The sequence below is a fragment of the Diospyros lotus genome, chromosome 15 (assembly GCF_014633365.1).
Source record: "Diospyros lotus cultivar Yz01 chromosome 15, ASM1463336v1, whole genome shotgun sequence".
NCBI lineage: Eukaryota > Viridiplantae > Streptophyta > Magnoliopsida > Ericales > Ebenaceae > Diospyros > Diospyros lotus.
Window position 1 is genome coordinate 31,824,743 of NC_068352.1, and position 137,676 is coordinate 31,962,418.

General features: G+C 36.2%; 14 protein-coding genes and 1 long non-coding RNA gene across 24 annotated transcripts; 5 read left to right on the forward strand and 10 right to left on the reverse strand.

The window, feature by feature from the left end:
- Positions 1–5,498: 5,498 nt before the first annotated feature.
- Positions 5,499–25,180, reverse strand: LOC127791869 (C2 domain-containing protein At1g53590). 3 transcript variants are annotated; one of them, XR_008021009.1, is made up of 13 exons: positions 24,689–25,180; positions 24,515–24,589; positions 23,930–24,073; positions 11,010–11,105; positions 10,769–10,900; positions 9,627–9,779; positions 9,473–9,514; positions 9,197–9,245; positions 8,397–8,489; positions 8,131–8,314; positions 7,066–7,189; positions 5,661–6,845; positions 5,499–5,578 (listed from the first exon to the last, which is right to left on the reverse strand). XR_008021009.1 is itself a non-coding variant. In XM_052322023.1 (12 exons), exons 1-12 carry the CDS (start codon positions 24,812–24,814, stop codon positions 5,793–5,795), a joined length of 2,271 nt encoding a protein of 756 aa, XP_052177983.1. In that variant the 5' UTR covers positions 24,815–25,180; the 3' UTR covers positions 5,499–5,792. The 3 variants fall into 3 exon arrangements, 2 of the variants coding, with proteins under 2 accessions (XP_052177983.1, XP_052177984.1); XM_052322023.1 differs by having other exon boundaries at positions 5,499–6,845; XM_052322024.1 differs by lacking the exon at positions 24,689–25,180 and having other exon boundaries at positions 5,499–6,845; positions 23,930–24,101; positions 24,515–24,580.
- Positions 25,181–31,124: 5,944 nt separating this feature from the next.
- On the forward strand, positions 31,125–42,211 carry LOC127792237 (60S ribosomal protein L18a-like protein). Of its 2 annotated transcripts, none has more exons than XM_052322682.1 (4): positions 31,125–31,468; positions 32,558–32,633; positions 41,079–41,196; positions 41,858–42,211. In XM_052322682.1, exons 1-4 carry the CDS (start codon positions 31,255–31,257, stop codon positions 41,927–41,929), a joined length of 480 nt encoding a protein of 159 aa, XP_052178642.1. In that variant the 5' UTR covers positions 31,125–31,254; the 3' UTR covers positions 41,930–42,211. The 2 variants fall into 2 exon arrangements, with proteins under 2 accessions (XP_052178642.1, XP_052178643.1); XM_052322683.1 differs by having other exon boundaries at positions 31,145–31,468; positions 41,876–42,211.
- Positions 42,212–43,194: 983 nt separating this feature from the next.
- LOC127791465 (cytochrome P450 72A397-like) lies at positions 43,195–46,642 on the forward strand. The gene is made up of 5 exons (XM_052321363.1): positions 43,195–43,481; positions 44,107–44,324; positions 44,652–44,899; positions 45,735–46,125; positions 46,213–46,642. The coding sequence occupies exons 1-5, from the start codon at positions 43,217–43,219 to the stop codon at positions 46,636–46,638; spliced, it is 1,548 nt and encodes a 515-aa protein (XP_052177323.1). The 5' UTR covers positions 43,195–43,216; the 3' UTR covers positions 46,639–46,642.
- Positions 46,643–47,256: 614 nt separating this feature from the next.
- Positions 47,257–51,217, reverse strand: LOC127791466 (uncharacterized). Its single transcript, XM_052321364.1, has 4 exons — positions 51,030–51,217; positions 50,697–50,921; positions 48,423–48,533; positions 47,257–47,599 (listed from the first exon to the last, which is right to left on the reverse strand). The coding sequence occupies exons 1-4, from the start codon at positions 51,144–51,146 to the stop codon at positions 47,567–47,569; spliced, it is 486 nt and encodes a 161-aa protein (XP_052177324.1). The 5' UTR covers positions 51,147–51,217; the 3' UTR covers positions 47,257–47,566.
- An 827-nt stretch (positions 51,218–52,044) lies between these two features.
- LOC127792437 (solanesyl diphosphate synthase 1, chloroplastic-like) lies at positions 52,045–57,794 on the reverse strand. The gene is made up of 6 exons (XM_052322924.1): positions 57,172–57,794; positions 56,948–57,057; positions 55,447–55,574; positions 55,255–55,358; positions 53,052–53,179; positions 52,045–52,894 (listed from the first exon to the last, which is right to left on the reverse strand). Exons 1-6 carry the CDS (start codon positions 57,401–57,403, stop codon positions 52,346–52,348), a joined length of 1,251 nt encoding a protein of 416 aa, XP_052178884.1. The 5' UTR covers positions 57,404–57,794; the 3' UTR covers positions 52,045–52,345.
- A 4,829-nt stretch (positions 57,795–62,623) lies between these two features.
- Positions 62,624–63,750, reverse strand: LOC127792281 (glucan endo-1,3-beta-glucosidase). 2 transcript variants are annotated; one of them, XM_052322733.1, is made up of 4 exons: positions 63,530–63,750; positions 63,350–63,366; positions 63,010–63,244; positions 62,624–62,863 (listed from the first exon to the last, which is right to left on the reverse strand). In XM_052322733.1, exons 1-4 carry the CDS (start codon positions 63,594–63,596, stop codon positions 62,838–62,840), a joined length of 345 nt encoding a protein of 114 aa, XP_052178693.1. In that variant the 5' UTR covers positions 63,597–63,750; the 3' UTR covers positions 62,624–62,837. The 2 variants fall into 2 exon arrangements, with proteins under 2 accessions (XP_052178693.1, XP_052178692.1); XM_052322732.1 differs by having other exon boundaries at positions 63,338–63,366; positions 63,530–63,722.
- Positions 63,751–64,689: 939 nt separating this feature from the next.
- LOC127792201 (fatty-acid-binding protein 3, chloroplastic) lies at positions 64,690–67,629 on the forward strand. Its single transcript, XM_052322624.1, has 5 exons — positions 64,690–65,070; positions 66,438–66,539; positions 66,651–66,806; positions 66,904–67,118; positions 67,333–67,629. Exons 1-5 carry the CDS (start codon positions 64,857–64,859, stop codon positions 67,492–67,494), a joined length of 849 nt encoding a protein of 282 aa, XP_052178584.1. The 5' UTR covers positions 64,690–64,856; the 3' UTR covers positions 67,495–67,629.
- Positions 67,630–68,310: 681 nt separating this feature from the next.
- On the forward strand, positions 68,311–74,179 carry LOC127791763 (ribokinase). Its single transcript, XM_052321779.1, has 5 exons — positions 68,311–68,923; positions 69,231–69,554; positions 72,708–72,893; positions 73,760–73,955; positions 74,031–74,179. Exons 1-5 carry the CDS (start codon positions 68,603–68,605, stop codon positions 74,120–74,122), a joined length of 1,119 nt encoding a protein of 372 aa, XP_052177739.1. The 5' UTR covers positions 68,311–68,602; the 3' UTR covers positions 74,123–74,179.
- A 32-nt stretch (positions 74,180–74,211) lies between these two features.
- On the reverse strand, positions 74,212–78,911 carry LOC127791764 (probable mannitol dehydrogenase). Its single transcript, XM_052321780.1, has 5 exons — positions 78,663–78,911; positions 77,920–78,033; positions 75,553–76,066; positions 75,296–75,449; positions 74,212–75,084 (listed from the first exon to the last, which is right to left on the reverse strand). Exons 1-5 carry the CDS (start codon positions 78,758–78,760, stop codon positions 74,882–74,884), a joined length of 1,083 nt encoding a protein of 360 aa, XP_052177740.1. The 5' UTR covers positions 78,761–78,911; the 3' UTR covers positions 74,212–74,881.
- Positions 78,912–83,446: 4,535 nt separating this feature from the next.
- LOC127791762 (mitogen-activated protein kinase 19) lies at positions 83,447–89,540 on the forward strand. 2 transcript variants are annotated; one of them, XM_052321777.1, is made up of 10 exons: positions 83,447–83,939; positions 85,061–85,469; positions 85,764–85,891; positions 86,026–86,085; positions 87,177–87,326; positions 87,434–87,589; positions 87,701–87,912; positions 88,011–88,112; positions 88,420–88,583; positions 88,961–89,540. In XM_052321777.1, exons 1-10 carry the CDS (start codon positions 83,916–83,918, stop codon positions 89,326–89,328), a joined length of 1,773 nt encoding a protein of 590 aa, XP_052177737.1. In that variant the 5' UTR covers positions 83,447–83,915; the 3' UTR covers positions 89,329–89,540. The 2 variants fall into 2 exon arrangements, with proteins under 2 accessions (XP_052177737.1, XP_052177738.1); XM_052321778.1 differs by lacking the exon at positions 88,420–88,583 and having other exon boundaries at positions 88,961–89,149.
- Positions 89,541–90,364: 824 nt separating this feature from the next.
- On the reverse strand, positions 90,365–92,003 carry LOC127792277 (uncharacterized). The gene is made up of 2 exons (XM_052322728.1): positions 90,987–92,003; positions 90,365–90,573 (listed from the first exon to the last, which is right to left on the reverse strand). Exons 1-2 carry the CDS (start codon positions 91,866–91,868, stop codon positions 90,520–90,522), a joined length of 936 nt encoding a protein of 311 aa, XP_052178688.1. The 5' UTR covers positions 91,869–92,003; the 3' UTR covers positions 90,365–90,519.
- A 6,078-nt stretch (positions 92,004–98,081) lies between these two features.
- Positions 98,082–109,588, reverse strand: LOC127792075 (protein FLX-like 1). Of its 4 annotated transcripts, none has more exons than XR_008021065.1 (6): positions 109,471–109,588; positions 107,999–108,670; positions 107,757–107,923; positions 99,394–99,473; positions 99,103–99,267; positions 98,082–98,461 (listed from the first exon to the last, which is right to left on the reverse strand). XR_008021065.1 is itself a non-coding variant. In XM_052322408.1 (6 exons), exons 2-5 carry the CDS (start codon positions 108,595–108,597, stop codon positions 99,175–99,177), a joined length of 939 nt encoding a protein of 312 aa, XP_052178368.1. In that variant the 5' UTR covers positions 108,598–108,670; positions 109,150–109,447; the 3' UTR covers positions 98,082–98,461; positions 99,173–99,174. The 4 variants fall into 4 exon arrangements, 2 of the variants coding, with proteins under 2 accessions (XP_052178368.1, XP_052178367.1); XR_008021064.1 differs by lacking the exon at positions 109,471–109,588 and adding an exon at positions 109,150–109,445; XM_052322408.1 differs by lacking the exon at positions 109,471–109,588 and adding an exon at positions 109,150–109,447 and having other exon boundaries at positions 99,173–99,267.
- A 3,206-nt stretch (positions 109,589–112,794) lies between these two features.
- On the reverse strand, positions 112,795–117,235 carry LOC127792402 (DNA-directed RNA polymerase I subunit rpa49). The gene is made up of 5 exons (XM_052322878.1): positions 116,826–117,235; positions 115,708–116,109; positions 114,459–114,599; positions 113,782–114,096; positions 112,795–113,377 (listed from the first exon to the last, which is right to left on the reverse strand). The coding sequence occupies exons 2-5, from the start codon at positions 116,068–116,070 to the stop codon at positions 112,964–112,966; spliced, it is 1,233 nt and encodes a 410-aa protein (XP_052178838.1). The 5' UTR covers positions 116,071–116,109; positions 116,826–117,235; the 3' UTR covers positions 112,795–112,963.
- Positions 117,236–119,218: 1,983 nt separating this feature from the next.
- LOC127792403 (uncharacterized) lies at positions 119,219–124,065 on the reverse strand. Its single transcript, XR_008021123.1, has 3 exons — positions 123,702–124,065; positions 122,318–122,379; positions 119,219–119,563 (listed from the first exon to the last, which is right to left on the reverse strand). It is a non-coding gene; the product is annotated as an uncharacterized LOC127792403 (long non-coding RNA).
- Positions 124,066–132,129: 8,064 nt separating this feature from the next.
- Positions 132,130–134,823, reverse strand: LOC127792654 (bidirectional sugar transporter SWEET2). 2 transcript variants are annotated; one of them, XM_052323255.1, is made up of 6 exons: positions 134,489–134,823; positions 133,490–133,526; positions 133,171–133,387; positions 132,911–133,069; positions 132,698–132,817; positions 132,130–132,569 (listed from the first exon to the last, which is right to left on the reverse strand). In XM_052323255.1, exons 1-6 carry the CDS (start codon positions 134,547–134,549, stop codon positions 132,456–132,458), a joined length of 708 nt encoding a protein of 235 aa, XP_052179215.1. In that variant the 5' UTR covers positions 134,550–134,823; the 3' UTR covers positions 132,130–132,455. The 2 variants fall into 2 exon arrangements, with proteins under 2 accessions (XP_052179215.1, XP_052179216.1); XM_052323256.1 differs by lacking the exon at positions 134,489–134,823 and adding an exon at positions 133,681–134,451.
- Positions 134,824–137,676: the final 2,853 nt, after the last annotated feature.

The window sequence follows — 137,676 nt, forward strand, 5'->3', positions numbered from 1 at the left end:
TTGAGGCCAACATGGGCCAAAGAAGAAAATTTTCAACCTTAACTAATGCCAACATGGAACCTCTACAAGGGGCCAGTTCAATGGTTTGCAAAGCCCATTTACAGTTGTACTACTAAAACAAAAAAATCGAACCCAACCCAATCATGCTCGAGCTGAGCCCGTAGGGCCTTAACCTGGGCCAGAACCATACCCTAGAGGGCGGGGTACATGACTGATTATATTGCTATATGAGTGAATGTGAGCGAATCATATGATAAGGGCAATCTTCATTTCTTCAATAAAGGAGTTGATAAAAGTGCAATGCTTAAAATAGTAGAAAAGGTCCCATACGGACCACAAGAGAGGGTAACTGACCAACAAAGAAAAGGAGAGAATTGGTGCATCCATTGAGGGGGGGCCTGGCCGGCAGCTCCACATGGCTATATATGCGTAGGTTCATTCCCCACTCATCTCGGGAACAAGTGTGCATGAAGCTTCCAAAGCCCCACTCCACCCAACAAGCAACGGCACCACCATGTGAACTAATCTTCAGTCCGATGCTCCATAATATGGCTAACAATGCCCACCCAATCAGGGCCGTCTTTGTCTTCTTCAAAAGTGTAGACAAGAATGAACAGGGCAGTTAGAAAAAACCAGTGATTGTTTAATCTAAAAATCAAGCAAACAGTGTATATAATATTTGCTAATAACACCCACCTGCTCATGGGTTCTAGACTGGCATCTGTTAAATCACATGCCCAATTTTTTTTTTTTTTTAACTTGTCTAAAGCCTTTTGTCCCAAACCATGATGTATATAACCATGCCCTCTACATGTTTGACAAAATGGGGCCCACAAATACCCTCAGTTAATTAGAAGCCAGAATGTACTTCCCAAGTGATCTAACAAAAGACAGTAGTTTAAATGACATGAGAATCAATCTCATAAGCAATTTATCTCTATTCTTAGGGTGTCTCGATTGGTCACTTACTATGATATTATCACAAATTTAAAGATAAAAGACTAATGGTGTTACATTAAAAAACTTTACAAAGAATCCCGTGTACACTGTAGTGAACTTAACGTAATGGGTGAGGCAAAAGGCAAAACCCATCCCTTATGCACACAAACTCCTTTTTTTAATCTAGACTTACCCCTACAATTTAGGTTAAAAAAAAATCAAACTTGTAAACTTCGAACACCTACTAAAAAAATTATTTTAAAATGGAGACAGTCAGGCAAAAGTCACTAAGTGAATTAAAAAAATAATAATTCTAACTAGATATTGTCCCAAACCATGATATATACGCGTGTGTGTGTGTGTACACATTATACACCGTGCCCTCTACACGTTTGACAAAAATGGGTCCTCCAAATGTACAGTGGAGTCCCCCAACTCTACTTGACAAATGCTACTTGATCTAACGCAATCTTAAAAGATATACATTGTCTGTCCTTGTGCTCTTTTGTCCTACCTTCCGTGACTCATGTCTCCACTCACCCCCGCCCTTTTGCTTACCTGGAAAGCCAAATCTTGCTTCGCAATCACTGGATATTTATCTGCATTAATGGCAGCCTCTCTTTCAATCCTAGGCGCACATGATTGATCAATCGATATGTGCGTTACCCATTACAGTTACGCCTATATAAAGCCCTGCTTCTCCATTTTCCTCACAGGCCTATCCAGTATCCATTCTCTTCCAGCTTCCTCTCCTCAGAAATTTCGAACTTTTTTCTAGTTCAATATGGCCGCCGCCGCCGCCATGCCTGAAAACTGGAATTACGTCAACGGATACGACGAGTTTGATAAGCTTGAGCTCCAAGAGATCAACAATGCTCTTCTTGATTCGCTTTTGAGGAATCGACGGAGGATTGCGACGACGAGAGGTTAATCAGCGTGATCAGGTCTTTGGAAGCGGAGATTGATGGTGATGTGGTGGGCGGCCCTGATTTGCCCACGTACGATGAGTGGGCCAGCCACTCGGAGCGTGGAGAGCCGCTTAATGGCCGGGGCTGCTCCACGCCGTCGGACCTCGACGTCGAGTGCGTGGACGTGGAGATGGCGGAGATGAACGGCTGGTACGTGGACCCGTGCGGGGATGCAATGGACGGTTTGATGGGATTTGACGGCGTTAGGGATTATTCGCACGAGTACTACGGGTTTGGCTTGGAAGAGAGCAACGGCTATGGATCTCTCTGGCCAGAATCCACGCTTCTGTGATGGACGGCTGAGATTCAGCCACGTCTGTTGACCTTTTCTATATTTTTTTTTTCACTGTATTAAATGTAAATGCTAATTCAGAATAAAGTTTATCTTTATATTGTTTATAATATGTCGGTATTGGTGTTACCAAAATGGACTGAATCATCATGATATTAAATCAAAATATTTCTAAGAAATTCAACCACAATGATATGATTTAATTATAATAAACTGTCCCATTATTATATAAGATATGGTCTCCAACTATTTATTAATTTTCATTTTATAATAAGATATGGTGCCCTCCCTTTAAAACATTAGGGCCCACTTGATGGGGGTCAATTTTTTAGTTTTTATTGTATATTGTTAAACAAAATAAGAACAATTTTTCATAATTATTGTTTTATTCTCCATTTATTTTCTTTCTCTTAAGACGATGGGGATCGAACTTTGGCTGAACGAAAAGTTTTTAATTTTTATTATATTTATTTCAAATTATTCTTGCGCTTTTTGCGTTTTGACTTTTTATATCGTTACTCATGTTTTGTGCTCTTTTGATTCTAAATTTGTGTTCGTTTCTATTTCATTTTTTATTAAAAAAAAAAGATATTATGTTTGCTCCCTAATTCTACATGAATAATAGACCCTAGATTATTCTTGCACTCTTGCATTTTTTGTTTTAATCTAGTTTCGTATATTTTGTACTTTTTGACTCTAGATTTATTCTAAATTATTCTTATGCATTTATAGCTTTCGATTCTAAATTATTCTAGATTATTTTTGAGTTTTTATATTTTTTATTTTTTAATTTAATGTTACACATTTTGATACTAAATTTTTCTTTTATTATTTTTGTGATTTTTGTATTTTTTTATTTTGAACCTTTTTCTTGCAAATAGTCGGCTCTATTTAAATTTTTTCATTTACAGTTAGTCTCAAATCTTCATAAAAATAAAATCTTAAGTTAATTAGTCGATATATAATTTATATATGATTTGTCAGATTAAATAATATAAAATGATATATATATAATTATAAAAAGAAGGGTGTGTCATTATAAGGTCAAAGCATCATTTGGATGAAAGGCCATTGAGTGGGTTGGCATATTACATTAATAGAGATAAGAATCAGGTTTCCATTAAGTATTAGTGGGGTTGTTTCATTATTATTCACCACTTTGAGACCATGAAGATTTGGCAATTCTTCATGATCTGTACCCAACCGCCCATCTATGTATGTGTGTGTTGGCACCAATGTCTTCCTTCAAGATTGGTTTGGGGGGATGCTAAAGAATATGGAAACATCACTTTCCTTATGATTCTGTCACAGGTCAAGCTGCCCACTCAACCATCTTTTAAAAAGTAATATTATTGTACAAGACCATTATGATACTTGATTTGGTCCAACAACAATCATGTTTATATGTAAATAATGGCATCTTCTGTCACTTTCAAGAGAAATTTATAAGGTGGGCTAGTTAGGAGATAGGTGTCTTGAAATTGATCAAGTAATTGAACATCTTTTTTGATGGTTTAGCTTAGCATTTTGTATTTGTTATTTGGTCACTTTCTATTTTTTTCAATAGTGTCATATTGTCTTAACTTAATTTTTTAATTTCTCATAAGAGTATGGCTCATGCAAAGACTCTATTTTGATAATTGGTGATCATGGTAGGTGGGTAAGGAATTTAGTTCCCTCCCGCGCCTCAACTTGGAAATTTTTTAAAATCCGATAATAAGAAATAATTAACATAGTATTTTAGAACTTATTCTATTTGACTCATTTTCATATCTTTTTGAGTTTGATTTGGTAGATGCAACTTTATTTTCCCGTGAATCTTTTCTCGATCAATTTTATTGATTAAATTGGTTATTAAAACTTTCTCTAAATAAATTTTTTTTATAAAATCATATACTTTACATAAAAAGTAAATTTTGTAAAATTGACAAATGTAGATCTTTGATTTAACAATTGAGAATTCTCAATTGTCAAAGAGAAATTAAGAAAAGGAAAATTAGAAAATTAAGGGGAAAAGACGAGAATGAGAGAGAATTAAAAAATGAGAAAGAAACTTATTTCTAATTTCTTTCACCACGTGGAACTTAGTGTAGATCAATGGTATTTATATTGATCTATAACCTAATTTGGACACCAAAAGCAGTTTGTCCACTTAGCCTTACAACTTGCCATAGGCATGCTGGAACATTTCTCCAGCTATGCCAAAAACATGGCTTATTTAACAAGGCTCAACAGTAGGCGACTGAGTGTAGGGTGTTGACAATGTCAAGGGATGGAAGTGATTGGAAATCAAGGTTTTATATATAAAGATATGATGATGATTCTAACAAGAGCTTAATGCCCAAAACCCTTTTATTATATCACCAATCCAACAGATCTTAGAGGCTGTGTCTCCTAATTTGTTGGTGGGTCAATAGTTTAAGAGTCACGAATGTGATGAAATCTGGGGTTTTTGCTTGCTTGGAAAGCCATTAATTGCACAAAGTTTTGAACTTTCAATGGGTGATTAGACAGGATGAAGTTTGTACATGGCAACAGTTGGGATCTGTTTAGCGGAAATGGTCCTCTAGTGTCGGCATATCCTTTGGTTATGATCTTCTACTATTTAAAAATATATGATGTCATTTAGTTTGATAATGTAATTATCTCTTTTTTTTTTTACAAGATTTAATGTTTTTGCCTTTATTACACAATTATAAATAATCTTTGTTATATGTGATAAAATATTAAATAATTTAATATTAACATAGCATGAACAAGATGAAGATATTAAGATAAATGTGATGATATAAGAAAAAGATAAAATAAGAAATAATATTATATATAATAAGAGGGACAATGTCTAAAAATAAGAGATTGTGCGAGAGACAATTTTAAAAAGAGATAAAATATGTGAAATAAAAGATTGATAGATGTATAAGCTATTGAGAAGAAATAGAGAAGGTTTGTAATAAAAGACGAAATATAAAAAACAAATAGAACTTGAATTCTAAAACATAAATAGAAGAAATTAACGATTTTAGAGATGATACGATCATATAAAGATTATTAAAAGTCTAAAATTCGATTAGGTTTCAAAATAATACCTGCACCATGGTTTGGTAAGGTTGTCATCTGCCACTGTCTGATCTTTACATCTAAGAAATGGAGCTGACATTCATTAAGGAAACAATACAAAAGCATTAGGGACCCAAAAGGACAGAGACATAAAGCAGAAACCATGGCCAAGAAAATGAAAAGCTCTGTCCCACTATAGTTATCATTCATCAATGCATGCATAAGGCTAGAAATATCACATATAATTGGCAGCTCCATCACGGCTGGAAAGTCGGTGTGCTTTGATTCAGCTTGCAGAAAGGAATATCTGATGCAGAAGTACCTGCATGCTTCAGAATTTCATTCCCAACTTACACTATCAAGCTTGAATGCAACTATTATTCACACATCATCGATGTACGTACAGGCTTTGAGTCGCAACAAAGATAATGAATCCACCACCAGAGTTCCAACCTAATAGGATCTACAAACAAACGAATTGAACACGAGCACAGTGAAGAATACACCCGGTTTTCACTAGATCACTCAAGCGATGACTATCTAAAATTTTTCGACTCAGCATTAGAGACATCCATACGTAAATCCTCCGAGGAATTTTTGTGGGTGGGTGATACCTTGACCAGTACGTCATTTTGATCAGAGTTGCTTGATGAGATGTCACTTTCCTTCTCGGCACCTTTAACATTAACTTCATCTAATGGGACCTCAACATCCATTGCAGGGGCACTTGGTGTTGCCTGATCATTAAGTTTTTCAGATTTGAAAGAACCACCGGAGCTGGATATGCATCTGGAAACAACGGGAGTCCCATCTATTTTAGAGGCGTAAATCTGTGGCTGAAGACATTCCTCATCAGAAGATTTTGACCCTGGAGAATTGCTTCCTGTCGCCTCTGATCCTGAACCACGCCGTGATTTTTTGGACCCTTTACCAGAAAATGCATGCTTGACATTAGAAGCAGATCTTCCCGCGTGCTTTAGAATGCTCTTTGCCTTATCCTTCACTCCTTTCTTGTGTGGGCTCTCCTGGTCACTTCCTTCGGGACTTTCTATACCTTCTGCTTTTGGAACGCCGACAGGAGATGATAAAGAAGGGCTGTCCTCCACGATGAGATTCACGCCAGTCTCTTTGGAATTGACTGCCTTAAGATTGGCACGTGGAGATGGAAGTGGCTCATCAATCCCTTTGGATGTATCACCCTGTTTGTATTTCCTGTGAAATAAGGAACCAATCTTCTGCAGACCCCTAGCCACTTTGTTTGGTGGTTGTCCTTTATTGCCTTCCGGGCTATCCTCAGTGCTGCTACTATCATTATTGGAGGGAGCAGACTCTCTGGCAATATGCGAATCAAGAAGCCTGCTCCTTCCTTTTCTAGGCTCCCATATTTGCGAAACTTCACTGCCGGGTTGGTGGACCCATATCCCAGTCTCTTGTTGCCCTTGAATATCGATGGGCTCAAATTTATCTGCAACTTTTTGAGGCTTCTCTGACAGTCCAGTTGCAAGAGAACCTTTCTGAGAAGACTCATTTGATGATTTTCCTTCATTATCATCATTTAACTTTTTACTGTCCCAGGATATATCTGGCCCCTGCACATAATTGTGTCAAGTTAAGGACAAAATTCTTGCATAAAAGTATGAAATTATTCTTCACGTTTTTATTAAGTGCATTTATATTTCTTCATGTTCAAAATGAGAAATAAGCATGCCATTGAAATCCATGAAAATGAACGGAAGCAGAAAGAATATCATTATGCACCATGAAATTTGCTTCCCAATTCTGAAGAACTTCAACTGCAGAAAAGAGTACCTTCTTATTGCCTTCAGTTACAGTTATGGCAAGATGTAATCGCCCCATTTTGATGTTCTGGAGAGGCAACCACATGTCATATCTTTGGCCATCCCTAAGGTCGTTGATAAGTACAGAACATTCCCTGTAAAAAAGCAGAAAGTTGATACATCAAAGAATGGTTTGCACTTTGCAGAATAGTGACGCCTTAAATTGCAAGACAATCAAATTCAGAGTTAGCAACTGGGGTTCATAATTTACCTAGCAATGCACCATAGAAATGAAATGAATTTCATAAATGTCATGATAATGATTGAATATAATACCTAGCAATGCACCATAAAAACACAAAAGGAGGTAATTTATTGAAGTAGTAACTCCAGTAAAAAGCCATGACACTTCCTATACTGCTGAACTAAGTAATCAAAATCCCAAATTTTAAGATAGCACTGAAATTATTCAGCAGGCAACAAGATTACTGGGTACACCTGGCCTTGCAAATCCTGATTTAAAGAATATACCACCAAACATAATCACATAATTCTATACATTCATGAAACACGTTTAAATGGAGACAGCATGCAAGATGTTGGACATCCACCAACATGCCATCTCCACCTGACAATCAGAAGGCAGTGTACTCAAATCTTCCAAGCGTCCAATTTTATTCGTACTAGACACTCATACATGAAGTCAAACTTTAGCATAGTAACTAGTTATTTTCAAATAGCCATTAACCTCATGTTATTCTTAAAGGTGTCAGGACACCTTAGCTCAAAGTCTCAATAAAAGAAAAAGTATTAAGCCTTTTAAACAACTTGCCAGAAGCCTTCCTTTCATCCAGAAACACCCCATTTAGTATACTTGCACGCAGCTAGAGATGGGGAGATGAAAGGAGGCTTGGGGTTGCGGGGGTTGTTATCCTGGAACCTGGATGGTGAAAAATAACTAGCACATACGCCTTCACCAGTAATTTCCAAGTATTAGCAAATATTAACAAATAATAAAAGAAAAGTGAACCCTAAATTAGGGGAGGGAAACATCTTTAATGTTATTAATGGTAAATAGCAGTTAGTACGACATTACCCAAGGCCATCATCAAAAATATGATCTTTGTCAAGAACTTCAATAGCAAGCATATTTGGTGACTCCCATGTAAAAATGGGGATCTTAAATTCTTCATGCCACTTTGGAGAGAGTGTTTTCTTTTGTATTGCAGTCCTGTATCTTTGAGTACCTAGTTGCATTTTTACATATGGATCAGCCAATCCTGAAAAAAAAAAAAAAAAGGCCCCAGTTATGCATGTGCCTGATCTATGGTGTGAGTAGGCAAAAGCATAGCTTTAACCAACCATTTAGATCCGAAGGTTTCATGTCAACAGCTTCAATAACTTCCACTATAGCATAAGCAACTGGCTCCTTCTCATTCACAGAGAACCAACATTCTGAGACATGCAATTCAAATAATTTAAAGATGAGAAAACCTCTAACCATCTATAATAGGTGGGAAATGGCATTGTATCATTATCAAATCGATACAAGCATTGCTTGACAAAGAAACTGAGAACTACGCTCACCCAACAAAATAACCAAGGAGAACACTTAATCAAGATCTACCCTTGTCTGGGAAAATCCCTTAAGATGAAAGCTTACTACTGCAGTAAAAATCCAACCACAAAAAGCTGACATAGAAGTCAAATTTTATGACAGATTCCTCTCTCCCTGGAGAGATCCAATTTTAAATCTCAACATTATACACCACGGCACATGAAAAAAAAATGACACTAACCAATGCAGATGCCACATATAGCCATCCCAAGGACAATGGCTTGGTAATGCTATTTCTACACAAAGTTTGTACACTCAAGAAATTAAGAATGCTTCTTCACAGAATTATCAACTAATTTTCAAAAATTATAAACACTTATTCCTACTAAAGTGTTCATAACTTTTGAAAATTAGTTGATAATTTAATATGTCACTAATTCCTTGTAAATGAACTTCTAATTTCTTTAGTATACAAACTGTGTACAAATAGTATTAACGTAAAAAAGAAAAGTTATTTTTTAGTGTAAGTTTTTGGTACTCAAGCAACGAACTCACTTCCCAGTTACCAGATTTTGAATCCTTATTTCTTTCTTCATATAATTACCTGGCTGTGGTGAAACAAATTTCTCCATGTCAACAACCAGCATGTTGGGCTGCAAAGATTGAGAAAATTCAGATTATGAGAGAGAGAGAGGGGGGTGCGAAATGCGGTAGCATTATTAAGACTAACAACCAAAGCAGTGATTGCCACAGTCCGAGAGGGGGAATAGCTAATGAACATAATGAAAGCACCAAACAAGATCTGATTAAGAAAATAAAGTTTAAAATAGACAATATGACAGTTATGTGGATAAAATGGAGTATAAAGATTCTACTTCACCTCAACTAGTGTTTGCTCAAATACAAGCGCCAGAAGCTTATCCTGATCAAAGAGAAAACAGTAACAGAAACAAAAATGAGACAGAAGGAAAAAAGGGGAGGAGAGAGAGAGAGATTCAAATAATTAATACATATGAAATTTGAAATCTACACACCAGCCATCCCGCAAGCCCTGGAAGTTCTGTCACATCAAGGCCATGACTGAAAATAGGTTTTACAGTCATCTGAAAATAAGGTGGCTCAACAAAGCATACCCGCAAACGGCCAAGGAAAGGCCATTGACGAAGGAACTTTACCCCAACCAAGACCTGGAAGAGAAAAATAACTTATTTCTCTCAGGCATAACAGGTGAGCTTCTAATGTAGTACCCAGAGGATCTGAAGCAGTGGAGTTCTTTTTAGCTATCAATAACATAAAACAATTATTTAACCCAAAAAAAAAATGACTGAAAAACAGAAATTAGACTATTACAAAAATTGGAGTGATTTGCATGAAGAATAATATTTGCTTGGATGATCTTTTACTTTGTAAGTTAATGAATTTCATATTTGGTGAAGCAGACATTGAAAGGATTTCAAGGACTTGTTTACAGATACCCAAAGCAAAATAGAAACATCAATACTATTTCATGATCAGCCCTTCCAAAAATTGAAGATGCTCTGAACCTTACATGATTTATTGAGTTTGCTTCCAATATTTGATGGTTCAATTTGAAGTCAAATAAATGCAACAGATCTTATTGATGGTCTGCTGATGTGGACCCTAATAGCACCAGGCCAAATTGCACCTCTAGTATAAGTATCATTGTTATTCTATTATGAGACTGTAGACCGAAATCTAATTATGAAGGAAAATGATCTATAATTCTTAATCTTGCTGGGGATCATTTTTCCTCTTAATTAGCTGAATGATATAGCATAAAATGCAGTTGCATAAATTTTTACTTATTGTTAATTTTTCACATATTGCATCATTTCAACCAACTTTAATTTTTATGGTTTCCTAGAAAAAAAGGGAAGGACCAGAAACCACAGTCTTCACAATTCTCATCACTAGAGGTTTAAGTTATATGCAAGACTTCACAGCAAATATAAATTCCCTCTCAGAAGATAAGAAGATCGTGCACAAATAGTTCATCAATTTAATTCAGTGGAAAGAAGTCTACCAGATATCTTATTATTATTTCCCACCTGCATATTCATTGTATAGTGTTTGGTTAAAAACAAGGAATATATATCACGGGGGAAAAGAAGACATTGTACTCCAAGCCTTGACTAACAAATTTTCTAGTTATTACCTTCCCTTCAACATGCATGCCCGTCAAATGTAGCTTTGTCCACATTCCAAAACCCAGTCCCTCCTTTAGTTTCACTGCAAGTATTGCATTCATATCATCTGCAGTACGAAAATTCAATCCCAACTCCAAAACCTGCAGTTAATCAATTCCAGTATTATTTTCAACAAATTAAAGATATATTATAAACCTAGATAAAACATCACTCACATGGATCAGCCATATCTAAAACAAGATTACATACCAAGTGGTCATCACTGGTGGATTGACGAAGAACCCTCATCTCTGTGATCATAGGTGGTGATCTTCCCATATACAGATGCTGAACCACAGCTTCCTTCTGCATAACAAAACAGTTCTCTTGACAGGTAGATAAGCACAACAAAACTTAACACTGTAGTCACCAGTTCATTCTGTTTTTCTCCTCTCTAAATCAAGGTCACATAGGGCAAGTGTCAGTAGCAACTGTAAGATTGCTCCCTCGTGACAAGAAAGTACGGGTTTGAGTTGTAAAAACCTCCTCTTTGCCAAAAAACAGAGAGAAAGCCGGACTTTTAAGTATGACCCTAGCAAAGTAGAAGTCTTGTGTTTAGGGGTTGCCCCTTCCTCTAAATCAAGGTCAAGTTCATTTTTCTAGATACATATTATAAAGGATATTTTGGAATGTAATTTTATTAAAAATTTAAGCGTGGATAATGGCATGGTGAAACTTAAAAGATTAAGTCATCCTAAGAAAAGATCAATCCGAATATCTTAGATCAATCCGAATATCTTGGATCAATCTGTCATGACCCTAGGAGCAATAAAGGGGCATTATTGTAATAAGGTATAATAGTTTGTTAAAGATATTTGGCAATTTGTTATGAACACATGGTGCTATTAAAAATTAGTTAAACAGCTAGCTATGCCTGCCAATTTAAGAGGAGTGAATTATGCTTGAATTGATTAAATGAAACTCTCATTCTCTCTCTAAGATTTCTCTCAAATCCCCCTCTTGTTTCTCTCTATTGCTCTCCCTCATTTCTCTCTAATTTCTCCCCCCATTTCCCTCTTGAATCATTATGTTTCAATCCTATTCAATCGGATCCTTCTGATTGCCAATTCCAACCCTGTTATGAACCCTAGGTTCATGACAAAAGTGTACTTGAAACTGAGCCATCAACACCTCAAAGCTATCTCTCGTCAACTAGTATCCAAGTTAAGCCCCAAATTCTATGGTCCATTTCCAGTGCTGGCTAAGGTAGGGCCAGTGGCCTACCGACTACAACTACTGGAGGGAGCCCGAAATCCGGTCTTCCATGTCTCTCCTCTCAAGAAAAGCATGGGGTCACAAGTTGCCAATCCTTTCCTTCCATCCAATCTCCATGAAAAAGCGAAGCCAACAATTCTTATGGCTATACTGGACAGGCGTGTCATCTACCAGCAAGGAGCTTCTATCATCCAAGTGTTCCCTACACTCGAACAACAACACATGGGAGTACCTCCCAGATTTACAACAACACATTTCTTGTCTTAAGGACAATAAATGTTTGTAGGGGGGGAGAAGATGTCACGTACCTAGCTGCTACATGAGAAATATTGTAATAATTAGTAGCCTTTCCGTTTTCCGTTGATTAGAAAAGAGTTGAGCTTACTGGCAGCATGTGCGGCAAAGCTAACTAACGCCTACAAGTGGGTAGGCAAGTTGCTAATTCTAGAAGGGATTTTAGGCAACCGTTTTGGCGCCTATACCCAGTTGAGCAGTATAACTACCCTGCCTCAGCCCAATTGTACTCACTTTTGGAAAATTGAATCGGTATTATTTTCCTCTCAATTCTCTTTCATTCTGTTTCTTTTCTCTCTAACTTTCCCTCCCAAATTCTCGACTCACTTTTCCTCTCAGTTCTCGCGAGTTTCTCTCTTAATCAGTCAGATCCTCAATTGTATACACATTGGATAGTAAAGCACCAACATGTGCAAACATAAGGACAACAGAAATAAGGATGTGTGGTCATATAAGAAAAGATAAAATTAGAGATAAAGTTATTCATAATTGTAAGGAAATAAGGAGCATGTTTACAGATTTATACAATTTATGATTTGTTGTTTTTTTGTATAGTTATTTGGTTTATTTTTCTGTTGTATTATATGTCAGTGGGCTGAAGTTATGGCCCTCAAGTTATGTTTTGTGTTCAGATTAGTAGTTGGACAGTGGATCCTTAATTTAAGGAAGTGGGGAGTGCTTCTCCTAAACTGTATATACATTGAGTTATAAGCTGGAAATAAAGTTAAGCTTTTTCTTACCAATTCATAACATGGTATCAGAGCCATAAAGGCATCTGATTCCCTAAGAAACCAACATCTCAATCCGAGACCTTAAGCCTAACTATCTTGTGACTTGAGAAGTTCAAGTGCAGTTCATCTGGGAGCTATGTTTACCTCAACCGAAGCAAGTGGTACCTCTAAATCACCAGTTACAGCCACTATTTGTGGGTAGAATAAAAGCAATCCATCAAGTGGAGAATTACAAAATATCCAAGCAACCTATAGGTTGAATGGTAAGAACTATTTGAAATGGTCTCAATTGGTTAGGATTTTTTTGAAAGGAAGAGGCAAATTGAGCCATCTACTCAGTACTAGGCCTAAGCAAGGAGATCCTACTTTCGAAGTTTGGGATGAAGAGGATTCTATTGTAATGTCTTGGCTACGAAATTCTATGCTTCCTGAGATAAGTGATACTGTTATGTTTTTAGGTACAGCTAAAGAAATTTGGGATGCAATCAAGCAAACTTATTCCAAAGTTCGAGATGCAACCCAAATTTATGAGATCAAGACAAAGATCTCAGCAACCAAGTAAGGAAACCGTTCGATCACTGAGTATTCCAATCTCCTGCAAACTCTATGGCAGGAAATGGATTACTACCAGTGTATCAAAATAAAATGTCATGAGGATGCTGTCCTACTTAAAAGGTATGTTGAAAAAGAAAGGATTTATGAGTTCCTTGTTGGCCTAAATATTGATTTTGATGCAGTGAAAGTCCAAATACTAGGAAAAGAGGATTTACCATCTTTAAATGAGACTATAGCCATTGTCCGAGCTGAGGAAGGAAGGAGAGGTGTCATGCTTGAGACTCATACAGGGGAGAACTTAGCACTAATGAAAAGAAAGATCCAGCATTCCAGTGCAGAACATCAAGGAGGTGAGACTAAAAAACCTATAGATACGTCACGATCAAACAAAGATCTCCTATGGCACACCTATTATAAGAAGCCTAGACACACTATAGATAAGTCTTCCATGGGAAACCATAGGCTGAAGGTAAAGCACCAGGCAAGCAGAAGAGGCAAGAGCGTCCCTATGTGGTTAACACACAACAAGTGGGGGAAATGGAGCATTCAGAACTTGTGATTGTTGAGTTCAACAAGGAAGAAATCTCTAAACTGAAGTAACTGATTGGATCCCTAGAGAAATCTACTAGTTCAGGTACCTATACCCTAATCTCTTCAAGTATTTCCTTCTTTTCTTATACACTAAATGCTACAAATATTGCTCTCTCAAATGCCTAGATTATTGACTCAGGTGCCACCAATCATATGACCTGCTCTTCTAACAAATTTGTGTCCTATGTCCTATAGTCCCTATCCTAGTAACCGAAAAATTACCATTGCTGATGGTACAACTACCACAGTAGCAGGTCAAGGAGATGTTTATATCAATGAACATTTTACCTTAAAAAATGCACATATACCTACACTTTTCACTAACCTTGTTTCAATCCAAAAACTTACTTCATATTTTAATTGTAGAGTGATTTTCCATCCCTCATATTGTGAAATTCAGGAGCAGAACACGAGGAAAATGATTGGGCATGCAAAAGAGAATGAAGGTCACTATTTTCTTGAGGAACAAAGCAGTGGACAGGAACCTAGGCTAGCCAAAATATCTCTTATGACATGTATGACCGAATCCTCTCAATCTTGCAAAGAGAAGATTTGGTTATAGCATTTTCGTTTGAGTCATCCTTCTTTTAATGTTTTGAAAATTATGTATCCTTTATTGTTCAAAGGATTAGATGAATTAGACTGCCAATGTGACACGTGAATTTACAAAACATAGAAGGGCCTCATTTCCAATGAATGTTAAGTGAAGTCCTTCTCCAGTTACACTTATTCACAGTGACATCTAGGGTCCATCTTCTATTCCTAATATCACTAGTGCTCGGTGCTTTGTGTCATTTATGATGATTGTACTAGAACCACTTGGATCTATCTTTTAAAGAACAAATCAGATGTCAGTTCTGTAGTCTCTATTTTCTATAATCTGATCAAAACTCAGTTCAATGTTGCTATCAAAAGAGTTAGATCAGACAATACTAAGGACTACTTTAATCAGTTTCTTACTTCCAACTTCCAAGAAAAAGGCATAATCCATGAGTCCTCTTGTGTCAACACCCCACAACAAAATGGGGTGGTCGAAAGAAAAAATGGGAATCTTCTAAATATCACTAGAGCCCTTTTATTTCAAGGGAATGTTCCAAAACAATACTAGGGGGAGACTATCTTGACTGCTACTCATCTTATAAATCGACTGCCATTAAGAAACCTAAGTTCTAAAAGTCTTGTTCAACTGTTGTCCCAATTCTTTCCACAAGCTTCAATCTCTAGTGGTCTCATACCTAGAGTATTTGGGTATGTAGCATTTGTTCATCAGCACTCTCAACAAAGGGGAAAACTGGATCCTAGGGCTCTTAGATGTATTTTTGTGGGGTATTCATCTACTCAAAAAGGGAATAAGTGTTTTCATCCTCCAACCAAATTTTTTTCCGTATCAATGGATGTTCCATTTGCTGAACAAACTAAATATTTTGTTCCAGGGGAGATTTCAGTAAGTGAGGAAGAGGATAGAAATTTGTTTTCCCCTGAGTTCCTTCTTTATTTCCTACTTCTATACAACCTACTGTTTCATCCCTACAATCAGCATCTAATTCTCAGTCCAAGCCTTAAGAACAAACAGAAATGTTAATTCAAGAGGCTGAACCTTGTCCACTTCAAGTTTACTCAAGAAGGAAGAAACCTACTTATTCAACACCTGTTCAAGTATCTGAATCAGCGCCTAAACTGCTTATTCAACACCTATTCAAGTATCTGAATCAGCGCCTAAACCTAACATTGAGCAAGTTGAGGTAACTACTTCTACTACCTTCTACCCTAATGAAGTTGAACATGTTTCTGATTTGCCAAATTCAGCTGAGATTGACCTACCTATTGACACTCACAAAGGGACCTGTCACGAGTGTGATTGTTGTCACGAGAATGGCTGAATAATGGGGGCGCAAGTGTAACTAACAATTGTAGAATGTAGAGGGAAGATTGGTTAGTTAGTTAAGCAAGTTGATTTCAAATTTTTGTAAATAAGGCAAGTGGCCTTTGGTGCCTAAGGATGGGCAGAATTAGTATATATAGCTCTAATGCCATCCTCCCAAACTACTTAGAGAATTATCAATACATTCATTCTCTCCCGCCATTTCTCTCTTGATCTCTCTCTCTCTCTTTCTCGTCTTCTTGAAACTTTTGGTTACTTCTACATTCCTCTCGGCTAAAGAGGAATTCAAGTTGTCAGAATCAGAGTTCTGACAATTCTAGTATCAGAGCAGATCTAGGGCCGCGATCTCATCAGAATTCACAATGGTTGACGACACAAGGATGAAGCAAATGGAAGCTCAACTGAAGCCAGTCACGGCGGCGGTGTCCGACATGCAGATGCGGATGGGTGGTTTGGAATCGTCCATGGAGGTAGTAGTGGAAAGGAGAATTGAAGGCGCCATAGAGCGATGGAGGGATGAAAATCGAGAGCGACACAATCAATTGCGTGACCAGATGCAAATGTTTATACTCATGGTCACGAGTTAAAACCAGGTGAGGCTCTCATCGGATTTCCCTCCACGGGAGCAATCCAATCCCATCTTACCTGGCCATAACCCGCCGTCCCGCGTAGAAGGTGCATCTGAATTTGAGGGTGATCCGACGATGGTAGAGGAGAATCACATGGAGAGGCCGCAAGGCAGGCACATAGCTTCCCATCCGCATGGATTTCCAACTCCTAAATTGGAAATACCAATGTTTAATGGGACAAACCCGAGGTGGTGGGTGCACAAGTGCGAGAGGATGTTCAGCTTCTATGGGGTACCAAAGCAACAACGTGTGACTCTCGCAGTAGCATACCTGAACGATGCAGGGGATGCATGGTTTCAGGGGTGGATCTGAACTAAGGAAGGTTGCCGATGGGCGGAATTTGTAGAGGACCTTTGCGAGAGGTTTGGAGATCGGAATATGCTAGATGTGGTCGAGGAGTTCAATAAACTCTGGCAAGAAGGAACGGTGCAAGGATATCAATCGAAATTTGAGGAGCTTAAGTCCCTCATGATCATTTTGTACCCCCACCTGACTGAGGGGTATTTTGTTTCTAGTTTTGTGAGTGGATTAAGTGAAGAATTAAGGCCCACTGTCAAAATGCAACAGCCAAGAACGGTTAAGCAAGCCGCAGAATGTGCAAGGCTTCAAGAGCTAACGATAGAAGCATTAATGAAGAAACAGATGGGGCAGATGAGGGCCTTGAATGTGGGAATAACTTCAATGGAAACAAAGGAGTAGAAAGAGAAGGAAGTAAGATGATCCAAGGAAATGCAGGTGGAGGACAATCCTCTGCCTTAACTCCAATCCCTCTGAATAGCGGACGGTTTTCCGAATAGAGGAGAAGAGCAGGACTCTATTTTGTTGCGGGGATCGATATACTCCCAGACATCAATGCAAGAGGCAACTCCTACTCATAGAAGAAGATGAAGATATGGAGGAGCAAAAGGAAGAAATGCTGCCTCAAGGCAATGAAGAAGGGGAAGAAAACATAGAGATATCTCTCCATGCCCTCCGAGGTCTAGCCAACAGCAAGATTATACAAGTGGAAGGGAAATCCAAGGACCACCAGTTAATGGTCTTAATAGATAGTGAAAGTACTCATAACTTCCTTGATGAGGGGACGGCCAAGAAGTTAAAATGTGAGTTGACAGGGACACAATCCTTGTCAGTAACGGTGGCCAACAGCAATAAGGTGATGTGTCAATCGGCGTGTGAAGGGTTTTGCTAGGAGATGCACGAGGAGCCTTTTGAAGCTAATTTAAGATTGTTAAAGTTAAGGGGGTGCGATATAATCCTAGGTGTGGACTGCATGAAGGGTGTGAGCCCTATCAGATTTGACTTCAATGCAATGGAAGTTACATTTGAGAAGGATGGCAGGAGATTGACACTCACAAGAAGTCCGAAAACAGGGGTCTATAAGATGATTACTGGGAGGAGGTTGCAGAAAGCCTTAAAGTCCAAATGGACTCAGGTGACCCAACTGTTTTCGATTGAGGCAGTGGAACATGGAGAAGGGAATACCAAGCAACAAGAAGCAGAGATTACTGCCCAATCTCAACCTTGGTAGGTACACGAAATAGACTTCCTTAATAAACTCTTGTTTGAATTTAAGGACCTGTTTGATGAACCTCAAACACTGACACCTTACCGACCTTTTGATCATTCTATTGTTTTAAAACCAAATACCGAACCCATCAATATTCGACCCTATAGATATCCTCCTAAATAGAAAGTAAAAATCGAGAACCTGATTAAGGATATGTTGGCTAGGTCAATTGTTTGTCCAAGCCAAAGCCCCTATTCCTCACCTATACTACTAGTCAAGAAAAAATATGGAAGCTGGCGCTTCTACATAGACTACCGCCAACTCAATTCCCAAACTATGAAAAATAAGTTCCCTATCCCTATAATCGAAGACCTCCTTGATGAGCTTAAACACGCCAAAGTATTCACCAAATTGGACCTAAGATCAGGGTATCATCAGATATGTATGAACCCTGATGATATCTCTAAAACAACATTCTCTACTCATCAAGGACACTACGAATTTTTAGTAATGCCCTTTGATTTAACCAACGCCCCTGTTACCTTCCAAACCTTAATGAATCACATATTTGAACCCTACCTCCGTAAGTTTGCGTAAGTATTTTTTGATGACATTCTCATCTATAGCCCTTCATTCTCACAGCACCTCACCCATTTGAGAACTGTTCTTAAGGTCCTGAGATTCAACCAACTGTTTATTAAAAAGTCTTAAAGTGTTATTTTTCCCAACCAAAGGTAGAATACTTGGGATATGTCATATCTGGTTTAAGAGTTAGCATTGATTCCACCAAAATAGCTGCAATGTTATCATGGCCGAGGCCCACATCAGTAAAGGCCTTGAGGGGATTTTTGGGCCTCACAGGTTACTACAGGAGGTTCATTAAAGATTATGGGGCGATCAGCAGACCACTCACTAATTTTCTTAAAAAAAAGGGGTTCCGATAGGATGAGAAAGCAGAAGAGGCATTTGGGAGGCTTAAGAAGGCAATGAGGGAAGCCCCTACCTTGGATCTACCTGACTTCTCCAAACCTTTCACTCTGGAAATTGACGCTAGCAGCACTGGAGCAGGACCAATACTATCCCAAGAGGGGAGGCCCCTAGCTTTCATTAACAAAGCTTTGAGTCCAAGGCATCAAGGACTCGGTGTCTATGACAAAGAGCTGATGACAGTGTTAATTGCAGTGGACAAATGGCGCCACTATTTGGAAGGTGGATAATTCATCATCAAAACTAACCATGAGAGTCTCAAATTCCTCCTACAACAGAGGTTGCACACACATCTATAGAAGAAGGGGATGGCCAGATTAATGGGGTTGGACTACATTATCCAATACCAAAAAGGGAAGGAGAACAAAGCTGCGGATGCACTGTCCAGATGTGTGGAAGAAGCACTGACGATACCTGACTAGTATCAAGAGGTCAGTGATAGCTATGCACGAGATGAATGGGCTAAAGGCATAACGGAGCAGCTTACTGTAAATCCAACCTCAAAACCCGAGTTCACCCTAAAAAATGGAGTACTGAGATACCAAGGCAGATTGGTAGTGGGAAACCAGGAGGAGTTAAAGGGCAAGATTCTGGAGACACTGCATGGCTCTCCTCTAGGAGGCCATTCTGGGGTGCAGGGTACCTATCAAAGGGTAAAACAAATGTTCTTCAAGCCTAAACTCAGGAAGTATGTTATGGAATTTGTGTTGAGATGTGATGCATGTAGGAGATGCAAGCACAAAACAGTAGCCCAACTAGGGTTACTCCAACCGCTACCTATTCCTACCCAAGCGTGGACCAATATTTCAATGGACTTTGTGGAAGGATTACCAAAGTTCGAAGGCCGGGATTGTATACTAGTAGTGGTTGACAGATTCACTAAATTCTCCCATTTCATTGGCCTAGCTCATCATTTCACAACCTAGAAGGTAGCCCGCATCTTCCTTGATAGAGTAGTGCAACTACATGGTGTTCCCCAAACCATAGTGTCGGATAGAGATAAAGTTTTTACCAATCTTTTCTGGAAGGAGCTGTTCAAGAGCTTGGGGGCTAAGTTACACATAAGTTCAACCTATCACTCGGAATCAGATGGCCAAACAGAACGAATGAATCAATGCCTAGAAACATACTTGAGATGACTATGTTTCTTATAGCCTAAAGGATGGCATCACTTGCTATCATTGGCTCAATGGTAGTACAATTCTTGCCATCACAGCGCCATCTAGATGACACCTTTCGAGGCCTTATACGAGTATAAGACACCTTTACTACTAGCATTAGCAGGGGAGGTAACCGTGGAGACAATGGAATCCTACTTACAACAAAGGCAACAAGTGTTGCAAGTGTTGAAGAATGAATTGGCCAGTGCTCAGAACCGCACAAAGCAGTTTGCTGATAGAAAGAGAACCGACCGGGAGTTTGAGGTAGGCGATCTAGTCTACCTAAAATTTAGAAAGACCCACAGGCAGACCTTGGCCCCAAGTCGAAGCTCTAAATTGAGCCCCAGATACTTTGACCCCTATCCTATTGCAGCAAGGATCAGCAGGGTAGCCTACAAACTACAACTGCCACCGGAGTCCCAAATCCACCCCGTGTTCCATGTTTCGCTTATAAAAAAGTCGATCGGGACTCATGCAGCAAGCACTGCCCCACCCACTCTCTTAATTGAACCTACAGAGGTTTTGGAGCCTGTAGCTATTGTGGATAGGCGCATCATACACCGACATGGGGCCCCATTGATGCAAGTTCTAGTTCGCTGGTCTAATCTCCATCCGAAGAACAACACTTGGGAGTACCTTCCCTAGCTACTTACTCGGTTTCCTAGGGTGGGTGGCCTATTGTGAACTTCTTGAGGACAAGAAGTTGCTAAAGGGGAGGGTAGTTGTCACGAGAGTGATTGCTATCACAAGAATGGTTGAATAATGGGGGGCGCAAGTGTAACTAACAATTGTAGAATGTAGCGGGAAGATTGGTTAGTTAGTTAAGCAAGTTGATTTCAAATTTTTGTAAATAAGTCAAGTGGCCTTTGGGACCTAAGGATGGGCAAGAGTAGTATATATAGCTCTAATGCCATCCTCCCAAACTACTTAGAGAATTATCAATACATTCATTCTCTCCCGCCATTTCTCTCTCTCTCTCTCTCATCTTCTTGAAACTTCTGGTTACTTCTACATTCCTCTCAGCTAAAGAGGAATTCAGCTTGTCAGAATCGAAGTTCTGACAGGACCAGAACATGTACACAACACCCCATGCACTTATTCATGTCCTATAAACACTTGTCTCCCAGTCACAAAACCTTTCTCACCAACATTAGCTCAATTCCTATTCCAAAAATAATATCTAAGGCATTAAGAAATGAGAATTGGAGAGAAGCCATGAGGGTTGAGATGTAGGCACTTGAAAAGAACAAGACATGGGATCTAGTGACATTGCCTAAAGGACAAAAACTAGTGGAGTGTAGATGAATATTCACTGTTAAGTAAAATTCAGATGGGTCATTAGAAAGGTACAAGGCAAGGTTGGTTATTAAGGGTTACACTCAAACCTATGGTGTGGATTACCTTGAAACTTTTGCTCCCATTGCAAAAATGAATACCATAAGGATATTGCTATCCCTAGCAACTAATCTTAGTTGGAAATTACAACAATTTGATGTCAAAAATGTCTTCCTACATGGAGATCTGGAAGAAGAAATTTATATGAAGGTTCCACCAAAAGTGAGTCAAACAAAGGAAAAAGATGTGGTGTGTAAGTTAAACAAATCCCTATGTGGCTTGGAGCAATCTCCAAGAGCTTGGTTTGGAAAATTTACCAAGGTCATGCTCAAATTGGGATGCAAAAAAAGCCAAGGAGATCATACATTATTTATAAGGCATTCAGTTGCTGGAAAAATCACTGTTTTGCTAGTTTATGTGGATGATATCATAATGAAAGGAGATGATTTGGAAGGAATGGAAAGCCTAAAACAGTGTTTAGTAAAGGAATTCAAAATTAAGGAGTTGGGTAAGCTAAAGTACTTCTTGAGTATTGAATTAGCTCACTCTCAGCAGGGCATTTTTATATCATAGCAGAAATATATTGTAGATCTATTAACAGAGACTGGTATGCTAGGATGTAGGCCAGCTGAGACTCCTATTAAGCCTAACCATAAGCTAGGTAACAGTTCAAATGATGCAGGAACAGATAAAGGTCTCTACCAAAGATTAGTTGAGAGACTCATTTATCTAGCACATACACGGCCAAACATAGCTTATAATGTGGGAGTGGTTAGCCAATTTATGCACAATCCAAAGGAAATTCACCTAAAGGTTGTACACAGAATTATGCATTATTTAAAGGGCACACCAAGTAAAGGAATCTTATTCAAAAAAGGACAAGAATTGACCCTTGAAACTTATATGGATGCTGATTATGCAAGGATCAATTGTTGATAGTAGACCAACATTTGGATGTTGTACTTTTCTAGGGGGAAATATTGTTACCTGGAAGAGTAAGAAGCAGAATGTGGTGTCAAGATCAAGTGCAGAGGCTGAGTTCAGATCTATGACACTTGGGATTTGTGAATTACTATGGATTAAAATAGTTCTAAAAGATCTGAAGGTCAAATGCAAGGATCCTATGAAGTTGTATTGTGATAACAAATCAGCTATTAATATTGCACACAATCCAATGCAGCATGATCGTACTAAACATGTGGAAGTTGACAGACATTTTATAAAAGAAAAGCTGGAAAGTGGTCTAATTTGTACTCCATTTGTGCCTACAGGAAGTCAGCTAGCATATCTTCTTACCAAAGGCCTTCCTGGAACAGCCTTTCAAAGGCTAACAAGAAAGCAGGGAATGGATGACATCCATTCTCCAGCTTGAGGGGGAGTATCGGGAAATAAGAAGCATGTTTGTAGATTTATACGATTTATGATTTGTTGTTTTTATGTACAGTTATTTGGTTTGTTTTTCTGTTGTATTATCTGTTAATGGGCTAAAGTTATGGCCCTCAAGTTGTGTTTTGTGTTCAGATTAGTAGTTGGGTAGTGGATCCTTAATTTAAGTAAGTGGGGAGTGCTTCTCCTAAACTGTATATATATTGAGTTATGGGCTGGAAATAAAGTTAAGCTCTTTCTTGCCAATTCATAACAATAATAAAGCTGAAGTGGCTCCTATTGAAGATAAGATGCATGAGACACGATTAAGATGGTTTTGCTATGCGAGAAGAAAAGAAGAAAATCAACAGTGGCTGTTGTGTGGAAAGAGAATGGAATGGAATAAGTCTTTAGCAAGGTAAAGAGAGACTAAGAAAAGCTTGATGAGAGAGTTTTAGGTATGATATGAATTATAAGGGCATTATCAAAGATATGATCACACATAGAGATAATTAGTGAACTAGAATTCATATAGCCGAAGCCACCAAGTGAGATTAAGACTTGATATGTTGTTGTACATTATAGGGGATATTCATGCATTGGATGGAGGATGGTATTTAGGATATTTTATAGAATATTGACACCAAATCAATGGACAAATTCATAATTTTTACAGCACAAATGAACCTTGTTCGGTGTATTAGGATTTCAATTTCACAACTTAGAACAAGTTTGAAGACTAAATTCAAGTGATTGAAAGCAATAACCAATGAGTTAAGAAAGAATATCCAGCATCGTGCAATCAGAACAAAAGAAAAAAGGTACTGGGAATTGGTCCATCAAATACCAATTAACATTATGCAGTAGATGGATTCATACCACAGTCCACGGTTTGTATTTCTGCAAGAACCAAGGTACAATAGGGAGGAGAATTTTCTGTGAAACTATCTGCTCCATACAAATAGACCAGATCTTTTCGACTGTATGATTCAACCATCGCACTGATTCAGAATCGGACAGCACCTGTACAAAGAAAGGAAAAAAGAAGAAACTAAACAGACTTTTACGCATATTCGCGGCAAAGAAAATTAAAGGAACCTAAATTTACTAAAGACATCCAGAAACATTAGACAAAGAATCCCCAAACTGAAACCAACGGTAAAATACAAGTGAAAAACCAAACACTCATTTCCTTTAAGAAACGCATCAAACGATAGGCCATTAGAGTTTCAAATCATCACTAGCGCACATAGAAGAGAAGAAAACCTCACTGCTAATTTAGATGGAGACGCATGTAGAAGTTGAATACTTCTCTTGTTACCAAGACACACACAAAACATAAAGAGTTCAAGTTGTATTTTCCTCTTCTTCTAATCAAGTTCTCATTCTTACCATTGTTACCAATCAAACAGTAAAGTAATCGAATCCCAGCAAATTATCCAAATCAAAGAATCCAAAACTCACCCGTCTTTGATTAGACTGTTTCCTCTCCTCGAACCGTAGTGTTCTTCTCAATCGCTTTACATATCGCTCATGAACCTCCAAAAGCATAATCAGAATTTTCAATTAAGCCACGTCGATACATGTCTATATATATATATATATATGTTATAAAGATATTCTAAAACTTTTTCTTACCAAATATAGGTAAATTACAGAGACGAAGTAGACGACCGGGTGGCAACAATTGAAGGAAGAAAGAATCCAAATCACAGAAAGCACAATGCCGACGTGATGTAAGATCGAAATCTCCAGTATATCCATTAGATTCCCGTCCCTTCAAGCCTAAGCCAATCCCGACCGTTCTCCTAAACAACCAAAACTACAACGTTTCCACTCCAAAATCTTCTCCCAGCTCTTTCTACACACTACACTGAACAAAAATTATCCTCCAATATCAAACCTAGCGCCGCACTGTATCCAAACTTCGAGATGAACCGCCGTATATGCGTCGAAATTCACTGCCAACTGGAGCAAGATTCCGCGAAACGAAGGCTTGTTCGTCAAATTGCATTTGCAGTTCCCGTATTTGACACGGTACCTGGACGCACATATATAGATCCAATTGAACAGAATAGCAACTGAAGACCAGAATCAAACCGGCCTCGTTGTGTCTTACCGACAAAGTAATGCGAAAGAGGAAGCGGTTCAATTTATATACAGGTCGACGGGACGGAGACAGATCGGACCGGATCCGGTTGCCGACGTGACTGCGATTTACAGGCGGTTCAGCACCACGTCGCCACGTGTCGCCGTCGATTAAAAACATACAACCGGATATGTCCTGATTTGACTCTTTTCGGAGATAATAATAGCATGTGACGGCTCCCACCATCGTGATGGTACGCTGGCAAATGGCAATTAAGTGGCTCCTACCATAGTGAGTTTTATTATTTAAATTAAATCAGATGAAGATAAAATAGTCTATTATAAAATATTTCATAGTTCATAAATAATTAATGTAAATAAAGGGAGTAATACTTTAAATTTTGTGCTGTGGACCGAATTATTAGTGTAGGTCGTAGATTTTATTAGGTCACTAATAAAAAAATTTAATGAAATTTTATATTTTGATGCAAGAAAATACAAAAATAGTGTCATTTCAATGTTTTTAAAATATTTTTTATCCCAAAATACTAAGAAATCCTAAAAAACTTTTCCGATTTATTTTTCATAATTTTAAAAATATTTTTAAGTCATTTTGTAATATTAAAAAAATGTTAAAAACCCTTTTATATTCCACGATTACATTAAATATGGAAACAATTTTATTTCTGTTATATAGATGACCATGTTAGAGACAAAATTAATTTTTATTTATTTTTGTTGAATTGATGATTAAATTTATGTTTTTGTTTGATTAAATAATTATTTTTTGTAATTTATATATAAAAAATTATATTTAAAAAAGACCCCTACATTTTATTTATTTACACATTTTTTAAAAAAATTATTTTTATTTTTTTAAAATATTTTTATTTTTATTTTTATTTTTATTTTTATTTTTATTTTTATCAATTTCTCATTTTTATTTCTATGCAACCTAAACTCTATACAAAAATAAAATTAAGTCTCCTCTTCTATCTAAAAATGAGCTCTCAATGTTAATAGAAGAGCTCATAAATATAAAAAAAATAAAAAATCTTAATGAAAAATTAATCATTTATATATTCCACTATTTGAATGAAGATGAATGCAAAATCAAATTTATCTATAAATTTAAATTTAATTATTATTTTAAGTAATGATGTATGTGATTCGATTTATATATAATTTGATAAATTTTTGGATTAAGATCCAAACTGAACTTAAATGAATCGGATTAGTTTGATTTTATTTAATAATTAAATACATTCTAAATTTAATTTCTTAAACCCAAATACAATTGGTTTTAATTTAAAATTATATAAAATTTAAAAAAAAGCTTATGATCACATCATTGGGCATCTTATTTTTTCATATCTTAATCTTATAATTTTTTAGGTTGCACAAAAATAGAAACGATAAATGATACGAAACAAAAATAAAAAAATAATATTTTTTTAAAAAATAAAAAACATAAATGCAAGGGAAATGCATAAATAAAAAAATATATATAAGATTTTTTTATAAATAAAATTATAAAAATAAAATTTCATAATGTATTTTTAAAATAATTTTTGAAGATAATTAAAAAAATTTAAAATTTCATAAAAGATTTTCAATCTATGAATGACTTACGATATTACGGTATGCCGACCACAGGCTACCATCTCTCACCGAGTCGGCAAATAGCATGCAACATTCCGCTACTTGCACCCATTACCGCAATAGAGGACGATGTCGCGAATAATGCTGGGCCACTCAGCAATGAAAGTCTTGCCTAGTGGCGTGGCAGAAAACGGATCGTTGACTGCAAACGCGTCCGGTGCACCGTTTTGCACCGGATCTTGGCGCTTGTTTGATGATGCTTAACATCCAAGAAACCGACCCACACGGGTCCACCTACATGAGCCTACGTGGCTATGCAAGGTAATGTCATTTTTGTCCCACTTTGCTCGTCTAGTCTTGAAATATATTAGTTTTCTCTTTTGATTTAATTTTTGGGTAAATTAAATATGGTTATAAATTTATATATTATTAAGAGACACGCGATAATTTTTATCAAATGAAATATTTTTATTTATATGAAAATCAAATTTTCATTATTTTAAAAAAAATTAAGAATTTTACTAATTGGACGATATTTGGGGGGCAAGTAGTGTAATTTTATTCAGATGGGAGCGGAAGCTTGACCGTGTGTGGATGTGACACAAACGCACGGCATTAATTGCGTGGAGGAGATATTCAAAGGGAGTGGATAACAGTGGCCCAATGCCGTGGCCCATGGCTTTGATTGTTGGATAAGAGCTGCCCCAGGCAGCTCAAAGTTCTAAGCCACCTTTTGCATAACAGTTGGGTAATCTTATCATGTATTCACGTTAACAATACATTTATGACACTAAATTCTATCTTTTATTAATGATAATAACATATAAGTAATATTAATGATGTAAATTAATTATATCTTATTTTTAATGTCCAAATAATTCTGTTGGCCTTGATGAATGCATAGTTTGTTTTGGATCAATTAATTAACTAATTGAATTATTTAAATGTTAAACGTGAGATACAATAAATATATATTATTTAAAAATAAAGTATATTTATATTATTTAACTAATTCCCAACCATTGCCCTTAAAAACAATGACGATTAGTTTTATTATAAAAAATTATTGATATATTATTTGTTCTTATTTTTATAAAATATTGTTAAGGTATAACAATAAATTTATTTGCAACAAATAGGTGTTTCAGGTGTAGTATTCGGGAGATTTACATAGAAAGAAACTAGTTAGGGGTGCTGGTGAGTCTCTTGTGTAGATCATTTAATACTTAAATTAGTCTCTTGTTTAAAGTATAGAATATAAAAAGCAAATAAAGTTATAGTTTAAGTAAAGTTGTGAACCTATTATTACTAGAGGATGAGTATTTTATTTATAAGGAGATGAGACTAGTAGATGGAAGGAGAGTCACAATCTTTGGTTGGCATTTTGGACTTTCTTCTGAATTTGTAAGTGAGAATATCGAACGTAAAATAGACTTTGTTCTTCACGATCTTGCATCAACGATGTTTAGAGATCAAGTCTCTCAAGGTTTATGGTCTCTTAGAAAAGTTTATCGCATGGTTGGGAGAAAGCTTTTGAGTCTGTGTAACACGCAAAAGACTCTCAAATAATAGTAGTCGAATAACGCATGAATTCTCGAGAGTGTCTCTCAAAGGCCTCGAAGGATGAGGTCACTTGATTTATTGATCTTAATTATTCGATTTAGATTACTTGATCGATATCCCTTTCATGTACCTATGATTTGTTTATGTAGATTCTTTTTTCGATAAGCTTTTGGGCCTTCTTCTTTGGGCTTGGACCTATCCTTGGGCATGGGTTCGATTTCTTGGACACAACACAAGGTTTCATTCACGAGTGTTGTTGATACTTATTAAAGTGTACTTAATTTACTTTATTTATAGTATTCAAATACATTTATTGATTGAAAAAATATTTATCAACTAATAAAAGTATACATTAAATACACATTAACATATACCCTAAATAGCCATTGAATTCATTTAGCATTGCATGGAAGCTCGAATATTTAAATATTTAGTTATAATATTTTTAATAATACTTATATATGTTAATATATTATATTTTATATCATATTAATATTTTTGTACTAAAAAAAATAGATTTAGCTTCAAGATAAGTTTAAGAGAAAGAATCTCAAAGAAGGAGACTTCGGAGACCTTTTCAACAAAATAGTTTCCATAAGACTCTCCTGAGAGTTTCTACTAGCTATTTCCTAAGAAACCCTTCTACAAGCATTTATAAGGTTTATAGAATGACACGATGAAAATATATCAAATAACTTTTGAGATCTTTTTTTGAAAATTCATAATAGACAATCTCAAAATACTCACATGCTCAACGGTCTCAATTTTCATAAATAGGGATAATCTCTTCGATTGAGGTATACAATAACTTTTACATAAATTACTACTTAAATGCTTATTTATTTTTCACTGAAACTAACTTAAACACGAGAGACTTCATGCGGGAGACATATCACATCCTTCACTATCTTCTATTTTACAAGTTTTTCATAATTATAACATTATTATTATATTTTAACCACAACAAATATAAATATATAACATACTATTACATAAATATTATGAAAAAAAAAACATTTTCTTTAATCAAACTCAACCCATTTTAAGCTGTATAGTGTCATCGGATGATGAGGGTACAGTTGGTCGTCTTTATTGCTGTTAGGTGAGGCATGACACAGACAGATATCTATACATTCTGCATTTGAATTTCATTTTGTCTCAATTATTTGACTTTGCCAATGACCAAAATAAATTGACTATCTTAGGTAAATTTTGTTTGTATGCAATAATACGTATCTTAAGTCAGTCAATAGAGTTTGACAAATTAATAATTCAATAAAATTTAATTTATAATAATAAATATAAAAAGCATATTTAAGGGTTAGCAAAATTCTAGTTAAATCGAAATAATCGAATCGAACCAACCAAAATTGATAGTTTAGTTTGAGTCAATTTGTACACCAGCTTGGTTCAATTTTTAAATTTAAGTTTATTGATTATTTCATTTCAATTCAACTCGGTATACTTATTGAAAAAAATTAAAATAATCGAATCAACAGATATGTTAAAAACGATGTCATTTTTTTACTAAAATTAGTCGATTCAATTCAATTATTTCACTTTAATCAAAATTTTACTTACCCCTAATTACTTCAATTTGTTGCACTTTATTGTTTTTAATTTTTTTTACTTGAACTACTATTCGTTTAGTTCAGTTCGATTTTTTAAAAAGTTTAGTCTATTTAATTTGAGTAATTTGATCGATTCGGATAAATGTTGAGTGTTTATAATTTTTTTTATTATTAATCAAAATTAAAATATTTAAAAAATTAATTTAGATGAGCTAATATTTAAGTTTGCATCTGAATTTAAAATAAAATAAAAATTGGAGATATCTATCTCGCAGTAGAAAAACAAAATTAAAAATATCTGATTCAAGGCTCATTTGGCAAAACGGTTTGATTGCTTATAAGCTGTATCAATAACTTATAAGCTGTTAAGAAAAGTTGGTGAGGTGTTTGGTTGCACCTCACCAACATTTAAGCTATTTAGCTTAAACGTTATTGCCATAACGTTTTGCAAAAGCTATTGGGATATGGCTTTTGCAAAACGCTATTTATTTAGAAGTTGAGCTAATCAAGTATTTTATTATTTTACCCTCATCTTTTTGGTAATTTTCAACCATGCCCTATTCATCAACCTTTGCCTCCCGCCCTTTTCTTCTTCTTCAGCTCCTTCGGCTGCCGCCGTCGGCTGTCGCCCCCATCGATTGCTTCCCATCGGCAATCGCCCTTATTAGCAACATCGCCCACCATCTCCCCCACTGCTACTCCCATCGTCGCAAGTTGTTTGTTGCCCAGATCTACTTCAAGTTCGCCACTATCAACTGTTTGTCACCCCATTGGCCGCTGCCCGTCCTCGTCCGTGCTTCGCCTCTTTTCCTCTCTCATTACCGTCTGTGTGTTATATATATGTGTGTATATATATATAACAACAATAATACATAATAATATATAAACATTTATATATACATATAATAATATATATATATTAATATATTTTTAATAATTATATATAATTTGTTAATATTTAATAATAAAATTTTACATCATTCAATAATATGTCTATTTTCGTATTTTTATTAAGTTGTAATAATTTATAAACTCTTTCAAATTAAACACATAACTATTAATTAATAATTTAAAAATACATTTATTCAAACATATTATCAACTTAAACGCTACCTAACTTATACACTATAATTAATTTAAACAATATCTAACTTAAAACCTACAAAATTAAAAGCCCATCCAAACTAAGTTGGTTGCGGCCTCTGCTCCACGCAACGTACACGTGTACGGTGCAGATCTGTCCGAGTCGAAGCAACAACGCGCTTGTCACTTGCGCCGGGACGTACTTCAGCTGTATCAATGGAACGAAGACGACTTCGATCTCATCGCATCTCATCATAATCGTCAGAATCGTTAAAATTCAGTGCCTTAGCGGCGAAGATGAGTGAAGAAGGGAAGGAGAGAGGAGTCGCCAGCGGCGATCCCCACCACCACCACCACCACCATGGCGTGCCGCCGGAGCTTCAATACGGGACGTTCCAGGGTGTCGCGAACTACCCTCCGCAGCCGGCAATCGGCTTTCCTCAGCCGGTTCCGCCGCCCGGAGCCACCGCAAACCCTCAGTACTTTGCTCATGGCTATCAGGCCGTTCCAGGTCCCAATTCTCTGCCTCTCGCCCTTTCTTTCTTAATTGATGCAATTGTGTTGGAATTTTCCTCGATGTTGACCCCTTTAGATCTGAACAGCTGAAAAAGGGTTAGGAAAATGATGCAAAGGATTCCTTTTGTGCATTCTCTTGATAAGGTTAAAACGGTTCATTCAGTCTGAAAGGCATCGACTGTGATGCAGGGAACTTGAATCTGCTTTCTAGGGGAGCTCAAGGTGTAAAATTTTGTTAAAAACTGCTAATTCTTAGAATAATCTAGAAAAATTTAATTCTTTCAATTCCTTGATCTTAATCTGCCAAGCTCAAGCTGTATCCATTACTTGGGAATTTGTGCTGCATAGTGAAAAGAAAACTCAATTATGGCTAAAAATTATGAAAGCTACCAAAAATGGAAAATCTTAACAAAAAACAGAAAATATCATATTGAAGTCCTCTACTGTATCTGCTGTGACTTTATCAAAAAATTGATTTGGCTAAGAAAAATAGCTTAAAATGACAAAACTTCTAGTTAGAGGCCTTAAACAGTGGAATGTGGCAAATCACAAGTTCAATTATGGTTGATCTAATTCCGAAATGTTTCTTCTTTCATCTTGTCAAATTTAGCTCTAGTTTCGAGCTTGCATTTGCCACTTCCCAAATTTGCTATTGTCCTGTAGTTTTATATAATTCATTAGTGTGAGAGGTAAAAAAATGGGTTTTAACTTTCAACAAAGATTGACATATAGAAGTGGGTAATAAGATGTCACTGTTACAATTTTTCTATCAGTAGGATCGTGTGATAAATAAATGATGCCATACAGTGCCTCATCCACCGCTAGGGAAGTCAAAATACAATGATATCTGCTACAAAGGAGAGTTAAACCACTATAAGGAATCAGACTCAACACATCAACAGTTGATGCCTTTTTTTCTTTTTTGGCTGAATAACAGTCATGCCTTTGAAATAGCAATGAAATGCAATTGAACCACATGATCTAGGAACTTCCCATTTTTCTTGGGTAAATTTAATTGTCTGAGTTGTTATATATTAATTCAGGTATTTGCTTCTTAATTTAATTTACTTTGATACTGCTTCAGGTTATGCAGTTGCTGAAGGAACACCTGTAAGAGAACGTCGCCTTCGTTGCTGTGGTTGTGGGATGGGTTGGGTCTTGTAAGTAGCCATTCCAATGCTAATTATTTTTAAATGATTTTAGGTCTCAGTTTATGCCTTTTTGCCATGAGTTGAAGGATATGGTGTTGGTTTCAAACTTGCTTGGCCGCTTTTGCATATTTTCTCCTGGAGTATGAAGTTCCTGCCTATAAACATGTGGATTGAGGTTTCACAAGAAAATAGGAATTTCCTCTAGACTTAATCTTTCATGCATACCGTCTCAAGATGTCACTTCTATATGAATACAACAAAGGATGCAATTGTCCACATTCTGTTGAGGAACAGTAACCTTGTCGACAACAACTAACTTCTTGCCCCCTCATCTTTTTGGCAGTTTCCTTAAAGTCATCTATGGGCAAAACAAGACAAGAAGAATAGAAACAGTTTGGTGATTGACCAGACAACAAGAGGCAACAGAATCGGAAAAATAGAATAATATGAAACGTGCTGTCAAATTCAACCTACCTATTATGTGTAACATGAGAGTAGGTATTAAGAATATGCTTATAGATTTTATGGATTTTGTGGCCTTACAAGAAAAATAGAACAAGAAACAAGATCATACATAATAAGTTTAGAGTGCCTCCTATTAATGATAAGATGTGAGAGTCACAATTAAGATTGTTTGGACATGTGAGAAGAAGATCAATATTTGCACTTGTAAGGCAAATGGATAAAATGGAGAAAGTCATAACAGAGAAGGGAGAGAAAGATCAAAGAGAACTTAGTGTATAAACCTTTAAACATGATGTTAGATATAATGGCCTTATAAAGGTATGGCCATAGATAGATACGGTTGGAGGTATAGAGATGTTCTTCACATAAACAAGAGATCACTTGAATCTTATTTTTATAATGAGGTTCCAATAAAGAAGAAGATAAATGTGAGAGAATGGGCAGTCTAGTAGAGTGGTAATTTTGAACTGCCTAGAAGTTTAAAGGAATTGAGAGGAAGAGGAATCAATAAACCAAGAGAGTCAAAGAATTGGCAATGTGCAGAAATGGATATCAAAAAGAAGAGGATCATCTTTTCTACCTGAGAAGGAGCCTTTTGTTTCAAACACAAAGTGGAGGTCTCTGGGACCATGATTGAGCAGGCATTGCATTTGTCACCCTTTTTCCTAATGAGACGTGGATCCCTTGTTTGGCATCCTTGAGTTGTTTCCTTCTCAACATTCCACAAGTCAGTGGGCGCTATATCCAATTGTACAACCTGCACATCACTTTTCCTTGGTACACAATTCTATCTATCAAGGCTAGCCAAAGTGAATTCCTCAAAAGGGAGGGACCTACTTTTATGTTACCTTGACTCCTAACCCCTAATCAACAAGCCCCTAGGGATCATGAGTGGAAAGGGGGAAAGAGTAGGACCCTGCTTCAGTGTCAGTCATGGGGAGACCATCCTCATTAATATGGGTGAGGGGATCTTCTAATACGAGGGGAGTGGTCAAGTTTAGGGTTTTTGAGCCACTCCTTATTTGGAGAGTTGAATCAATCCCATAGTATTGGGTGCTAAAATGCTATACCATTTAGGATCAGATCATGAAAAATATAGAAAATATGAGAAAATAGAGAACACAAGGATTTTAACGTGGTTTAGCCTCAATGCCAGCACCCATGTTCCTAGCACAGGGGGATAATTTACTAAATGGGTGGTTTTACATGGATAAACCACAAACCATTCCATACAAAGGTGCACTCTCTTGGTATTCCCCTCCTCGAAGCCATGGCCCTTAATCGTCTCACACATGGTAACAATGGTGAATACTACCTTAGCACGCACACACAATAACCCTTGCATTTTGGCTTTTTGGCACATATACAATAAGGGGTGGGAGTGCCTATTTATAGGCAAAACCCAAGTGTGAATGCCTTGGTATTTGAGGAGCATCTTAACCATTAGCTAGTGCAAGATGAGTGCCACCTCAGAAGAGCAACAAGTACTTGCCAAATGGTGATTGAGGAGATTAACTACATAGCTACTTTTGGAGTGGTTCCACATGGCGATTGAAGAATGATTGTCCCCAACAACATACCATCCATGGTGGTGAGAAGCTGAAAGGAGAAAATGTAGGAGAATGATGAAATTAACGACTTGAAGATATACTGTGTTAATGATGGTAATCTTGAAATCGTTGAATCTATTTTTTGGACACATGGGTGTCAAGCCTCAAGTATGAGGCTTGGGCAATTTTGGAAGAATCGGGAATTTGAGGAAGAGAAAGAGAGGGAGAACTTGAATTAAGAAGAGGGAGAGAAATAGAGAGAGGAATTAGAGAGGGAAAGATCCGAATGTATTCATTGATAGATCCCATCCTCACATACAATGCCCATTTATAGGCTCGCCCAACTAGTTGTTATCACAACTGATTCTTGCAAGTGGCTTAGGCAAAACCGCCCGCACATGCAATCTGTTATAGCCATTCTGTTATTACTACTTATAGCTATGCATCTCTAGTTTATTACACATAAGCCATTAGGCTTGTGATAGTCCCGGCCCCTTAAAAGCTTCCTTGTCCCCAAGGAAGGTGAGTAGTTGAGCAGTGCGTGGAAATTGACTTAGCAGCTGGGGAAGGTATTCCCAAGTGGTATACTCTGGGTGACGGTTGGACCACTGAACCAAAACTTGGATGAGAGGTACGGGGCCCTGATGGATTACTCGCCGGTCGATGATGGCTAATGGTTCCTCGTCGCCGTCGGCCTCTTCGGCTGCAGGAGGTGGTTCGGAGCTTACAGTAGCATTGGGCTCGATGAACTTCTTCAATAGGGAAACATGAAATACTGGGTGACATTCCACGTGGGGAGGTAACTGCAATCTGTAGGCGACTTGACCGACCCGCTCCAAGATGAGAAATGGTCCAAAGTACTTAAGACTGAGCTTGGTGGGGGTGACCTTAGAAAAAGAGGATTGTAGGAACCGTCGAACCTTTAAGAAGACTCGATCACCCACTTCGAAGTTTCGGTCACTTCGTTTGTGGTCTGCGACTTGTTTCATCTTGTTGTTAGCGATGGCCAACTCTTGCTTGAGGAGTGAGATCATCTCCTGCCGGTCTTGCAAATACTCAGCTACGTTAGTTCGCACCCTATTGGTACCCGTCATGGTAGGCATTATAGGTGTCTGGTATCCGAATAGAGCCTCAAAGGGAGTTTTCTCGATAGTGCTGTGGTAAGTTGTGTTATACCACCACTGAGCTAAAGAAAGCCACTTACCCCAACTCTTAGGCCGAGCAAAACACATACATCGCAAGTAGGATTCCAAGCATTGGTTGACCCTTTCGGTCTGCCCATCAGACTCCGGATGGTATGCTGATGACATGTGTAGACTCACCCCTAAGTTCTTGAACAACTCCTGCCAGAAGTGGCTGGTAAATATTTTGTCGCGATCTGAGATGATGGATTTAGGTAGGCCATGCAGTTTGGCCACTGTATCAATGAACACTCGAGCAATCTCCTGGGCTGTGAATGGGTGAGTGAGGCCAATGAAGTGAGCAAATTTGGTCAGCTGATCGACCACAACTAGAATCGCGTTTCGGCCCTCTGATTTGGGCAAGCCCTCGATGAAATCCATGGATATCTCCTCCCATGCTCTGTCTGGTATAGCCAGTGGCTGTAACAATCCTGGATAAGCCACTTGTTCATGCTTGCATCGTTGGCACGTCATGCAAGCTGTCACATATTCCATAACTTCTTTCTTGAGGCCAGGCCAAAAGAACATCTGTCGAACCCAGTAATAAGTAGCTCGAACCCCCGAGTGTCCCCCTAGTGGAGAGCTATGTAATGCTTGTAAGATCTTAGTTCGTAGTTCCTTGTCATTGCCGACGACCAATCTGCCTTTAAACCTGATCAACCCGTTGGCCATAGAATATCCCTGCTCATTGGTGTGCCGCACGGCTAATTGGGTTTGGAGGGATTTGGTCCACTCAGACTTCTCATAGCTTCCAGTAATGTCTTTGACCCAATCAGTCACCACGACGGTGATTGCCTCACATGCCCCTACTTCTGATCTTCGTGACAGAGCATCTGCCACAATGTTTTCCTTTCCCCGCTTATACTGTATCACATAATTCAGGCCCAACAATTTGGATATTCCCTTCCTTTGCAAATGCGTATGTAGCTTCTATTGGAGGAGGTGTTTTAGGCTATCATGGTCAGTACGTATTATGAAGGGGGCTCCTTCCAAATAATGTCTCTACTTGTCGATAACTATAATCATGGCTAACAGTTCTTTCTCATACACACTTAGCCCTCGGTGTCGAGCAGCCAGTGCTTGACTGATGTAAGCGAGGGGTTTCCCTTCTTGTGTCAGCACTGCGCCTACCCCGATGTCGCATGCATCAGTTTCCACCACAAAAGCCTTAAAGAAATCCGACAGCGCCAGAACTGGGGCTTGTGTCATCGCCTTTTTTAGGGTGTTGAAAGCTTGCTCAGCCTGGGAATTCCATCCGAAGTTGTCCTTCTTGAGTAATTCAGTCAATGGCTTACTGATCACTCCATAATTCTGTATGAATCTTCTGTAATATCCTGTTAAGCCAAGAAATCCCCTTCGCTCCCTTATTGTCAAAGGCTTGGGCCACTCCAACATTGCTGCAATTTTACTGGGGTCGGTGCTGATTCCTCGGCCAGAAATGATATGCCCTAAATAATCCACCTCATTCTTTGCAAAGGAACACTTAGAGAGTTTAACAAACAATTGATTAAATTTCAGGATTTCAATTGTGGTTTGCAGGTGGGCTAGGTGTTGTTTGAGGTTGGGGCTGTACACTAAAATGTCATCGAAGAAGACTAAAATAAATTTCCGTAAGTATGGGGCAAAGAGGTGGTTCATAAGGGCCTGAAAAGTGGCTGGGGCATTGGTGAGCCCAAATGGCATCACCCGAAATTCATAGAGGCCTTGGTGTGTGCAGAAGGCTGTTTTATGGATGTCGACAGGGTTCATTCTAATTTGATGATACCCTGCCCTCAGGTTTAGTGTTGTGAAGATGGCAGCACCATTTAGCTCGTCTAATAGGTCTTCAATCAAGGGAATGGGAAATTTATTTTTCACGGTAAGGTTGTTTAACTGCCTATAGTCTATGCAAAAGCGCCAAGTACCATCCTTCTTTTTTACGAGAAGAACGGGTGAGGCGAAAGGGCTTTAACTCGATTGGATAATGGCTATTTGGAGCATATTTTTGACCTCTTTTTCAATCTCAGCCTTCTGATAAGGGGGATAACGGTAGGCTCGAACGTTTACTGGCTCAGAATTGGGTTTCAAAGGTATAGTATGATTAAACAGACGGTTTGGAGGTAGGGTGCATGGTTCCACAAATAGTTCCTGAAATTTTATAAGTAATGGACCTAATTCAGTAGGGAAGGTTACCGTTGCAAAGAGGTCGGAAGTGGGAGGGCTCTCCTGCTCATCTTTTCCTATCGTTTGAATGGAAAATAGCTGGGATATCTGCCCTTCTCCTTTCATTAGCAACTTCTGTAATTTTTTCCCTGTGATCATCTTGCATTCCTCTGCCTCGAGGCACCCCTTTAACGTCAGCTTCCGGCCTTTCAAATCCAGTGTGACTTCCAATTTATTGAAGTCGAAAGTCAGAGAACTTACTGTCCTCATCCAATCCACCCCAAGGACGATGTCACAGCCTCCTAGTTCCAGAATTCTTAGATCCGTAGAGAACTCTTCCCCTTACATCAGCCATTTAAACCCTACACTCTTATGATTGCTGTACATTTTGTTGCCGTTAGCTACCGTTACCGATAAGGGAGAAGTATTTACCAAGGCACACCCTAGTTCCACGGCAGTTGCTTCATTGAGGAAGCTGTGGGTGCTGCCACTATCAATCAACACCATCATTCTTCTCCTGCCCACTCTCCCTTCAACCTTAATGATTTGCCCTGCATGCTCCCCTTTTAGTGCATGAAATGAAATTTCCCCTCTTTCACTGACGGGATCACCTTGAGGAACTTCCGCCTCTGTTTCTTCAAGGTCTTCTTGCCCCTTCTCTAATATTTGCTCCTCTCCACCCTCCATGTTTAGTAGCTGCCTTCTACATTGGTGGCCAGGACTATAAGGATCTCCACATCTGAAACAGAGCCGCAACTGTCTCCTTTGTTCCATAGTGGGATTTTTGACCGCCACGGCTTGCTGACTTCCTCTGGGTGGACCCGTACCTCCTGCCGCCCCTATCTCCCGTGCATGACCTCTAGGAGGTAGACTGATTAACGGTCCTGTTCGAGAGGAGGCCCTATTCCTTTTGTAGATAGCTTCTAACGTCAATTCTTGTAATATGGCCTTTTCTGCGGCTTGTCTAACCGTGAGTGGCATCATCATCTTTACCATGGATCTCAACTCATCCTTGAGCCCATTGATAAAGCTGGATATAAAATATTGCTCAGTAAGTGATGGTTGGGCGTTCCACATTAGAGCTCCTAACTCTTCAAATTTCTCTAAATACTCCGTTACCGTCCCTTCTTGCCGAAGTTTGTTGAATTCTTCTATCACATCCGCCAAATTCTTTTCTCCAAAACGCCTACACAGTTCTTCGGCAAAATCGATCCATCTCACCCCAATTCCTTGGTACCTATACCATCCTTGAAACCAGGAATTAGCCGTATCATTAAGATAGGTTGTGGCCAATGTAATTCGCTGAGTCTCAGCCACATTATAATACTGGAAGAAACGTTCACACTGGCGCACCCACCATCTTGGCCTTGTCCCATCAAATAATGGTATCTCCAGCCTTGGCATTGGCGTGTGAGTACCAGGTTGTAATTGAAATTCCCTCACTTGAGGATTCATGTCAACTCCTTGCACCCTTTCCGACTCCGCTTCTCCTGTAGGTCTCGGGAGTATTCCAGATCTGTTCGAATTTGGACCAACTCCAGATCGCAGGGGAAATTCTGTTGGCAAACGGAATTGTGGTAAGGATGATAGCATATTAAACATGCTATTGATCCTTTGACCAAACTGATCCATCGTTTCTCTATGCCTTTCCAGCTCGCGGTGCATATCCTCGCGAGAAGTCGCCAGTTCCTCTCGCATTCCTTCTCGCATTGCAGCCACATCTTCCCTGCTTTGGGTGATAGCCTCGTGTGTCTGCGTCATTCCGAACTCCAGTGCTTCCATTCTTGTTTCCAATTATTTGAGTCTCGTTCCTTCCGCCATCGTCTGCTTCACACTTTCTTCAAAAAACACTGCCGAGGCTGCTAGCTCTGATACCAATTGTCAAGCCTCGAGTATGAGGCTTGGGCAATTCTGGAAGAATCGGGAATTTGAGGAAGAGAAAGAGAGGGAGAATTTGAATTAAGAAGAGGGAGAGAAATAGAGAGAGGTCCTCACATACAATGCCCATTTATAGGCTCGCCCAACTAGTTGTTATCACAATTGATTCCTGCAAGTGGCTTAGGCAAAACCGCCTGTACATGCAATCTGTTATAGCCATTTTGTTATTACTACTTATAGCTATGCATCTCTAGTTTATTACACATAAGCCATTAGGCTTGTGACAATGGGACATTTATGATGATAGTCTTGGATGATATGGTCTTTAGAGGAGCATAACCCTTCAAGATATAGCTTAAATTATCAACTTTTCTGCATAAATTAGGACGATAGGGACCATTGGTGGTTCTGTAGGTCTCTCTATTTTACTCTGATTCTTCTTTTATTTTTTATTTTCTTGCTGGCAACTCCACTGTAAACTTAGGGTGTGTTTGATTGGGGGGTGGAAAGTGGAGTGAAATTCCAATTCCATGGAATTCCAATTCTCACCCCACCCCCTAGGAATTCCAATTCCTTGATTTCAAGAAAAATCTTCACTTTTTGAACTAAGATGGAATTCAAATTCCATGGAAAAAAAAAACTGTTTGATGGAATTTTCTGAAATTTGGATGGAAAATGAATTCCACCCCTATCAAATGCACCCTTGGTACTTTCTTCTTCCTGGAAAATGCTTTCTTGCTATTTTTTTATGGCACAAACAATACCTTTCAGGAAATCCTTCCAGACCCAGATTATGATCTTCACTTACCTTGCATACATTGTTTAAACCAAAGTAGTGCCAAGCTCTATTCAGATAACTGCAAGTTTTCTTGAATCAGTCATTTACAATTGCCAGATATGAGCCTGTATTTCCCTTTTCATGCAGCTTGTGTGCAAGTAGTGTTCAGTTCACTTAGTCATGAAAATAATCTGCGATGTTGTGCTTTTATGTGAAGAGGTTCAATTTTGATGATTGAAGTGCTGAAGTCACAATTTCTATTGCCTATAATTTTGTTGTGAAATCAATAATAATGTCAGTGCCAGAGTTGTTGAGTTCAGTAGCCTGATATGCCAGATTTTGATGTTATACTCTGGATTCTGTAAATATTCTTTTACGGGAATGCATATTCCTGCCATACACTGTCTAGAGGAACTTCTTAGTAACACTATGGTTGATACAAGCTGTCTGTTTTCTGAAGGTTTATCATTGGTTTTTTCCTTGCTGCTATCCCCTGGTATGTTGGAGCATTCATTCTACTTTGTGTGAGATCGGTTGATTACAGAGAGAAACCTGGATATATCGCTTGCACAATCGCTGTGAGTCATTCTTTTTCTCATTGCTTTTTAATTCTTCAGAAACAGGATTCTCCAATTCGGTGATCTTAGATTTTAGTTTATGAACATTCATGAACTTAGCCTCACATGTTTTGGTGTGACTTCCCTTCCATATATAAATACAAGTCTAGAGTAAAATAACAACTTATTCAGGTGCTGTGCTGCAACTTATTAATGTCCAACCCCCTTCATTTAACTTTATTTAGAAAGGGCATTTTAATGAAGTATAGTTTTTCAAATTATTATATATATATATATATATATATATATAATATAGAAGTAGAGTTTTTTCTTTTAATGGAATTCAGGTTTTTGCCTGGTCATTCCAGTTTGATCCAGGCAGAGTTGTAGACCTGGCAAGTTACAAAGTTTGCCACGGGTATATTACCTATTTATTGAAGTCGCATTTCTTGTGCCTTTTTCTAATGCTGTAAAACCATAAAGATTATGTTCAATAACCTGGTCCATACGTACAGGTTGATAGGTAGAAGCCAATACTCGTCCTTACTAATTGTTGCTAATGCTTATACGATAACACCTTTCTGCTACTAGACTGTCATGTTATTTATCATAGTGAAGCGGATCCTTTGATAATCCTCCCCCATTTGTTAGCTCATAATAACTCTGTCCATTCGATTCTCAGACTGCTCCACATGTGCAGGCTGTTATTGCGACAGTTGCAATCCTTTTTGGTGCTACAAAGGTTGACTGGTAATCTGGGATCGAGCAGTTTGTCGTCGATGTTGCAAATGGGTCTTAATCTGTAATCTGCAAACTTTAGTGTGGCACCATCCGGGGCGTCGGTTAAACCTATTTTCTGGAAGTGAATCCTGTGCACTTTGAATTGTAATAAGAACTATTGAATAATTCATTTGTGCACCGAACTTGCTTGTACAGGCTTGGAGTGAAGAACATTGACATTGTGCATGATTGTATGATATCCCAAAATTTGTCACATTCATTGATTGTGGGTATTATGAGTTTATGATTTGATTTATGAATTGGTTATGTGAATGATTGAGGAACCAAATGCAATAGAAGATAGAAAAGAGGAGAGGAGACTTTTAATGCTATTGCTGTCTTGTATATATTATCAGTTGGAAAGGACTAATGGCACTAATTTGAACCAAATTAAAAGACATGAATAATATGGTAAACTAAACACAAAAAGTTACATAATCTGGCACTAATTAACAGATGAGCAAAAAAATAATCTAAAAGATTAAACATGCCCTAAACCCTATGGACATTAGGCTACTGCGACAATATTATTATTCTCTTAAATCCTTTAAACTCAATTGATAGTGATAGTGGACTGTGTGGAACCTTGGGAGGTGATCGTTGGTGATGGTCTCCTGGTTTCTATCGGTATCTCTTATATCATCTTTTTTTTGGCATCTTCTCCGATGTCTCTCTAACATCTTTTTCGATATCTCTCATCTACTTTTTCTAGTGTTCCTATTTTTTTTTGGAGTCACCTTGTTTGGGGGGCCCTAGGCATGGGCTTTAGTAATAGCCTATGTTTTGAGTCAGCCCTAATCAAATGATCACAAGCAACTTGAGTCGACACTTGGCTAAGGCTTTATAAATAAAAAGAGTTTTTTTTTTTTTTTTTTATCTTATAAACTCTTATTACTTACTTTTAAGTTCATGCAACTCGTTACAAATCCTAACCAGAGTCTTGTCCAACACAATAACATCTTCAAGAAGCTTTTCTAGGCTTTGAAGGCTATTGGTGAAGTTGAACAAGAAGGTTATTGGGAGCCAATGAATGCAATGCCAGGTGCTACAATAGCACATGGTGTTCTTCATATGGGATTGCTTCAAATTGTAATAATCAATTAAGGAAGAAAATAAAAGTAATAAAGTGCATTTATTGCTATCTCTATCTCTATCTCTACTGCTTAGAATGTCTCTATCTTTAAAAGGCCAGAAGGGCAACAACATTAGACATTAATCCATTGCCATGAACCCAACAGTAGTCACATCATTGCCATCATCAATGGGGATCTCCTTGGCTCTAGTTGCTCTTCTGATGATGATGGGATGGGCATGGAGTGTGGTGAACTGGATCTGGTTGAAGCCCAGGCGATTAGAGAGAACCTTGAGAGAGCAGGGCTTCCATGGAAATCCCTACAAGCTCTTTCATGGAGACTCCAAGGAGATGATCACAATCGAGAAAGAAGCTCAGTCCAAGCCCATGGACATTTCGAATGACATCATAGCCAGAGCACTGCCTTTCCACCATCTATCCACCAACTGCTATGGTATTTTTCTTTTTCTTCTATAATTGATGGAAACTTGTAATAAGTGTAAAATAACTCACAAAACAACATCAAGTAAGTTAAAAAAAAAAAAATATGTAGGAAGTTTCTCCTAAAGAGATTTGAATCCCGGCTCATAAAAAATATATTAGTATAGTGTTTTATCACTGATTATACAGCGTAACGAAATATTAACTCTTGATTAGGATTTTAGTATTTAATTTAGTTAATATATATATTTTTTGTAGATCCAAATCTGCTGGTAATCCTTTTCTTTCTTTATAATTTTTGTGGGAATCATTTTGAGAAATGATGTCTGATAAGATTAATTTTAGGAATGATTTTGCAAACTCAATCAAGTGGTTACGAAAAGGTGGTTTTAAGCTCGACTAGCTCAGTGAAAACTCACCCTCTATCGTAACAAGGTAACAGTATTAAAAAGTACAGCTGGATCACCTCTTTTTTAGAAAATATACAAATTTCTCAGTTTATAATTAATCAAAATTAAAATAAATTAAGCTGAGAACATTCATCAACAAACCATTATAATTTCTGTTTAGATCAATTATCTTGAACTAATCTCCTCTGCTTCTTGCAAATAATATGTTAATGGGCTAATAATTTTCAGGTAAAAATTATTTTATGTGGATTGGTCCTCTGGCAAAGATAAACATTGAGGATCCCAAACTGATAAGGGAAGTCTTGCTTAACCATGAAGTGTTCCAGAAGCCAATGAGCAACCCGCTTGGCAAGCTGCTCCTCAAAGGCCTTCTTGTCCAGGAAGGTCAGAGCTGGGCTACCCACAGAAGGATTATCAACTCAGCTTTCCATCCTAGAAAATTAAAGGTAAGCTCTGTCCTTAATTTTCTTCAATTGCTAATTAATCAAAATATTTTGTTCATATAAATATGTGTGTGTTTATATATGCAAAACTCGACAAAAAGTCAGTGTACTCTATAGTCAGTTGACTTATGTTTAAAAATGTGTCTAAGGAATCGTATAATTTTAGGTAATTGTAATTAAATGGGACGAACTTGAATATACGAATCTAGAAAATGTTAAATAATTGGAGTAAGTTTGAATTGATGAATAAGAGATATAGAGTGCATTGTGATAGAGGAAACAATTATAAATGTGATTATGTTGATGATTTCGTTGTGTTGATTATTGTAGAACATGGTACTAGCAATGAACCAAAGTTGTAGGGAGATGATAAGAAAATGGGAGGCATTGGTGTCAACAAGTGGTGGAGCTTGTGAGTTGGATGTGTGGCCTTATTTCTCCAATTTGGCAGCCGATGTGATCTCTCGAACAGCGTTTGGTAGTAACTACGAACAAGGAGAAAGAATCTTTCGACTCCAAAGGGAGCAAGCCATGCTTGCATTCCAAGTTCTTCAATCTGTTTATATCCCCGGATCGAGGTAATTGTCTCTTTTAACACTATATTGAAATTTATATTATAGTAAAAATCACCTAATATCAAAGATGTTTGAACCCCTCGAGATAGCATAGATGATCCGCTATACACGTTTGAGAGGAGCTTGGGTTACTGTACGTCGTGGGTTACGAGTTGTGATAATCTGTAACTATTTTGAGGGGTCAGGTTTTGGGATTTGGCTTGCGACTCATCTATGCATACATCTTGAGTAGAGACGAGACATACCGTAATATATTTAATAAGTGTAATATTTGAATTCTAATTAAATGTAAAGATTTGAGATAATTTGGTCTAAAAATAATAATTATTTTTCTTGTGCTTTGGCTTTCCAATAAAAACTCCAAATTCTTACTTTGATCATTTGTTGTTAGTAAAAGTGTTCTTTTAATTGCATAAGTTATTTTTAACTCAATTCTTTTTATTTTTAGAAAATTACACTGACTAGTTGTACTTTTCAAAAATGATAACAAACTACTCTTGAGAATAAATTTATATTACATGCGACACTATTGAAATATTAAAAAATTAATCGAAATTCTTAAAAACTTCTCCATAAAATAAAAGTTCGTGTAATTTCTAAAATACAAAGAATACTCGTAATTTAACGAAACTTTAAAGGTTTCAAATGTAATTTATCATTCTTAATTTTACTATATATATAATTCTCATTATATATATATAAAAAAAAACACTTTTATGATTTCTCAGGGTATAGCCAAACAGGGTATAAGTTTGATGTCTCATATCAGGCCAGCCTTGACTTGCAATCTTGTTATCTTCTATGATAATGCCATTGATGTGAATGAACTCTTTTCAAGGTTTCTGCCCACAAAGACGAACAGGAGGATGAAAGAAATCCATGGGGAAGTGGGAGCTCTACTGAGAGACGTGATCACCAAGAGAGAGAGAGCGATCCAGGAAGGAGACGATCATGCAGAAGATGATTTGCTCGGAATACTGTTGAAGACGAACTTGAAGGAAATTCAGGAACAAGGAAACAAGAAGCAGAGTGGGCTGAGTATCGAAGAGGTGATCGAAGAGTGCAAAACGTTCTACTTTGCCGGCCAGGAGACCACCTCGGCTTTGATCACCTGGGCGATGGTGCTGCTCGCCATTCATCAGAACTGGCAAGCTCGTGCTAGACAAGAGGTTTTGGCTGTCTTTGGGGACGACGAACCACACTTCGATGCCCTCAATCAACTCAAACTTGTGAGTGTTTCCATCGTCACCCACAAATTTGATTTCAAATCATGCACGATTATCTCTGTTTTTGTGATCATATATATATGTATGCAGTTAACGATGATTCTGTACGAGGTTCTGAGGCTGTACTCAGTCGGGCCCGTGCTCATTCGGACGACACAGAAAACGGCGAAACTCGGGGACTATGTTCTTCCTCCGGGAGTCGTTATCTCAATCCCGATCATCGCAGTTCATCACAATCCAGAATTCTGGGGCGACGATGCGGCCGAGTTCAAGCCGGAGCGATTCGGCGACGGCGTTCCGGAGGCGGCGAAGAGCCGCGGCACATTCTTCCCGTTCAGCAGAGGCCCCAGGATCTGCATTGGCCAAATGTTTGCTCTGATGGAAGCAAAGCTGGCGATGGCAAAGATCCTAAGGCACTTTCTGTTCAAGCTTTCGCCTTCTTACGTCCATGCGCCGTGCGTTCGTGCAGTGCTGCAGCCTCAGTATGGTGCTCGCTTGATCATTGAGAAAATCTAGAATATATATATATATATATATAAAACATATATGTGTGTGTGAGAGAGAGAGAGAGAGGGGAAATTATAGAACAATCTCCAACATTTAGGGTTGCAATTGATGCGTTTCATACACACAATAAAATATCCTTTTGACTAGTGATACAAATTATGTGCATAAATTCAATCACCCAACAATCATATTTTTTCATCTCAATAAAGCATATTATATATATATATATATATGTGTGTACAAAGTATCTTTCCTAAGCTGAATAGTGAAAAGTGATTTTGAAATATGAGAATTTAGAGATTTATTTTGTTGTCCGCGACCAGGGGCGGATCCAGCAATTTGGGATGGGGTGGGGTTGAAATGAATTTAAGCTAGACTTTTATATTAGAATTTTAATTTTTTTGTGGACTGCCTTAGACTTCAGCCGAAGACAGCTCACATTTGTATCCGCCCTTGTCCGCGTTAGATTTGCCTGAAGCGACACGCGGGGGAGGGGAGAGCAAGGGCAACAGAACTTCTTGTGGGAATGTAATTCTTTTGAAAAATTCTAATATAACAAACGCTCCATGTATCGGTCACAATCTTAGTATAATTGAAGTAAAGAAGATTTTTTAGTATTGCCATCTATAAAGTACAACACATAAATGCATGAGTGTAATAAAAGATGTCAATCGAGTTTCCAAATAGTTTTTCTGAATAAATTATAGTGCTATTGAGTACATCAAAAAACTTCAACAAGGGAAGTCAAAACTCTAAAACCTAAGAGAAAATGGTGGGATATGCTTCAGTGCCATCAGTGAAAGGGCAGCCCTTCAAGAGTCAAATCCTCAAATTTGTCACATATCCTAAGAATAATCCACATTGACAACTAAAGAATGGTTTGGTGGAAATTTGACAAAAATTATACAATGAAAGTCTGTATTTTCAGCTCTCATTGTCACAAAGACCCGAATCCATCAGGCGGCCATACCTGCAGACAAATTGAAAAATTCACAATAAGTAGCAAATATAAAACGATTCCCCCCCCCCCCCCCCCCCCCCACCAACAAAAAAAAAGAAAAAAAAAGGAGGAGCAATGAAGGTCAATCTGTGCAAGTTTGTAGCAACAGAAAAGCCTCAAAAAGCATTTACAAAGTTGTGCTAGAAGGATGCCACTCGTACGGAGTAACTAGAGGACAGCTTTGGATAATTTGTGACATAAAAAATACCTATGTGACTAAAAGGATTTCTAGAACAGCCACAAGAGCAGTCACCCTTTATAATACAGAGTTCTTAAAAATTAAAATCAGGGTAACTGATAACAATGTCAAAGTGAACGTGTGGTAAAACTGGGAGTACGGTCAAAAATGACCAAACCCAGGAGTCCATATAGGCTGCATTTTTTGAAAGCAAGATACAGTAGATCAATTGAAATAGTTTGGACAAGTACAACTCCTCCTCTAGGTGCTCTGATGATGAAGATTAAGAACAGTGAGAGGGATGTTAAATGGGACCAAAATTAATTTGAATTAAGATAATAAAGAAGGACGTTATATATCACGGTAATGACAATTCATATGGCAGGCTGTCAAAAGAAAAATCCACACACAACTCTCTTCAAATAGTTGGAAAAAACTCTGACTTGAGCTCAGTTGAATTGAGCTCCAAGTTAACATCCTTTAAATCTATGAGCCCCATCTAAGACAGGAGAACTCGCCTTGTGACATTTGTAAAATTTGTCTCCCTAAAATAAACAGTTTATCAATAAGAATTGTAATTTCATATTCAAGATAATAATAACAATAAATACTTACCCGGAACCACACCTTCCCCCGAATAAGACCATAAGGAACAGGTCCATAATGCCGTGAATCCCTAGATGAATAAATATTATCTCCCTGAATCCAAGCATGTCCCTTTGGCACCTGTACGTCAATATACAAAACTTAATATGATTATCGTTTCAACAATATACAACTATATATGAAGATTACAATATTACAATAACTGTAATCTCAGGATTGCATGAAGTGTCAAAATGCAATGAAAGAAGAAAGAAACCTGATAGTTTTTTAAGAAAAGTTACTAAGTATATGCTTGAAGCTTGATCATACTTGGTGACGTAGTTAGAAATATATATTTTTTGCTGTATGGTCAATTGCAGTTGTAACAGTTTATAAACCATGTTGGCAAGCTTTTACATCAGAAACAGGTTTCTTTTCTATCATGCAGTATAAGTTCCTATATGCTATTCGTTCACATATACAAGACAGCCTCCATCAACTTACATTTTCTGTTCACAAAAGAGAATAAATAAATAAGTAAATAAATCCAGAAGCCACCACTATCTAGTTGTACCCTAACAGTGTGCATGGTGCATTCAATCCAGTTTCCTGAACAATCCTAATGTTCACTGTGGACTAGTGCAGGGTAACCATCCCAAGGAACAGTTCACATGGACTTTAAATCAATTGAATCCAAACTTTAGTCTTACTCTCTTGACTCCATATCTTTTAAATATACATATATATATATAATATTGTTAATTTATTATATATATAGTATATTTAGTTTCCATCATTGAGTTTGGAACCTTGAACATACTGCCACTGATAAGCTGGAAGAAGATGAGGATGAGTCATCATGCCCCTTATGCCCTAGGCAACACACGTGCCACAATGGACGGGACAAAAGGTCACAATCCCGAGAGGGTGAGCTAATTCCAAAAACAGTCCTCAGTTTGGATTGCATGTTGCAACTTGCTTGCATGAAGTCAATCGCTAGTAATCACCAATCAGCCATACGATGTGAACTTGTTCTCGGGCCTTGTACACACAACCTGTCAAACTATAGGAGCTGGCCATGCTCGAAGTTGTTACCTTAACCACAAGGAGGGGATGCCGAAGGCGGGGCTAGTGACTCGGGTGAAGTCATAACAAGGTAGTTGTACTGGAAGGTGCAGCTGGACCACCTCCTTTTTAGGGAGCATGAGCTTATTATCCTAGGTGAAAATAATCCCATGCTTGCCACATGGTGACATGACATGGGGGCAAAAAAAAAAAAAAAAGAGACAGATGGGGTTTCTCTTGCTTTTGGTATAGTGGGCCCCTAGTGGAAGGTTGCACGAACTCAATGGTAGAGCGCACCCTTGATAGTTGTGTTGTTGTGCCTGGGCTGTGAGGGTTCTCAGCCACATGGATAGATCAATGATACCATATCATACCAATATCAAATACAAAACATTGTCTAATATGGTATTAATAGTTACAAAATCGATTACAAAAAGGCGAAAGAAGTAGGATGTCATTACCATTTTTTATTTATTTATTTATACTTTGACTTGGTCTTTGCACTTATCTTAACAAACCCCACTCATCCCACTGAGCGAATCTTAACTATTTACATATCTAACCCAAGATAAAAGTGATTTCCTTCTTTTTAGCTTGAAAGTGGAAGATAGAGAGAGAAGAAACTCTCTTTTCCTATATATAGATGCTGGTCTTTTAAGAGAAAAAGATGAGGGAGTTGATTTACATATGATTTTATATAACATATATATATATATATAAATATATTTATATATTTTGGAGCATCAGTCCAGTGTAGAAGGAGGCATATCTACTCTTAGGAGAATGCATTAGCGTGCCTCAATCTAACATTTCAGGCTATTTCTAAACATTTTATACTTTCTTTATATAATTGTTAGTGTTTGAAGTTTTATGTTAATTAACATAAAATGTATCCCCTTGTTCTCATTTAATATCCCCAATATCAATGCCTAATTTCACTCGAGATATTTCAGTTATCTATGCTAAATCAATTTCATATCCACTCACTAAGACCAAAACATCTTAACAAGCCAATCTAGATCACTGCATCTCATCCAAATCTTCCATAATTACTTGACTTTGTACTTATTGGTTTTCCAAGAAGGGGATCCTAGGGTGAGAGGGGATATAGTCACCATACCAATAACAATTGTTTGTAAAATGGCATTCCTAATCAAAGCAGCGCAATTTTGAACAGATAATGAAAAACAAATGAAGAACCCAGTTGAGGATTTTAAGGGAAGAACAAATTGTGCATACCACCAGGGTCTGAAAACGGTCACTGTTAACGGGGTCGACCAAGAATGAAACTGCATCGCCTTCCATGCCCACAATTCGCTTGGTGACCATCATCCTAGGGTTTAGAGGCGACTGGACAAGGACGAGGTCTCCGAGGCCGACCTTCCCCAGCCGCGTGGAGACGCGATCGACCAGAATGACGTCGCCGGTCAAATTCAAGGTCGGCAGCATGCTGGGACCGTACACCTGAGACCACCAAGTAAAAACATTCGAGTACTTTTCTGCGACGAAATGGAAGAGATTTTGACGAGAAAACAGGAAAGGAAAATGAGGAAAAATCCGATAGGTACGTGCCAAGGATGCGGAACAGAGGTAATTATCGGTGATGTGAAGGAGGCAGAGGAACCTTGCAGCGATCATCGAGCCATCCCATGCTTCCTTCATTACTTTGCCGAGTTTGCTCCATTGCATCCTCTCTCTCTCTCTCTCTCTCTCTCACTCTCACAGTTGTGTCGCCTGCTAGTTTGGAAAACCAAGCAAGCAAGCAACAAGCACTCCTTTAGGAGGGTCCGTTTGGATGAATATTATATAAAATTTATTTGTAAATAATAAATTTAATTTAAAAATAATTTTTAAAATGTGTATGTATATATATATTAAATTTCAAAAATAATTCTAGAATTAGGAATTAACTAAATATATTTAAATAAAACTAAATACAAAAAAATAAAAAATCAAATACTAAAGAGAAATAAAACATTAATTAAGTTAAGCATCGAGATTAAGAGTTTCATATAAGAATGCATAAGTGTAAATCTCTTATTCATGTTTTTTCTTGCAAGTGAGGGTTTTTAGATTAAAGAAGTAATGTAATGACTAGATAATTTGACTTATAATTTTAAGTTGTAGTAGTATTCGTGAGGGTGTCGACAATAAACATGAACTTAAAATTGGTAGCAAAGGAAAGGGAGGCGATATTTTTGTTTATAAATAAATTTTATCTTCTAAATTGTAAAATTTATTTCTAAATAGTTAGAATTTAGTTTTTTTTTTTCATTCCAAATATAAAAAGTTAAAATTGAAAATGAATTTTCACAAAAAAAAATGTAATTATTTCGTTAATAAATATCTAATAATATAATGTTATTAAAAAAATAAGATTTGGACTCATGAACCCATAAGGAACAATTTGATGATATTCTCTCTCAATAAACAAAAAGTATTATAGTTCCAATCATCAATATAAAACTACAACAGCTAGTTTATTTCCAAGAAATATATCTCAAAGAAAAGTTCAGAAGAGATTTTCCGAACCAGCCAAAATATATGGGGTCTAGAGACTCATCATTAGAGACAACCTTAAAAGCTGTTGAAGCAAATGAAATTTATTGATCAATGAACCAAAAGAATAGGATTGGCTGATATTATTTGTTACCTCATACATCTGTAGTTTACAACAACAATTGAATGTTTCTTTAATTTCCTCTGAGCCAACTCATGAGGTTGTAACTGAATGTAATACAACAGAACTTGAAAACATGGTAACTTCCATGGATGTGCAACCAGCCACCCTTCCAAGTCCTCCACCCTGCAAACTTGGAAGGAATTCTTCTGAAGAATGGGTGTTCATTTCAGATGCTACCTTCTCTAGTCAGTAGGTGTTTCCATATCTATTCGATCCGCTCCAGATTATAATTCACCATTCCCTCGAGTGCTAATCGAAATGCACTCTGGGGAAGGCATTGAAGGTTCTGGATCGCAAGCTCAGCTTTCTCTTTTGCTAGTTCTCGGGCTCTATCAATGCCCCCGCAACTCTTGACTAATTCGAGGGCATCCTCCAGGGCACCAGTCTCACAGAACTCGGATTCAATGAGGTCTCTCAGTTTTGGTTCCTTTTCCAGCGCGAAAATTACTGGCGCGGTCAGGTTTCCTTTGGCCAGGTCACTTCCTGCCGGCTTTCCCAGCTGCTCAGCAGATTGTGTGAAATCCAATATGTCATCGACAACTTGGAAGGATAGACCAAGATTCTTGCCATATTGATACATTTGCTCCTTGACACCACTGTCAACCCCGCTAAATATGGCAGCTCCTTTGGTGCTAGCCGCAATCAAGGAGGCTGTTTTGTAGTAGCTCTTGATCAAATACTCATCAAGTTCCACGTCACAGTCAAACAAACTCGATGCCTGCTTTATTTCACCACTAGCAAAATCTTTGATAACCTGCAATAACACCACACGAGCTAAATTTAATAGCCTTCGTATTTTTATGGTTTCCATGCTATGAATGAAAAGGGAATCGAAGAAAATGCAGGGAAAGTTGGCATGGAATGCGAAGGATGATTAACAAGGGCAATTTCTAAAGGCCCATTGTGTGTACCTGGCTGATGAGCTTTATAACTTCAAGGTTTTCGAGATTAGCTAGGTACCATGATGACTGAGCAAACATGAAGTCACCTGCAAGCACTGCCACCCTTGTACCAAAGAGTTGGTGAACAGTTTCCTTTCCTTCAAATGGCCAGCAAAAAGAGGGTTAATTGGTGAAAGAGAAGTAAAAGCCGAAAAAATTTGCCAAAAGGAATGATGAAACGACTGGTGGGTTCCTGTTGTTATTGGATTAACTGATTTTAAGGTTAAAAGCAAATACTTATTATATGATGGCACTCAATTTTCTAGAGGGGGTGAGTCTTGGTAGCAACAGTAAGATTGCTCTTCATGACTACTGACTAGAAGCCCCTCTTTGCCCTGCAAGCTTAATGCTACATACAAAAACCACACTCACAAAGCAGGGAGGTGCATTAAGAACACCCTTTTTACTCAATTATCTAGACCTTAATAGCACCAGCTGGCTATGCAATTGCAGCACTTAATTTGGGCAAGCCAAAGTGATTATTAAATAGTCTTCCCATGGAAATACCAAATCAGGATATAAAGATTACTCACAAGATTGAGTTTGATCACAAGCCAACTTATGATCAAACTGTATTCCTTCCTTAGCACTTTCTCATGTAAGAAAAAGGTCCCATAGGGTTGCTAGGATCAGCATCTGAATGGACCTAGAACACAAAATTCTAAACTTTGCAGCACCTTTATTTTATGCTCAATTACATTTTTTATAAACTCCCTATTTCTTGGTCCCTGAGAGAAAAAGGAGGGGGGGAGGAGCAGGCTAAGCAAATAAATCCCTCATCTTCAATTAGTGCTTAAGAAAAACTAATATCACACTCTTGCTAAGGGAAGCACTGATGACAGCCCAGACTGTTGTAGTAACAATCATGGAAATTCATCAAAGGTGTCAAGAGATCGCATTGGATAAGTAACTCCTAGATTATAACCAATATGTAAGATTTAGTCATAATATCAATGCCGTTCAGGGTCATTATAGTTTCCCCATCACCCACATCCTTACAAACCAAATTTCATCACAAATACCACAACAGGCTTGTGGCCAGCCCACTTTGGTCCATAAACATTACTGACCCATGAGTTGCAAGGCCTCAAAGTCCAGACAGCCATTACAAAAAAATTGTCCCTAATATCATAAGCAAAAATCACAACAGAACTCAAGATCCTCCAGGCAAAATTTTCAATGAGAAACTGAGCTTATACCACGGTTGGGAGCACTGCAAGGGTACAGATAGGTATCCACCAGTATTCACATTTGAAAAACAATCTTTTCAGAAGAGAGTATGCATCTTTCTGTCACGACTAAAATTCTAGTCAAATTATATTTGAGGGATGTGCAACAAGGGTCCATAGAATGCTAAGACTTGATGCAAGAGACAAAGAGAATAGCTGACCTTCTACCTTAAACTCAGTGGTATGGTGTTACCTAAGTACTAAATCTAATACTTTATCAGCAAGTGATTAAGGCTTTAGCATCTATAAAATTGTTAACATGATGACAAGTTTATAACCAATAAAATTGCCTTACAAATTTTTGCAGCAGGACATACCCACTATTATCAATAGAGTTACCCTTGTGGGGTATTCTAGGTGCAATTTAGAACTTTAAAGCTTCTCGAGTGTAAAGTTAATAAAAAAAATTGCAGGTACTGACCGTACTGTTCAGTGAAACCCAAAGACATAAATACTCAATTGTTCTCTGACATTTATCATAGATAAATTCTGTACAGAAACAGTAAAAATTCAAAGTTTCTCCAGAGTTTCACATAATGTGTTCAGCTGAAAAGTATTGGAGAAAAGCAAAGTTATATCTCTAGAAACAGTAAAAATTCAATTTCTCCAGTCTCACATAATGTGTTCAGCTGAAAAGTACTGGAGAAAAGCAAAGTTATATCTACTGCAGAGACATGTTACACAGCTTCTACCGTGGACATAATGTGCACATTCAGCTGAAAAGTATTGGAAAAAAGCAAAGTTATTCTCATGCAGAGACATGCCATACAGCTTCTACCATGAACATGAGATTTCAACAATATAAACTCTATAAACTCAAAAGCAACTAAGCTTGTGGAAATGACAATAAGCATATTCATCATCAAAAAAATAACTTCAACAATTTCAGCACTGCACAGAACTTCGAAATAAACAGGGATCAGCAGCAAAAGTAAAAGGCATACCTCTTCTCATGTCGCTTTCATCTAATACATCATCATGTATTAAGCTCGCAGTATGGATCATCTCAATAATCTCTGCCAAGCGCCTATGTTCAGCGGTAAGTTCCCTGGTAAAAAGTAAAATTGGGTGAAAAAAGAATATTGTCTAAAATCTCAGAGAGAACAACATTAACAAGAAAAAATGCATATTCTCACTTCAAGCCTACTACTTCTGCAGTTGCTCTAGACACAAGGAACACTAAAGCTGGCCTCATCCTCTTTCCACCAGCGCCAAAGATCTGTTCAGCGGCAGACATCAACACTGGGTTTTCTGCACCAACAATCTAGCAGGAAATTTGCATCAGAAAGAGAAGTAAATAGAAGCCAAATGGGGATGTCAAACTCATTTTGTGGATAATGTGCCAATCTAAGCATCTGAAGTTAATAAAAGCTAAATGGGTATGAGCAGATTAATGAAGCATCAAGGTGGGAATACAATTTTGAAGTAAAAAGAAAAGGTGAAACTGCTATTGAGTTATCTTGCTGAACTTCATGCACAATGAGAACCTTAATTAATGACAACACCAACAACATGGAAAAGAAGTTCTATTATCACAAACTAAAGAAGAGATATTTAACTAGTACCTGATTTAGCTAAGCTAAGAAACAAATACTTATATTATCTTAATTGGCATACATTTGAAGAAAGTCTTTATAGTTAAATAACAACCCTCGATGCAATGATATTTCTAATCACTGATTCTTCCTACATCGACATGGTACATCATTCTACATGACACAACTCCAGAGGCAACAAATGCAATATAAGAACACCATGGAATTAAGTAACTTTAGAACACACGGTCGATCACATTAAACAATCATCCAACATGGTAGCTGCTAAAAAATTTTTGCAACATTTCTCCCTGTACTACTGTCCTGCCAATAGGCCAGTAAGAGTACTCCACAGATGTTTCAATGACCCCTTCCTTTCTACCTGGTGGCAAGTCAGAACATCCATCCTTGAATCATCATTCTACCACTGGATCACGGATTAACAACCCAACCGGATTGGCTATAGTTGTTCTACCACTAAAAAGATTATCACCACAATGGAGGTCAAACTTGTTAGCATGCGTGCCCATGCTTTATCATAATTCAGAGAAAATCAAACTTGCAGAATTTCACCAAATTTTTATTCCTGCAAATGGTCAAACAATAGGGGCAAATTGAACATTCTTCTTCTTGCTACGAAGAGTAATTCCAGAAACCACCAATAATTTCTTACCACCAAAGTAACTGGTAAAACATAACCAAGTTAAAGACAACAACTGAATTTTGACAAAGATTTTTCTAATCATTGGATGGTACAACAATAATCCTCTTTTTCCAGAACATTGAGTATTGCTCGAATAGCTATGCTGAATGTGTATGATAGCACTCTTCCTCACCCAAGCACATATTCTCTTCAACACACCCATGGAATCAATAGTTATAAGCCTTCATATAAAGTATATTCAAATTAAGCAGGCATAAACATCTGCAACGGAATCAAACAATTTTGAAGTTAAAGAGTACTTGAAGATAAAAGTAAAGACCCATTCAGATTTACACATTCAACATAGAGAATAATTCAAGCACGAAGATTAAAAGTGCCGGATACAAGAGCATGCTTCAACAAAAAAGCCAATACTAAAATTTGCAGAGAGGTACTAACTGACTGTAGATTTTTGTTCAATGTTTGGAGGTCATCAGTAACCACTTGAAACAAATTTGCCAGTGAAGTTTTCTTCACATCCAAGACTGACGGAGGACCAGGTGCAACCCCTATTTTGGCCCCATAACAATTAGTACCATCATTTTCATGCTTTAAACCCAATATTGAATTGACTTATAAAGCAGAACAGGGTCAAATAGTGCTTAAGCAAGCAAAAAAAGTACCATTCAGCAAAGTCTCATGAGTTGTTGGCGAGAAAACATGACGCCGAGCAAAACCACGACGAGAACAGACCAGTTTCCGAGCTCCATGGCCTTTTTTGGCATTCTTACAAACACCTTTTGTGCAGCTTTTCACTGAAAACCGGTTAAACGAAGCATTGGAAGAACACCCACAAGAAACCAAATCTAACCCAGTCCGTCCAAACTCAAGATTACGGCACGTCATTGACATCATCCTTAACACCAAAAACTTCTCGCAAATAAAAAACCCAACCCAGAAAACTGCTCAACTTCCCATCTCACAAAGAACCCACCAAGAAAATCATCAACCGGGCAATAAATTGGGACTGAGGAGGAAGTGGATATCAAATCAAACTTCAAAAATAGCTGCCAAATACTTGGAAATGAATCCTAAAGTAAGGAGCTCTTGCCCTCGCTGAAAGAAGAAGGCTGAAGTTCACCCCAGAACGGAGAACTGGGATGTGTCCTGAATACGTACACGAGAAACAGCAGTGGGTGGATCCAAGAAGACCACACATCGCTTCCTCTTTTTTTCCTATTTATTTTCCCTATTTTCCGAGAAAAAAATAATTTTGTGAAGATTTTACGACAATGATATACATGCTGACACAGATGAGAGAAACAAAGGGAGCCAAAGAAGCAGCCTTATCTTCGTCAGACAATTATGCATAAAGAGCGGCTTCCACAGCTCCAAGTAGTTGGTTTTGTCTTTGAGTTAAGCTTCATTCTGTTTATTTTTTCCAGTCGTTCATTCACTGCTGTTGAATGAACTGAATAGCATAAGATTATTAAGATATATGAGAAATGTAATAAGCTTAAATTGGAGGTCTGTAATGATATTTTGTATCAATTGATCTCTTATATTTTGTCTTATATCTATATTAAATGCAGGCGCCGTGTAAAATTGTACATCACAAAATTTTGAAGTGAATTGTAAATTTTTTTTTTACTAAATCATTATTAAAAAATATTTTTTATATTAATTTTTTTATATTTTATATATCTTAATTTTAATAGTGCGCCGTCCTTGACTTTAGCATATGGCAACTCACACATACATCCACCCCTAATTAAATGTGAGATTATTAAGAGATTGAATCTATTAAGGGAGATCAAAAGTTTGGTTGATTCAAATTAGCTGAATTAAACCGATCGAACTTATTGGTTCGATTTAGTTCTTTTTCTTACATTAGTTTGCTTCAATTAATTTTTTCTCAAAAATTTAATTTTTAATTTTTAGTTTGATTTTTTTGATTGAAATAATTAAACTATATAAATCGATTGAATTTTAAAACGATATTATTTTGATGTTTATAAAACAATATCGTTTTCTTTAATTTAGTGTGTTTTTTATCGGTTACTTTGGATTTCTTCGATTTTTATTTTTCTTCGATTTAATTAATTCTATTCAATTTATATGATTTATGTTCAGTGTTTGTAGTTATTGATTAGTTCGATTTTTTGTGTTAATCGATTTGTTGGGTTCAATTGTGCTTTTCGATTTAATTTAACTAGCTAATGAATTTCGATCGATTCAGTAACTGAACCAACTATTTGCATACCCATAGAGTCTATTTGCGTGCAACTATTGATAATTTGTATCTATTTGAGGTATTAAGTCTTAAATTTTAATTCATGATTTACCTATTGGACCCACCAGGCTAAGGTGTGGCTAGTTGTAGGTTTCAAAGAAGATGAGACAGTTGTAAACAAAGACTATGCGTTGACCGAAGACCCTACAAGTTTCTTACAATAAAAAAATATATTAAACATCAACAAAAAATTGTCACCAAGCAGCATTTTCTCTCTATATATATCACCCTATACAAGTGAAAAATTCATACATACTTATCATTAATAATATATATATTTATATTTTGATGGTAAAGATGGGCAATGAGTGGGCTGACTTGGCCCGCCTCTTGCTTGACTCACCCATTTGGTGGGTCAGGCTGAATTTAGCTTGTGAGAGAGATGAGTCGAACTTGAACAATGAATATTAGGGTCTGACACGATTCTGTGGCCCTCAATAAATGGGCCAAACGGGCCGAGCCATGGGTCTGCTAGGCAGGGCTGGCCTATGGGCTGGTTGTTTGGACCGGCCCATGAGCTATTTATTTTTAATTTTTAAACATAATTTTTATGTTTGTAAAATTTTTATAATTTTTTAAAATATGTATAATTTTTATGTTTGTATAATTTTAATTATTATATTTAAACATATTTAAAATATGTTTAAACATATTTTTTAAACATATGTTTAAATATTTAATAAACATAATTTTTTAAATATTTTTTTATTTTTTGGTGAGTCGAGCCAGGCTATAGGCCACATATCGTTGGCCCGGCACGACCCGCATTCTGCTGGGCAAGCCGAGCTATGAGTCAGGCCGGCCCATGGGTCGCCCGCCCCATTTCTCATCTCTAATTGATGGTATAGAAAATTAATTATTAATATATTTATTCAAAAAGCATTCTAATTACCTCGAATCGTAGGTTAATAAACTTAAAAAATAAGCATCATGAAAATTGTTTTTAAGTATTTATCAAGAAAGCTATTTCGATACCTCAGTTAGACAATAAATAAAAAAAAAAAAATTGAGCAAATAAGTTAGAGATTGTATTTAAAATGCTTAATCCAAGTAGAGATCCTCCTTTATTTATAGTAGTTTAGATATAATCATTTACTTAGAATTAAATTTTTTTATTTAAAAAATATCCAAAAATAGTGATGTAAATGGATTTAAACAGATTAGATTTGTCTTTAAGATGGTCTTTCTAATATTTAAGAAAGGAGATTTATTCTAAATTTTTGAGATTAAGATTAATCACTAAACTTTATGATGTAATCTTAAATTATGATCAAGTCTATCACTTAATTCTACATGAGAATCTTAATTGAATTAGATAGTTTAATTTTAAGTATAATTAATTTGCCTTCAAGTTCGTAAAAGATTCTATTATTGGGTCGAGTTAAGTCCAAGTAAAATAATGGGTGGTTAAGTGGACAAAGATTAAGGGTGGCCTAATTAATGGATTGAGCTCCACTGTACCCAAGTAAATTATTCAGGTGTCAATTAAATTAGACATTGAGTATCGTGACAATCAATATTATTTTTGTATATTTGTGTATAGTGATAAAATAATTTTATTTTTTTTTGGTTGATGTAGATAAAATTTATTAACAAGAAAAAATGCACGAACGTTCACAAGAGCAAATCGGGACACATCCCGCTAAGAAAATTAAACAAGAGCACTATCGATAACCCAAAAAAAATAAAAACATAAAACAATCGCCAGGGTGAGAAAAAGAAACACCATCAAGACCAAAAAAATAATAAGAGAATAACTCCCAAGGCGTAGATCAACTAGCAAAGAAAGAATTATTGGGGTATTGCTCTTTGGACCCTCAAGTTTCATGTTCGAGCCATGACTAGAAGATAGTTTAACAGGTAAAGAATAACCCTAAAAAATGAAAAATACTTATTGTCCTCATATTTACGATTATACCAAGAATTGAAACCTGCTTGCTGGGTTCGTCTAAGGCAAATTGAAGCTTGAGAGCATAGTTATTATATATTAATAATGACTTAGTTATGAAGATTTTTTATTTTTATTTAATTTTTTTTATCATTTTATGAGTTTAATATTTAAATAATTTTATTAACTAATAATAAATGTATCATCATTTAATCAATTAATAAAATTACTTGAATATTTAAAACAAGATAACTTTATTGTTTTTATTAGTCATTGATCTTAGTGTGATGATGGATATTGCCTATGCTACTATTAGTAATCATAAATTATTAAAATTATTATTATTCTATATTTTATAAAAGAAACAAAAATAAAATTATTAAGGTAATAGCCCAAAAAATCTCATATTTGAGTGAACTAAATTATAAATTTATTATTATTTATTTAATTTACAAATTAAAATTTTACATAAATTTAAATTACATAATAAAATTTAACTCACATAATTAGGGGTGTGCAAATAGTCAGTTTAGTTATCAAATCGACCAAAATTTATTAACTGATTAAATTAAATTAAGAAGCAAAATTGAACTGAACCGACCAATTAAGTTAAAAAATTACTTTAAACGATAACTTAAAAACTGAATACAAATTGTAAAAACTGAATCGAAACAATTAAACCAAAAAAATGTAAAAAAATTGAAAAAAAAATCAAAATAACCAATAGAAAACACACAAATCGATGAAAAACATATCGTTTTATAGACATCAAAACAATATCGTTTTAAAGTTCAATCGATTTGGTTAGTTTAATTTTTCTAATCAAAAAATTGTATCGAAAATCAAATTTGAGAAAAATTAATCAAATTGAACTGATGCAAAAAAAAATCGAACCGAACCAACAAGTTCGGTCAGTTCAATTCAATTAATTCAAATAAACCGAACTTTTAGTCTCTCTTATCCGTAAGTGTGAAATTAATCCCTTGCCCGTAAGTGTGAAATTAATGGCTTACCTTTTAGCTTTGTTCCAACTGAAAGCCATTAATTAATTATATGAAAATGATATTTGAATATTTAAATTTGATATTTTTAATATTTAATTAATATTTAAATTTGATATTAATATAATAAATAGTATAATACACCAATGCAAAGTGTCATCAGTGTTAAATTTGAATGTCTAAATAATATTTTAATAATTAATAAAAGGTAATGTTAATCACTGTCCTTGAAACAATGGTTAAACAATAATAAATACTTATTTATTTTAAATCAAGTATATTTATTATATTTTATTTTAATATTTAGATAATTTTATTAGTTAATTAAATAGTTTGAAGCACAATATACTTATTATTAACCAATAAAATTGTTTGATTGTTAGAAATAAGTAATAATAAATGTGTCTTATTTTCACATTTATTAATAATAGCTAATATTACTTATTAATATAGGGTAAATTATATGAAACCCCTTTGTACTTAGGGTCATGTGCAACTTATCCCTTTGTGTTTTTGATTACATCAAAAAACTCCCTTACACTTTTAAAATGTGGTAATCAGCCATAATTTGTTGTTATTTTACATAATTTTATGCAATCTATTGGTTGATTAATGTAAAATTTTATATTTTTCTGATATATTGAAATTATATATATATATATAATTATATATTTTGTATGTAAATTATTGTACAAAATTATGTAAAATAACAACAAATTGTGGTTGATTGCAACATTTTGAAAGTGTAAGGGAGTTTTTTGATACAATCGAAAGCACAGACGGGTAAGTTGCACATGACCCTAAGTGTAGGAGGGTTTCATATAATTTACCCATTAATATATAGAAAATGCTATTTGAACACTTAACATGATATTTGGAGTGACATTTACATCAATATATTATACATTTATATTGATATAATACACAATAGAATACATCAATAGAAAGTGTCATTTCATGTATCATCATTAATTCCACGCATATTAATTAATAGATCAAATTTTTGGAAGCTCATAGGCAATTGATGGGAGGAGTAGTACTTCATTAGGCATTGGATGAAATTGAAACCAAGCATTAATCAGCACAAATATAGCTATGAATGTGGAAGCAGCTAGAAATTGACCAGAAAATCTTCAGATTGGCACAGAAATCAGCTTCTTTCAATCTCTACTCGTACACACAGCCTCCATAGCCTGCAAATTGATAGTTACAGATAGAGATAGGAATAGGCACATGAAGCGCAATCTTGTTACATTTGGGATGAGTGTCTCCAAGGTATAGTTGTGATTAGCCACACCATAATAATGATTTTACTGATAGGGAGTAGGAAGTGGCTTACTTGGATCGGTAATGGTGATGAGGCCAGAGTTCTTGAAATCACAGTTCCATTTGTTCCTTCCCTTGCACTGGTAGTAGAGGTTCATGGCTATGGAGGCATGGTTGAAGAGGTTGTCTGGGGAGAAGCAAGGGCAGCCCTTCTGCAGAACCCTACAGTCCACTTGAGAGCACGCGTAGTTTATGTTTTCCACAAGGGTTTTCTCATCTGAAGATGGCTTTGCCACACACCAACTTCTCTGCAAAAAACAAACAACAAATCTTCATTTGGGGAACTGTGTGAGATCTTCTGGTTTTTCTATTTCTTTCCGGGAAAATTAAAGGTCATTTACCTGCCCACTCACCAATTTCAAGGCTCCACCTGCAAGCAGGGCAACAAATCTCAGATCCAGGGAGAGATTAAACAGACCCCTCTGGAGGGAGTTTGCAAGACCCAAATCAGATCTAAAAGAGAATGGATAAGAGTTGACTGACCCGAACAACATAACAGGCCTATTGAACAGATGGTATAGAAGCCGCCATACCTGAAATGCAGGGAGAGGACAAGAGCAGGAGAAAGAGAGCGAGAGAGGCTGCTGCTGCTTTAACCATTGTGAAATAACGAGAGCTCAACTGGCTGTACTTTGATTTGAGCTGCAGAGAGAGAGAGAGAGAGTAAAGTGATTGATTTTTGGGGGTTCGACGTGTGGGACTTATACGGGGACAGCGTGACAGGTGGGTGGATTTTCTAGGGACTGAGGGAGATCTCCACTGTCCAGCAGCCTAACGGCTACTTCTGCTGATCCGTTAGTGGAATTATTTAGGGGAAAAAGAGTACAAATAAAGGAGCTTTAAGAGTACCGAAATGTCAATAGTCATCCTTCACTTTCACACTCATTTTCTTCAGGAAAAGGATCAGATTGAGTTTGAAAGGGCACATGATTATTAGAGGCTGTTTGGCTTATCCATCTTTTTCATCGTTTTTAAGTTATTTAACTTTTAAATTAAAAATTAAATAATGTTTAAATTGATAATATATTTAACTAAATATAACTATTAAAATTTGATAAAAAAATTAAAATAGGACGATAGCATGATCCACCAACTCGACAATGGCTTGAGACAGTTTTGTTGGATGACACCGATGATGGATCTGGAGGAGGGGCGATGGCGATGACGAATTTGGAGGAGGGGCAACGGCGAGGGCGGATCTGTGAAGAATGGGCAATGGCAAATTTGTGAGGGAAGATGGAAAAAGAAAGAGATAAGGTGTAAATATTCAAAATATTTGAAGACAAAACAATAATAGTAGTGTTAGTCAACGCAATAATTTTTTTCGCAAAAATTGAGGGTACCAACTTTTCTCAAACACTATTATGGTAGCGTTTAAATTATTTAACTTTTAAATTAATTATTTTTTTATTTTTTTTTAAACTAATTTGTGTTGTTCAATGTTTCACCCAAAAACACTGCTTAGCTGAAAAGCTGGTTATGCAGACAGCCTCTTAATGGATCAAGCTTAATCTCTCATTATAACACTATCAGTTGCATTGATTCCCATTTGCAATTAGTAGACTTTTGTTAACTTTCATGGCAAAATGGCACATCTTTTTAGCAATATAGACCCGAAATAAAGTAGGGCCATGTGGCCACTTTCCAACCTGGTTGCCTAGCCGCACTGCCCTTCATTTCTTTCAATTATCTTTTAATTATTTCTTCCATTTGCGGCGACAATTATCATGGATGAACCATCAACCAGCGAGTAGCTGGAGATTGGACCCACCTATTTAGTTACCCATTGAGCTCAAAGTTCCAATAATCCCACCAGGAATGTGAGAATCCCTAGCCAGATCTGCATTAGAACCCAAAAAAATGCTTGGAATTGTGGCCACTTCTGCGCCTGTTTGGATTTCCCTGAATTCCAAGCACAGAAGCTGCATTCCAGGAAGAGTCCCACTAAACCCAGCTCAAAATCCCCATTTTTTGCCTCTCTTGTCCACATTTCCTCTTCATTTCTCCGCCAAAAGGGGCCACAGTTTCCACACCCAATTCTCAGCCGAAGCTGCCGCTTCTTCTTCTTCTTCAGGTAAAAGTGTTTCCATTTCTTCTTCTTGTTTTTATTCGCTCTCAGTGTATGTTTCTTTCCCAAAATTTGTTGAATCGTTGAGCACTGTTAAATCAAGTAGGGAATATGGTTGATAGCAGTTGGGAATTTGCAGCTTAGTTTTGCCTTTTTCATGGTAAGATTTGCTGTGTGGTAGCTGGCCCTAGATTTGTGCTCTCAATCTTGAGCTGAATTCAGAATGATGTTAAACAGAAAGAAATTTGAGACTTGAAAATACAAACGTGGGAGGTTCCTGTTTTTGGCTAATTTTTCAATTACACCTCTGCAACAATTTTGGGGAAGCTAATGAAGCGGCAGCCCTGAAAAAGTCTTTGCTGCTCCTCAAATACAATTATAGGCCCTGAATGTGGTTCCGTGGCCACTGTTTAAAGTTGAAAATATAGCTAGATCTACAACAAAAGTATTAGTTCTGTAGAGACAACAGCAACAATGTGAAAAAGAAGGTTGTAAAAATGCAGTAAGGAAGGGTTCTAGGGGAAGTTGTGAGGGGTCGTGCTTTACTTATGGGCATGTGCAAATAGCCAAAACCACTCTCGTTGGGTAAGCACATAGAAATCTATGTTGGGGCTAGAACCTGAGAGGTTTAAACCCTGGTCACCGAGGAGGCCATGATGGCCTTTTACCACTAAGGCCCTTGGACGTTAAAGCTTACAGCCTTTATGGGTGCTAGATAGAGCTTCTTTCTTCTAATTTCTTTTCCTAATGCAGATGTTAAAGAATTAACATAGGAATTGTGAACCTCATATTATGGATATCATCTTGTTGCCTAATGTGGAGATAAGGTATATATGAAGTGAGAAAATCCAACCATGATAAAAAATGGAGGGCAATGACAATTTTTTATCTTCAGAACTAGTATACTTTCAAGCATCACGTTGACATAATTTTAAGAACAAAGACTAGGGAATCAGTTGCATTTTGGTGGTTCCTGCACAAATCATTAGTTGAATGAAGAAAGAGAGGAATTCAGAGAGAAAGAGAGAGTAATACTGCCAATTTGTGGCATTTGATGGTTTATGTTAATGCAATCATCTATTTTGTTGTTTGATAACAGATGGTCTCAAGCTATATATATTGCTTTTCCTGTTACTGTCTTAGCTAGTGTTCGATTCATTTAGGCTTGTGGTTCTGTTAATTTCTTTTAATTTGATCAATGAAGATTTGGATAGATCATTCCAGCATTGTTATGGGAAATGCAAACTAAAACTTAACTGTGAGTCTGAAAGAACTGACTGAGGTTGGGCTGAAAATGTGGAAAGCATGTACTACAAACCTCTACCGTTTCCTCAACTGATTTGGCATCTTTTTCTTCTAAATCATGGCTGTAGTTGGAAGTGCTGAATATGTTGAAGACCCTGCCACCAATGTGAAATTTCAGACAATATTAAGCCTCCCAGGCTGCTCAAGTCCATTATTGCTACTTGGAACAGGTCTGTTGCTTCAATTTCTGGAGGAAACTTTGTGGGGTAGGAAAAAGATAGTTACTGCTAGATTACTGATTCTTGACATTGGTTTATGACTTGGTGAGCAATTTTTTCCAGGATACAGGGAGAAGGTTTTTGCAATTATCGGGGTTAAGGTCTATGCTGCAGGACTGTACGTGAACCGATCTGTTATAAGCAGCTTGGGCACATGGAAAGATCGAACAGCTCAAGAGATACAAGAGGACTCATCATTGTTTGACACGATCTTTCAGGGTAACTACGATAATTGTTAAATCTTCATTTGATGGCTGGATAGAGTGTGAGAGAAAGGGGGATTTTGAGGATACTAATTTATGCTTCACCATTGCAGCTCCCTTGGAGAAATCGTTACTTATTGTCCTGGTAAGAGATGTTGATGGTAAGACCTTCTGGGATGCCTTGAACGATGCCATCTCACCAAGAATCAAATCGCCCTCTCCAACCGACGAATCGGCCCTCTCCTCGTTTAGTAGCATCTTCCAAGGCCGGCCTCTTAAAAAGGGAACTTTCATATTCTTGACATGGCCCAATCCTTCCAAAATGCTTGTAAGTACTAATCTAGTAAACACCAGATATTTCCTTTAATTAATAGTTACCTGAACTTATAAAAGTCTTATAGAAGATAAAGGACAAATAGACATAACTAGAAGATTAAAGTTTATGTAGACAACCCCACATACTAGGACAAGGGCTTCTCGGTTTGTTGTTGCTGCTGTTGTTGGCAATTATCTGAAGTTGCAGTTATGTCATGTTTTTCCAGGTTTCAGTGTCATCTGACGGCTTGCCATCTGTCGTGGACGCAACAATTGAGTCGATGAACGTTGCCTCGATTCTCTTCAATGTATTCTTTGGAGGCAACCCGGTCTCCCCTTCCTTGAAAGCTTCAGTTGCCAATGGTTTGGCAGCCATGCTGACATGGTAGTTTCAAAGTGACAAAAATGAGTGGAGTGAGCATGTTTTGGGCGGGAAATGGAAGGTTGTACATTAAAGAGCAAGACGATTTGTCTTATTTGATCTGTTCATCAGTGTAATGTTGAATAAATGACTAGTTTCATCACCAGCACAACACTTCTCCTTTGAACTGGAATAGCAGACTGGCTCAAGCTGTCAAGCTTCTGAACAATGTTTTGAGTCTTGGGAGGCACTGCATCTCAATCCATAACCACTGGCCCAATGGGCTCAAATTTTCAAATCTCAACGATGTCATCCCAAAGGTTTGGAGCCCAATACCATCACCCCCCTCCCCCCGGCGCATCGCCCCAGCCCCCTTGCATCAGTTCTCATGTGCAGATAGCAAAAACTCGATCTTGGCAAATCAGTAAATAATCAGCTCAACTGGCGCTAAAATTGAAGTACAGCTCTGAATGGTATTATATCGATATGTTAAATTATAAAATCAAAATTAATTGCCCACACTCGATTATTTTCTAAACCCCAAACCACTACCGACTGCTCAGATAAAAAAACTGCAGTTTGGCAGTTTGGGTCGGTTTGATTTGGGTGATTTGGTTTTTGTCTACACACTGCTAACTTGAGCAGTAATTTGATAAATTTTATAAGTAAGAAATATATTGAATTGATTTGTTGCCCCGGGGGTGTTTCACGGGATGGGGTGCAAGGGGCGTGGGGCGGCACGCGCAACAGAGGGGAGAGAGTGTTGAGGTGGGGTGGGGCCCGCGTTGAGCAAATAAGATTGCCCCGACGCAACATGTGAACTCCAATCTGCACATTAGAAACACTTGTAAGGGGAATTTTGGCAGATTGTTTACGTAGTCAGGCCTAGATAACCTAGAGCCCGGTTCTCAAACTAGACCCAATTCTGGAGCATTTTAGCCATCAATTTGGGCAGGAGCCAGAAAATAAAATGCTGGAATCTATAATTTCATATTTATGATAAGAACAAGAATAATTGTTTGGTGTCCATGGACCATGGTGATCGAACTCTACATTGACTCGAATCCAACCAAGAACTCAATAGACAGTGTCATTTCCTTTCTGGAGAATAGGAAAGAGAGAGCCGCAAAGGGAAGATGAGAGCAATTGCAGCAATTTTACCATCAAAGCAATGGTACCCAACAACCCAAAGCAACCCAACAGTTCAATCAAAGAGAACCCTCAACGCCAACCCAATTCAAATTTGCATCAACCCATCTAAGAGAGTGAACCCACTTCCCTCTCTTGCCATAAATCCCTCCAAAGCCGCTGCCCTAAACCCTAATCTGCCGCCACTGGTGGTGATTGGATCAGCCAATGCAGACATCTATGTGGAGATCGACAGGCTCCCGGTGGAGGGCGAGACCATCTCAGCCAAGGCCGGCCAGTCACTTGCCGGCGGGAAAGGGGCCAACCAGGTGTAGTAACAAAATACACGAAGTATTTGCATTTTAAGTTCTATCATTTGAGACACCCATTGACCAAGTTGAATTTGGATCCAAATCTAGATGCTTTCAACAGAAATGTAATTTTGAGTTTCAAATTCCAGATTTCAATGATAGGGTCAAATGACACTATTCAAGCACTTCCAAAGATAAAATCTACGAAAAATCAGAGAAAATACTACTGAAGATTAACTAAACTAGCTAGATAAATCTGATCAACCTAAGATGATAACAATTCCCTAGATGAAGTCTAATTAATTTGGATAATCATCAACGCCAGGCTGTCTGTGGTAGGAAGCTCGAATATCCCACCTATTTTGTGGGTCAGATTGGCGATGATGCTAACGGGAAGCTAATAGCTGAGGCTCTTGAGGGGGGTGGGGTTCTTCTTGATCACTTGAGGACTGTGGCTGATGTACCCACTGGCCATGCTGTGGTGATGCTCCAATCTAATGGGCAGAACTCTATTATCATTGTCGGTGGAGCCAACGTGTCTTGTTGGCCCGATGCTCTGTCTGATCAGAACTTGGAGCTTGTGAGGAATGCTGGGATTGTTTTACTTCAGAGGGAAATCCCTGATTCTGTCAACATTCAAGTTGCAAAGGTATGCCCTTTTATTTTAGCTTCTATTTGTTTGTATGGAATAATTGGGAGGATTGGGAAAAGAGGGATCTTGTTTCAGTGTCATTCTGGTTTCTGGTAAGAATCCTGATCATGTACTTCCATTATGTCAGCATTTTGATTGTGCGTTGTAATAATGCTTGGTTTACAAAGTGAAGTAAGTTTGATTGAGTTGTTAAGATTTATGTACAATGGGGATTGCCCGAACATGATGATTTTCAGTTAAATTTGGATAAATTTTAGCTTATCTACCTTGATATTTGTTGATATGATGAGTGTGGTATGGCATCCTTTGTCAGGAAAAACAGACAGATTGGTTGTTGTACTTTGGATCACATTGACGATTTTATTTAGTTTGGGTGGGGTTTCTTCAGCAGATCCAAGTAGAGAAGTTATGAGCCATTGTATTTGGATTTAAACAATTCATATCTGGATTATGTGTTTGGGGTGCAATAATAATTTAAGGTACCAATACCTTTAGTTAGAAACTTCGTTTGTGGTAGAACCCAGTTCTGGGATTGAGCCCTGTGATCATTGCACTTTTTCCTCCTTTTCTGGATAGTGGTTGTTGCAACAGATGGTGATCTCTTGTTGTAGCCTGGGATAATCGGCAGGGTACAACACTGACACTAAACCTTGGATCAGCTACATTTATTCAAGCTCACCAATCATCAGCGGTGTAAGAGCAATAAACTAGCAGGGAATGTGCTCTGTTGCTGCCTGCTCGTGAGTTTGTTAACCTAGATCCCCTTTTTATGTTCCAATGCCTAGCATCTGATATATTCATATTCTAATGACTTTTGATGAAGTGGTGACAAAATGCAGAAACTGTTATGGATTAAATTACAAAAAGTATTCTTTTGAACGTGGGAGAAAATATAGAACTGAAACTGGTTATTAATCCTAACCCAAGTTTGAAACTCATTGGAATTGAATTCTTGTGAGACAAAAAACCCAACCCAGTAGCTCTTGGAATCCTATCAATGGTGGGACCAAATAATATACCAATAGAAGCATGGAAATGCATGGGAGAAGAGGGCATCTCCTGGCTAACAAAATTATTTAACGTGATCCTTAAATCAAAAAAGATGCCAAATGAGTGGAGGAAGAGTATTTTGGTTCCTATATATAAGAACAAAGGAGATGTTCAAAACTGTGAAAATTATAGCGGAATTAAGTTAATGAGCCATACCATGAAACTTTGGAGAGAGTAATAGAGCAGAGGCTCAGAAAAGAAATAGAGGTCTCAGAAAATCAGTTTGGTTTCATGCCTAGTAGGTCAACAATGGAAGCTATATACCTACTGAGGTGCCTAATGGAAAGGTATCGGGATCATCAGAAGGACCTACATATGGTGTTTATAGATCTAGAAAAGGCCTATGATAGGGTCCCTAGAGAAGTATTATGGAGGGTTTTAGAGAAGAAAGGACTCTGAATAGCCTATATACAAGCCCTTAAGGACATGTATCACGGTGCAGAGACAAGGGTCAGAACATGTGGAGGGGATACTAAACCGTTTAAAATTACAATAGGATTGCATCAATGTTCTGCACTAAGTCCATACTTATTTGCTTTAGTAATGGATGAACTCACTAAAGATATTCAGACAGAGATGCCATGGTGTATGCTATTTGTAGATGACATAGTGTTGGTGGATGAAACAAAAAAAGGAGTGAACACTAAGCTTGAGTTATGGAGAAACAATTTAGAATCTAAGGGATTTAAATTAAGCAGAAAGAAAACATAATATATGGAATGTAAATTTAGTAAGAATGCAAGAGTGGAGGATGTTATAATAAAATTGGAAGACCAAATCTTACAAAGAAAAGACCACTTTCGATATTTGGGATTAGTGATTCAAAAAGATGGAAAAATTCACGAGGATGTCACACATAGAATTAAGGCAGGTTGGCTAAAATGGAAAAATGCATCGGGGGTGTTATGTGATGGTAAAATTCTATTAAAACTGAAAGGAAAATTCTATAGGACAACTATAAAACCAGTCTTGTTGTACGGCTTAGAATGTTGGGCAGTCAAATACCAGTATGAACAAAAGACGAGCGTAGCGGAGATGAGGATGTTAAGATGGATGTGCGGCCATACAAGAAAAGATAAAATTATAAATGAAATTATTCATAATAAAGTAGGAGTAGTGTGGGATAAAGGCTAGATATATTGTTGTTGTTGTTGTATCTGTTGTCTGGACATGCCTAATGCAAATTCTAATTGCTCTCTCTCTTGATAGCATGAAAGTAAAAATTCATTTTAGCCAGCGAACTAGAATTTATGCAGCCAACCACAGATGGTAGGATAAAGGCTTGATATGCTATTGTTATTGCATATATATTTATTATTTAGTATTGTTCAAACTTGTTCCGTATCAGGGAAATTTCAAGGTATCACCTGAAATTTCCCAATACCAACTAGTACAAATTGGTAACTTTGCCAGGATGGAATTGAGCATGTTGTACCAGTTTTGCCAGTATCAACCAGTACAGGGTGGGATAGATAACTAACTATGATTATACTATTTAATTTGCCCTGGCCAGATGATAGAAAAGTTTATCTTAGCAAATGAATGCATTTTAGTTGCTGAAGAGGGTAAGCTTATTGATAGCATAGTCCTGCTTAAGCTTCCAAAGGTAAAGTTGCATGAAAAGCCACTTGTTCCCCACATTTTAATGATTTTGATTTTGAGTAATGGTAGTGATAAAGCATGCATCACATTAAGCACACAGATAGAGAAATGATGGGGGAGTGGGAAATAGGGATGCCCTTGCTACATTGTGTTTTCTTCACATTAATGAGAAGAGCAGAACCATTTTTCTTATTTTTCTGGTTTCATTTTGATCTATGGAGTGCAGTTCAGAGATACTGCAAGTACAGGAATTTTCATATTTTGTGATAAAATATGATGAAGTTCTTCCAACTGGTGTAAACCAATGAATTGGTTGTTGAGAGCATGAGACAGTGGTAAAACTTTTAGCATTCGATTCTCAAGATATATATTTGTCTTTGCTTTTTTTTTTTCATTACTATCAAACATGAAAACTACTTGATAATATTCCTCAGATTATCATATTTGTTAAATCACCTATTCAATCTATAGACTGAATTTGCTTTATCTTTCCTTCAGGCTGCTAGGGCTGCAGGTGTTCCAGTCATTCTGGATGCTGGGGGAATGGATTCTCCATTCCCGACTGAACTTATTAGTTTTGCTGATATTCTTAGCCCAAATGAATCTGAGCTGGCTCGTTTAACAGGAATGAAAACTGAAAGTTTTCAACAGATTAGTGATGCTGTGGCAAAATGTCATGAAATGGTGAGCTTGCCATGTGTACCTATCTTGATCATCTAAATGTTTGCATGTTACTTAATACTCTCCCTTTTCGCACTTCTAACACCACTCTTCACTATGAGGTCTTCGTCCAACTAGGGTCATTAGCACCAATCACCCCTAACCTATCCTTTTTAATTAGAGAGAGAGAGAGTGAGAGAGGCTATCCAAACAACAGGCCACTTGATGAGGGGTTTTTGACTTCCACTAGAATTTCTAAGGAAAGTAAGCTCTAACTGTGTCACAAAGGCATCATATAACAATCAAACTGAAAAGGCTTCTCCTTTTGTTGGATGCTACGCCTATTGTCCTCCCCCTACCCTGTCCTCAAGGGAGTTTGGAGCACATAAAAGAATTAAATTGTGGACTCAATTTCTCAATCCTGGAAACTTATCCCTGTAATGGGGACACGAAATCATACAGCCCGGCAAGCAAGAAAAGCTACTGCTTGCAAAAGCCAACTTATCACTCGCTTATCTTAAAAGGTTGGGAAAGTCTACAGAAAGGCTAACCTTTCTGGCTGTGAAGCCAAATTCTGATAGTAAAACCCATTACCAATCTTGGAAGACACTAACTTTAAAGAAATCATCCAAAACTTTCACTGTGACATACTGGGCCTCGGTGACTCTCCTGCATAACCTCTCTCACACAAGCAAATCTCCACACCAATGTACTAGGGAGGGTCTTGTTAAACCATAAAATTCTTAGAAACTAGAAGTTAACAGCAGGAGTCATTAACTTTAGAATAATGATATAACTTGTTTAGAAGGTTGGGTGTGTTTTGGTCTACATTTTCTTCCTGTTCCTGTTGCTGTCATCATTTAACTTTGCGTTTTTTATGTTTCATTCAGGGTGCTAGACAAGTCTTAGTGAAACTTGGGGCCAAAGGGTCAGCTCTCTTTGTAGAAGGGGAAGAGCCAATTCAGCAACCAATCATATCAGCTCCAAGGGTACTTGATACAACCGGAGCTGGCGACACCTTTACTGCTGCTTTTGCTGTGGCTCGTGTGGAGGGGAAATCGAAGAAGGAATGCATGAGATTTGCCGGTATGCATAGATCCCTCTTTCTCTGTTTATCTCCAACATCTACTCTACTAAGTCCTGTTAATTGTCAATTTCCAGCTGCAGCAGCCTCTCTCTGTGTGCAAGTGAAGGGAGCCATTCCAAGCATGCCCAGTAGAAAGTCAGTTCTAGATCTTCTTCAATCCCTTTGAGAATATTTCTGTCATGTTTTGAATATGAATAAGAGCTATAGGCTAACTTCTCCTTCCTCCAATCCATTGCCGAAAGAAGTCCAAATTGATTTGAAAGAGTGACTTCTTTTTTTTTTTTTTTATCTAGTTACTCATTTGACTTGTGAAATATGCCCTTCTCCGGATCTTTCTTATGAATTTAGAAATGTTGCAGGAGTGAGATAAAGAGCCATCTGCCTGTTTTAGAATTTTTTTTCTCCTTCTGGGCACACATAAATGGGACCCTTTTGTTGGGATTAATGTTTTCTTGTAAAATGTTGACAAAATGCTTTATTATCAATCATTCATGTTATAGAAATCATTTCATTAATAATTCGTGTTATAGAAATTGCCTTTTTGCATAAAAGAATGAAAAGGTTATGCGCAAATACGACCTCAGCTCCTGAAACTTGCTCTCATAAAAAATTACGTACACACCTGATTTTTCGCCAATCTGGACAAAACTGTACATCAACTTGACTTGGCCATCAATCTTCCCAAAATGCCAAATTTGAATCGCATAATGCAATTTTGAATCAAATGAAAGCCATCCACATCAAACCATAAACAGGAGATCTTCCCCAGAGGCCATACGGAAGCATGATTTCAAAAATTACAATCCAGGTCTAATAGACAGAATTTCCCGTTTATTCATGTATTAGAGAAGTTGTATCTTTTGTACTTCAACCCCATTAGGAGGAGGTCTAAAGGAAACCAAAATTCAGGAGCCATCAAAGCTAACTATGCAGCTTCCAAACTGTTTGCAACATCAATGACAAATCGGTATCTAACATCAGCTCTTGCAAGGCGTTCCATCGCAGCATTCACATAATCCATCGGAATAACCTCAACATCTGCTGTTATGTTGTGTTTTCCTGCAAAATCCATCATTTCTTGTGTCTCCTTCATCCCCCCAATCATACTTCCAGCCACTACTTTCCTCCCTGCCATTCAACTTTTTATGTGTTAGACATCATCCCAGTTTTTATGAGCGATATGAATGAAGGGATGGAAGATGAGTTCATTACGGATACAAAACCCAGTTCTTAAGGTTCTCAACATTGTGGGATCAGAGATAGTTCCACATGCAAAGAGATTGTTCCTTTTCCACCTATTAACTAACAGGACACGAAATTAGTATTGCCAAGTGCTCACCCGCAAGCAGAGGAAAGACAGGTAACTCCAGTGGCTTGTCTGGTGCACCAACCATGATGAGCTTTCCATTAGTCTTCAGCAGACCGATCAATGGTAGTATAGGGTGAGCTGCAGACACGGTATCAAGAATGCCATCCATCGTGCCAATGGCAGCCTATGCATGTTGAAAATTGCAACTTACAAATTAGCATCTATGGTTGTATTTTAGACAAACAAAAAAATCCCGAGTTCATAGCATAGAATGAAAAAATTGCTACCTGCATCTCATCAGGGTCTCGACTGACCAAAAATGCATCAGCACCAAGACGTTTGAGGGCTTCATCCTTCTTGCTTGGTGATGTACTGATCACAGTCACCTTAGCTCCAAAAGCCTTTGCAAACTTCACGCCAACATGGCCTAGGCCACCCAAGCCCACCACACCCACATGCAAACCAGGCTTATCAAGCTCAAAATACTTCAACGGACTGTACGTTGTGATCCCAGCACAGAGGAGAGGAGCAGCAGCATCAAGTGGCAGGCAGTCAGGAATGTGGACTGCGTAATGCTCACTAACAACCATATGATCAGAGTAACCTCCATATGTGATTGTTCCATCATGGTAAGTGTTACTGTAGGTGAGAATCTTTTTGGGGCAGTAATTTTCGAGGTCATTGGCACAATTGTTGCAGGAGTGACACGCTCCAACCAGGCACCCCACTCCAACTCTATCCCCTACTTTGAAGTTACGAACCTTGCTCCCAACTTCAGTCACCACACCCACAATCTCATGCCTGGATTAAACAGATTTAGCTTTGTTATGTGCATGAATGACATGGAAGTGCTAAACTTGTGTTCACTTTGCTGGAAGAGTCATTGTACAGCCAATTAAGGATTTGAATTGCATTCTTTTATGCCAGAAGTAGAGAAATGGAGACAGAAGATTAGGTCCAGTATTACTTATTCACATTAATTGGTGTGCTGGGGCAGTGTGCATAGTCGTCAAACGCACAAATTAGTGCTTGGGGCCAAGGCACGAGGTGCAAGGCGAAGCACTAGCCTCAAGAACATGAGGTGCATATTTATTCAAAATGCTTATAAAATATTTACACACAATTCTTTTCAATATATACCTATAAGAAGGTAGATGTAAACTGATAAAATCATAAATCACAATTAATCAATACTATAATAACAACTAATATTATTGTAAAAAAAAAAAAAAAAACAATGTTTCTTTTGCAATTAGTTTCTTCTAATTGCAAAAATTATAACAGAACACACTGTAAAAAATAATTACAGGAAATCAATTAATTTCTTCTAATTTATTTTACAATTAGAAGAAAGAAAAAAAAAATTACAGCAGAACACACAGCACATAAGGTTACAGAAAAATAATTAATTTCTTTTAAATTGCAAAGGAAATTAGAATAGAGAAAAAAAACAGTAGATCACACAATGAAAATATTTGTTTCTTAGCAATTAGTTTCTTTAAAATTGCAATAGAAAATAGAAAAAAGAAAAAAAAAATAGAGTAGATCACACAGTGGAAAAAATTACAATATAGAATTAATTTCTTTTAAATTGTAAAAGAAATTAGAAGAAAGAAACAAAAATGAAGCAGAATGCAAACATGAGTTATTTTCTAGTGAGTGAACATCTCTGTCAAAGGATCCCAGTGAGTGGGAGATCCAGTAGACCTCCATTTACACTGCTAGGTTTGCCACTAACCAATATACAAGAATATGTAATTAAATCAATAAAAAATAAGATCTAAGATTATCAACGACAAGAAATAAAGTTTTAATACACTTGTATATACAAACAATGTGCCTCATCCGCCATGAGCCTTGCGCCTTGCATGAGGTACGCACCTTGTGTGCCTAGGCAGCGTCTCAAGCATGGCGCTGCGCCTCAGTGGTGATGAGGCCCACAGAGCTGCGCCTTGTGCCTAGGCATACCTTTGAAACTATGCCAATGTGTCACCTCAAAATTTTCGTCCCATATTCGACTCATGGCTGAACTCATGCTTCGTGATAGAAGAGAAGAAAATAGATTGTGGCAAGGTGACCGTGTGATCCACCATTGAGAGAATAAATTATTGATTAACCTCCAACGACCTTACATATTCGGAGAGGTCCACGCCTCATGCAATGACAAGTTCTATCAACCTTTATAGATTATATAAGTTTTGAGACAAATATGAGTTTCTACCTATCTACTGTACTGTCTCACTGAACCACTATTTTGGATTGAAACTTTATGCGTTATTGGATGAGTTCACGTCATCAGCATCTATGTCTCCACAAAACAAAGCAATTTCTACCTGTCTACTGCTTTGTACCTATCTAGTATCTACCATTTCAAAAAAGTAAAACGCAATTTTTTCATCCTTTCAGAGGGGTGTATATAATCAGTTAATATATTAGCCAATGCAGATGCGTACCAGGCATTAGTCGCACACAAATTCAGTGAAATTAACTCCCATGCACATTGTAAGTAACAAAAGGGAAATGAAAAATTAAACAAATTGACCAGTTTGATTAACCAGATTAGTTGAGCTCAAATTGTGATCATGTGGAAGTAATCAAATCAAGTGTGAAGAACAACTCACTACTTGTCAAAACCTATGGATGATCATTCTTACCCAGGAATGAGAGGATAGTTCGAGCCACCCCATTCATTTCTGATCTTGTGAAGATCAGTGTGACAGATACCACAGTACAAGATTTTGAACCTTACATCTTCATCCCCTGTGGCCCTGCAACACCACCATTGTATATATTTATATCACTTAACACCCAACTGATTAAAAACCATCATATATTGTCATCAACAACCAAGAAAGCAATGAAATTCATTGTGCAAACTTTTAGGGCTTGCTTGGTCTGGTTTAACAAACTTTTTTTTTTTTTTTTTGGGTTTCTTTTATTCAAAACCACATAATCTAGATCTGAAAACAAATTTCAGCAGTTCTTAAAATCATGATAAAAGAAAATTGAAAACTAGGTAGTAAATGAGGTGTTTCCAAAGCTATCAAAATCTTCACACTAAAGTTATTGTATAGCTTAAAATCAACGAAAATGAGAACAAATTACCCATAAACCAAACAGTGCCATAGAAAATTTTTTACTCAGACGGATAGAAGATTTCAAAACCCCAAAACCAATTGTTAAAACGACTTTCCGAACCACAGTGAACAATTGCGGTTCTAAACCACCACTCCACAGAAAACTCGGAGTTTAGAGTCATGGGTGGTTCACTTGGATTAAGATATTTGCATCAACCCAATTGAACAGTTGTTTCGAGTAAATCGAATACCCAGCGTTAGAAACTGCATTCTCCAACGTTTGGACGCTAGGAAAAAAGAGGAGGAAGTAGGGTTCGTACCTCCGGGAGAAGTTGAAGGGAGAGAGGACGCCGGATGTGTCTCTGGCCGCCCATCCAAAAGCCTTCACCGGGTGCACTTTCTCCGCTGATTTCGCCATTTCTAACACGCGCCCAGCTACTGAGAAACGATCAAAGCGAAGCCACAGGAACAAGAAGAAGAGAGTAAAGTGAGAGGTGACCGGAGGGTGTGTTTATTTGCAGAGAAGAGACATAGAGAAGTACATCGCACTGTATACGGCACTGAGCTGGTAGTGCTTGGTGCCTTAATGGGAGAGAATAATGAATTTTTAGGAAAAAAGTTATGAATGAATTTATTTCTAATTTTAACTTTTTATATTTAGATTTTAAAATACAAAAATTATAAGATTGAATTTCATAAAATTCAATTATCATAATTTAAAATATAACTTAAAATATAAAATTTGTTCATTGATAAAAGTACCTTCTTATCTCTTTATCATCTATCATCATTTCCTTCGTAATCACCAACTCTCGACATCATTATTATAAATTATAAGTCATTTGATATGATTTTTTTTTAATTTTTTATTTTATTTATAAAAAATTAGCTATAAACCTCAAGAGAAAGAAGCCCAAACAAGAAATGGAAGACTTTCCTAATTTTTTCACCCAAGTCCACCTAATTTTTTATTTTTAATGAACTTTTGATAAAAAAAAATGATTAATTTTTTCACCCAAGCCCAAACCCAAATTCAAAACTAAAATCAAACCTAAATCTAGTCTCTAATTCTCAATTTTAGATTTCACAATCTAATGTCCAAGAGTTTGAATTCACTACTATTTCTCTGTCTCTGGTTAGAATTTCTTGTCAATCACACACCATCAACCACCATACTCCATTACCGGTAACCTATCACCTTTATTTATCGACTATTATGATGTAAGTTATTTTTCATTCTTATTTTCTTCTTTCGACCTTTCGAACAAACACTATGATTATCTACATTGAGATAAAGATAGCTCTTGTTATTGATATAAACTTACTCATTGATAAGTTTGATCTTTTGAGGAATCACAGAGTGTAGCTTAAGTAGTTTTATAAGGTATTTGTATTGCACATTTTTTGTATTTTTTGCTTTCTCTTTTTTAAGTTCATGAATTATGTTAAATATATATATAAATCTTGTTAAACTTTTATTTTTTTGTCTTTTTGTTTTTCTCCTATTGGTGAAGCTCATGATAAGAAAAAAAGAATTGAAGCCCCCCAAGGTATTAAATCCTAAGTCCGCCCTTGACCCCAGAAAAACCCTCTTAGAAACCCCTCTTAGGTCTAAGAGTGTGTCAAATCTACCTCCAATGTTTTTGTTTAAAAATCTAAAACAAATGATCCGAAAGATGTGAATATTCCTCTACATATCAATTTCGATCTTTATAAATAAGAGGTGATTCCTCTTATTAATACAAAACAAAAACTCTATTCAAACTACAATCTTTTTTATTTTCCTACACTATTTCGTGAGACCGATTTAAACATTAATGGGCTTGCACTAGAGTCAACTCACGTCCTTAACCGCTCATTCTTTTACAAGTTTTTCGGAGACTAGAGGCTCGATATTAATACTCTTCCGCAATTACATATTCGTTGTTATATTTAAACAATAATGTTAGTATTATTGAAACTATTGAATATAATATATTTAACTAATTCCTAATTTTAGGATAATTTTGAAATTTAATATATATATATATCTATACATTACAAAATATAAATATACATGTTTTTTTCTATACTAGTTATATTTTTCTTACTTTTAACAAAGTTATTAAATCAATAATATTTTAGAAAAATAAGAACATGAATTCTGGATTCATTTCAAATATAATTTTATGGAACTTAATTAAATTCTATATTTTAATTTAGGTTATTCCAAATATAAGAATTTATTTACTAATAAATTTTAAATTTCAATATGTTGACTTCAATTGCCTAGGTAGACAAAAACAACGAGGATGTCGTTAAGACTTAACTAGAATTGACACTCTGATGTTTAAGTAACAGATTAGACAAAGATTTAAGAGCTAAGAAAATTAGTATGAATAATCATACATTTCGATCATTTCTGGAAGTCTTTTGATACATTTTGGGTGACGATAATGACAAGAATGACTTGTCTCACCCTTGTTACATATAATTAATCGATTTATCTTTGTTATGCGAGTTTGGAATAAATCCAAGATAATTATCTTTATTTAGAATTGTATAAGGAGATTTAGATTTGGTATGTTGTTGTTGACATGTCACGTCCCCTTTTCTTAGGCATCATCAATACTCATAAATTTAAAATAAAATTAATTTTGATCAACTATTGTGCATTGAGAATCTATCTATCTATGCCAATGAAGCTCAATTTACGGTTGAGGTTTCGAATCTAAAAGTGCATAAAAAAGATTAAGAGATTATTTTTTTTTCATATTTTAATTTTAAGTTTTGAATTTATTTTTAATTTTATGTTTTGAGTACATTGTTAAAAATGTATTCTTTTTATTTATAGTATTTTTTACATTTTGAAATTTTAAATGTGTTTGTAATGAAAATAATCAAAATGACTTTTTGTTATTTTGATTTTTTTTATAATTTTTTTTTTATTTTTAAAATTATATTTTTTAAAATATGATAGTAAATACGTTTTTACTGTTTTATAAAACTAAAAATACTAAAAATAATAGGGCCTAAAAAAAGTTAAAAGTCTAAAAATAATTTTTAGGCTAAAAACAAAAAGAATTAGTGTATCCTAGAGAACACAGATTTCTCGGAGATTGAAAATATGCATTTATGTTAGTTTCAAATTATGGCAAATATATTCTAAGAAATGGATGAATTGGGATTAGGGTAAATTATTTGAAAGTTTAAAAACCTATTGCTTGCAGAACATTATGCTTCGAAATATGAAGGAGAAAGTTTCGAAATCAACCTTTCTGTTCAGTATGTTTCGAAATCTACTATATATGTTTCGAAACTTTCATTTCTATTGTGGTTTAAGATTTAGGTTTTAGGAGACATAGTCTCGCGGAGACTATTTCAGAAGACTTTCACAGTCTCTCTCAGGAGAACACGGTCTCCTAGAGATCGAAAATACGCATCTCCAGAATACACATTCTCCCCTAGACTATTTCAAAAGACTTTCAGAGTCTCTCAAAACTATAAAAGTTTAGAACTTATCATGTAAATTTCCTCTCGATGAAATGGGGTCTCGAATAAAATGCAAATAGAATAACTCTAACATTCAAAAATTCATCTGAGAATTTATCTATAAAAATCTTAATTCTAATAATTTTTAAAATATTAAAATAAATATTATCCATAAAAATTCTAATTCTAATATATCTCAAAGAGTTTCATGTTACTCAATAAATAGATGTGCTATCTTTCTAAAAAGGGTATACCTTCTATATTAATTTCAATATGACACTTAAATTTTTAGTGTATAATTTAAGTATTAAAATATTTACATAAAAATTGTCTTACATTTTTTATTTTTTTTATAAAATTTAAATAAATTAATAAAAATATTTTTAATTAATAAATTTACTATTATATTCCAACGATAATAAAGAAGACACGGCTCATTTAAGAATTTGGTACGATACCATTTTGTCGCTAGGTGGCGTGTGGAGGATCCGATGCCGACAGGCCCTCTAAGATGCACAAGGACGGGTCTGTACGCGTTGTTGCATTGTATCCGAGCCAAATTTGCAGATATTTTGATATACGGCCACGATGAATCAATCACATCATCCAACGGCAGGTAGAAGCCTGCCCTGACAAATGCCAACTGGGGGCTGGCTGATAATCACCTCAAACCACCGTACCACCTCCCATTTATCATGTGCCATATGATATGATGATTGCGACAAATCAACCGCAAATACACACACCAATAATTGATCCCCTCACTACTTTAAGGCGCAATCCCCTTCTTTGTCCCTCCCCAACCCCCCCCCACCATCCCTTGTCTCACAGGGCGTGTCCTTATTCGCAGTTTCACCCTTTAACCATGCCCTTTTAAGTCATTCCACTTCATTTTTTCAATCAATTTATTACTTTGAATGTGATGGGTAGTGCATTGCATCTCTTTGAAAAAAGAAAAGGAAAGGATGTAAAAACAAACAAGATTTGGCTAAACCCCATATTTTTATTTTTATATATATTTTTTTTGTGATCTCTTCAATTTTTTATTATTTTAATTATATCTTGTATTTATATTTTTTAATTAATTTAATTTTTATATTTTAAATTTTTTCATGTGACAATTTATATTTTTGTTATTTTGATGTATAAAAAAATTAAGATAAATTAATTTAATTTTTTACATATAAATAAATAAAGTAAAATAAGTTAATTATTATTTTTATATATTAAAATATAAAAAATAAATTAACTAAAAAATATAGATAGAGAGATATGATTAAAATATCAAAAAATTTGAGTTATTACATGAAAAAATATTAGAATATAAAAATTAAATTGATTTAAAAATATAAGTTTAGAGATATAATTAAAATAATAAAAAATTAAATAATTATATAAAAAAATTATGAGTAAATAAGAGAAATATATGAGTTTGGCAGGTAAGAATTACATAATATGCCACTGCCGCAGACCACGTGTCATAACTGGGATCCGTAGAAACAAAGTGACGTACTGTATTTTTACCATTCAGACTCTTTACGTGAACCTCAAAAAATAATAAATTAATTATAATAAAATGTAAAATTAATAAGTAAATATAAATAGAACTTGTTAATGCAATCGAATTAACTTTGCCTTCTCTCTTTCCTTTCCTTTCCTTTCCTTCCTCTGATCTCCGGATCGCTCTCCTTTCTCCCCCTCTCTCTCTGTAATTCAGATCTTCCAAAACCTAGGGTCCAGTGTTCTCCATCGGAAATTCGAGCTTCTCCGTTTCGTTTTCGGGACTCGAATCGTTGTCCCGGCGACGGAGGTGTGGGGAGAGATCGAGTTTCGAGGAGATCTGGATGAGCGAGCCGGTGGCCGAAGGCGTAATCCTGCTTTTGCCGAGCGGATTTGGGGGAGAATTGAGGAGGCATTCACGGTGAACTGGTTTCAGAGGAGCAAATGCGGCTGATTTGCGATTTGCCGCCGGTTGGTTAAATCTTGAAGCTGTTTGCGGATCTAACTTCGGGTTTTTTTCTGATCTGAATCGGAGGGGATACGAGGACGAGGGAGACGGCGCGGGCGATTCTGGTGGTGTGGAATTTCGTGGTCTTGCAAAGATGCAGCAAGATCCGAGGATGAAGGTTTGATTTTCGTTTTGTTCTCGTTTTCTTTGGTCTTGGGAATGAAAAGTCTTGAAAACACCGTCATTTGCTTATACCTTGGTTTGCACTTTTTGAAATTGGGACGAACGAAGATGAGAAACAAGTTTTTGGAACTTCACCAAAAAGCATCATTTTATAGGCGGATTCACGTTCGTGCGTAGAATTTTATTTCCCTTTGATTTTCTATCTCGACGTCGGTTTTTGTTGAGGAAAACTGAGATCTTGATTAAACTTAATTATCTTTATAGGTAAACTGGTTTCTTCTGTATTGAACTTGAAATGCGAGATCTTGTCTAAGATCAGTGAAGAAAGACAATCTCATTTCCATTTTGGAACTTCACATTTACTCGACATTATACAGGAAAACGTTTTGGATACATATCGGTTTGGTGGTTAATTGAGAATTTTGGCTATAAAATTGGGAGAATATAGGCCGTTTGTGAAGTGAATCGAACGAAAGTGTTATGGTTTTTAGTTGGTTGATTGAACCTTTACCCCCTTGTTTTCTGAGGAGTGAATTGCATAGGTTACTTACTTTGCTTTACTCAGCTATCTCGGCTACCAAAGAGGAGGACAATACTTTTGACGAACATAATATCTAGTTGAAGCCTTGCTCCGGTTGGCTGCTGAAATAGTATACGGAAGCAAGATTATTATTAGGTTTTTATTTATGTCATGGACTATGCATCCTCAGCTTTGATACAGCTACCTGCCAATTTTAAGTGATTTATTCATTTTAGCACTCCCTATAGTTTACTCTCTCTGTCTTGTGCCATGTTATCTGCATTTTTTCTTTATTCTTTCAATCTTTCTTTGGATAGATTGTTTTATGTTATTATGGTTTGAGGGATTTCATCTAAATGATGTTGTTCACTGAATATATGGACTTGCACAGTTACATGGCCATCATATTAAAATTAATTTACATATGTTTTCTTCTATATTGGTTTAGCTTGCAAATCTTTGTATATGGGTTTAACACTTTATTAGATCAGGCATTGCTTCTTAGCTGTTTTCTCCTTTTGATTTTGTGTGATTCATTCACCCTTAGCAAGTAGTGGGGCATGCATGACAATGAAGCTGTTTGATCATTTTTACAGAGCCAAAAAGAGATGGACTTCTTCACCGAGTATGGGGATGTCACCCGATACAAAATTGTGGAAATTATAGGGAAAGGAAGCTATGGAGTTGTTTGTGCAGCCATAGACACACATACTGGGGAAAAAGTGGCAATAAAGAAAATAACTAACATCTTTGAGCACACATCTGATGCTGTTCGAATCCTGCGTGAGGTGAAATTGCTCAGACTTTTACGTCATCCTGATATTGTTGAGATCAAGCGCATCATGTTGCCGCCTTCTAGGAGAGACTTTAAAGACATATATGTTGTTTTTGAGCTGATGGATTCTGATCTTCACCAAGTTATCAAAGCAAATGATGATTTGACGAGTGATCATCATAGGTTTTTCCTCTATCAGATGCTACGTGCATTGAAATATATGCATACAGGTAACTATTCTTTCATTAACTTGTTTCCTTTGGTAACTATTTTATTTTATTTATTAGGATGAAACTGGTCTAGAATTCATGTAGCCAACCCCACCTAGTGGGATTAAGGCTTGTAGATTGTTGTTGTTGTAGCCTGTATTGATCATTCTCAGGCTGATTTCTGCAGTTTTATATCCCCATTTAGCTTTTTTTGTTCTCTCTGTGCATGTCAGAGTCTCTTTCCCCTTCTTTTCTGAATTCCCTTTTGCAGGCTGTTTGTGGGATTTAAATTGATCTAAAGCATTTTTATTGCAGCAAATGTCTACCACCGGGACCTCAAGCCAAAGAATATACTGGCAAACGCTAATTGCAAACTAAAAATATGTGATCTTGGACTAGCAAGAGTTGCATTTAATGATGCACCAACAACAATATTTTGGACAGTAAGTTATTCCTGCTACTTTGATACTTCATCAAATACAAGAATGTCTATTCCATCGTTATACTAGTTTAGCACTTCTGTATGAGGGCATGCATTCCTGAGTGGTCTATTCCATTCTTTTAACATGCTTTGCAGGATTATGTTGCTACAAGATGGTATAGGGCTCCTGAGCTGTGTGGATCATTCTTCTCAAAGGTATGGATTCCAAACTGTATACTGCCTGCTTTTATGGTCCTTGGAGAAAGGTTTAGAGACTTGTTTAGCAGAATGGTATACTGTCTTGTCTTGTGATGTCTGGTCCAAGGGCTTGATCATTACTTTTTGTTGCATGGTATCTGCCATAAGTCTATTCCAGGGTTGTTGACATAGCTCAAGTTAGAAGCACCTGTCTTCCCTGTGTTTAAAGTAGTTAACCTGTTTCTATGTTAATATAATGTTATATGCTTTTGGTAAATGGCAATGGGCTATTGTAAGGTCTTGTTTGCCCTTTTTCTCCTCTGAACCCAAACAGATAATCATACTACTTGATGTAAATCCTTTTTGCTGGTTTTGTTTAATAACTTTTTGCTTTGATGAGTTTGTTATCAAGTATTGTTTTATCTATATATGACATTCAGGTGTTGTTACGTGTAATTCTTCATGGATGTTTTAGATACTAAATCACATAAATTTTGTTTCCACCAATCTTATTTGTCACTTCATCTGTGGTATATAATGTTGTGAGTTTGTTTCTTGATTACCATTATCTATTATATCCACTGCAATTTGCAGAATCTACATATGGATTGTCATTAATTTGATGTACAATGTATTATCAACTGGGCAATTGATCTCCTATTTCAGTTGAAATCTTTCTCTTCCTCTAGGCATGCACTGAGGGCATGATGGTCGCAATGGAACAATCTTGAATGATCTTTGATTTGTACTTCTGATATGCACTCCTCGGAAGTGTAAGCCAAGCATAACAATAACAACAGTAACTTAAAAAAAACGAAGAAAACACTATAAGGAGGGAAGGGTCAAGAGGTTTGATTTTGTTACCATCTCGAATACTTAGCATGCATTTATCTGTATAAAATGCCTTTGAGTGCCTTAATTAAGTAGTAATCCGTAGATTAAAATAATTGTTGTTCAGGGAGGACTATTGAATTCTCCTGGAAGTTGAAATACTGTCTCTCAGGTAATGGTGTCAGGTCCTATATCAAAATTCTGTAGGGGTTTACTTGTTTTGTGATCTCTCTAATGCTCGTAACATATTTCTGATTTTGCTACCACCCGGATTGCAGTATACACCCGCCATTGATATTTGGAGTATTGGATGTATCTTTGCGGAAGTACTGATAGGGAAACCCTTGTTTCCTGGTAAAAGTGTTGTTCATCAGTTAGATTTGATAACTGATCTTCTAGGAACTCCATCAGCTGATACCATTTCTGGAGTATGCTTCATCACTCTGCATTATTTTTCTCTGCTTTCAGTGGGAGGCAGCTATAGGTTTCCTTGAGAACTTCTTTTCTGAATCTCTCTTATAATTAATTAATGCAGGTTCGGAATGAAAAGGCAAGGAGATACTTGTTAGGTATGCGGAAAAAGCAACCTGTGCCATTTGCTGAGAAATTTCCAAATATAGATCCTGTAGCCCTTCAATTACTGCAAAAGTTAGTAGCATTTGATCCAAAGGATCGACCAACTGCTGAAGAGGTATGCTGTGTTGAGCTGTCTTTACAGCTGTAGCTTGTATGTAAACCTGAAGCCAATCCCTTGCTTCTTTACAATACACATGCCAGAGTTTTGATATACTTCTTATGTTAGGCACTGGCTGATCCTTACTTTAAAGGCTTATCCAAGGTGGAGAGGGAACCTTCTTGTCAGCCAATCTCAAAGCTAGAGTTTGAGTTTGAAAGGCGACGCTTGACAAAGGAGGACATTAGGGAACTCATATTTCGAGAGATTCTAGAATATTATCCCCATTTGCTTAAAGATTATATAGCTGGAAATGAAGGCATAAATTTTGCCTATCCAAGGTACTGTTCCCCTGGCACATTTGAATGTGATGCATGTTTAATTGTTTCTGACTTTGTTCTACATGTGTTCACCATAAGTGAATGTCTATTTTCTGCAGTGCTGTAGGTCAATTCAGAAAGCAATTCACATATCTTGAGGAAAATGGTGGTCAAAGTGGACCTGTAATTCCTCCACAGAGGAAGCATGCCTCATTGCCTCGGTGAGTATATAATGCATCGGTTGAATTTCAACAACTATATATTTTTATTTTTATTTTTTTCCAAATTCTCTCTCTCTCTCCACACCAAATGTACAGTCATTTTTTACCCATTCCACCTTTGGTGGCGGTAAAAGGATTGCCAAGGGCAGCTTCTGAAAGTACGGTCTTCAGCATTCTTTAGTTTCCTAAGTGAATTTTCACCATAACCCCCTCCCCCTCCTTTATCCAATGATTTAAGCTTGTTCTAGAGAATTGTATCTCAATTCTTTCTTCTTCTTCTTTTTTTTTTTTTTGGCTTGGGGGACAGGTCTAGTGTTAACTCCAGTACAATAGCTCCAAAAGAAAATCCAAATTTGGCTTCATATGGAAGTCATCAAGGCAGGGAAGTTGCATTTGATAGCGTTAGGATTACCGACAGAACGTCAGGAAGTTTTGTGAAACCATCACGGCCTCCACCTATGGTTCCTGCAGGTGTGATTTATTTCTTCTGTCTTGGTAATCTTGTTTATTGGTTGGCATGTTGCCAATTTTCCACGGCACAATCAACTTGGAGCTCTTTAATGCGCTAGTTGAGCACTCTCAACAGATAAACATCAGTGTTGGATGGATTATGATTGTTGGGAGGATAAGATGCGGGGTTACTCAATTTTCTCTTTAATATTGGAAAACTACGTTTAGCCGTAGGAGATAATCTTCGAAATATTTTCTCAATTATAGATATATCTTACAATTTGAGCCTCAAACTTTCCATTGTGTAGTCTACAACCAGACGTTCCCATCATAGATGAGTAAAACCAACTCTTTTGTTAATTTGTTAGGCTAACATCTCTCCTGTTTATTATGTTCAGCCAAGCCAGGAAGAGTTGTCGGACCAGTTCTACCTTTTGAGAGCAGCAGAGGCACCAATGGTGCCTGTGACGGAAGAGGAGGATTTCCCCCGAACGGTATCATCCCACCACACTACATCACAAGGCCCAACCCGGTGAATCCGCCCAAATCGGGGCAAGAAGTCGACCACTGCTCTGCCCAAGCCCGACAGCAACCGGCGCAATGCAGCAACACGGGCCCGTATTACAAGCCACAAGTCAAAACAGGGCAGCTAAACGAGCAAATCGCGATCAATATAAATTTGCTGCAGGAACAAGCGCATTTGGGCGCGATAGGTGCTGCTGCTGCTGTTGCTGTCTCTGCGCACAGAGAGGTCGGAGCTGTCTAATTTGGATTTGGTATTTAGATTTTTGGCTCCATTTACTAATGAGCTCTTCCACATTATTAATGTTAGTTGTATCAGTATGAATGAAAAATAAGCGTTTTCCCCCTCCCCTCCCCTCCTGTTTGCCCGATTGATCCATGTTGATGATGTACATAAATAGATTTGTTTGCGACGAACAAAATCATATGAATATGGATGGATATTGCTGTATAGAATGGGTGGAATTTCATTAAAAAAATTGGAAGTAGAGGACTCCAATTCAAAATACGATTTCTTGGAACAGTGATGTCGAAGTCCCTGACAGTCCACTCGTCGGTTTCGCTGCCACTAATTACAAAAGAAAAATCTCTCCGTCGTTTCATCAAACATATGGTGCCCTAGAAAGCAAAGAATAATAATAATAATACCCGATAGAAGTAGAGAGATCGCGTTGCGCGAGTCTTCCAACATTACATAGACCTCCCAACTTCTCGGGTCGCCGACCCATCCCTAGCCCGGGCCCGTCGGGTACCCATATTCTCCCCAGACAAGGTGGGGCAGAATTTGTGGCATCTCGCTGAGGACAGAGACAGCGCGGCTGAGTTGCGCTGATATGAAAACGATAAATATATATGATACGAAACAAAAAAGTGAAATGATATTTTTTTAAAAGATAAGAAATAGGAATGTAGAAGAAATGTATAAATAAAAATATAAAAGGTTTTTTTATAAATATAACTTTTAATATAAAAGATTATAAAAATCAATTATTTAAATAAAAAATAAACATAAATTTCATCATCTATTAAAATAAATATAAATACAAGTCACTTATTTCTAACGTGACAACAAGAACACCAAAAATAAAATTGCTTCTCTCTAATGTTATCTGTTCTTTTCCAACACCTTATCATAATTTATTTATTCAACCAATGAAGAAGCCTTGGTAAAAAATCACAAAAATTTTACCTTTCATAGAGAAACTTGTTGCTTTGTGTACATATATATTTAATATGTTCTAAATTTTATCCCAACATAAAATAAAATAACAAAGCTAGAGTAGAGGAAAGCTAAAAAACAAATTCATTCATTACTTGTAAAAGTCATCTCAACACTAGAATTACTAATAAGCATCTCTAATTTCCGAATGGCTAACACATCTCCCCCAAAGTTTCTGCCCACAGATCCATCCATAACATTCACAGAATTGCTCCGCTACTCCTTGGTCTCATCTCTTGCAACAATCTTGAATTTCCCTGTTTGTTGTTGCTGCAAACAAAAGAGAACCCATCAGAAGGAAATGAAAACCCATAAATATTTAACAAAAAAAACAAGAGAATTGTTAAGAGTTCACCTGAGGCTAATTAATATAAATGGTAATCCAATTGTACATTAAAATACAAAAAAAATTATCAAACTTCAATTATACAATTTCATAACTTTTATTTAAAAGAGATTTACGGGTCACTAATAATATGAAGTTCAATAATTTTTTTATATCTTAATATAAAATTCAATAATCATTTATAATATTTTGGGGTTTAATTGGTTATACTTGTAATCAATCAAGTACCCAGAACCAAAATCCAACTTAAATAATTTTCCATCCCACACCCACTAGATAAAAATCCGGATTTGGCTTTGATCAGTGTAATTTAGTGAAATGTAAAAGAATATTGTACCTTCTTCCACAGCTCGGTGTGGCCTTTGCAGAACCCAGCAACAATGGCACCCTTGGCTCTGCTTTCTCTGTACTCAACACAAAGACCCTCCTTCAACCCACAGCTCACGTGGAACGCCAATGGACACTTAGGTTCAGAACAATCGATGGCGCACCCATTCGCAGTTTTGCACAGATAGCAACTCTGCTCAAACCTTCTCACAGGAACTTTCGAACAGTCGATGTCTTCTCGGCCTTCTGGATCGGAGAAGAATACTTCCGGAACAAACAAAGCGCACACAATGTGAGCCCACCGGCCATCGGTGGTCGGCTTCATGGCGCCGCCGGCGGCCGGACAGAGGCAGCAAGAAAAAGGGCTTGCGCCGGCGCCGGGTTGCGGCGGCTGAGAAGCCGAGCATTGGGCGCAAAACCAGTCTCCTTCTGGAACGCCATTGATGAGGGGCGAGCCGAAGCAGGTTGCGTGGACCATTAGATCGCAGCCATCGCAGAACACTATGGGGTCTGAAGGGTCGCCGTCTGTGCTTTGGCACACGGCGCATTCGATCCCGTCGTCTTCTTCTTCCTCTTCTCCGCCATTTTCATCATCTTCATTTTCACCTTCTGCAATTTCATCGCGGTTTCCTTGGTCGCCGACCGGCGGCTTGTTGAGGTCGAAGGCCGAGGTTTCTTCATCCGGGACGAGGTTGGGCTGAACCGCCCAGATCCTTTTCTTGGCCGGCAAACACACGGCGGCAGGCGGATGCAGATCCCAGGCTTCTTTCCTCTTTTTGGCTGGGAGAGGGAATGATACGGCGGCGGCGTACTGGGTCTCTTTTTTCTGCTGCTCTTCTTGCATCAGCCTGAATCTTTTCAGAGGAGGTAAGCCATGAAACCTGGTCTCCATTATCAATCACAAAAAGAGAGAGAGAGAGAGAGAGAGAGAGAGAGAGAGAGAGAGAGAGAGAGAATGGAAGCCTTTGGCGAGGGGTTTGCAGTTTTGATCTGAGCAAAGTGGGAAGAAAAACCCGCGAAGAAGAACAAAACTGAAATCAAACGTTAAAATGTATTTGAATTTGGCGGCTCTTCAAAAATAGGTTACCCTCCCTTATCTTCAAATTTTGGAGGTCAGTTTAACCCGGATCCGGATCCTATTTTTTGGGCTTAAATGGGACAATAAACAGCCTAGAATTGGGTTGGGCCCACGTCCCAATGCATCCGCAATTAAATATATGACTGGGCCCGCCCACTTTCTGGCCAGTTGCACATTTCCACATTAAACCCAATAAAAGTAGCTGAGCAGGCGGCAGCTGCGGGAATTTCTTATGGCGGTCACTTGCAGTTTCTACCATATAGTGGAAAAGGAACAGTATCTTTGCATATGGAACTATCTCTGATCTCGCAATGTTGAGAACCTTCTTAACTGGGTTTTGTATTCATAATGAACTCATCTTCCTTCCCCTCCTTTTTATTGCTCAATATCAAAAAAAAAAATATATTGGGATATTGCTCGTTGGACTCTTAGATTTCGTGTTCGAGCCCTCGACAAGAGATAGTTCAACAAATAAGGAGCGACCTAAAAAAATAAAAAATATTTGTTGCTCTCATGTTTGTGGTTGTACTAGGGGTCGAAACTTGCTTGTTGAATTATCTGATTTACCTCTCATGCTGAAATCGTGAGGTCGAATAGCGGAGAGCTCTCGTAATGATGCGTTAACAAAAAAAAATAAAAAAAAAACACAAAAAAAGTTGAATGGCAGGAAGAAAAGTAGTGGCTGGCTATGATTCTCGGAAACATCTTGAGGGCGTCGTTTCGATATTTCCGTTTCTAAAATGACAAAAAAATATTTTTGAATCATTTTTACAATTTCAAAAATGTTTCAATACCATTTCATAATATTAGAAAAATATCGAAATGCATTTCCATCCGCGAAGAAGTTAGATATTTTTTTCTTAGGTTTTGAATTTTGTTTCAGGAGTTTGTTTAAATAGATTATGAGATTTATGTTTATTTATATATTGAATAACTATTTTTTATAATTATATTTACAAAAAAAGTCATATTTTTTTTATTTATGTATTTTCTCATGTTCTTAATTTTTTTTTTTAAATTTTATTTCTTCATTTCCATTTCGTGTCGGTATATATTTCTTATTTTTATTTTCGTGCAATGTAAATGGTTGGAAAAATGATTGGGGGGACGATGGAGACATAAGAAATAATCTATTTTGCAGGAAAACACAATGTAAGGCATAGAAAAAAAGTTATTTTGAAATCAAATGAAGCGATATATAAAATGTGAAGTTATTTTTGAAATCAAATTAATTACTTTATGAAATATGTCAAAACTATTTTGCTTTTGATATTATTTTGATGATGAAAAAACTTCAAAATTACTTATTGATGAAAATCATTATGTTGAACGTCTTTGATAATGAAAATATTTATTTTTTATGATGAAAAATATTTTCATGACATCTTCATTTTCAAAATATAAAAAGTATATATTATTGAAAATAAAAAATAAAAAATCTATTTATTGTGTAAGGATGTTGTTTCAATCATTTTGTCAAATCAAATAAACTCTTTAGTGACAATCTCTTGAAAAATATCTCTTTGCCATTGAATATATATTAATAAAATTAATGAGTGTATGAGATTTATTGAAAATTTATTTTAGCATTTATCTTAGTCTATTTTTTAAAAAATTAAGGTGAAACTATCGACCATTTCAAGTCCATCTATCAACCATTTGGGGACCATCGCATTTGCATAGTTCCCTACCGCTCGTGCTCTCGATTTCGATAAAGAAAGTAAATCGTATATAGAGACTTTGCCTCTTTACGCAAGACAAAGAATTGAATCTGCGACTTACTTGTGCGAATCTCAGCTTATCATGGCTCAACCACTTAACATGTGCTTTGAGGGTGCTATTGACCATTTTGTACTTTAGTTGTTTGGACTCTTTAAAAGAATCAACAATTTTTTTAAAAAGTGTTGGACAATTTTAAAATAGTTGACTGTTTTTAAGAAAAAATCAATCGTTTTAGAAATAAGAAAGACTAAGGGTGCGTTCTCTTTGCTTTTCAACTTTTAGTTTTGAGATTGAATTTATTTTCAGTTTTCTGTTTTGGTAGTCTATTTTTAGAAAATTGAAAACGCATTCTCTTTGTCATTTTGAAAAATTATTTTTCAAAACAAAAAATTAGAAAACGCGTTCTCTTTGAAATTTTGAAAATATTTTTTTAATGATATTTTATTCAATAAATTTGATTATTAAGTAAATTATAAAAATTTAATGTTAATATATTATTAAAAATATATATATATTTTAAAGTTAATAAATTTTAAAATATTTTTTCCCATTACAATAATAAAATATGAATAAATAAATATGTTTTGAGTTTTGAGTTTATTTTGGATGAAAACACTCAAAACAACTTTTTGTTGTTTTGAGTTTTCCTCACAATTTTTTTTTTGTTTTCAAAAATACATTTTTAAAAACAACAAAGAGAACGCGTTTTCATTATTTTAGAAAATTGAAAACTAAAAATGACTTAAAAACAGTAAAGAGAACGCAACCTAAAAGAATTGATCGTTTTAGAAACAAATTAATCATTTTATGTTTTTATAATATAGGTTGACTTTAGATAGAAAAATGTCGACTCTCTTAAAAGAAACAATTGACAATTTTTTACTTTTGCCAAGAACATTCAACGATTGCTATGATCTGTCAGACGAAGAAATTTTATTCTTTTGGTCCAAATTTTTTTAGTTAAAATTCTGTCGACATTAACTCTATATTGTTAACTTTTTCTCAAAACTATTGACTTGTTATTTCAAATTGTCAACCGTTTGTCAAATAAGTTTCCTCTTTTATAAAAGAGTTGACTGGTTGCTCAAAGCCATTGTACGCTTTAATTTTCTCAAAAAAAACTATCAACCGATTTTTAACATCCCGCATCGAGCAATAAGAAGGACCATATCAAGTTACTCTAATGGGTTTAAGCAAACTTTTCAAGGGGTCACTCATACTTGAGCTACCTTAGTTCAAGCACACTTAATTCGGGAGTTCTTTATTCACATTCTGCTTAAAAAGTATCCAACTGATATTGTTTCCTCCTTACTATTCTTGATATATATACTAGTTTCTCTAAAATCCATTCTTAGACCTAAATTTGGGCTCTCAGGATATTACATTCTCCCCTTCTTGAGTAGATGACATCATCGTCATGTGATCTTACACTAGGTCTCAGATCTTCTTCCCTTTGGGGGCTACTATCCTAGAAGTCTACCAGGAGCTACTCATTGTCTAGACCCTTGCGCCCCGGCGCCACTCCGCGCCCTCATCAGGCCGTTTTCTCTAAGGTTTAGCTTTGATACCACCTATAACATCCTGTATCGAACGATAGGAAGGACCAAATCAATTTACCCTGATGGGCCTACACGAACTTCTCAAGGGTCACCCATCCTTGAGCTACCTAGATCTTCTTTTCTTTGGGGGTTTCCATCCTAGAAACCTATCAAGAACCATTCCTTGATCAAGACCTCCGCCCCGTCGCCACTCCCTGTCCTAATCGGACCTCATTCTCTAAGGGTCCGCTCTGATACCACTTGTAACATCTCATATCGAACAATAAGAAAGATCGAATCAACTTACCCTGATAGGTCTACACGAACTTCCCAGGGGTCACTTATTTTTGAGCTACTCTAACTCAAACACGCTTAATTCGAGACTTCTTTATCCACATTCAACCCAAAAGGTATCCAGTTGGTATTATTTCATTCCTTATTATTATCGATATATATACTAATTTCTCTAAAATCCCTTCTTAGACCTAACCTTGGACTCTCAGGGTATTATAGATTTGAAAAAACTATCAATTGTTTCCCTTCTTGCACATGTATCACCTTTTGGCCTTCTTCAATTGACAGCTCACATGAAATTCATGCATGCAAGGACACTACAAAAAGAAAGGTTAGTTATTTAAAGTTACTTCAACAAGTAAAGCCTATTAAGATAGTGTTTGTTAATCAAGATATGTGATGAAAAATGTCAGATATAGGAAGTATTCTGTATATTTGTCATTTTTAACGTGTTAAATTTATCTGATATTTTCCAAAAAACCCTCACGCAACTTCTTATTTTACTTTTTACAGATAAATTTATATGAATATTTATTTGTCTCCCTCCAAATAAATTTATCTAATATTTTATAGGTAAGCCTAAAATACCCATTATATTTCTTGAACTATTACTAATAGTTAAGTGGGACACAAAAGTATTAATAGTTTGTTTATTTATTTTATTAAGTGGGCCGGAGACAAAAGTACTAATAATTTGTTTATTTATTTTGTGGTTGTTAAAGTAATTATTTTATGTTTTAAGGTGTTCTATAGCCAGTTGTAGTGTAAATGAGATGCATGTATCCTTACAACCCTGTAGCTCCCTTGAGGTAATTGTAAGCAAGATAGCAATCATGATGCTGGTTGAGGGTACTCTAACCAGCCTTACTTCAAAATTTGAGGACGACACCAAAATGAAACAGAAACACTTTCTACATGGTTTTTCAAATTTGTAAATCTTCAAACAAAGGTTCAACACACGTCCTTTTATATCTAAGTGGTGAAGAACATTGTCGTCTGGCTGTAGCATTTTCTAGAATATTAAAACACGCACCAACGTGGAAGGTGCATTTCCAGCAATACGATCGACTTGCACCGGGAAAATCCATTACAAAACTCAAGAGGAAAAATCTCAGAGAGATGCCCAATACAAACCCTCAACGTACGGGTACAAAACTCCAGAGATTAAATCTCAAGGAGATGCCCAACACAAATACTCGATCATGAACAAAACCACAAACATAAATTTTGCGGGCGGAAGAGAACTTAGTCAAAAATTTTGTATGGGAAACGGAGGTCGAGGAAGAGAACTTAGTCCTGCATGCATATGTCGGCGAAGAAGATGGCCGACGAGTAGAGGTGATTGCTCCTCACGCAATGAGAGAGAGAGAGAGAGTTTTAAGGAGTTAAATGAGCGGGAGACTCGTCGTCTTCGGGGTGAATAGTATGGGCCATGAGTTAAGAAAACGACTATTGTCCTGCTGTCACGTCACGTTGGAGGCTGGGTGGGTGCCTATTCACATGCCCAGCTGCAACCACAAAGCTTCTCTATGGAAAGAGTTTTTAAGAAAAATTATTTTATTATTATTTACCATGAATAATTGAATTTCTCAAATTCAAACTTAAACCCCCGAGAGTTTTATCAATATTATCATTTATCACTAGACGACAGTCTAATCCTGTAAGAACCAAACTAAGTGGTTTGAAAAATAATTTTGTTTTACATGAACTGTATGAAAAAAAATATACATGTATATGTACGAGAGATTAAGCCTCGAGGTGGGCCTTATGATTTGAACTTGAAAAGTAAAGTCGCCCATAAAAACGAATAATAATGACAAAAATAACAAACCGAACGGGCCTTAATGTGCATTGATGGCTGATTGATCAAGTTTACTTTCTTTAATTTTATATTTTCATCTTTATATTTTTTAAGTTTTTATGTAATCTTTTCTCTATTTCATTTACACTACTAAACTTGCATTTTCAAACCAACCATATGAGATAAAAATCTCATACACAAATTTGAATGGGAGATATAAGTGAGGAATCCTGTTTTCGACCATCTCCAACTTTCTCTCGTTGTTCTTTCTATTGCTTTGATATAATAATTTTTTTTCATTATTTTAATTATACCTTTATACTTGCATTTTGAAGTTAATATATTCCCTATACTTTGATGTGAAAAAAAAATAAAAAAAAATCAATTTGACCTCTTTTTACACAGCAAAGTACAAAGATTAAATTAACTAAAAAATATAGATATGAACGTATAATTAAAATAACAAAAAAATTGAGTGATCTCATTTATAAACATAATATACATATATGAGGGAAAATATGAATTTGGCGATTTATTTTTCACATACCAACGGAAATAAGGATAGCATGAGCAATAATAATACCAGTTGGGCTGAATAATGCGGCGAAGCACATTCTGAAACACGAGCCAACGAGATACATATCAAATGCATGCAAACTTGAGGCTGTATCATCAGTACCCAGAAGAAGGCTCACCTCATTTCTACTTTTTTCCTTCCTATTCTCGGCTCAAATTTGGGAAGCAAAAGCCTAAATGCATCATTACAATACAATAACAAAGCTGACATGGAGTCTGAATCGTCAGGCAAACACAACATACAAAATATTTGAAGCTTATGTAACAATGGTCCCTCAAATCCATTTCAACCAAGAGAAGTAACAGTCCAGTAAGAAAACTTAAAGTATGTACCAAACAAGCACTCAATAGGCTGAAATTTTGTCCTTCCAGCAGCCGAGATAGAAGAGACTGGAACATGTGAATCCTGATGAACTTTGGATGGCCATGCCACGTCCCTGAATTCCTGCTCGTGCCCTTCCGGAGGGGGAGTGACACTGGAAAACAGCAAAATACATGGTTTAGTTTGGTCCATATTTACCAACCACCACAAAGTACAAAGAGTTCATTATATGATTCAATGCTTCAGAACAGAATGTATGCACTTGTGATGAATATTTAAGTCAAAATTTTCTCAAATCCCATCTCAATAGCTCTTCCCATTTCACATGAGTGGAAAATCTCAGTGAAGCAAGAGAGGCAAATGCCCCCAAGTGAATTATCTAAGTTAAATGCCAAACTAAATGCAAACCAGGTCAAATAATCTAAGGACAGTCTAGAAGCTACTCTCTTGTTCCATAGAACAAGATTGCCCACTTACAAATTTCCCATCTACTTACACAAACCAACACTTGCTAACAGCCAAGGAGCAAGCAGCCATTCTAACAACCATAATATTTTTTCTCTCTCCCAAATAAACTGCTAAGAATCTTTGCACCGCTGATGTAAGATAAGTCAAAATCCAATGGAATAAGCATTTGGAGCAAATACTGAATACTGAATTATACAAAACAATGTCCCAGGCTAATCTGAACCTTCAATATTTGCATCAGGACCATAGTTTCTCCATACTAGGTGAGCATACCCTCCAAAATGTCTATTGCAAGGCTATATTTCAAAACTAAATCTTAGAATCTACCTAGCTCCAGTCTAAATGCCATCACAAAGGACCAAATAACAGCCTGCATCTTAGCATGTCAGCATACTACTCTTATCTGTGTCCTTGAGCTCTCTGCATATCATAAGCACCCCAAGCACCAGGACCAGGTCCGTATTGAGGATAGTTTTCTGCAGCCGCCTGTACCTGAAATATAAGAAAGATATTATAAATGAAAGGTCTTCAAAAGATATAAATAAATAAAGCTCTAACAAAAGGGTGCCTTCGTTTGTTCTTCTTCAACAATGCAATGTGAAAGGATGGGAAACTTACAGGATTCATGGAATTTGTACCATAATTGGTAGGATAAGGATTTCCAGCATACCCAACTTCAGCATAGTTTCCACTATAACCTGAACCAGCAGAAACATATTAGCAGCATCGCAGAGACAGGATTATACTTCATGATGTAAAGCCAGTAAAGAGAAGCGCCAAAACAAAAAGTCTGACAAGCAATCAACCATTCTCCATGATCTAAACTGAACTATAATCCAGGCTGAGATAAACTCTGAACATTTTAAGGCATTGAACGCAACATTTTATCATTTAAAATATTATCCTAAAACAAGATGTTAACTAGAACAATTAGATGAATAATCTAATAAAACTACATGGACACAACAATTACAAATCAATCAAAGATCAAGTTATTAATAACCTAACAAACTATACTACTTAAAAGTCAAAATAATGGCAAGAACAAAATGTAAAAATCCAAACAACAAACAAATTTCAATTGACCTACAGATAGAGAATATAGTTGTCTTCATTCTTTCTTTAGATACGATTCTTTGATATTTTTTTATGACACTCACAGACGTGGAAAAGGAAAATATATGAAAACCACAAGGGCCTGTTTACTTGTGGAAAATGTTTTTTTGTTTTCCATCTCTAGTTTTCATTTCTATTTCTGTGTTTTCTTTTGTGGAAATTGTTGGGAGGCCGAGCTATTGAGCTAATGGCCGGGTTGCCGAGCTACTAAGATCGCTATCATCTGATTTATTCTTTGTGATTTATCTTGATTTATATTGTTGTTATATCTTATCTTTTCCTTTTATTAGATTTGTTTGTATTTAAGGTTGTTGTAATCTAATCCTAAAAAGTAAGAATCTAATCTCTAAAATTTAAGAGAATTCTTCGGATCTACTGTGTATATATTTGTGGTATTCTCAAGGGAATAATATAAAGAGAATTATTCTTTCAAAAGAAGATTTCTTCATGGTATCAGAACAGAAATTATTTCCTCTTGTTATCAAACCCTAAGCAGCCAGTTGCTACAGCGACCAGCCACCTCTTAATCTCCTTTCTTCCTTTTACCTGATAGTACCAGAATTCTTCTACAATGGCTGGTAGCGGTAGTAAGTCTACCCAGATTATTCCCGCACCAAGCAACAATGTTATAACCATGGATAATAACAGCATGATCGCTATTACGGGACACAAGCTCAGCGGTCAGAATTATCTCCAATGGTAACAATCAGTGTTGATGTTCATATGTGGCAAGGGCAAAGACGACTACTTGATCGGAGTCATAGCCAAACCAGGAGAAGAGGAACTAGGATACAAAGGTTGGACGACAGAAAATAACATGGTGATATCTTGGCTCATCAATTCTATGACAAATGAAATAGGTGAGAATTTCCTTCTTTATGATACCGCACAAGAAATTTGGGAGGCTGCTAAGGAAGCCTATTCCCATATCAAAAATACTTTGGAGTTATTCGACATAGAAAGCGTGCTTGATGACCTAAGGCAAGGTGATTCCCATGTCACACAATACTTTAATTCCTTAAACAAGTATTGACTTCAATTGGATAAGTATGATACTATCCAATGGAAGTGCACAGAGGATTCAGCAAAATACAAGAGCATTGTGGAAAAGAAGAGATTGTACAAATTTCTTATCAGTTTGAATAAAAACCTAGATGTTGTAAGTGGGAGAATTCTTGGAACAAAGCCCTTGCCAAGTCTTAGAGAGGCCTTTGCTAAAGTCTAAAGGGAAGAGAGTCGGATGAAGATTATGCTCATGTCTACAAGTCCAACCTCGGAGCAATCGGCTCTAATCACCCGAGGAAGCCATCAAACTGCCTTCAAACAAAAGAAGGGCAGACCTTGGTGTGATCACTGTCACAAGACAGGACACACTAAGGATACTTGTCAGGAAATAGTAAGCCATCTGATTGGAAGCCAGCCCATGAAAGGAAGAGTAGAAGTGCTTTAGCTTCCAAGAAGGAAACCACAACAACCTCATCAGCTTCATCACCTAATCTGTTCAGTAAGAAACAGATGGAATGGCTTCAAACTATGTTAGAAAAGACCCAATTTTCTCAGCCCTCTAACTTGGCGTCCGGTTCCATAGCCCTTAAAGATAAATCATCTCATGTTTTAACTGCCAAAAGTGAGTTTTCTACTGTATGGATTGTTGATTCAGGGGCTTCTGATCACATGACTGGAGAATCTAATATACTAACTAATTTTCAACCTTGCAAGCAAAATTGGGTGGTAAGGATTGTTGATGGTTCACTATCAAAGGTAGCTGGAATTGGAATGGTGGCAATTTCAAATGATTTAACCCTAAAATCAGTTCTCTTGGTGCCAAATTTAGACTGCAACTTAATATCAGTGAGCAAGTTATCTACTGATTGTAATTGTGTGGTTAAATTCTCACAAAATTTGTGTGAATTTCAAGACCATTGTTGTTAAAATCCCGATTTTACGCGTACGATTTTACGATTCGAAGACCCCCAAACGATTCAAATCCCATGTAAAATCCAATTTGCAATAAAATCCTATAAAATCTCGATTTTACATGTACGATTTTACGATTTTCCGCTTCAGAGATCCCCAAACGATTTTACGATTCAAAGACCTCTATTGATTTAAGTTGTAATTTAGAGGATGCTTCCAATGTCTCAATGTCACATAGCATCTGACATTGGAACTTATGCAATAAATTGTTATATTTTGCCTCTAAATTGGAACTTGATTTAACATTGATTGCATAAATTCCAATGTCACATAGCATATAACATTAATTGCATAAGTTCCAAATACTTGATTTAAATTATAATTTTTACTTGATTTAACATTGATTGCATAAGTAAATCAAGACAAACAAGTAATTAATTAATGGACCACCCAACCCCAAATTGGGATATTACTTGATTTAATCAATGTTAAATCAAGAAAAAATTACAATCTAAATCTAATGGAAGACATTGGAAGCATCATCTAAAGAATTTTAAGCTATATTTTACCTCTAAATTACCCATATTTTGCCTCTAAATTGCCTATACCAACCTGTTAGTTTTTGAGCTATATTTGGGAAGTATCATTTTTTGAATTATAATAAGGAATAATAAAGTTATTAAATAATATTAATTCATTTTCTACAAAATTATATTATTATAAACATATATTTACAAAAATTAAAGGGTATTTTTAATTATCTCTAAAATCTTACGATTTTACGATTCGATTTTACAATCCAATTTTATGGACCCTTTGTCGATCCCACTTAAAATCCCGATTTTAACAACCTTGTTCAAGACCGGAGTTCAGGGAGGACTATTGACAGTACTGAAGCATGTTCGGGCCTCTACATCCTTAAAAAGACTTCTTCTAGCAATAAAGTCATTCAATTCAGCAACTGTTCTTCTTTTAAACCAGCTGTTTATTTATCTAATTTTCATTCCAATAATGGTGCTATCATGTTATGGCACTATAGATTAGGTCATCCTAATTTTGTTTATCTTCAGAAATTGTTTCCCTCATTGTTTAAGAATAAAGATCCCCATTTGTTACAATGTGAAATCTGTCAATTCTCTAAACATATACAAAACACTTATCCCAGCCAAGTTTATACTCCATCTTCGCCTTTCTCCTTGATTCATAGCAATGTGTAGGGGCCTTCTAGGGTTAGAAACATTATTGGGGCTCGTTGGTTCATATCATTTATTGATGATCATACTCGCTTAACGTGGGTATTTCTTATAAAAGAAAAATCTAAATCTGGTTCTATCTTTCAAACTTTTCATTCAATGGTGCAAAGACAATTCAATGCTAAAATTCAGATCTTGAGAACAGATAATGACAAAGAATACTTCAATTCTATCCTTGGTCATTATCTTTCCCAACAAGGCATAGGACACCAAAGCACTTGTGTTGATACCCCCAACAAAATGGGGTTGCAGAACGAAAGAACCGACACTTATTGGAAGTTGCGAGATCCCTATTGTTCTCTACTAATGTTCCTCTGATTTATTCTCTATGATTTATCTCGATTTATATTGTTGTTATATCTTATCTTTCCCTTTTATTAGATTTGTTTGTATTTAAAGTTGTTGTAATCTAGTCCTAAAAAGTAGGAATCTAATCTCTAAAATTTAAGAGAATTCTTAAGATCCATTGTGTATATATTTGTGATATTCTCAAGGGAATAATATACGGAGGATTATTCTTTCAAAAGAAGATTTCTTCATCTTTTCTATAGAAAATTAGAGAAAAATAAGAAAACACGCTCATTTTTTGTCAAATATGAAACTAGTTTTAGACTTTAGGAAACGAGAAAACGTGTTCGAAATCAAAAAAAAAAATTCTACAAACCAAAGTTAAGGTAAAAAAAATTAATTAATGTAAAAAAAAATAATGGACTCAATCGACAGCGAAGGAACTGCGACAGAACAGATCTGGGACTCAAAGTGACAATCGGTGACAAAGGAAACAGTGAAGCTCAGCTGAAGAGGAAAGGTCACTAGAGGAAGCTGAAGGGTATGCAATGATCGGCAACGGTTAGTGACTCATGACAACTCACAGCGACGGTCAATGACTCACAACAAAGGATCTGTGACCATGAGTGGCAAAGGACTTGTGAATCTGAAGATGAGAGGCTGATGGAGGAAGAGGAGAGGACGGCGATGCCCAGCGACGAGGAAGAAGCTCTGCTCTGCGACAATCAGTGACTCAGATTTTTCACTTGTGCAAAGATGAAGGATGAATGATGGAGGAAGACGTGAAGAAGAACGATGAAGGGTTTTGTGGAGATGGATGCTACCAGATTTGAACTCGGGGCTATCCAAGGGAAAACATGGGAAAAATTGGAAAACACGGTACCATTTTAACAAGGGAAACATCAGAAGAAAAGATATTTTCTGATTTCCAATATAAATTTAGAAAACAAAAAACTTGTTTTCTGTTTTCTAATTTGGAAAAAAAAAAACAATTTGAACACAGTTTCTAATTTTCTATTCCTGTGGAAATTGTTTCTGGAAAACTACTCCAGTTTTCTATAAGTGAACAGCTCTGAACTTCTCCAAATTTGTCCAACTGAAGAACGAAACCAGAAGAGGATTTATCATGCATGTACTCTAGAATTTTGGGCCCCAAAAGACCTTCCTAGCCCTTCTTTTGGCTTCTTTAACTAGGGCTTGAGTGCAGGAGATTTGCTGCCCATTCTCCCCAGAAAGTCACCCCTTTTGCAGGGAGAAATCAGCTCATCTGCCCCCTTAGATAAAATGCCTACAATTAATTAACATGCCCTTGTAATATATGCATATTAAGTCTCCCACACTTGAATAAATTCCATTTATCATCCTTTTCTTCTTTGGTAAATATACTTTCTAACCGTTAAATTAATTATTTAATCCTCAAAATAAATAATAATCACTGATGTTTAGTCTCTACAACAAGCTAATAACATGTTAAAATAATGTTTTTAATCTCATCATTAAAGATAAGGAAATAGGCCCCCAAGTTCGGTTTTTAGATATAAATCCCAAATCTGCTCACTGGGCCTCCACAGTTGATGGATTGCCAAGGTCTGACAACCAATTTTTTTAATTCCCAATAACCCTTCTAATTATCCCTTTAATTAAAAGAAATAATTACAGGTTACTACAATATGGGTATTAGCATTATCTTTGATGTGGAAGATATATCCTTGTATCAAGGCCATGATAATGAAATGAAACAAAATTCCATGAAAACTAGACTACCACCAACCCCTTGCTTGAAAGAAGAAATAGTTGATCTCATCAAGTGGTTTCAACACATGGAGGTGGTTTCTAGAAGTATCTCATCAAATGGAGGGGATGCCCATTGTCAGAATGCACTAGCATCAAGAGTTCCAAAGGCTTGATCATATTTTCATGATATATATCATGTTTCAACTCAAAGCAACCCAACCTTCTGAAGCCAGGGAGAGATGACAGAGAATGTTGGCGGCAGCATCCAAAGACACATAAGAGGCATGCTAAAATTGGTTCTAAGCCCAAAGCATTGTTTGGAATGTTTTGGATGAAGGTGGAACCTCTTGGGAGCTTTGTTAAGCCTAGTTTTAATGTTTTATGCATCAATTTTTTATTTTTATTTTTGTTCTATATTATGTCTCTTAGTGTCTTCTGTAATTAATGTGTTTAGGTTTTAATTTATGGTCTTCTCCTAGTCTTATTATTAGCATTGTTAGTTTTTGTTTGGTTTTAACTAATAAGACTAATGTTACAAGAGCTCTATAAATACCATTATAATCCACTCGTTTTTAGTGGTGAATGGAACAATTATCTTCAGTTTCCTCAAAACATGTTATGCTTTCTTTGAATTGTACAATGCAATTCTAATTCTAACCTTAGGTGTGATGCCTAGAAGATATTTCTTCCTCTCTTCCCTAATCTTCAGTTTCATATGATTATTTTCCTAACCCTATTTCCAACCCCTGAAATTCATCTTTCCAGTTCAGCTTCCTTTTACTTCTATAAATTGCCCCCATCAACCCATTACATACGTGAACCCTAGAATTTTCAAAAAAATTTACTAGCCTTCTAAGCCTAAATAAGCCCCAACCAGCAGTTATTTTCATATTACCATATCTGTCCTACATCAGTAGCCTTCCTCCTCGCCACATATGTAATCCATGATTTGAGTCATGGATCGTGCTATCAAATAGAGATTCGAATTGTGAATCAAATCAAATCGTAAGATTCAGTATACATTTTTAAACCAATAAATCTATAAAATTCAAACACAAATCTCATGTCACTCAACAAAACTAGTAAATATTCACATGGAATATCTAGCATCATATATACCATATATACATTTTCATATAGGTATCCATATACATGAATAAACATGTTATATCTAAGGTTGCTGGAACTAATTTCTTGGATAGAAATTCTACCACACTTACTCTCACACACTCACAGATTTGATCTAAGGAACAGATTTAATAGAATCAACAGAAAATAAAATAGAAAACAGAATTAAACCAAACAAGAAACACAAATCACACATCCACAAGAACATCAAGATTATCCCGGTTCATGCCATGTGAATGGCACTACATCCAGCCTCTAAGATCCTCCTGAGAGCAGTCTTTATTTCCAGAAAATGATCAGTACAGTAGCGGCCCTTCTCTCCCTTCTATTCCCGAGCGCCCCAATTGTTTTCCCCAAAGATTACAAAGCTAACAGCCCTAGCCTTTCTCTCAAAAACAATCAGCACTCGTTACAAACAGAAAAATGAGAACTCTCTCTCCATTTGCTACCTCTTGCCCTCTATTTATAATAGTGGGTGGATGTCCCAATGAATATTATAGATATTTATAGTTTAACCCCCAAACTATAACTAATTACAATTTAGGTTACAACTTCTATCTAAAATCTTCAAAAGGAACTCTAGCAAACTGACATCATTCACTGCTACTGCCATCATCTTCTTCTTATACCATATACTCGAGACAACCTTTAACAAAACACATATATATTCATACATATACAACTATATAAACATGCATACACATACATATGGAAATGAAGATGAATGGTAACTGTAGATTTTTGTGATTTTATTTCCACTAAACATTCTAAATTTGGGCTGTGATAAGTATCACACAATTCCCTTCCGATTCTTTCCAATTTTAGATACACCTATAGATTCAAATTGTTTTAGTTAAAATTTGTATCAAATAGCACAATTCTAGTCGTGAAATGTGCAAGCCTAATAACTATGTCATGGGTAACCTTAATGGGTCATTATCCAAAAAGTTTTAACGTATACAGTAAACCATATTGCCTAGGCTGCAAAAATACAACCTTTACCCTGTGCTAAAACTACCCTCAATTGGTTAATAGCTACTGTAAAACAAATTGTCTGCACTCTCCTATTAATTTCTGACAACATCTAACATGTAAATTTTTCATCATTAATTAAACTGCAGCCTGAGACTGCCAGGAGCATTTATAGACCAGAAAGCAAGAAGATTAATCAATCTTTCAGGATGATTCCTGATTTGCACTCAACAATCTTGCACTTCATAAGTTACTTTACATACCAAAGGCTCCAGTCTAGGATTGTGAATCATGGTTCTAAAGATTAATGCTAATTTCCTTATTTGTCTTCCATTGCCCCACACCACGGCCACCAAAAGTAACTTCTACTTGAATGGAATGGAGCCCACATGCATATTTTCCTCCTTAGATGCCACGACAAGTGTTATTTAATCATCAAAAAGCAGTTGCCAACAAATGCTGGTCATGATGAAAACCTCAATCAAGTATCATTTCATCGGAATAACAATCACAGAAAATAAGGACACAAAATTTCCTTGGAATTCAAATCAATGACTTTTGAAGAAAAATAACCTGTATTCCCAACAGCAGCAGCAGCAGCACGTGCTCTTTTTTCTGCATTAGCCATCTCAGCACGGAGCTTTTCCAACTCGCGAGCCATTGAGATCAATTTCTTCTCCAGCACCTGACCATGTTCATAATTCTCTGCATATCCCTTCTTCTCATACTCAATGGCAGCCCTGTTGCAAGCAAAAGGAAGAAAAGTCAACATTCAGAATAAAAGCTTCCAGTAGTCAACCTATGAACACAATTACCGTGCACGCTGCAACTCCTGTTTCAGACCCTCGATTTCTGCCTTCAGAGCTGGGGCTTGTTGTACATCTGCAGTGACCCTGGTTAAATCCTGAGTCATTGATTGAACCTTAGCTGTAAGCTCTTCTCGTGCAGCAGTAAACTCCTTAATATCACTGTGAACTTGCAGAAGCTCGGCCCTCATGGCCTTTGATGCACCAAGATCCATTTCCAATTTAATGGACTTCTCATACAGTTCTCTCATCTGCATATCCTTCTCTGCATGCAAGGAACTGGCATAGTGAGCCGTCTCTTGAAGCTCATGCTGTGCAGCTTCTAGTTCCTGCTTAAGAGCCACGTGGGTGGCAGCAAGTCTTTGATTATCAACCAAAAGGCCTTGAATCTCCTGATGTTGAGCTGCGAGTTGTTCCTCAATAATAGCTGGATGAGGAGGGAACTGTCTGGGGGCCATACCAAACTGGGATTCTCTCATTTCCTCAAGAAGAGCAGGATGAGGCCGTGGGCCAAGTCCTTTTCCAAAGGGGGGCTCGTGCATTGGGTGGAAGCCACCATGTGGAATATCTTTCATTGGATGAGGAGGTACACGATTTCTTCCAGACATTAGTCTTCAAATTTCAGAAACAAAAAAGGGTGGAATTCCTATGTTTTAATACAAAGCTTCGTGACCACAGCACCTGAATAAATAAGACAATTAGATAATTGAACAAATTTAGCATCTAAACCTTCAAAAATAACTCAAAAAAATCAGAAAAATAAACGATTGCTGAGATCTAAGAGCATAATTCAATAAGTAGTAATCGGCACATAAATGTAAGGTTCTCAACTGTTACCATTCGAATTTGTGCAGTCAACTAACATTATGTAAGTATGATCAACAACAGTGAACAGAAAAACTCAAAGATCAAACCAATCAAATCCCCGCAAAATAACAAATACGTAACTAGGAATTCTCAATACGTGCATCCATACCGCTTCCTATGAATAACCAAACCAAAAAAAATAAAAAATAAAAAGTTGTGGCAGATATACATTCATTCTCTTCTCATTTTCTAACTCAGTCCAAAATACAAACAAATCAAACTCCAAATTTCTGTTCTCATCCTTTCCTCCACTCCAGATTTCAACACACGAAATCGAAATAAGAGGCAGATACCTATACAAGAAAAATCGCAATTCCAAACAAATCAGCGACAGAATTCGTAAAGTTTCTCTCCGTATGCAACACACGGACAGACACGTTCACGCACTGCAAAGTAGGAAATTTTCGGAGCTCGGGGAGCGATAAAGTTTCTGTAAAACCCTAACAAAACACCGATGAAACGGAGATTCTCGGGGTCGAAGATGAGATCGCCGTGAGCTACGGTGAAAAACTGAACCCTAGAACGCAAAAAAGGAAGAACAAACCGCGTCGTTCACGAGCACGCAATAGTGGAAGGAACCCTAGAAGCGTTGGAATCACTGGCAGTGAGTTTACCTTCGGGGAGACGTCGACCTTGGCAGCAGCACCGAGTATTGCAGAGACCACATTGGGATACGCCTCAAGGCTTATGTTATGTATCCGCCCGAAATGGGTACGGGCCCGTTGGGCTTTCTCTCCCTCTCCCACTTGCTCCTTTCTTTTTATTTTCTCGGATAAAATAAATTCACAATTGAAGAGTTAATTCCTAAACAATATCTCCATATTGTATCAATTTTATAACGAATTTTACAAGTTATTAATTTTATATTAATTATATAACACCGCTAAATTTTATATAATTAATACTATTTTAGTCTATTAATTATTAAACTTTTTTAATTTTGTATGTTTGACTATTCATTTATAAACAATGGTCACCTCAATTCAAAATTTAAGAATGATTAAAAACATGATTTATCTGAATTAACTAAATTGAATCCATCGAACTTGAATGTTCAGTTTAGTTAATTTGTTTTCAAAAGTTTGATTTTTGATTTTTTTTAGTTGGAAGAACCAAATCAACAAAACTTTTAAATTATTTCGGTTTTGATATTTATAAAATGATGTCATTTTTTTTCAATTTTGTATGTTTTTTATAAATTATTTATATTTTATTTGCATTTCTTTACTTTAATCTATTTGGTTTGATTTATACGATTTTGGTTCGGTTATCGATTAGTTTAGTTTTTTTAGTTAATCGATCGGTTCAATTTTGTTTTACTACTCAGTTCAATTTAATTAGTTAGTAAATTTCGATCGATTTGATAACTGAACTAATTGTTTACTAATCCTTATTCTCATTTATAAGCTCTCATCACTATTCACTATATATAGAAGGTGTTACCTCAACTCTAAGTATGTTAAAAACACAACTCTTTGTATACTCTTATAGTTTTTAGCTAAACTAACCCATGGAGTATCGGCGTAAGAAAACAACACCACACGACCTCTAACTAGCTTCTATTTTACAGGCTCCCCGAGACTCGATGATTGATTAACTACAGATTTTATTATACTGTATTTAGACAATAATAATTTAATTTTTAAAAATAATTTTATAAAAGTTTATTACCAAAACATTCGTAAATTTTTGACTCGGAGTATCAAATTTATGAACTCTATATTTAAACTTGTAAATTTGTATTATTTTTATATGACCATCCAATTGAATTAACATCCACCACCAACTGAGTGAGATAAACTTTTGGAATAATAATATATAAACAATCAAACTTGGAGTTCGTATTTCCCCTTCTGGCTCCACTCAATATGCAAATTTTTGAGGTTTTTGATCCTATAGTCAAATGGGTATTTGTAAATTCCTTTATTGAAAGTAAGAATAATTTTTAAGATGTGAATCGTTGTTGCATTATTTGATTCCTTTTCAAACGACTTAATCCATATATTTTTAAGATGGGTAAGCATTATATGATCTTAAGCAATACTTAATCCATATTTCTCATACTACTTTAGAGTTTATGTCCCGTCAATCAAAATAAAAGAGATAATAACATGTAATAATTTATTAAGGTAGCGTTTGTTAAAATAAACAAGATAAGAGAGTATCAAAATAAGTCCGGAATGATTTTCGGACGAAGATATAGAATTGTTAAGATAAAGTTGGAAAGTATTTCAAGATTTTTATCAAACTATTTGTTAAATTTTTTAAAATGCATTAGAGGATATAGAAGTCATTTTTTTCTTATATGCAAGGATTAATATATACTTATTTTGAAAGAGATGAGAGATATGTATATCTTGAAATATCAAAATAAGAGGTCATTAATGATTTTTTTAAGAATAGTCAGATAAGCTTAACAAATGTGTTAGATATGATAAAAGTTTGAAATGCATCTCATATCTTGATTTTTTCATCTCATATCTTAATTAACAAACATCGCTTAAAAAGAACAAGCATCACCTTGAGATTGGGCAAACGCTTTCGCCTTTCACAAATTTAACCACCCTCCATCATAATCCATGCACAATTAAGAGGGGGAGGGGGCAGTGGGAGAGTCAAGAAATTTTTTTAGTTCAGATTAAATTATAATTATCTATAATAATATATATAAAAAATCAAAAGGCCAACCCCATCTGGCCTGGGGGGGGGGGGGTCCAACAATTTCACTATTCAGGAGGGCTGAGGCCTTCTACCAGCAGCATACAAGTCATTTCAAATCACTAAACATTGTCCAAAAGAAAATAAAGGATGAAAGTCTTGGCCATATTGCTACAGTGGTCCTAGAGGGAGGCAGAAATGAGAGTGCATGCTGCTGCTGCTGGTGGTGGTGGTGGTACCTCTTCCACTTGGCACTGTGGAATCATAGACCTTTTGGACAGATGCTGGATGGATGCAAATAGAAGCTACAGACAGACATCAAGTGCAGGTCACCTTTGAGTGAGATGTTGGCTTATGGCATATACACGACCAGGAACGTATGAGAAATTTCCTCAAGCAAGCTTTAAGCAGTCTCAACCCAAAGTGTTGGGTGCTCAAACCATTGGTCTCATTTCGACAAAATCTATATTTTTGCTTTGCCCTGTAGTTTGATCTTTTCTTACCTAATCATTTAAATTTTTTATTATTTTAATTATATGTCTCTTAATTTAATTTTTATATTTTATATTTTTTTAATCAACATAAATTTTTCATTATTTCAATTACACTTGTACCTATATTTTCAAAATCCTTGTACTTTAACATTTGAAAAAAAAATTAAATTGACTGTTTCAATTTATATTTTTTCTTTTTACATATCAAATATAAAAACTAAATTAAATAAAAAATATAATTAAAATAACAAAAAATTCAAGTTATCACACAAAAAAAATCAAAACACAAGAATCAAATAAACTCGAAAGTTCAAGTCTAAAAAGATAATTAAAATAATAAAAAATTTGATGACCATACCAAAAAAAAATAAAAATATAGAAATTAAAATATGAGTTTGGCCGTGTCATTTCAGCAGGCCGTTAGTTTGACATCCGTCTCTATTGAAGCCTCATGTATTTCGATTTCCTTGTAAATGATGTCACCAGTTAACTACAGAAGAGACTAAGGAAGATATCAGAGTCAAGCAGAGACTTGTATGAAAAGACCTTGTCTGCCCATGTGCTTGTGGCCTCACTATGACCTCATGATTTCTACTTAAAAACTGGGTAGAATAGATGCATAAATGACTCGAATGAAAGAGAAACGGTTAAATGATGTCTGATGTTTGACAATCACTTAAAGGGTGGTATTTGTCAAAAAGGGTGGTTGAAACTTTATATACACTAACTAAAGCCATTTAAATAATCATTTTTCAGCTCATTTGAGGGCAAAGAACACATGGGCCATTGCATCCAATTCACTAAATAAACCATCATCATTGTGCTTGCGATGCAGAACGCTAGTATTGCAACATTGGTGGGTCGGGTGTTCAAACTTACAACAATTACGATAACAACAACAAAAACTCGAGTAGTATTAGTAGTAGTAGGAGTCCATCTATCAACTATCATCTACCTACCTACGTTGCCGCTTCAACCTTCGCTTTGGAAACTGCAGCGGCACTGGAAGGGTAGCCCACAACGACTGGCCCTCACGCACAAGCTTGCAACCTAAATGTTCAAAATGGGGCCTCAGTGCGATGGAGGTCATTCTCAAATCTCTTGCTATATCAGAGGGATCCGTGCGGAAGTCGTCGGCAATTAGAGTGAGAACCAAGACATAGCTAATAAGAAGATCCGTCTTCTCATCAGGTAGCCGCCATTTCATATCTGAAAGAGCAAACATGGTGGAGAACTTTTGCTGTAAGATGCTTGGGATTTTATGATACTTGGCAGAGGAGGAACCTTCCGATGAATGTTTATCCTTGAACTTTAGGAGATGAGTGATGTATGAGAACACACAAGCGAGCCTCTTTTTCTCCAGGTCATCCTGAATACGAAGATTCAACTATTTTGTGAACATATATCGATAGCAATATACAAGATAGGGGCCTAAAGATGATCCCAACCAAATCAAAATGAGTTTGGAATCAAGGTTGCAAATTCAAAACTTGATCCAAACAATTGACAATGACAAATAAAACATCATCGGGTATTTTACACCAAGGGTATCATCATGAAGGGATGAAAATATGAGAATAATAGCATTTTGGAAAACAATACTTAAAAAGTGTTCATGTGCATGTTGAAATCTACCTGTGCTGGTAGGTTTTTAGCATGAATTCACACCAGATTACAGATATGGCACTTGTACACTCATTATTTGGCAAATAAAAAGAAAGTGGAAACCTAAATGCCCAACCAACCACGCAGTTACAGATATTAATTGATTACCTCCATATCTTCCAATTTATTCACCCTGTTGCAAACAAAACTCGGATAAACATCAGCTGCTACCTCTGATCCAACCTGTAGAAACTCCAGAATATCTGAAAGATAATCCCATTCTCCTTTGAAGATAATCTTGTCCAGTGGATAAGCCATCTGGGGTGTAGTAGCAGATAAATCATGGGGTGGAATATTGCGAGTATTATGGCTGTCAGTACTTTCAAGGGCCTCCTTATTTATCTTGATTTTCTCAAGTTTCTTGTCCAAGACCTCCTGGCTTTGAGGATCTTCCTTTTGTAATAATGACTGAACTTTCTTAGCCTGGAAGATGAAACAATTTTTACAAGCTTGATATTTGCAGATGAGTACAAATTAGAAAATAATAAAAGCAATTTATGCATTTAGTGCTAAAAATAATTGAACGACATCAAGTAAATGCCAAAGTTATCCTCCACATCCATAGGCTCATAGCCTATGGCTCATAGCCTAAGCACTATTGATAGTACACCAGCATTATGAAAAGAATGCACCATTTGATAAACATCCAGAATTAACTTCTGTCAGGAAAAGCTTCACAAACATGGGAACTCTCAAAACTCTCACAAATGGATATACTAAGAAAAATTTCTTGCACCATCATGGTATGTATACTAACATGTCAAAGGTTATATTCACAGTTATACCTGCTTGATAGACTTCTTTGTTGAATACATGAGTGTCAGATCTCTAATCTTATCTGCCTTGCTTTGTGCAGTGAGTTCTTCCTTGGAAGGTTCCTTCTCAGATAAATCAGGTTCATTAACTTTAGGTTCCAATCTAAATAACTGCAACAGAACCCCAAGTCAGACAGATTAGTTAAGTTCATTGGAAACTACATAATTAATATGTGTGCAATGAGCCAAAACTATTTAGTTTTTATTCAGTTCGACAAATCTTTTGTACATCCAAATCTCAAATTAAATGACCTAACATAAAAGGTTTTTAGCATAAGTTATAAGGAGCATCACACTAAGATGAGCTACAGTGACGCCACCCATGTAAAAAATTCAGCAACATGAATCCATTTAACATCCACTACAATTTCCTAAAATGAACACATAAAAGCAAATGAATCAAGTGTACAAGAGATTGCATAACATATAATGAAAATGATACTTTGGTTACACAATTCTTTTCCATCTTTAGTTAACGAAAGAACTATATGAACCAAAATGCTCATATTACAATTAAAGAATGGAAGGATGAAAAGAGAGAAGTTGATAAAGAGCTAAAACTAAACATTCAATTCTTTATACCTAGATTGATAAGAATGCAGGCACCTTAAAGCCTAATGGAACCAGGAAAAGGAAAATTCACTACCAACTGTGTCTTGACTGAAGTTAAAAACCAGAATTCCACAAACTCAAACTCCCTGTCTTTCCCATGCTTCACCAACCAAAGTATCAAAAAATAAACTTTTTCTTACATGTGGGCTATTTAAATCAAGGGACTACTACCAAAAAGAGAAAAATAAGGAAAACAAATAGTGACCTGAAAAAGATTTATCTACTAGACATGTTGATTACTGTTGCAGCATTCTTAAAACATGCAAAAGAAAGAGTCCTACTTTTCTTGCATTCCCATTCTTCTTGCCTACAGCTCTGTTCTAAACGAGAATTTGTCAAGGAATTGAAAACTTAAAAAATAAATAAATAAACTATCAACATTGATATTCTTTTCACAAATATCAGTTAGTTTTCTTCTCTTAATTAACCCTTTCAAAAATTTAAATAAATTAGCTTCAGTCCATTCACTTTCTTCTTTTATCCCTCCAAAAAACGTAATTCAGAAGATGGTAAGAAAGAAAAGCACATAAGATTCCAATTTCAAGTTGACATATCTGGAAAATGTGCAACAAATAGGAAAATTACAAAGTTAAAGTACATTATGTACCTTATTGGAAGCAATAGGGACAATCTTCAGCGTCTGGGATTCCTTATCAAGCACACCAAGAGCATAAGTACAGACCTGAGGTGCAATAGCCTCACCAGAATAATTTGTGCCAACAAAATCAACTTGTTTATTATTAGGGCCAACAATGAGCTGCAAGCGATTTGTACGCTTCTCATGGCGCAAAACCCTAATCTTGGACTTTGGCGACTCTTGATCGTCAAGAGGTTCAAAGCCAGAGGGGAAGTAACCGACAAGAGGAGAAATCTTATTTGGCTGTTCACTGAGCATCTCAATCTTCACGTTTACCTTCTCTTTCTTCTGTTTTTTCTTCCTTCTCTTATCCTTCTCTTTGCCCATAGTCATTGCTGTCCTCTCTTTTTTCTTTCTTGGCTCTCTTAAGCTCTATGGGATTGTTTGGGGGGGGGCGCAAAAAAACAAATTAGAAAGAAAGAAAAAGAGATAATTGGACAAAATGTGCATACCTTACATAGCTAGTAATATACACAAGAGCAACAGCAATTTGGTTAGGAATGGGATGTGTGAGTTTGGACCGGAGACCCATAATTGGACACAATGTGCAAACCTTCCATGGCTAGTAATATATACACACACACACACACAAAAAAAAGTAATTTGGTTAGGAATGGCAATGGGTGTGAGTTTGGACTAGAGACCACCCATTCCCATTCCCATCCTTCTAGGTATTCCTTAATTCCCTATCTGGGTCCTCGTTGGGTAGCAGGTACCTATTGGATATCCGTACTCAGTTAACTTCATACGAAAAATAAACTAAAAATTATTTTTTCACTCATTAATTACAAAGAAAGTAATTTTGGTGTTGCACGTGTGTCAAACGCCAAAATGGGGTGCACGACCGGTGGTGATCCCAATACTAGGGTGGCTCTAACCACCAAGACCAACAAATTGCTTATGCTAACATACCAATCACATTACCATATAAAATGGGTATAAATCCAATAACAGAATTACATTTAAATTCAATTGTTCTAATTGGAACAGTCTCTTAGTAGATCTAGGTTTTAGTTTTTTTGAAAAACCCTCTTTGCGGGTGTACATGTATATATATATCGGAAACTAAAAGATCGCCGGAATCTTACCAACGTCAAACCTGGTCGCGTCGGCAGAGGAGATACGGGGCGTTGGTGGTCTAAGGTGGAGGTCGGAGTTAACTGTGGCGGTGAGACGGACAAGGACGGAGGAGATGCGGCGGTGGCGAAAGGGGTTTCCAGCAGCTCTTCCGCGGTCTCCGGGACAGTGAAGAACGGTGAGAGATGATTGCGTTACTCGGCTAGATCTTGGCCGCGGTGGTCGCCACAGAGGTCGGAGATGGAGGTGGCTCGGAGATGCGCCTCCTCAAGCGGTGGTCGATCGAGCAACGATGGGATTTGTGGGAGAACCAAATCAACTCATCGATTTCGATTGATTCTCGATTTGGAGAAGGGTTTTGAATCTGCTTTGAGAGACGAAAGGGTTTTGCTTGGCGGTTCAGAGAAGGAGGGATTGAGGGCTCTTCGGCGGCTGTGCTTTAAAGGGCAGCTGCTTTTTTTTTTCCCCCTTTTTTTTATTAAAAAATTAGTATTTGATAAATATCAATTTTTCTTTTTAAAGCACATTTAAATATTTTAGAAAATTAATAAATCAAAACTAATGAACTCTTGCTAGAAATTAAAAATAATTTAAATTATAAAAAAATATTAAATATCAAACTCATTTATCTAAATAGTTTAATTTTAAATATAAAAGTTCTCTAATAAAATAATTTTAAATTAAAAATATCATAAAATATATTTTGATATAGCTAATAAGATAGTTCAGGTATATTTAAAAACTTGTGTTACTGTAACATTGTAAATTCAAGTTTTTTTTCATATATATATCGATAATTTGTGTTCATATGAAGGGTTAAACCCTTAATTCTGGTCCACGACTTATTTATTCGTCTAGTCAAGTCAAGAGTATGACGGATAATAAATTTTAGAGAAATTGGAATGATCCTGAACAAAGACTATACATTGGTCGAGGACATCTTAAATTTTTCATGCTAAATGTATATATATATATATATATATCTCTCGAAATACATCAATGAATAATTAATATGTTCACACCATTTAATTAATGCATTCACATTTGGAGCGACCATTCTTCAATTGTTTGATTTTTCTCAAAAATTTCACTTTTTTTCTAGGATAGTTATCATCGACTCTAGCAATACTCCCCTCTCCATTTTTTCAAAGACACACTCAAAGACTTTCCGAAATTGAAAGAATTATTCAATGAACCCAATACCATCATCAAGCTAAACAAAGATTTTGATTCCATCAGCATCATCAAGTCACAAAACTTTAAATCACTGATCAGAATGAAGAACAATCCTTATTACTACTACACTACACCAGTACAAATTATTCTCCTTATTTCCATTCTTCCAGCAATATTATATGAACCTTGTCATAGTGGAGATAGAAGCCAATCCTATTAATGTCGACATAGACATTGGGACGCCCCTTGTCTCTGTCCGCCTTATATCCAACAAAATTCCCAAAGTAGGACTCCCATACAGCCGTGCAGTAGAACGTTTGGTTCGGCTCTGGCTTCCATTGGTAATCTTCGCCAAGCTGGAGGAAGTGTTCGAAGTACTGCATGTTTCCAAATAGCTTGCAGTAGACGCGAATTGGCTTTGAATTGGGCGGCATGCCGTTGATGAAATGAACAGTGGTGCCCATCGCCCCCAGGCCCAAGAGGGAGAGGAGTGCCAGAGACACGAGACAACGCAAGCATATAGAACCCATTTCTTTCAATTTCTGTGTCGTTCTTCCATTGTTACTGAGTATATATATAGAGGTCGTCGAGGAAGAGGGCTTTAAAGAGCCCATTCACTGTGCCTTACCTTGTTCTAGGTTTGTTGGCATATTTGGTGGGTAACTAATTATTGTTTCCTTTATGATATAATAACACTAACACAATGCATGTACATAGAGGTCCCTAAAGAGGGTCTTAAAGAGCCCATTCACTGCACCTTAACCTATATTTGTTCGCATATTTGATAAGTAATTAATTAGTGTTTCCTTTCTTAAATTATGATTATGATACAATGTTAAGACGATGAGCTGTATCAATGGTATATTTTGGTGTGTTGGGGAGATGGCGGTTGAATGGAAAAAAATGCAATGAGAACTTTCCGTCTCTAATCCCTGACTCTCTCAAACAAGGAAAAGGCCTTTTGGAATTTTATATTTCATTTCATTTATCCATTCCATTTATTTTTATTTCATTACTAAATCTCTCTCACTGAAGCCCAAAGCAATTTTTCTTCCTTCAAACCAATTGCTGCAGATGAATACCAAGTTCCGCACAGGGTTCAGAACCCCAATTGGACATGAAGCTCGTGCACGTGCACATGCACATGCACATGCACAAGCCCATCTCACTTTCAGAAGAAAAAAAAAGATACAGAAAGCAGTATTTTCATTGGATTTTAACCAAAAAATGAGCAGTGCCATACCTGAGAGTTTGTAAGTTCTAAGTCGAAAGGTAAAAATGAGCCTGAATCAGTGTACATTCAATTTTTATTTTTTCATAATAAAACATCAAAAAAATAAATAAATATTCATACCATATCAAAGAAGAAAATCAAAAATTTTCTAAATGATCAATTAAAATCTACTCTCGGCAAAAATATCAATCAAGTTTACATAATCAAGTTGTTCGAGCATTTTTTTCTCAATAGACAACATAGCCAATGCATTACATCTATCTTGCGACATAGTTGAGCGGAGATAAGTCTTGATCAACTTCAACTTGGAGAAACTTCTTTCTGCAGATGCAACTGTAACTGGTATAGTTAACAAAATTCTGTAAGCAACACAAGCATTTGGAAAACACTCATCTATTCTTTTCAAATAGTTCACGACATCAATTGTTTTTCTTGTTTCTCTAGGTAAAGAGTATTTCAATATTGTCAGCTCTGAAAATAAATCATCTCTATCAATATCAGAATGACCATTATGCATCAAGAATTTTTCAAGATTCTTACAAGACCCAGCAAAGTATTATCATCAGCACACTTCAACCTCTTCAAATTAAACAAAAATCCAAACGTTTCCTTGTATTTTTTAAATTGTTCAAATATGGTTTGAAGTGAAGAACGAGCTCGATCAATTATGAAGAGAAAATAATTTACTCTAAAAGAATCTTCTGCTGATTGTGTTATCTCATCACTATCATCCTCATCAAATTGTTTCTTTTTTTGAATCGTGTGTTTTTCTCGAAATGCAGCTTCAACTCCCATTTCATTTGCCATTTCTTTCGCTTCAACCATGGACTTATCAAATCCAGATTCTCTATAGTCATCAAGAAATAAAAGAAATCCTTATAAAAGACTAAGAGCAACATCAATATCCATATTTTCAGTTTGAAGAAATTTACTTGCAATATTGATTGCATGCAACAACTTGTACCAAATTACCATGCCAAACAAGAACTCAAAATTCGAAAGTTCATATGTTGCTAAGGACTTAGCTTCGCTCCTTGCTTTAGGATCTTCACTAGTATCTACCAAGTCAAATAAAACATCTCTTATTTGTACAATTTGCTCTTTTATAGGCCTAACACTTTCAACATGACTTTCTCAACATGTTTGTGACAATGGCTCAAGTGTAAGACCTTTCACATGATCTTTGAAAATTTCCCATCGCTTGGTAGAAGAAGAAAACAATGTATAGATGCGTTGTATCACTCCAAAAAATGACATAGCTTTAGGACAACACTTTGCGATATCACATAATGTCAAATTAAGACTATGACAACCACATGGAGTATAGAAAGTCCTTGGATTTATTTCAAGTAGTCTTGTCTATACACTTTTTTGCTTCCCTTTCATATTAAACCCATTGCCATACCCCTGACCTCTTATATCATCAATGTCAAGCTCAAGATTGGTCAACACATTTTTAAGCTCGGTAAAAAGTTCAAGCCCTGATGTATCATCAGCCTTCAAAAATTCTACCCAATATTCTTCTACCGTTTTAGAGTTTGCTGAATCATCCACACATCGTATTACAAGAGATATTTGCTCCTCATGACTGACATCTAGGGTACAATCTAATATGATCTAAAAATATTTTGCTTGTTTAACTTTTTTGATAATTGAACTTTTCACCTCATTTGCCAACATTTGTGTCAATTCATTTTGAATTTTAGGACCCAGATATGTATAATGAGTCTCACGTGCTTGAATACGTCGAATGTGCTCTTTCATAATCGGATCAAACTCAGCAATCATTTCAATCATTTGCCAAAATAGACCATTGTTTTCCACATAAAGCTTCTCACAATCTCCTAGAAATTCCAAGTTATTTTTTGCCAATCTTTACATAACAGCTATTATCCTCTTCAACACTTGTCTCGAGTGTTCTCTTTCTTTATTGATTTCAATCTACACACTTTGATCAATTGTTTTATTTTTCTGCAGTCTTATTTCTAATTCAATCCAACTAGTCATGCAATCTATATGCTCCTTACTTGTTTCATGATTTTTAAGACTCCAACTCATATTATGCCAATCTCTGTATCCTTCATTTCCTAATTGACCAGTTTTACTCATTGTTTTTTGAGTCTTGAACAACTTGCAGCAAAAATAAAAAAATCATGTCCAAATGAACTGAATATACTAGCCATCTCCTATCATTTGTTTCTCCATTGGGTAGTACTCGTTTATATTGTGATAATTCAAAATGCCTACCAGTATTATCTTTAGGAAACAAGACTCTATCAGCTCTTTTTGAACCCTTCTTTACTAAGAAATCTCTTATATTTTGGTCAATTTTATCCCAACACTTTGGATCATAAAAATTAATCAACAAATCTTCATGTCGAACATTGTCGTCTTCTTCCTCATTTAATTGATTCACATCAACATTTTCTTCTTCTTCTTCCTCGTTCAATTCATTGACATCAACATAATCATCTTTGTCTTCATTTAATTCATCAACCTTTTCACATTGTTCATTGACATTGTCATTCCAAATTTCTTGCTCTTCTACCAAAGTTTCATCCAAATTTTCAACTATTTCTTCTCTTCCTGTTATTTTGTTGCTATTAAAGTATTTAATCATATCACCAGCTTGACATTGAACTAAAGATTCTTCACTCTGTTTCCTTTTTCTATTTTGAGCTCCAGACATGTGTTTAGGAGACATGATTTGCGACTATTGCTTAAGCCTAACAAAAGAAAAAAAAAATATTATAATAATACACAACACGCTTAAGCAATAATAACGTTAAACTTAATTTCTAAATTCTAAAAACTGGAAAAAAATAAAAATCCATCAATAATCCAACAGGTCAAGAACAATTCATAAATTTAAAAAACATGTCAACAACAATTTAATAATTTGCCAACAAGGCAACGACTTACCAACAATCTAAAAACTAGTGCATAAAAGCCAACAAGGCAACACCATTCATTTATATGCCAACAAGACAACAACAATCTAAAAAAATGCATAAATTCAAGAACAAATATTGCTTTATTTAACAATCCAAAATTGAAAACAATGATTAAATTAGAAAAGAAAAAAAATATTACCTTTCAAATTCAAGTATCAATCCTAACAGTTGAAAAGGGAAAGAGGCAGACAGCTCTTGTTCCTGCACACACAAAAAAAAAAAAAAAATCACTTATCCACTCAAATTCAACACAAAAATAATGGAATTAATTCTATTCACTCAAAAGAAACATATATAAAAATGTTATTAACACAAAAATCAAAATAAAAATTTTCAATCTTACAAATTAGGGCACTGTCACTTAAGGAGCTGAGCGCAGTTATTGAACCATGAACTAAAGGGAAGGAGACCAAGAGAGAGAAAGAAAGAGAGAGAGATGAACGGGAAAGACTAAAGAGGCCGAGAGGAAGAGAGAGTCAGAGACGAAGCTATCTGGCTTCAGTGAAAGAATAATAGATTAATGGGCCCAAATTTGGTTTGGTCATTTTGTTAGATTTGGGCTTATAAATTTGGGTGGGGAATTGGGATTAACTGAATAAGAGAATCAGCCATTAGTTAACTCTTAAAATTAGCCCATATATCTTAACAAAAGATTTCTAGATTTATGGGTCCCAAAAAATGACAGAATTTTGGGTCCTAGGTAACCGCCTCTTGGGCCTCTATCTTCACATTTACCTTCTCTTTCCTCTTTTTTTTCTTCTTTCTCTTCTCCTCCATTGCTGTCCTCTCTTTTTCTTTCTTTGCTCTCTCAAGCTCTATCTTAACAGATGAGAGCTTTGAAGCTCTATGGGATGTGTGTACATGTGTGTGTGTGTGTGTGTGGGGGGGGGGGGGGGAGGGGGGTGTTCAAAAAAGCAAGAAAAGAGCAATTTGGTTAGGAATGAGGTGTGTGAGTTTGGACCGGAGACACATCATTGGACACAATTTGCAAACCTTCCATATCTAGTAATATACACACAAAAAATAGCAATTTGGTTAGGAATGGCAATGGGTGTGAGTTTGGACTGGAGATCCCCCATCCCCATCCTTGTAGGGTATTCCTTAATTCCCTATCTGGGTCCAGGGTCCTCGTTGGGTAGCAGGTACCCATCAGAATCCGCACTCAGTTAACTTCATACGAAAAATAAACTAAAATATATATATTTTTTCACTCATTCATTACAAAGAAAGTAATTTTAGTGTTGCACGTGTGTCACAGCCCAAAATGGGGTGCATGACCGTGGTGATCCCAATACTAGGGTGGCCTTAACCACCAAGACCGACAGATTGGTTATACTAACATACCCATCACATTACCAAATACAATCAGTATAAATTCAATAACAGAATTACATTTAAATTCAATTCTTCTAACTGGAACAACCCCTTAGTAAATCTAGGTTTTAATTTTTAGAACAACCCTCTCTGTGCGTGTACATGTGTGTGTATATACATCGGAAACTAAAAGGTCGTCTGAATCTTACAAACTTCAAACCCGGTCACGTCGGCAGAGGAGATACGGGGCATTGGTGGTCTAAGGTGGAGGTCGGAGTTAACTGTGGCGGTGAGACGGACAAGGATGGGGGAGAGGCGGCGGTGGCGAAAGGGGTTTCCAGCAAGCTCTTTCGCGGTCTCTGGGACAATGAAGAACAGTGAGAGATGATGGCGTTACTCGGCTAGATCTTGGCCGCGGTGGTTACCACAGAGGTTGGAGATGGAGGAGGCTCGGCGATGCGCCTCCTCAAGCGGTGGTTGATCGAGCAACGATGGGATTTGAGGGAGAACCAAATCAACTCATCGATTTCTATTGATCCTATTGTCGATTTAGGGGAGGGTTTTGAGAGGCTGTTTGGCTCATCGATTTTTTTCATAGCTTTTAAGTTGTTTAGCCTTCAAGTTAAAAGTTAGATAGTGTTTAAACTAATATTGTGTTTGGATAAATATACTTTTAAGTTGCTAATTAATATTTATGTGTTTGGTTTGAAAGAGCTAATAAGTTATTAAAATTTGACAAAAAGACCAAAATAGACATAATGTTAAATGATGTAAAATTTTATTATTAAGTATAAATAAATTATATATAATTATTAAAAATATATTAATACAATATTACTATATATATTATATATGTTATATATAATAATAATAATATATATTATTTGTGTTATATATATATACGCTGCACTGCATGCAGCGAGCAAAACAGCAGCGGAGTGAGAAGGAGGAGACCTACAACGCGACGGCGACGGTGGATCTAAAGAAGGAGGAGGATCGGGAAGCGACGGCTGAGATGGGCTTACAGAGACGGCGATAATGGAGTAGGGCCTGTCGACTGCACTGGGCGACAGATCTGGAGAAGATGAGGGCAAAATGGTATTTTTCTCGATCAACTCTATAGCTTTTTTTCCCAAAGCTGGGGGCACTAGCTTTTGGCCAACATTTTTAAAACAGTTGATACACTATACAGCGTTAAAACTATTAATGTTTCCCAAACACTTCATCATACTAGCCTTAAAGCTGCTTATACAGCTTATACGCGATCAAACCGCTAAGCCAAACAACCTCTTTGAATCTGCTTTGAGAGAAAGGGTTTTGCTTGGCAGTTCAGATAAGAAGGGTTTGAGGGCTCTTTGGTGGCTGTGCTATAAGGGTAGCTTTTTTTTTATTTTTTATTAAAAACTTAGGTTAAATTCTTTTTGTTATTTTCAATTTTTTTAGTTTTTTTAAATAATAATAAAATATTTATATTTTAAAAAATAAAAAAATTATAAAAAACTCAAAATAACAAAAAGTCATTTTAATTATTTTCATTATAAATATGTTCAAAATTTTTAAAATACAAAAAATATTACAGATAAAAAAATATTTTTCCATTCATCTCAAAACACACTCAAAATATAAAATTCAAAAATAAAAATTAAAATACGAAAAAAACAATTCTTTAAAATTTGACAAATATTAATTTTTATTTTTAAAGTATATTTAAATATAAATTAAAAATAATTGAAATTATAAAAAAATATTAAATATCAAACTAGTATATCCAAATAGGTCAATTTTAAATTTAAAATTTCTCAAATGGAATAATTTCAAACTAAAAATATTATAAAATATATTTTGATATACCTATTGGAGTAGTGTAGATGGTTCACTAACATGTTTAAGAGTTTGCACTACCGTAAATTAGTAAATTCAAGTTTATCTTTATGCAGATGTCCATAATCTGTATTCATTTAAGAAATCATGTCTCTAGTTTTGATCTGCAACTTAGTTATTCATCTAATCAGACAGAGAGTATGGTGGGCAATGTGTTTTAGAAAAGGTGGAACGATTTTGGCCAAAGACTATACTTTGATATATTAATTTGAAATGATATATTTTAGAAAAAATTATTTGCAAGTGATGTATTTTGATAATTTCAAAAATAGGCTAAATTTATTCAAATAATTTGAAATATATCAATAGATAATTAATATGTTTACATCATTTAATTAATGCATTTACATTTAGAGTGAGGGTTCTTCAATTGTTTGATTTTTCTTAAAATTTTCTTTTTTTTTTCTAGGCTCGATTTCATCCACTCTCAAAGCACTACTTTGCTCTCCATTTTTTTTCAAAGAGACACTCAAAACTTTCCAAAATTGAAAGAATTATTCAATGAACCCAATACCATCATCAAGCTAAACAAAGATTTTGATTCAATCAACATCATCAAGTCACAAAACTTTAATCACTGAGCATGACGAAGAACAATCCTTACTGCTACTACACCACACCAGTACAAATTATTCTCCTTATTGCTTCTCGGTTTCCCATTCTTCCAGCAATTTGTAATGAACATGGTCATGGTGGAGATAGAAGCCAGTCCTATTAATGTTGACATAGACATTGGGATACCCATGGTCTCTGTCCGGCTGATATCCAGCCCAATTCCCAAAGTAGAGCTCCCATACAGCCGTGCAGTCGAACGTTTGGTTCGGCTTTGGCTTCCATTGATAATCTTCGCCAAGATGGAGGAAGTGTTCGAAGTACTGCACGGTACCAGATAGCTTGCAGTGGACCCAAATTGGCTTTGAATTGGGCATGCTGTTGATGAAATGAACAGTGGTGCTATTGGTGCCCATCGCCCCCAGGCCCAAGAGGTAGAGAAGTGCCAAAGACACGAGACAACGAATGCATATGGAACCCATTTCTTTCAATTTGTGTGTTTTCCCCCATTGTTCATGAGTATACATAGAGGTCGTCCAGGAAGAGGGCTTTAAAGAGCTCATTTACTTTGCCCTCGTCTTGTTCTAGGTTTGTTGGCATATTTGGTGGGTAACTAATTATTGATTCCTTTCGTAAACTATGATTATGACATAACACTAACACGATGAGCTGTTCATACTTGTACATAGAAGTCCCGAAAGAGTGTTTTAAAGAGCCCATTCACTGCATCTTATCCTATTCCATGCAGGTTTATTCGCATATTTGGTATGTAATTAATTATTGTTTCCTTTCTTAAATTATGATTACGATTCAAAGTTAAGACGATGAGCTGTATCAATAGTACATTTTCGTGTGTTGGGGAGATATATGGCGGTTGAATGGAAAAAAAGAATAAATGCAATGAAATTTTTTTGTCTCTAACCCCGACTCTCTCTAAGGAGAGAAAAGCGTTTTGGTGTCTTATATTTCATTTCATTTATTCATTCCATTTATTTTTATTTCATTACTAAATCTCTCCTCACTGAAGCCCAAAGCAAATTTTCTTCCTTCATACCAATAGCTGCAGATGAATACCAAGTTCTTCACTGGGTGGGTTCAGAACCCCAATTGGACATGCAGCTAAGAGCACATGCACAAGCCCATCTCACTTTCAGAAGAAAAAGAAGATACAGAGAGCAGTATTTTCATCGAATTTTAACCAAAAGGAGACATCCAGAGCCATGCATTTCCTGTTGGAAGAAAATGAACGAGATGGACAGTTGGTGTATGAAACTCGAGGCGTGATAATAAATATCACTAACATTAAGAATATTTTTCACCCCTCACAATCGGTGCAAAGGCTCTGATAGATATCTCCCAAGATACAACGGAGTCCTTCTAAACATGTGTACACTCACGTGATTTAGAAACAAATGGAGAGCAAGAAACAGTGTGCCAAAACCCAGCAAATCGAAGATAGGGGTAGCAAGGAGGACGAACAAAGAGGAAGAGCTTTTGTGTCTCACAAGTGCAACAAGAGACTCCTTTTATAGGTGAAGAAAGGCGTACGTTGGGAGAGATAGGCCAAAGAAGAGAAGAAGAAGATAAGAAGTAAAAGACTTGGCCAGTAAAAACTTGTGCTCTCTCAACTTTTGAAGAGTAATTCAAAGAAGTTTCGGATAAGGCAAGAAAAAGAGAAAAAAAAAAACAAACAAAAAATTGCAATGTGCAGTCTAATCAATTTTGCTTTGGACTGGCCCATTCTCATGGACGCGAGACTCAAACTTTTCAACAGCTCTCCTAAATTCAAGTAGAGTCAATGTATATATATAAAGATAATGTTAATATTTTAAGTGATTCAAAATGTATTTGATTATTGCATTTTATGTTTGTAATTGAGTTTCATGTGAATTTGCATTTCACTTATATTTGCATCTCATTTGGTTATCTGTTGTATATACATTATACTGGATATATACATTGGTGGGCGGAGTTTTATTAGTAGCCCAGTCCAAGCTCTCATTTGGCCCATCTCTATTGTTTGGCCCAAGTCTCCAGCGCCCAAGTATATAAGGGCTTGTTCATGCCCTAACTAGAAGAAGCTTGCAATATAGCTCTCTCTCTCTCATTTGAAACCCTAAATCTGTAACCGACGAACTCATCATAAATCCTCTCGGTTCTTGGCAAGAATCGGCTTCAAGTATATGTATATCTCGATGCAAATCGCCTATGGCACGTGAGATTGGTTGGTAAGAAGCTTGTTTCGTTTCTATTACTCGTTCTAAGATCGAGTTGTATTTTTCGTTGTATCTTGCTTCTATTTTGATTCTGATAGCTTTGTTTCTTGAGGAATTTCGAATGTAATCTTGGTTGTGTAATCGCCTATTCGTATAGTGGATTGATTAGAGGCGGAGCCTCTGCCGTGAGTAGGATCTTTTGATCCGAACACGTATATGCTGCATTCTTTATTTTTTTGTTGTGTGCGTGGTGTTGTGGTGTTGTATTCTTTTCGATTTTGTTCGGATATTTGTTTTGGATCTTGATACTGTGGAATCTGGTTGTGTGTTTAGTTCACAGATTTCTCAACAAGTGGTATCAAAGCCACTCGAGGGCGAACCAGATCCATCGGCGATCAAATCTGAGTACGCGATCTTGAAGGCGATCAGTAAGATCTGAAAGGTTGCGTCGTTTTCGGAAGATCGAAGGCCGCAATCGGTTATCTAATTCTGTAAGTATTTGGTATCCTTTGATTTCTTTGATCGATGAAATATCTTGGATTGAATTTTTTGATATCCTGTTCTGCTTGCTAATTTCGTTTATGAGATTTGTTCCTTGATGTTGATTTCTTATTATTCTTGAACTTAGTTAGGATTGTAACGAGCATGTTTAATTTTTTGCTGTAATCCTTACTGTGTTCTTGAACTTGTTTTTTTTTAAATCAAGATAGGTTTTGGAGAGACAATTTTGAAGTTTCTGGATTGGATTATTTCTTTCAATCATTAATTGTTGCTGCTGTTTCCTTTTGCTGTTGTTTTCTGTTGCTATTGTTTTCATTTACTCTAGCTGTCATTTCTGTTTACTTCCTGTTGCAAGTGTATATCTCTTGATTATTTTCTAAGAAATTAGTTAGGTTGATTGTATTGCTTAGTGTTCTTGAAGCTTTGCAATCTGATCCCTATATTGTTCTTGTGGCTATGATTTTCTCCTTGTTGTTTGTGTTTTGTGTGCACTGTCCATCCTGTGTTATTCTTGTTTCATCTTGTGTTGCTGTTGGTTTTGTTTTTCTTGCAAGAATAGAACCAAAGATGGCACCTATGAAGATAGAACTTGAAAAGTTCGATGGTCACAGTGACTTTGAGTTGTGGTAGCAGAAAATGAAGGCCATTTTGGTACAAAATCGGTGCTCAAAGGCACTGGTTGTGCCAAAGGATGAAAAGGATAAGAAGAATGTTATTCCCTCTATGGAAAGCCAGGAAATGAATGAATTGGCTTATAGCCTTATCATCCTAAACCTAGCTGACAAGGTACTATGACAGGTAAATGGTATGAACACTGCTGCAAAGGTATAGTCAAAACTTGAGTCTCTTTATATGGTAAAATCCTTGACTAACAAAATTCATTTGAAAAGAAGACTGTTTGGTTTTAAAATGGATTCTTCAAAGTCTTTAGAAGAAAATTTAGATGACTTCAATGTAATTACCATAGGTCTTGCTAACATAGATGAGGTAATATTAGATGAAAATCAAACAATTATTCTGTTGAATTCTATGCCAGAATCCTATAGAGATTTAAGAACTGCAATAGAATATGGTAGAACTTCTCTAACTCTAGAAAATGTGTTATCAGCTCTAAGATCTAGAGACCTTGAAACTAAGAGTGAACAAAAATCTAGTTTAGTTAAAGGTCTATATGTTAAGGATAAGTCAAATAAGAAATTTTATTCTAGAGGAAAGGGTGAGCCTAAGTCTAAGGGTAAAACGAATTCTAAACCAGTGACTTGTTGGTTTTGTAAGAAAGAAGGTTATCTTAGGAGAAACTGTCCTTCGAGGCAGAAAGAAAATAAGGAAGAAAATACAAGTCTCTTAGAGGGATGTGAGAGTGGAGACGGACAGTTTATTTTTGGACTCTAGGCATGAAAAGGCTAGGGCACATTGGTTATAATAGGGCTGTTCGAGTTAAGCGTGTTAAGGTATGATTGGATTCGGATAGGTTGATAACCTAGTGTCTTTGTGAATCTTGTGGGTTGTGTAAATCCCAATATATGCCTTGTGGATGCCTGAGAAATGGGTAAATTCCATTGTTGGCATGTTGCTTTCTCTTGTTGTGGGGTTTTCCCAAGTCCCTATTTTCTGTCAAGGGCCTAATAATTTTTCTTTCCTTTGTTGATAAATATTCTGTAAAGATTTTGGAAATTCTTTCTTAGGTGTAAAAATGTTTTTTTTGAGAAGTCTAAGAAGTGGAAAGTCTTTGAATATTGAATAGGAAAGAGAATTGAGTTTGAAGAGCTGATGTAGGTCTAGAAGTTGATATGTGCCTAGTCTTGTAGAGTTAGACAAACCTGATCAAACTGATAGTGTTTAGTTTGAGGTGGAAATTTGTTAGTCTTAAGGTGGAACCTTAGGAAATTTTCGAGTCTAATGAAAGTCCTAGTGTTAGTCCTAATGTCTTGTTCATAGAAGTCTTGATAGAGGTTTCTGTTATCCTTAGTGAGGTATGTATTAGTCAAGTTGGTCTCGTGTCAATAGTTTGAGCAAGCTTGGTCGTTGCTCAATGTGCTCCCGTTGTAGTTGGGAGAGTTGCAGGGGTCTTTGGTCAAGTCTACTATCAATCCATTCTTGAATCAATGTGGAATTTGTTAATATTTTAAGTGATTCAAAATGTATTTGATTATTGCATTTTATGTTTGTAATTGGGTTTCATGTGAATTTGCATTTCACTTATATTTGCATCTCATTTGGTCATCTGTTGTATATACATTGGTGGGCCAAGTTTTATTAGCATCCCAACCCAAGCTCTCATTTGGCCTATCTCTATTGTTTGGCCCAAGTCTCCCGCGCCCAAGTATATAAGGACTTGTTCATGCCCTATCCAGAAGAAGCTTGCAATATATCTCTCTTTCTCTCTCGTTTGAAACCCTAAATCTGTAATCGACGGACTCATCATGAATCCTCTCTGTTCTTGACAAGAATCGACTTCAGGTATATGTATATCTCGATGCAAATCGCCTATGGCGCGTGAGATTGGTTGGTAAGAAGCTTGTTTCGTTTATGTTACTCATTCTGAGATCAAGTTGTATTTTTCGTTGTATCTTGCTTTTGTTTTGATTTTGATAGCTTTGTTTCTTGAGGGATTTCGGATGTAATCTTGGTTGTGTAATCACCTATTTGTATAGTGGATTGACTAGAGGCGGAATCTCTGCCGTGAGTAAGATCTTTCGATCCGAACACATATATGCTACATTCTTTATTTTTCTGTTGTGTGCGTGGTGTTGCGGTGTTGTATTCTTTTCGATTTTGTTCGGATATTTGTTTTGGATCTTGATACTGTGAAATCTGATTATGTGTTTAGTTCACAGATTTCTCAACAGATAATAAAAACTTTTTATCCTGTCAATGTGAGACAAAGACTCTATGATTATTTGAAATATCACATGTTTTACAATATTTCCAGCACTGAAGCCACATAATATGAACCATTTACCTATAGAAAGCTAAGCAGAGCTGTCCCAGCAGCTTCAGAATTTCAGTAAGTAGGAGCTTTCATTCAGCTCATGCTTGTGTAAATTCACCATTACAGTGCCCAGAATGCCTAAAGATCAAAAGCATTCCTGCACGGGGAGAACGTATTTTCATATGTCAAACAGCTTCATAAAACAAGCCTGAGAAGAAGCTAGCTTCGAGTTTATGATCATTGTTCATAAAATGAAGGACCCTTCTTAAAGTCAGACCCGATTGTCGTCCACCTGAACAATTGACATGGATGTTCTCATACATACCGTAATATTTTGAACAATAGCTAGCAAAATCAGAGGCCTGCACAAGATTTGTAGCCTACTGAACATGGTAAGAAAGAAAAGAGGCTAGTGTGAAGCAACACAGTGGAAAACAGAAGCTCTGGTTATGGCATTAGCCATTTCTCATTTGGTTTTAACACCTTGCAGCACAGATTTGAATCTTTTGACAGGTTTCATGTCAATGCTCATAGTCATTCGCAAGCAGCAAAGGAGAATCTGTTACACTGCTTAGGCATTTGCCTATTATTTTCTTGAATTCAGAAGACTGAACAAACTGTAAATCACAAACTCCAGGGCTCTGCTTTCTTCAAGCAACAGAAGTCACAAAGAACAAGAAGAACAAAAAAACCATGACTTGGATCATGCCCCTTGGCAAATAGACAGGACATGAGCATGGTTTTGGACTAATAAATGCATCGTCTGAACTCTTTACAAATGAATTTGTGCAGGAACTTTGCACGAGAAAGCAAAAGAATTGAGCACTTAGTACACAGGAATAACAGAAGGCATATACATCTTTGCCACCCAGCTTTCCATTTCAAATGTATGATACTATCAAAGGTTCTCTGAAGTCTGCTCGAGTTGTATTTTTTATGTAAAAGTACAACGACAATTGCACAACCCCCAGAACTGTTCCAATTCCATTGGGGACCTGAAATTCAAAAAATTAGATATTATGATGGGCATCCTAATATTATCGAAGAGAGAAGTCTAAAGAACTGAGACTAGAAAACCAGAGCCATGAGAGAATGAAAGTAAAATCAGATGAAGGAAGCTTACATATATGAAGGGATCAAAATTAAAAATTCCATACAAGAAGAAAGCTGCGCTCATCAAGAAGGTTGAGAGGGAAAGATAAAATGGCATGAATTCAACACTCCTTGTTCGGATCACCAAATTCTGGGAAAGCATACACAATCAAGATGAGTAAAATGCTTATGAAACTTTGACCAACTAAAGAATGTGAACCCTTAATCCATTAGATAAACTTACAATTATGAACAAGGGAGAAGCAAACATTGATATTAGAGAAGCACTGCTAAGAAACCCAATGACAATTCGGCGTATGTCATGGTCACTTATTTGCAAGCTCCCAGCTACAACAATTCCAAATAGGCAGAAAACTGCCATCATCAACCCAAACATCCTCACCTGCCAGCAAATCCAAGAGGTAAATGAATAAAAGCACGTATGGTATCAGAGGTTTCGGAAATCTTCAAATAACAGGGGAATTAAATGCAGAAATGAGTAACCTTTTTTCCTTTCTCAGCATGAGTTATGAATAGGCCCAGGTAGGTAAGTTGAAATATTGCACCGACTGAATTGACAGTGGTAACCAATATGTTATCAGAAGATACTAAAGGTGTGCCATACCAGGCAGATAGCAAGCAGTTCAAGAGGGCATATATGTATGGCAGCGCCGAGAACTGTTCAGTTGACCTGTTTCTGATAATTCTTCTAAATGTCGGTCTGAACATAAACAGAAAAAAAAAAACCAAAGGAAAGATTGCTCAATCCCCTGTGTTCAACAGTATATCAAAGGGAAGGAATTTTCTTTAAGGTGCAACTTACATTGGTGAGACAAATAGTCCAAAAGCAAGGATGTTCCCTGCAAAAACCACAAAAGCATAAGCCTTGTATCGAGTTCTTGAATCATGCTTGAAATGTTAGGCCTTAGGAAAGCAAACAAAGCTCAAGCTAAACCCGCACAAATTTTGAACAACTAACAGAATTAAACTCAAGTAACCAAGAAGATATTTTGGCTTTTCTCTTCCCCCTTTTTATCAGATATTGATGCCTATCGCCTGGCATTCAAGTTCTTGAATTTTCTGCAAATTGTTACCATGCATCTTTGCAGCTGAACATTAACTTGCCAGTTGCCACACAATGGTCATTTGTCAATATCTCAAAATTAGGGGCATCTTGCCTCAGTATGTGAAGAATCCTCTTTATGGTACAAGAAAATATCCGAAAGTTAAGCACGTGCATAGATAGACCGACATTAAAAGCCCTTTAGCATGAGTGGTTGATAGTAAGCCAAATGACCCCACAGCCTAAACTTTATCTTATGCTTTACATGAGGCGACTAGAAGGATTTCCCCAGTTGCAGAAAGCGAAGACAATACTTCTACACCCAAATTCACCGCCCCTCTCCCCCCGAAAAAAAGGAAAAAAAAACTTTATCTGCTTTATATGAGGCAACTAAAGGGACTATACCAGTTGCAGGAACCAACAGTTTTATAGCCAATTTCCTAATAATCCAAAAAAGATTTGACCAAAGTGTGTAGATGATGAAGAAAACTGCCCCCTTTAGGTCAAAAATAGGAAAAATTCGGCAATGCAAGAAATCAAACCGCGCCTTGATTCATCATGTCAATCACTTATGCAAAACAACAATACTTCCCCCCAAATGGCAACCATTTGTATTTCTGGCGGAAATCGACCTCATTTGATCGGAAAGGGAGACGGAAAACAAACTCAAGCAGCGGCATATGTGATTGTCTGCGCATACATACCTATATAGATAGAGAGAGAGAGAGAGAGAGAGAGAGAGAGAGAGAGAAGCGATACCAGCGATTCCAGCTGCATCTTTCCAGAGAGTAAAGGAGAAGGCTAAAGCCAAGGAAAACATCAATTGATTCAAGATAAATGCTCACAATCACAAACAAAAGAAGTCCCCTCTCTCTCTCTCTCTGAATCCTCTATCTCTCTTCTTCGATTCTCTCCTCTTCTATATATAGAAACCTTTTCCTTCTACCCTTTTCCCCCAAACTACTCCCGAAAGCAGCCTTCTCTCTCTCTATCTCTCTCTCTCTCTGTGGGAGATGAGTGCTTCTCAAGGCTACCGTGCTGCGTCCCCTTTCTGTGGTTCCGTAAGAATTCTTGCTGAAAATGGCTTGGCTTTGTCGGCCCTTCTCTTTCCTCCTCCATTTTACTATTTTCTTCACTTTCCCTATTTTCTCGCGAAAAATCCAGGCTTGCTGATTTGGACAGGATCTGACGTGGTACATTACTGTATGTCCGCCTGCCGCAGCCACTCTTCCAACATGATATTTACCCTCAAAAGCTCTCAAATTTATCTTTTATAATTATATTCTATATTACATTAAATATTAAATGTCAATTTAATTAGAGTTTTTAAATAATATTTTTAATATTTAATATTATTACCGCTCAAACACAATAATAAATTTATTAACTGAAAATATCATTATCAAATCATTTAAACTATATAAAAAAAAATTATCAGAAAGCGCAGAATAATACTCGTCCAAATATTTTGATATTTAAGTTAGACACTAAAAATTTGAATATTATATTGAAATCAGTACCGAAAACGTACCATTTTTTGAATGAGAGATCATCCTTTTATAGAGAATTATGGAGCTTTTCGAGTTTTGTTAAAATTAAGAGTCTTACGAATAATGTCTATTATGATATTTCTAAGTTTATTGGGATTAAAATTATTTATGGATAATGTATATCCTTTTAGCATAATTTTTGAATGAATTTTAAGATGTTAGAAGTATTTTATTTGCACTTTGTTCAACATCCCCAATCTAGGGAAAATTTACAAAAGGATATTCTTTTAGCATTATTCTCAAATGGTTTGAACTTGGTCCCAATTTTAAGGGAACAATAATAGTCATTTGGTAGAAGTTTTCAAGAGACCTATTAGTTTTCTAGCCTTTGGATGCTAAGAGATCTTGGTCTCCTAATTCACAGTCTTCGGGAGAGCATAAGATCTCTTTGTCATCGACCATAGAGAGAAATTACTCTCATAGTCTTCCGATTCTTGGTCTCTAAGAGACCTTTCGTTCTTCGAGCCGAGCTTTTCGCATGATATCACTAAAAGTTCAAAAATTATTTTGTGTATTTGAGTTTTTTTTATGATATATCAAATATAATATTTAAAAAATTTGATAAAATAATTAATATTAATTGTAATTAATAAAATACAAACATTTTATCTTAATATTTTAAATTTTATGTCATACAGATAAGTATTGTCTAAATTATATTTTTAATTAATTTTTATTATATTTTATATCACATTAATATAAATGACGGTAAAAAGAATTATAAAGAACATATTTTGTGTTTGGTTTCTTTTATTTGCATAGTGAATAAAATAATAAAAAAAATTAATATGACAACCTGATCCAAACATGCCCGGTGCCGTCACGACTCTGTTCCTTAGCCAATGTCTCAATTTTCTTTTTTTCTGGGATTTATTTTTGTTAAGAAAATGTGTAAACGAGGTAGAAGGATAAGATCAATCGACTTCTCTTATTGCAAGATAAGATAAGAAAATTGACCCTCCATTAGGTCAAATTGTGGATAAGTGATATATTAAAATTAATATTAATAAGTCAAGATTTTAATATTTAACTTAAATATGGGTCAAAGACATATTTACGATTTATTTTTTTTGTCAAAATCAAGAACACGAGCGGTGAGAGACCGCGTAAAAATAATAATCCTAAATAAGATAGAAAATTGTTAAATTTAGTCATTTTGAGAAAGTATTATTAAGAGGTGACCCATTGATCAGCCTATAGTATTTATTCAAATTGAATAAATATAATTTAAATAAAAAATTATATGATTAAATATATGCTCAGACTGAAAAATAAAAAAAATTGAATCAACAAAAATAAAAACAAACTTAAAAATTTAAAAAATAAAGAAAAAATTGAAAAAATGTCATATTTTATATTTTGATCAATTTGACTATTTCAATTTTTTCAATATGAAGACTAAGTCAAATCAAAATAACTGAAATTGTTAAACTTGAATACCAAATCCAATCGATCTACAACTTGAATCAAATCAAACTAAGAATTCGTTTTGGTTCGGTTCAATTATTTTGATTTAACCGAAATATTACTTACCATGTAAGCTATGCACAAATTTATATTAGGGTGAAGTGTTATGATACATTTTGTAGTTAGATTTGGGATTAAATTAACTAACTTTATTTTGAAACAATAAAATAATTTTTTGTATTTTAAAATTCATGAGAAAATTGGTGATTTTACTTTTAAAAGAGAAAAATAAATCTTCACGTTTTCAATCGTAGGGCTAATGTAATTAAGGTATAAAAATAATGATCAGATCATCCGAGTGCATCAAAGAAGAATATCATCCGTCTCTAAAAATTAGTCGAGCGAATCTCAAACATCTTAAGTAATTTAAAAAAAAAATAATAATGACCAGAAACAACCGAAATCAAACTCAAACGATGCCCCCAAATCAAACTCGTAACTATCCTTTATAGTCCCATTTATAGAGCCATACAGAATTAAACAAATTTGAATAGTTCAAATTGAATGCAAGAACCTTTGGTAATGTGATTGTAATTCTGATTTGAGTTTGATTTTCAAAATTAACTCTGACTTGAGTGATGTACACTTGTAAACCCCCATAAGCATTTACTTCAAACACACAGTCACATTTATGTACACCAGTATGATAAATAATTATTTGGTGTCTTCAAATGATGGGTGTATTGATCGAAATTTATTAATTAATTAAATTGAATCAATCAATAAAATCAAATTGAATCGAATTAATTCTAAAAATTGAACTAATCGATAATTTAAAAAAATCAAAGTCAGGCCCTATAAACTAAATCGATTAAATTAAAGAAAAAAATAAAAATAAAAGAAGATAAAAAAATTTAAAAAAATAACGTTGTTTATTTTATAAATATCAAAACAATATAGTATTAAAGTTCGATTTATTCAGTTAATTCA

Bases quoted from the DNA above. Each gene is read 5' to 3' on its own strand.
- LOC127791869 (XM_052322023.1), bottom strand. From the start codon at position 24,814: ATGGATATACTGGAGATTTCGATCTTACATCACGTCGGCATTGTGCTT. The intron at 8,490-9,196 runs GTAATTATATGA...TGCATGTCTCAG, and splicing joins ATTTGTTTCACCACAGCCAG to AATGTTGGTTCTCTGTGAAT. The intron at 6,846-7,065 runs GTACTCTTTTCT...AATTATGTGCAG, and splicing joins TAACTGAAGGCAATAAGAAG to GGGCCAGATATATCCTGGGA.
- LOC127792237 (XM_052322682.1), top strand. From the start codon at position 31,255: ATGAGTGAAGAAGGGAAGGAGAGAGGAGTCGCCAGCGGCGATCCCCAC. The intron at 31,469-32,557 runs GTCCCAATTCTC...ATACTGCTTCAG, and splicing joins TGGCTATCAGGCCGTTCCAG to GTTATGCAGTTGCTGAAGGA. The intron at 41,197-41,857 runs GTGAGTCATTCT...TTCGATTCTCAG, and splicing joins ATATCGCTTGCACAATCGCT to ACTGCTCCACATGTGCAGGC.
- LOC127791465 (XM_052321363.1), top strand. From the start codon at position 43,217: ATGGGGATCTCCTTGGCTCTAGTTGCTCTTCTGATGATGATGGGATGG. The intron at 43,482-44,106 runs GTATTTTTCTTT...AATAATTTTCAG, and splicing joins TCTATCCACCAACTGCTATG to GTAAAAATTATTTTATGTGG. The intron at 44,900-45,734 runs GTAATTGTCTCT...ACTCTTTTCAAG, and splicing joins GTTTATATCCCCGGATCGAG to GTTTCTGCCCACAAAGACGA.
- LOC127791466 (XM_052321364.1), bottom strand. From the start codon at position 51,146: ATGCAATGGAGCAAACTCGGCAAAGTAATGAAGGAAGCATGGGATGGC. The intron at 48,534-50,696 runs GTATGCACAATT...ATTGACGTACAG, and splicing joins ACCGTTTTCAGACCCTGGTG to GTGCCAAAGGGACATGCTTG. The intron at 47,600-48,422 runs GTAAGTATTTAT...ATTTGTCTGCAG, and splicing joins GGGGGAAGGTGTGGTTCCGG to GTATGGCCGCCTGATGGATT.
- LOC127792437 (XM_052322924.1), bottom strand. From the start codon at position 57,403: ATGATGTCAATGACGTGCCGTAATCTTGAGTTTGGACGGACTGGGTTA. The intron at 57,058-57,171 runs GTACTTTTTTTG...GGGCCAAAATAG, and splicing joins TCATGAGACTTTGCTGAATG to GGGTTGCACCTGGTCCTCCG. The intron at 55,359-55,446 runs GTGAGAATATGC...ACTTTTTACCAG, and splicing joins GCAGAAGTAGTAGGCTTGAA to GGAACTTACCGCTGAACATA.
- LOC127792281 (XM_052322732.1), bottom strand. From the start codon at position 63,596: ATGGTTAAAGCAGCAGCAGCCTCTCTCGCTCTCTTTCTCCTGCTCTTG. The intron at 63,245-63,337 runs GTAAATGACCTT...TGTTTTTTGCAG, and splicing joins TGAAATTGGTGAGTGGGCAG to AGAAGTTGGTGTGTGGCAAA. The intron at 62,864-63,009 runs GTAAGCCACTTC...ATCAATTTGCAG, and splicing joins CATCACCATTACCGATCCAA to GCTATGGAGGCTGTGTGTAC.
- LOC127792201 (XM_052322624.1), top strand. From the start codon at position 64,857: ATGCTTGGAATTGTGGCCACTTCTGCGCCTGTTTGGATTTCCCTGAAT. The intron at 66,540-66,650 runs GTCTGTTGCTTC...AATTTTTTCCAG, and splicing joins ATTATTGCTACTTGGAACAG to GATACAGGGAGAAGGTTTTT. The intron at 67,119-67,332 runs GTAAGTACTAAT...ATGTTTTTCCAG, and splicing joins CCAATCCTTCCAAAATGCTT to GTTTCAGTGTCATCTGACGG.
- LOC127791763 (XM_052321779.1), top strand. From the start codon at position 68,603: ATGAGAGCAATTGCAGCAATTTTACCATCAAAGCAATGGTACCCAACA. The intron at 69,555-72,707 runs GTATGCCCTTTT...TCTTTCCTTCAG, and splicing joins TCAACATTCAAGTTGCAAAG to GCTGCTAGGGCTGCAGGTGT. The intron at 72,894-73,759 runs GTGAGCTTGCCA...TGTTTCATTCAG, and splicing joins TGGCAAAATGTCATGAAATG to GGTGCTAGACAAGTCTTAGT.
- LOC127791764 (XM_052321780.1), bottom strand. From the start codon at position 78,760: ATGGCGAAATCAGCGGAGAAAGTGCACCCGGTGAAGGCTTTTGGATGG. The intron at 76,067-77,919 runs GTAAGAATGATC...TGTTTAATCCAG, and splicing joins AACTATCCTCTCATTCCTGG to GCATGAGATTGTGGGTGTGG. The intron at 75,450-75,552 runs GTAGCAATTTTT...CAACATGCATAG, and splicing joins GAGACCCTGATGAGATGCAG to GCTGCCATTGGCACGATGGA.
- LOC127791762 (XM_052321777.1), top strand. From the start codon at position 83,916: ATGCAGCAAGATCCGAGGATGAAG. The intron at 87,327-87,433 runs GTATGCTTCATC...TAATTAATGCAG, and splicing joins CAGCTGATACCATTTCTGGA to GTTCGGAATGAAAAGGCAAG. The intron at 88,113-88,419 runs GTGAGTATATAA...CTTGGGGGACAG, and splicing joins AAGCATGCCTCATTGCCTCG to GTCTAGTGTTAACTCCAGTA.
- LOC127792277 (XM_052322728.1), bottom strand. From the start codon at position 91,868: ATGGAGACCAGGTTTCATGGCTTACCTCCTCTGAAAAGATTCAGGCTG. The intron at 90,574-90,986 runs GTACAATATTCT...TTTTGTTTGCAG, and splicing joins ACACCGAGCTGTGGAAGAAG to CAACAACAAACAGGGAAATT.
- LOC127792075 (XM_052322408.1), bottom strand. From the start codon at position 108,597: ATGTCTGGAAGAAATCGTGTACCTCCTCATCCAATGAAAGATATTCCA. The intron at 107,924-107,998 runs GTAATTGTGTTC...TGCTTGCAACAG, and splicing joins CAGGAGTTGCAGCGTGCACG to GGCTGCCATTGAGTATGAGA. The intron at 99,268-99,393 runs GTAAGTTTCCCA...CTTATATTTCAG, and splicing joins GTACAAATTCCATGAATCCT to GTACAGGCGGCTGCAGAAAA.
- LOC127792402 (XM_052322878.1), bottom strand. From the start codon at position 116,070: ATGACTATGGGCAAAGAGAAGGATAAGAGAAGGAAGAAAAAACAGAAG. The intron at 114,600-115,707 runs GTACATAATGTA...GTTCTGTTGCAG, and splicing joins TCCCTATTGCTTCCAATAAG to TTATTTAGATTGGAACCTAA. The intron at 114,097-114,458 runs GTATAACTGTGA...TTCATCTTCCAG, and splicing joins CAAAGAAGTCTATCAAGCAG to GCTAAGAAAGTTCAGTCATT.
- LOC127792654 (XM_052323255.1), bottom strand. From the start codon at position 134,549: ATGTTTTCCTTGGCTTTAGCCTTCTCCTTTACTCTCTGGAAAGATGCA. The intron at 133,388-133,489 runs GTAAGTTGCACC...GTTTATGTTCAG, and splicing joins GGACTATTTGTCTCACCAAT to ACCGACATTTAGAAGAATTA. The intron at 132,570-132,697 runs GTAAGCTTCCTT...TTTGAATTTCAG, and splicing joins ATTTTGATCCCTTCATATAT to GTCCCCAATGGAATTGGAAC.